Source organism: Dipteris shenzhenensis, chromosome 8 (assembly GCF_047967505.1).
Source record: "Dipteris shenzhenensis isolate YYH24624 ecotype China chromosome 8, Dip_SZ_1.0, whole genome shotgun sequence".
Taxonomy (NCBI): Eukaryota; Viridiplantae; Streptophyta; class Polypodiopsida; order Gleicheniales; family Dipteridaceae; genus Dipteris; species Dipteris shenzhenensis.
In genome coordinates this window covers 15929001-16058188 of record NC_141603.1, presented here as the reverse complement: position 1 = coordinate 16058188, position 129188 = coordinate 15929001, and the positions used below count along the sequence as shown (strand labels likewise).

The 129188-nt window shown below is 42.5% G+C and overlaps 2 protein-coding genes and 1 pseudogene across 2 annotated transcripts in view; all 3 read right to left on the bottom strand.

Moving 5' to 3' along the window:
* Nucleotides 1-13815: 13815 nt before the first annotated feature.
* Nucleotides 13816-97257, bottom strand: LOC147899180 (Beta-ketoacyl synthase). The gene is made up of 14 exons (XM_087378381.1): nt 96907-97257; nt 96602-96831; nt 96373-96480; nt 96208-96279; nt 79874-79960; nt 79578-79729; nt 76772-76852; nt 76599-76632; nt 76263-76329; nt 46476-46552; nt 45956-46016; nt 45775-45857; nt 45583-45654; nt 13816-14347 (listed from the first exon to the last, which is right to left on the bottom strand). The coding sequence occupies exons 1-14, from the start codon at nt 97034-97036 to the stop codon at nt 14168-14170; spliced, it is 1434 nt and encodes a 477-aa protein (XP_087234507.1). The 5' UTR covers nt 97037-97257; the 3' UTR covers nt 13816-14167.
* On the bottom strand, nt 30714-32826 carry LOC147899181 (uncharacterized; annotated as a pseudogene).
* A 31652-nt stretch (nt 97258-128909) lies between the features above and the next one.
* LOC147899179 (GDSL esterase/lipase ENOD8-like) overlaps nt 128910-129188 on the bottom strand; it is a 15301-nt gene continuing 15022 nt past the window's right edge. Inside the window, exon 5 of the mRNA XM_087378201.1 lies at nt 128910-129188. This exon is cut by the window's right edge and continues 148 nt beyond it. Within this exon, the coding sequence (XP_087234327.1) occupies nt 129062-129188 (127 nt within the window). The 3' untranslated portion in view covers nt 128910-129061.

Here is a 129188-nt window from a genome sequence, read left to right as displayed (position 1 = left end):
GATTTACGATCTAGGGTCTAGGGTCTAGGGTTTAGGGTCTAGGGTCTACGATCTAGGGTTTAGGGCCTAGGGTTTAGGGTCTACAGTTTAGGGTTTAGGATTTTAAAGGGTTTAAGATCAAGGTTAAAGATCTAGGGTTTAGAGTCTTGAGTTTAGGAGGGTCAAGGAATGGTTTTGTTCTTGATTGCACCATGATAGTTCAATTAGTTCAATTAGAACATACATTTCCAATAATCATACAAGACCCTACAAACTGTTTTGGTAAGATAGTAAAGGTAACTATTTTGGTAAGGTAGTAAAGGTAAAGCTAAATGGTTAAGCTGTTTTAAGATGTCAGTGGCTCCTAGTCCTACTGCTACCTAGGTTTGCATAATTCATTAACCAAAAAGACCTTACTTAGGACAATATAGCATTTGGCATAGTTTTCTCCAATGCTTAGGTCAATGTAATGACATTTTCATCTACTTGTGAGATATAAACTTAGTAATAATATGAGCTTGGGATGTATGAGCATGTCAATGATGATTGGGATGTCTATGTCAACTTGAGTGATGGATAATGTGTACATTATCTATAAAATAAAGTCCATAGGACCATTCGTCATGTCTACTATTTGAACATGCTCCACTAGTACATAGGCCAATTGTCATGTCTAGCATTTCACTTTTTATCTTGAACATGCTGTAGTGGAGCTTATAGGTCAATTTTGTTAATAGTTTTACACACACACACACAACTTAGGCTTCATTGAAATTTGAAATATAGTAAATTAAGTAAAAAGCATATCAATGTTAATATTTATATGGATAGATAGATAGATAGATAGAGAGAGAGAGAGAGAGAGAGAGAGAGATGTTACAAATTTACACGTTTTTTCATCTGGAAAAAATGCTAAGTCTTGATCTCATACATCGTAGATGAGTCATGCTACTCGTTATAATAAAGTATAATAATATTTCAATATAATAAAGAATATTATATATACTTTTAAAAAGTAATTTTTCTTTTTATTCATATTCATAGACTATTTATTTTATTCAAAAAGTATAAATATTATTTTTATTAAAAATTGATAATAATCAAACCCACAATTGGGGTGCACCCAACCTATTGCTCAAATCAGTACTTTTAGTAATTTAAGGAGTAGGTTGGGTCACCCCCAATAGCACCAAGTTGTGTACACTCCAACCTATTGCTCAAATCAGTATCTTTTACTAATTTGAGAAACAAGTGAGATGCACCCCCAACTTGTTGCTCAAGCAATAGGTTGGGGGTGCACCCAACCTATTGCTTAAATCAATATTCCTTATTGATTTGAGAAACAAGTGAGATGCACCCCCAACCTGTTTGCTACACCCAACTTGTTGCTTAAGCAACAGGTTGTGCGCCCTCCAACCTGTTGCTCAAATCAATATTCCTTATTGATTTGAGAAACAAGCGAGATGCACCCCCAACCTGTTTGCTACACCCAACCTGTTACTTAAGCAACAGGTTGTGTGCACTCCAACGTGTTGCTCAAATTTGTTGTTGCTTAAGCAACATGTTGTCCAACCTATTGCTCAAATCATTATTTTTTACTGATTTGGAAAATAGGTGGATGCACCCCAACAACACCAGGTTGTGTGCACTCCAACCTGTTGCTTAAAGCACTATTTTTTACTGATTTGAGCAATAGGTGGGATGCACCCCCAACCTATTGCTGTGCACCCAACCTGTTGCTTGAGCAACAAGTTGTGTGCACTCCAACCTGTTGCTCAAATCAATATTTTTTACTGGGTTGAGCAACAAGTTGGGTGCACCCCCAACCTGTTGCTTAAGCAACAGGTTGGAAGCACCCCCAAGCTGTTGCTTAAATCAAAATATTTAATATATTGCATTTTAGGGTTTGGCTAGGGTTTAAGGTTTAGGGCCTAGGGTTTAAGGTCTACGAGCAAGGGTTTTCGACCACAAAATTCAAGAGGCATTGGCAAATAGGTTGACTTTAATGAACAAGTTGTCAACTAGATTGCCAATTCCAAGATATTATAAAGTGACATCAAAATAATTCCCAAGACCACTCTACATCTGATTTTAGAGATGAAGATTCAAGAGAAATAGATTCAATGCTAGATAATGGACCCACAACTCAGAAACACAAGACACTATTCACAAAAAGAAAGTATGTGAGTGTCAAGGGGCGACGAATCATGGCACCAATTCTAGAACCCAAGTAATGTTATCTGAGGAGAATATAGAAAGGACTCTTGTGTGCGTTTGTGGTAGGAAACTTTGCATAAGAAAAGTTGCAAAAGATCATTGTGAAGCCATGCACATCAACATTTGGAGTAAGACAAGGACTAATAGACATAACTATTTTCTTCAAGAATTTTCTTATTTTTTTCATCAAGGTGATAAGGACTCGAGCACAAGACACTATAAACCCAAATTGAAACCCATGGTTAATGGGACATCCATATGTAATTGAGGATATCAATGGTTAATTGGACTATCACATGGTACATATTGGACCATCGGGGCAGAGGTAAAAGACAAAGTGGTTCATAAAATTCATGGAAATGCCTACAAGCTTAAAGGGAAAGAAAGCACTAGAAATGCAACTACAACATTAAAGCAAATCCTTAGCAATCATGCATTACCACAGCCTCATCTTGCCCAAACAATGCCAGATGGAAGTGTGGAATGCCAACATTATCTTCCTTTGGAATGACAAAGAAGGTTGTGCTAGAAACAATGAATAAAACTTTACAAGATAGAGAAGAGAAGAGAGCATGATTTCAAGGGCAACCTTGTATAAAATTTGGCATGGACAGTTTTTCCATATCAAGACACCATCAAAGAAAAGGATGTCAAGATGCAAGACATGTGATGAATTGAAAAATGCCATTGGACATAGTAAATGTGAGCACAAGCGAGGAAAATATATAAGATGGCGAACAATCCATTTAACTCATGTGCAAGATGCTAAATTGTTGTATGCCTCTTGGAAAGAGGAAGCTACTGTGCATGTCAAAAAGTCCATGCGCATTACCATTGATGGCATGGATCAGAATACAATAACGTTACCAAGGTATAGACACCCCCCACTGCCATTGGAGGGTAGACATGGACTAAAAACACATTTGTGTGGAGTATTAGTGCATGGATTTTGACTCTTTTGCGATGTATGGATTGATTGCTTGCATGAACGCAATAATAACCAAGTGGCAACATCCATCATCACAGCAATACTGAAGGTCAGAGATGCACATGGATGTTTACCTCGCACCTTGCGTATACAGGCTGATAACAAGTACAAGAATAGATATATATTTGGTTTATGCTCTATTCTGGTTGGTTTGAAAATATTTGAAGAAGTGGAAGTTGATTTTCTTCTTTTTGGCCATAGACATGAAGACATAGATCAAATATTTAGTGTTATCTCTGGCAAGTTAAAGTCAAGGGATGTTCTGACATTAGAGGATATGATGTTTCGAATTGGGAAAATAATTAGAGGCTTGTGAAGGGAGGAATCAAATGTGGCTATCTTGGTGAGAATGGTAGATTGGAGAGCATTCATAGAGACATTTAAAAGAGGGAGATCCACCACTTTTGCAACCTAGATATTCACATTCTCATGTTCATCGTCCGATGGTAGAACTACAACAAAACAATGGATTTCTATGTTTACTTATCGCATAAACTCTCTCTTCTTTGGTCCACAATATGGATATGGAAGTAGCAATTCGAACCCATTTTCAAAGAGACCACGAGCTGTGGGCTCAAGTCATTACCAACATTTGGCCAAAATAAAGGCCATTCTTCCTTAACATCATCTTCTAGCATTTTTTCAATGTCCTTTATCAATTGGTAGGTCATGCTAATAATAGCAATAGTGTGTTCCTTCCAAGAGGCCTTCCAATCAAGAAATCTCCGAAGCATTTCCTCCTGTATGCAGACAATATGGTTCTTTAGGTTCCCATGTTGTATCATGAGAATAGTTTTGCTACTACATCACTGGTTTTTCATCCTTTAAGAAAAAGCAAAAGTAGTGTGGAGCGCTATGACCTGTCAAAGCATCACCACCTTTTGTATGAAAGGTAGAATAAAGCTCTTCCAATCATACATTCTTTCAACCATGGAGCATACCGTACCTTCCTTGTGGTCACCAACTTGCCTCCCACATTTTCTTATAGTGTCATCCATTGTCTCCATGTCCTTGTGTTTTAGCTCTCTTGAAACTATGCTAAAAACCTGATTGATAATAGATATCCTCATGTGTGTGCCCAACTAACAAAAACTCAACTTCAATCTCATTGAAGATTTGATGAACGATTAGCATTGAAAAAAATGCAAAGAAGAGTACATTCTTATTCTCTCGTTCACAATTGTTTGCCTGTTTTCTCAAATTTGCTATAGGTGATCTTTTTCTACACGTACATTGTGAATTGCCTCCATAACAGATGTTACAACTTGATTGTTATCATGTAGATGCAAGCAGCCAATCCATATGTCTGCAAAAAGCCTAAATCCATGCACTAACACTCCACATACATGTGTCTTCAAAAAGTATTTTCCTTGTAGCTTCGGTGGCGTATTAACAAACTAAGGTAATGTTGTTGTATTCTGATCCATACCTTTTACAATAACACACATGTACACATTTGGATGGGAATAGCTTGCTCCTTCCAAAATGCCTATTTTACTCTAGAATTACGAACAAGTCTATGGTGAAATTATCTCTTTTTCCTGTATGATCCTCTTTGTTTTGGAGATGTTGCACTCTCAAGTGCTCGCTTATTTCATCACACTCACTATGCTTTGAATTTTTTTGCCTCTTTGGGATTTAAACATGTCCAAATATCTTCTTCCAAAGGGTATACAAAGTATGCAAAGATGCCCAAGCATGCCCTCTTTGCCTCATTGTTTCTCCAATAGATTTAAATACTTCTTTTTTTGTCAAACCTATTGAAAGATGCATTTTAGATAGATGAGGTTGGGGTAAGGTATTTTCATGAATGTAGTCTTTTAAAATTGTTGTTTTCACAACCATTGAGGCTCTTGTTTTGGGCCTTCCTGTGTTTATATGAATGCTAAATTTTACTCCATACTTTGCTTTATTAGTCAAATCCCAATATGTACCATATGATAATCTTGTAATAATGCGATATGCATTATTGCAAATACTTTTTTATTATAAGAGGCTTTATGTGTTGTCCTGAACTTTGCCTTTTTGTGTCGTTTATAAAAAAGAAAGAGAGTCTCGTGAGTAGGTATTCATTTCTTTTTCTCTCTCTCCTTTACCACACCTGTTCTCTACACCCCTTGATGTCATGTAAGTTAATGTAGCACATACATCTACGCTTACAATATATAGATTGCAATGCTTTTAGCATAACATCTTCATTCATTACTCTTATTCTCTTTCATTTCTTTTCTATATCTACCAGGATTCAATTTCTTTTCCTGCATTTGTATGGCCATTTTTGTTTCTTGTGTACATCCTTATTTGGATTTGTGCATAGATTTATTTCTCACTTTGTTTTCATGGGATGTTGCATCCTTGATCTTATCATAGTTAAAGTCAAATACCAAATAGTCCTTTGTTGATCTCATTCTTGTCTTTGATACAATCATTGGGCCATTCAAATCAATATCCATGTCATCCATGTCTGATAATCCAACACTTTTGAACTCTTTGCCCTTGTCAATGTGTGTGAGTTCATCCACTCCAGATAAGACATCACCTTTGAAATCTTTTTCTTTTTGGGTACCAATGAACTCATTCACTCTCCTGATAAGATATCACTTCTATAGCTGAGTGCATTGAAATCATCCAAGTCCGAGGGGACAACACTGATGATATCTATTTCCTTCTTGATGTGTGTGAATTCATCGACTCCATATAAGACATCGCCTCTGAAATATTTTGACTTCTTGGTACCAATGAACTCATCTACTCTTGATAAGATATCACCTCTATAGATGACAACACCTTTGATGTCTTTGCCCTTCTCAATATCCATGAATCCATCCACTCCAGATAAGGTATCGCTTTTGAATTCTTTTTCTTGCTCAGTACCAATGAACTCATCCACTCTTGATAAGATGTCACTTCTATAGTTGAATATATTGAAATCATCCATGTCTGAAGGGACAATGCTTGGCTCGTTGTTGGCATATTATTTAAGTCCTTTGAAGTTGTAGTATATCTTATCTTCATCATTGAAAAACACGTCTTTTTTTAATCTTTAAAGATTGCATGCTCCATCTCAAATCCTTTCCTTCCTTATAATGGGGACCATCCAATGAGGCTGCGTTATCATCCATAACATCATTAGTAACTTTCACAATCCTCATCTGTGCAAATGACCACTGATCCATAAACAAACCCAATTGTTCTTCTGCTATGTTCTTATTTGCAAAATATCTCCTACACTGAAATCCAAAGAGATGCACTTTGTATTCCCAATGATGTGTTGGAAAAGTCTCATCTCTATCCCATGTAATAAATGATTTGTTGAAAACATTATAAGGCATAATATCTCAAGTATTTCCACATCTCCATACTTATGCTTTAGCTCAACATGTGCACTAAGAATCTTTGATACAATAACTGCCACCTTATCTTCGCCAAGACTTTTAAAGTGACAAATAGAATTTGATCACTATCATGGATTGTAGCAAATGCAACTACTCTTTTGCAACATCAAATCACCTCCATCCCAAGAACAAAATTTGTAGCCATCTCTAGCAAGCTGCAACAACAATTATAAAGAACATTAGTCTCTTTTCAATGATCTACCTTTAGTTATAACTTTTTATTAAACTACTCTCTTTTATTTTACTTTTTATTAAATTACTTTATTTTATTTAAGTTTCATGGTGATACAAATTTATGAGGATCTTATTAATAAATATGGGTTTCCAATAATGGATTTAGGTTTAGCATTTAGCTAATGGGATCTATAATTTAAATTTGATATTATAGGTTTCAGGATAATACATGATGTTATAAAGATTTAAGGTCTAGCATTATTTTATTTCAAGAATGTCCAACTCACCATTAAAGGTATCTCAATGGGCATTTCAATGCGAGTGCCTTGAAGTGGCGGGGAGGAAAGAAGGGCTATGTGAATATTTATAAAAACATTATCTAGATAGATGAATAAAAGGAAATGATTTCAAAGAAGTTGAGAATCAACTCCGGAAGCGGATTGGCGAGAGGAGATCGGGGCTAAACGATGACGTCCATCAGGATTAATAGGGAGATACTTGTAACCCATCGAGTGGTTCAAAGAATTTGAAAAGACAATGGTTGTCAAAAGTAGCAGGGAGACTAGACAGAAGGATAAAAGACAATGAGTCAAAAGAAGTAGAGAATCAGCTCCAAAAGTAGATTCTTAAGAGAAAATTGAGGTCACATCACACAACGACCAGCCGAGGGATAAGGGAGGGGGATTATCCCCCAAGATCCTAATAATCCCTCAAGGGACCTAGGGAATGGAATGGTGAGAATGGAAGGAAAGAACAGAAGGAACGAAGCTATGGAATGGAGGGAAAGAAGCAAGGGAAAGGAATGGAGGGAACAAAATGAAGCAAGAGAAGGAATAGAACGAAAGGAGAGAGAATGGAATGACGCGACATAACAAAATGGAATTGAGGGTGAGAAGCGAAGGATAGCATGGAGGGAATGGAATGAAGCAAGAGAATGAGGGTGTGAGAAACGATGAAACAAGTCGGAGAAATAAGACACTGAGAGAGACAAAGAGTGTAAGGAAAGTACAACAAAAGAGAACACTAAGCAATAGAACTCACCAACGTACTAGGAAAAGAATGTCGTCAAGCAAGGAAGGAGTGTTATGAAGCAAGAAAGGATGTCGTGAAAGATAATGTCATGTGTCATGAAGTAAGGAAGGAATGTCATAGAGTGAGAATGTTGTACAATAAAGGATGCTTAAGAGAATGCCTGTACTTCTCTTTTTTAATTGGAATTTGAATCTCCCACACTTCTATTTTCTTAGTTCAAATTTGAATCTCCCAGTAGTCCCCTTTTCAAATTTGAATCTCCCCTCACTCCCCTTTTCAAATTTAAATCTACCCACACTCCACTTATCTTTCCTCTTCCCTTCTTCTCTCATTTTGATTCTCTCCCTTTGACTCTTGTTGGGTTAAGCCTCTAACTCTCCCATTCTCTCTCACTAATCTACCTCTTCTTGTCTCCCTACTTCATGACTACTCCTTCCCTACCCTTCTCTTCCTTCTCTTATACTTTCCCATCCTACCCGTTTCCTCTACCTTCCTTCTACCTTTCACTCCTCCTTATTTTGCTCTTCCTTTCGTGAATGACAAGACGTGGAATCGGCAAAAGAAAGGAGATGAAAACAAAGGAAACGGAGGAAACTGTTGATGGAAGAAAGGGAGGATAGAGGTGAGGAGGCAAACAACCATTCCTTACCCCCTAGTGGTTGCAGTGGCCGAGGGGTAAGGGAGGGGCTGGTAATCCCCTCTCCCTTACCCCTTGGCGGCGGCAAGGTCGTTAGGAAGATAATAAATTAATTAATTTAAAGTTTTAATTATAAACAAATTAATTAATTCAAATTATTTTTTAATATTAATTTATAGTCCTCTCCCTCATATCGGGTGGAGCTGCAACCCTTCTACTCTATTAGAGCCATGTTGGTTCTTTTGATTAACAACATCTTCGATGTCGTGCATCCAATTTTTTTAAGGGGACACTAACATAGCAAATATCATCCTCTTTGTAGCTAGCTAGTTGATCTAAACTATGCACCCTTTTCAATTTGTGCGGGTCATCTCTCAAGTTAGAGCATAAGTCTCCTAGGTGTGCATATCCCTAGGTGTTAAAGTTTCCAGTCTACAAAATTTTGGGTGCAGGTTAAAGCTTTTGAAGACTTGAGATTGTACTAATTGGAATGGCCTGATGTTGCTTCCTCAAACGCTCCCACAAACTATGAGACCACATCTTGTGTTCTTTGCACTGATGGCAATGTTTGAATGCATGCCTCTGCATCTGCAACTATTCCTTGGTGCTTCTCTACAAGGAATCTTTTTCCTTCATGTTGTTTCTCCCTCTACAAATCTTGTATTCATCTCTTCTGTTTCCATTTCGATACTGTGCCATTCTTTCCTCACCTTTATGCATTTGATCTAACCTATCTCACAGCCTCTCTTTGGTTCTTGTGCAAACTATGATGACCAAAATCTTGCCACAATGTTGAGTGAACCAATAGAATAGAGACCAACAAGCTTGTGAAGTGAGGCAACAAAGAAAGAAAATGAGTAATGGTAATAGAGGCTAGAGGATTTATCCTTACTGATCATGACCTTCCATAGTTTCCTAGTCATGAGCTGAGTCTTTATCTTGACCTTCCACAATGAATAGTTCATTGCCATCAAGCTTGCTTACTCCTATGAACTTCATACATGCAAGGGATGATTCCATCCCTGCCACATGAAAAATCATATGCCCTCATAAATCTTCAAGATAGTAGAGAAGAGATGAGAGAAAATGGCTAAATTGAGTGTAAAAAAACACCTTGACCTTTGATGCCCTGTAGAAAAATAGAAGAAAGATATGCCCAAGATCGAGAGTTCACAACACATGCACTTCACACATTCAAGGTCAGTAAATACTCAAAGAACACACAGTAAAATAAATTGTGATTTTATTGCAAAAAACAAACAATGAACCATGACCAACAATGGTGAGGAGCCATGTTGCTTTAGGAATCTAGCTCTAGGTGCCTTAGAGAGGGTCTTAGGTAAGCTAGGGTAGATAGGAAATACAATGGAGAGGCACAAGAAGTGAGGGACAATGGAATTACAAGGCTTCTACCATTCTTTTATATAAGGTCACAATTTTCTCGCAATTCTTTTGCTACTTCTATTGCTCCAACAAGAATCCACTAAATGAGTTTTACACAATCCTCTTTTGCTCCATTGCCTTCACATTCAAACTCACCCTAATTCCTTAAGGAAGCAAATCTTACAATACCTTCAACAATAGTATGCAAGATTAAAGAGACAACTATGCTTCATATCTAAAATATGAAACTTGCTAAGAAAATCGAAGCTAATCCAAACCCACTATTAATTAGTAGATTGATGAACCCTATCCAAAGAGAACAACGTTTCAAATGCCTATCATGATTAGATATGTTACAACTCCAAGATCAAGGCTTCAACCTCATGGAAGGGAATCCAATCACACTTCATGAATAGTGTACAACCCTCTATACCGTTGAGAAGACTCTAAGTGCGAGGTAGTTATTTCAATCAAAGCTGACCCAACCCCAAAGTCAATGTTAGGGCCTATGATACCTATTGCAAGTGACCAAGTTGCTTGGAAATGCTTGCCATGCCAAACATATAAAACCAAAAGTTAGTTATAACTATGCAAAAATATTATTGATACTTTACAGTACTTGCAATTTGCCAACGATCTCCTTATTTTTATCTTGTACTCAATTACCCTCCATAAGATCTTTTAGTTTCATAAATAACTTTGATCAAAATAGCTTAATTATGTATGCTATCCATCATAGCTATCTTGGAGGTAGGGTTGAAGAGATGTATGCAAGCTTCACATATTTATAAAATGCTCACTCATAATTCTATTATTATGAATGTGTATGTAAATCTACAGAGCCAAAAATATATACATGCCTGTGTTTTCTTTCTAGAGACCCTCCTTGAAAAAGGAGTGCCTAAGTGGGCTATCTTGCCATCCTCACCCTTGAGAAATGATAGCTAAAATGGGCAACCATGCTCTAAATTGGTGGAGAAATTAGCCATAACTTCATAAAATGCTTATTTTAATGCATGTAGCTTTACTAAATGGTGAAAAAAACATTCCAATTATTTAAATCATGTCTTTCCATTTCAATTGATATGCTACATGAACCTATTTGGACTTGTCAATTAAAAGATGTAGGTGGTCAACGTTTGGTTGGTTTTGGCAATTAAAATTGGAATTTTCATAAAAGATTTGCACAAACTAGTGCCTAATTTTCTAACATTCACCTTACAAAATATAATGATGCATGCACCCATCTAGATACATAGGCAAGCACATAAATCCACACACATATTGTCTACAATCCCATGTGCATGCACACCCCCACATTTGCTTCTGCCCACACTCCCCCATGAGGGTGAATGCAAGCACAATCAGATACAATAGCCAACCCCAAGAAGCTTGCATACACATGCACAAGTGCACACGTTTTTTTGGTGTGCACATGCACTATATACAAGTACATCATTATGTATGTATGTGACTTATCCTACATGTCCATGTCAATGCATGTTAACAATCAAGGTTGTAGTAGATCTAAACCATACTAAGGAACGGCGCCCCCCCTTCTACAATGGGGGGAATGTCGTTCTGTGAATGTAAGCTGTGAATGTAAGCTACACCAAAACATTTAGAACGTGGTTAGATATGGGCACTGACATCAAGGAAACATCAGGGAAACGCATTCCCTTGTTCTCGAAATGTGTTTAAACATGGTCGCTAGTGTTCTAGCAAGTGGTGCTACATAGGAGTGTCCATTCGGGCTTCTTTTCTGTGCGCATGGTTTGCTTCAACCCTCTCCAAGCCTACACTACCTCTCCTACTCACTCAACCCCAACTCCACTCTCAGCCCCCTTAGTTCTTTCAACCCCCCCTTCTCTCAACCCTTTGCCTCCACTCACTCGCCCTTCTCTAAGCCCCCTTCTCTCAATTCGAACCTCTAGCCTCTCCACTCTTAGCCCTCCCCTCAAGCCTCCTCTCAAGCTCACCTCATAGCCCTAGTCCCTCTTTAAAGTTTAGCCCCCTTTCTTCCAAGTTATCACTGCTACATTTTTTTGCAAGAGTCCCTACCCTTCTCACTACCTCTCTTCAAGTTTCATCCTCTTGAGGATCCCCAAGCCAAGTACGACAAAGAGAAAGGAGGAGCACACAATTGGGTTTGTCACAAAAAAGTAGAGACTCAAACCGAGTGTGTGCTCATTTATTGGGAGCAAAGGGCAATTTTGGCAGTAGAGAAGCCCACCATAAGGCAGGCTAGAGGTGTCGTGTTACAATGATGGGAGATGAATAGAGTGACACTACGAGTTGTTCTATTTAGGACATCATTGCATACTCTAGATGGGCCAACTTTTTCATTAAAGTTATTGACAATATAGGAGGGAAAGTCGACCAAGACAATGGCTAGCAGTCGGATGGAGGCCATTGAGTATGTAGGGGTAAAGCGTATATAGTGTTATTCAATTTATTTTCATTGGTGAGATCTCCAATAGGAAAATAGTGAGATTCTTAGAGAGAAGCACCGTTACCTTTCTATCACTCCTTAAAGGACACATCCAGAGAATAATCTATTGAAGGATATTGGTAAGTTAGATTGGGTGGATCCTACTATTGATATAAGTAAAATGATATTCTCTCTTTCATCTCGCCACCACTATATTTTGGCTATTTTTTGCAAGGTATCTCTTTAATATTCAAACACATGCTTTACTTAAAATTTCATCAGACTTTTTAAGATAAAAACTCATTTGAAGCAACTTCTTGTTGCTTCTGAATGGGATGATGCTTGGAGACCAAGTCCATTTTTTGGATGACACCTTTTGTGATGATGTTGATCTATCGCTCCATGTTACAAAGCCTATTCTCATGATGTTGAGGCTGCTTGATAGGGATAATCCTTATTTTAGGAAGGTATATAAAGGGTTATATAGGATGATTGAGACAATTCAAAGTCTTGTATGCTTTCTATGCTTTAAGGAAGGAGTTGAGGCGCTTACAAACCTCTCGGTAGATAGAATATCATTCATCTTTGGAGGCTACAACCTTTCTTAGGACCCAAAATTTCAAGGGCAGGGCCAAGAAACACGGATACAGAGGTAATGCAAGGATGAGAGAGAGTATTGAGACGACTTATCTAAAACAGAGCTAATAGGAGGAAAGTGCAAGAGAAGCCATCACATTACAAGCAAAGAAAAGGGTTGTTTAGTTTAAATAACGCACTAAATGACAAGTTTAAGTTCATTGGTGAAAGAACTATGGGGCAGATGCTCCATTGTTGCAACATTTGGAATTCACATACTCAACCAAGGTGCCAGCTCTTCACCTGTGAAGCGCTAGTGGAGCAATTTTGGAACCATTACATCTTAAATTAGGAATAGGCTTGGGGTTGAGAATACAATGATCTTGTACGTTAATGCAAATTTGTGTTTGCTTAACGAGTTCAAGACAAAGTGCACAGTCTTGAACCATATATTGAATTTCCACCTGATGAGGAATCAGGTGGATATTGTACGTTTATGCAAATTTGTGTTTGTTGAATTTCCACCTGATAAGGAATCAGACAGTGATGCAACAAAGGTTGCTCCTGAGCATGAGGATGACGATGGGTCCATGACCATCATGATTAGGCTGAGGAGGGAGAGGCCTCTATCACTATGCCACCTTCAAACTGTTACGTCTGGCTGCAGTCTGCTAACTCTGTTCTTTTGTCTATCATGTACTTGACTCGAGTCAAATTTTTTGCTTTGTAATCAGGCCTTCGGTCCCGAGGCTGCATGCCCAAGGCATAGCCTTCTTTTCTTCTCTTTTGCATATCATATGCTCTCTGATCTATAGTATTGTCGACTTCTGTGGCATTATCCACATTGCAAACATCTTCATGAATTTACATTTCATTTTATTATGGAATTTTGTATTTTCTTTAAAGTTAAAAGCTGAAATGAAAAGTTTAGAGCTACTGAGAGATTTTGTTTCAATGCTTCATAAAATAGTACCTTTAACAAGATTTGAAAAGCCTCTCACAAAAACCTCAGGTCCAACTTTGACGTCACAAAAAACAAACAAGAATTGAATGCTCAAATGGCATTATGACATTTCAGAACTTCTTGAGGTCTGGAAACCACACTGGGACCAGCTGCTCACTTAGCAGAAAGTAATGGGTGCTGCACTCACTGCTCCACAACGAAACCCAATCCATGCCTATGTAAAGACTTTACAGCTATGCAATCATAGAAGACCGTGAAGTCAACTTACCACACGTAGAAGGGAGATTCTATGATTGTTAATACACTAAAAAGCCTTAGATTGATGCAACTGCCAATGTCATTGAGCATCAATAATTGTAGGCAGTGATTAGCTCATTCCTCCTACACAAGACTAATTTGTTGGAGCTTCAGGAGGGCTTGTGAAAATGAGAGATGCATTAGTACCTCCAAAACCAAAAGAGTTTGTAAGGACTGCATGAATTGGCCTGGTGACTGAAACAGTTAGTGGTGTGAAATGATCGTGAAAAACTGGATCTGGCTCATCCACATTCAATGTTGGTGGAGCAACACCCTGTTCCAATTGCCAAAATATACCATTAGTCAAAAATTTGTGTAAGCCTCATAACATAGAAAATCTGAAAGTCGTGGCCAACTCAGTTCAACAGGTCAAACAACTGTAATCAAATCATCTCAGGCTTTGTACTTCAACTTCTTATCCCTTCCTAACTAAGAAACACATGGCAGTGGAGTTTAGGAATACGAGCTTTCTGTACTTCAAGGCCTGCTCTGAATCCCTAGAAGTTAACAAATACACATGCAAACAGGATGCACTTTCCTTGCAGTACTATTACCTTTTCATTGAGAACTAAGCATAGCAGGGATGTCCCATTGTAGTAAAAAATTTTGTATTAGAGGCTTCTGGTGTTGCAAAATATCTGAACATATCTACTTCTAGCTCAAGTCCTAGCTTCTGGTACCATGTTAGAACATGCAACGGAAAATGTAATTGCACCTGCGCCTCTAGATCCTACAACACATATACATAGAAATGTAAATCACACACTCAGACAACAAGATATGGCAACCAATAACTAAAGAGAAGTCCAGATCCGATTTGAAGCGTCTGCTCTAGCTGAAGACGGACATCCAATGCTGTCATGTATGAAAAGAGGGCACCTCAACACACATCTCCAAATGCCCTCCAACACCACTCACCTAGATCCCACTCCACCTCGCGAAGGGGTCAGCCCTCCCACAACCAAGGCACCACCATGACTTTTCCTGGCCCAAAGTGATTGGTGTTGGGTTGATGATCCAACCCTTGCCCAGACAGCCCACAACTCTGATTCCTCACCACTCGAGTAAATCCACCTGGCCCAAAGTGATTGGTGTTGGGTTGATGAACGGCGCACAACTCTGATTCCTTGCCACTCGAGCAACTCCAAGCCCCATCCAATTATGAAGGATAACCATCTTACCACGCCACCTTGACTCTAGTGTTCCTCATGCCATCCGATCCTATCCACAAGAAGATGCACACCAAGTGCCTAAGCTGCCCCATGCAACCCCTGTCACCGTCCACCAAGCGACCTTGGCTCTAGTGTTCTTCGTGCCATCCGATCCTACCCACATTGACAGTGTACCCAAAAAACGTGTTTCTAGCAAGCGAAACACTTAGAAACGTTTCTAGACGAAACGTTTCGCCAAAACGGGCAAAAGCCATTGCATTGGACGAAACCCCTACTACATGTAGGTTGTCACTTGTGTCTTGACTCTTTTGAGAGTGCTCAATGTGTGTATGTATATTTGAGAGCTCTTTTGAGAGAGAGAGAGAGAGAATCTGAAGATAATTATTTATGTTTTATATATAATTCATATAAAATACATTTTTAAAACCCGTTTCTAGACAAACCACCTGGCAAAATCTAGAAACATTTCTTGTCACACTGACCCACAAGAAGAGGCACACCAAGCGCCTTAGCTGTCCCATGCAACCCCTATGACCACGATGCTCAAAATGCACTTTGGGGCAGCTCACGTCCGTACAGCTCCATCTACCGTACACACATACGGATCTGAAGCGGCGTCGTACACTGCTCCCGTGAGCAATCCGAAACCTGCACTCCAGTCTTACTGCTCCCATCCGTACAACAGCAACCTGCTGTACATCTGTGTTTTCCTGCACAGCTTCGTCCATACAGTGCCGCCATCCATACAACGTACGGATCCCGTACTTGCATTCAGTACTGCACGTGCCAGTACAAGTCGTCGTATTGTGTGCCGTACAATTGCGTGAACCCCGAAATTCCATACAGGTCGTGCATTCCCGTACTATACCTTCCGTACAAGTCCTCCGTACTCCGAGGTACCTGCCTGCAATCAGCATCCGTACAGCCGTACAGTCCATACTGTACGGACTGTTGCAAGTCTTCAAAGCAGGTACTTGCAGAGGGTGCTTGTTTGCAGGGTTTTCTTTGCAAGTGGACATTGGAAGGAGTTTTTGTCAGGCTTTTGTGCATATAGCCATTGTTTGGCTTAGTTTTTGGAAGCACATTTGGAACTTTGGCAGACAAATTGCAAATTTGGGGCTTTCAGTCAATTTGCCCTCTTTCACTTGCAATTTTACCCCAACATTTGGAGCTTTTGGTTTGAACTGCAATTTCATGTATTTTTGGGGGTTTCAGTTAAATTGACCTCTTTTAAATGCAATTTCCCTGAAGAAGTTGGGGCTTTTGGCATTCGGATGCAATTTGGCAGTTGAAAGACCAGTTGGGAGATTTGCAAGCAATTCTGGACTCAGTGTGAGTCAATTTGCAGACTTTTGCCATTTTTTACAGAATTTCTTCACAGATTTTTGGGCATTTGCAGAGCATTGTGGTGCATTAAAAGCCTTTGATAGGCTGTGACAGTATTTATCACTGTGGGCAGATTTTCTTTGGCAGATTCTGGTTGTGCATTTTACATCCCCGGAAGGGATTTTACTTGTTCAGTTTGCTGTGTATTTGAGTTTATCTAGCAAAAGTGGCTCAGAACAACCCCAATGAGGTGCTTGGAGTCCTCACACAGGAGGATAAGTTAGATGGCACTAACTACTCCTTGTGGAGTTTTATGGTTCGCAACATCTTGGTTGGGAGACATCTTTGGGATTATGTCAATGGAGATGAAGCAAGACCAAACTCTGTGGCTAAACCTGTCACTCCTACAACTGGAGGCAGGGGTAGAGGTCAAAATGCAGCACAAGTAATTGGAGCTGCTGCTCCAGTGGCTTCCACAGCGAGCAAAAAAGATGGGATTCTAGGGATGCACAAGCTCTATCAGTGATTTCTCTTTCTATCAAGAGGTTCATTTTTCCTCACATTCGGTCATGTAAGACCTCAAAGGCAGCTTGGGAGATATTGGAGAGTATGTTTGCAGCAAGAAATGATGCCAGAGTTTCCTTCCTGAAAAGAGAACTTTCTCATACGCATATGGATGAGGGAGATTCCACGAATACTCACCTCACAAAGATTCAGGATTTGAGGGAGCAGTTGCTAAATATTGATGAAGTTATTCCGGATTCAGAGATGATTACCACCACTCTGAATTCTCTTCTTCAGTCCTATCTTGGTTTCCACACCTCGCTGAATTTGTCATTGAGGGGGGGTAGCAATCCTCTTTCTTTTCACGAGTTGGTAGGACTTCTGTTGCAGGAATAATAAACAGGAAGAAATATGGCAACACGGGCTGGCGAGCATGCCATGCTTTCAAAGTTTAAGCCCAAGGGAAAAGGGCAGCAAAAGCAACATGCCAATCAGCTTGCACATCTGATTGCACATCAACATAAACCTGATTCAGGACAGCCCTCTTATAAGGCTAAGGGTGATACAAATAAGCCTAGGAAGAAGGGCATTTGTCACTACTGCAAGAAGCCAGGTCATTATATTGATGAGTGCAAGAAGTGCATAGCTAAAGAAAAGAAAATGGATTTAGGTATGGCTATGTCAGATGCATCAACTCCTCATGCACATGATGGGGGAGATGTTATAGCCAACTTTGTGGAAGAGCACTATGCCTTTTTGTCTTGCATTTCAGATTTTTCAGTGGGTAGTTAAGATGCCACAGCCACTATTGAGGATGACCCTTATGCTTTCTTGACTTACAATTATGATCCTTCAAAGGATGCATGCTCTCTCAGTGTCAATGAGACACTGAATACTTGGTATTTTGATAGTGGTGCTTCTAAGCACATCACTTCTAAGAAGAGCCTTTTTGCATCTTTGCATCCTCCACCTACTAAAAAGAAGGTGACTTGTGCAAATAATTCTTCTTATTCAATGTGTGGAGTGGGGGACATTATCCTCACATCCACTGATGGCACAGATTTCAGAATTTCAGATGTTCTCTATATGCCAGGTATAAAAAAGAATTTGTTTTCACTGTCCTCTCTCAATAGAGGAGGATTTTATGTTATATTCGATGATGCTAAGTTTGCAGTCAGAGACAAAGAGAATGACTATGCTTTAATGTTGTCTGGCACTTTGTATCCGGGTCATTTTCAGCTTGACATATATGAAAAAAGATCCAATCTTGCATTTTCAGTGAGCACTCCCACTGCTGTGATGCTGAATGCGGAGTTACGGCATGTCGAGTATGGACACATGAGCTATGGCAACTTAATGACACTTCAGAAGCATGCTATGGTTGATGCATTGCCTCCTTTGGAGTCACCTCCTTCTCATGCATGTAAGGGTTGCATCCTTGGCAAGATGCATAGATTTCCTCTTAAGAAGGATGGTGCAGTGAGAGCTACACGTAAATTACAACTCATTCACAATGATGTCTGCGGTCCCATGAGGACACCTGCTTTTTGTGGTTCTCTCTATTATGTTACATTCATAGACGACTTCACCAACTACACTTGGGTCTATGGTCTTAAGGCAAAATCAGAAGTGTTTATGCATTTCAAACACTTTGTGGCTATGGTTGAGAATGAAGGTGTAGACACTTCGCGCAGATAGAGGGGGGGAGTATATGTCTCATGAGTTTAAGGCATTTTTAAAGGAGAAAGGCATCACGCATTAGCTTACAGTGAGGCTTACACCTCAACAAAATGGTAAAGTTGAGCGCAAGAATCACACTCTTATGGAGATGGATGGATGCATGCTTACCAGTAAAAAGTTGCCTCACAGGTTTTGGCTCAAGGCCTCATGTGTGCAAACTATGTTTTGAATCGGGCTCCCACAAAGGCTTTGAAGACCATCACTCTTTATGAGGCATGGCATGGAAGAAATCCTTTAGTAGACCACTTCAGAGTTTTTGGTTGTGTTGCATATGCCCACGTGCATGTGGAGTTTCGACATAAGTTGTCAGATAAGGCACTTAAATGCATTTTTGTTGGGTACAGTGCACAAAGCAAAGGCTATTGTCTCTACAATCTTGCTTCTCGCAAGATTCTTGTGAGTAGAGATGTTATGTTTTTTGAAAATTCAGCACATACACATGCTGAATTTACACTTCCAGCTTCTTCAGATGATGTTTTGGAGGGGATGCTTCCTATAGCATTTGGTTCCCCACCTGAGGCTCATGCTGAAAATCAGAATTTACAACAACCTCCTCCTCATCCACATGCCCCGATTCAGCCACAAGCTGATTTTGTACCTCCGCAAGGTGTGGATGAAGTTGTCAGGCAAGAGATCCAAGAGATACACGCAGCCAAAACAGTCCCAAATTGGTTGCTATAGACTCTCAGGGAGAGTAGGCTTGAGGCCCCATTGCCTGGCAGGACTCGTAGTGCAGTAAGGCATGCAGGGGGGTCTCTTTCAGTGCACATAGCTTATGCAGGTACTCTTCTTGATGAAGAAGAACCTGACTCTTTTGAAGAAGCAAAGGATAATCTGCATTGGATGCATGCCATGCACAATGAATTGCAGCCCATTGCGAAAAATCAGACTTGGGATGTTGTGGATTTGCCATCAGGTAAGCATGCCATTGGTACCAAGTGGGTTTTCAAGGTGAAAAGAAAGCCAGATAAGTCTATTGACAGGTACAAGGCAAGGCTGGTTGCCAAAGGCTATGCACAAAAGAAGGGCATAGATTATGAGAAGACTTTTGCTCCTACATCCCGGATGACCACAATACGGTCAGTTATTGCCATGGCTGCAAATTTTGTTTGGAATGTTCATAAGTGGGACATAAAAACAGCTTTCCTTAATGGGGACTTGTAAGAAGAGGTTTATGTCAAACAACCTCTTGGATTTGAACTTTCTCGCAATGCACTTCAAGTTTGCAAGCTTAACAAAGCTTTATATCGGCTGAAACAAACCCCACGTGCATGGTATGCCAAGATTGATGCATTCCTGGCAAGTAAGGGGTTACATAATAGTCCCAAAGAGATTTATGTCAAACAACCTCCTGGATTTGAACTTTCTAGCAATGCACTTCAGGTTTGCAAGCTTCACACAGCTTTATATGGGCTGAAACAAGCCCCACGTGCATGGCATGCCAAGATTGATGCATTCTTGGCAAGTAAGGGGTTATATAATAGTCCCATGGAAAGCACCCTCTACATCAAGAAGGATGGGGGGGATATTCTGGTCATCATATGTAGAGGACATGCTACTCATAGGGTCAAATGAGGAAATAATTGCAGATTTTAAAGCTGAGTCGAAAGCTGAATTTGACATGACAGATTTGGGCATGTTAAATTTTTATTTGGGGATCCAGTTTATGCAAGACAAGCGTGGCATCGTTATGTCTCAATCCAAGTATGTGCAAAAGCTCTTGGATAGGTTCAACATGCATGATTGTAAGCCTATGGCCACTCCCATGGAGCCGGGGCTGAAGCTTACTATGTATGATGCAGGTGAATCACTGGATGTCACAATTTACAGCTAGGCTGTTGGATGCCTCATCTATTTGTGCAATACACGACCCGATATTCAATATGCAGTATCTCGGGTGAGCAAATATATGCACAGCCCAAAGACAACACATTGGCAGGCTGTAAAACGCATCTTCCGTTATTTGCAAGGCACAAAGTCTTATGGCTTGATGTTTCCCAAGGAGGGTGACTTGCGCGCTTACGGTGATTCAGATTGGGCTGGAGACTATGATAACAAGCAGTCCACTAGTGGTAATTGTTTCTTTTTGGGCAAAGCTTGCATTTCTTGGCTAAGCAAGAAGCAATCTACAGTGGCTACTTCCTCATGTGAAGCTGAGTATAGGGCAGCTTTCACAGCGACAATTGAATGTGTTTGGCTGCGACATTTGTTGTCACGGGGGCGTGACATTCTAAGTACTACAAGACCGTGACAACTTTGGTTTTAAAAGTCCAAGCGTGGGCTTAATAATGTGTAATTAAACGCGGCATGGTGTCTAGCACATAAGCGTAATTAATCCCTAGGCCCAAAGGCATTCCAAGGAATTAAAAGAGTGGTTGTTGGAAAATGATGATGTGGCATTTTTAATGGGCCCCCTAGAGGGCCATGTACCTTTAGTGGCCCCCCTAGAGTTCCAGGTGGCTCTAGTGCCTTCTACATGCTCCTTTGCCATTCCTGGACCTTCCTGGGCCTTCTAAACTTCACATGTGTGGTTTTCTCTCTCATCTTCTCCCTTTGTTGAGATTTTGGACTGGTTTTTCAGCCTCCTTCAGCTGAATTCCGTTTTTCTTCATAACTCCTCACCCGTTTGGATTCCTCGACTCCCGTTTGGCCCGATGGCTTCCCCTCTGCCTCCCCTTCGTAGTGATATGCTTTTCCCTCCGTGCGTTTGGTAGAACGGGCAGAGCTGAGCACTTCTTTTGCTGGTCGAATTTGCAAAAGTGGCTTTTTCTGGACCTTTTTTCTTCTACCGCCTCCTGGGCCTCTCCTCTTGCAAAGCTACAGCTTTCTGTTGAATTTCGAGTGGTCCGACACGCCGGTTGACTGGTTTTTCTCAGTTTTGGAGGACTTTCCGGCGATGAAACTTCTCCAAAACCTTCTCAATGCATTCCTCTCTGAAGCACACTTCTTTTGAGCCCAAGAACTCCCACTTCCTCGCGACAGAAGTGCTTCTTTTCGCATTTTTCAGTGAAATTCTTGCTGGTCGGCTCTTGTAAATGCTCTTTCGCACTCCTCTTTGGCTGAGAATGCAATTGGGCGTTGGCTACTATGTCCTCTTGGCGATTGAGGACTTGGTTCGAGTTTTCAGGGCTTGGTGAGTTGTGATTTTGCTACTGCAATTTCTTTTTGCCATAAGCTATTGGTTGGCCTCGTGTGCCGCCTCTTTCTTGGCTCACAGGTGCCCAGGCAATGCTACATGAGTCATTCTTTGGTTGGGTACTTTGCTGATTTTATTTTGGAGCTTTGAAAAGCTTTGTGAATGCCATCTGGAAACCACTCAAAGAGAGTGCAGCTGGGGTGCAGTGTGATTGCATCTGGACAGCCAATGGAATTGCACTCGGAAAAGAGAATGCCTTTGGGTTGAGCCTACGGGTTAAGTGCACTTATGTGATGGTGTTATATGCTTGAAAGCCTTGCGAAGGCTTAGTGAATTGGGGCTGCGTGCTCAGTTGCAGGGAAGGTCTCCCAGATGCAACTTGTAATCATTTCACTGTGAAATATAAAGAAATACCGAAAGGGGCGCCACGGTGTTTGGGGCCAATCGGGTGCACTTGTCTATGTCTGTTGAGCAGGGGCATTCTAGCCTCCATCCCTTTTTCAGTGGTTTTGTTTGTGAACAAATGGGTAAATGCCAAATGGTGATCATGCAATGGTTAATGGTTGTGATATATGCTTTGTGAGCTGTAAATAAGTGCTGAAGTGATTAAAGGTTTAGTTCCACTGCCCTCTGAGTGATTAGAGGCCGGTTTCATTGGTTCCATTGCCGGGATACCACACACTCTTTCTCAAGAGGTGGGCCTCGGTAGTTTGGTGGAAGGATATCTTTGCTGCACTTTTTGACAGCTGAATATTACAACCATAAACATGGTGAGTACCCATGAGCAAGAGAGCTCCACAACTCCTCAAAGGAGAAGGCAGGAAAGCCTTAATGATCCAGCTAGTGTACAGCTGCAGGGAGCACAACAAATGCCTTTTGAGCAGGCCACACATGAAGCTACAACTGAGCTCAACGGTGATACTAGTTCTAGCAGTGAGTCAGATGATGCTACTATGTTGAATGCACAGCTTGCAAGTGCAGTGACTGCTTTGACTCAGCGGGCTCAAAATTTGGCTCAGATTGTGCAAACAAATGCCAAGAAGAAGAAGAAATCAAGAAAGCACAAGCATGGAAAGAGTGAGTACACACATGCATCAGCTTCTCATGGCGGACCGCACACTCATGCATCAGTTTCCCATGAGGGACAGCCATCAAAAATGACTCAGAAAGTGACTTCCAAGAGAGAGGAATCGCCCAAAAGAGCACTTGAGAAAGAGGTACAAAAAGTACATCCACTGCAACAGTATGAGCAGCCAGCACAAGGCCTTGGTTTGGGTATTTCTACTCCTCAAAATAATAATGTGCAGTCCATAAATGTGGCTCAACCACCTCAGCCATATTTGAGGCAGCAACCTGAATATTTTGGTACAGATTCTATCTTTGATGCTATGTTGATTTCACCGCCAATTGGGCATAGAAAACAAGCCATGTATGACAATGTGGGAATGCAGCCAGGCATGCAAGCCACAGCATATGCTCCCATGCCTAATGTTCAGCAAAGCATGGCTCTCCCTAGTCAAGGGAATGCTGCAAACATACAGCCATCTTTGGGACAGCCAATATCAAATGTATATAAAGAATTTAAGGATGGTGGTTCTCATGTCAAGTTTGATACATATAATGGAGTACAGGACAGGTACAAAGCCCTCACATTCCTTCAACAATTTGATGCTGCATTTCTTGGGGGTTTGTTTACAGAAGCATCCAAGATGAGGAAGGTTGCCACATTTTTGAAAGGCAATGCACTTAAGTGGTACACTAACCTTATGCTTCATGGAGATGCACCTGCTACTTGGCTGGAATTTAAGCAAGTGTTCTCTTCTACTTGGCTTACTCCAACTTTTGAAGTTGAAGTACTTTCACACTGGCATGACTTGTCATACAAACTTTGCAAGAATCTTGATGATTACACCTAGAGGTTTTGGGATGTTTTGCTGCCATTGAGCTCTTATAGGCATGTTTCTTTGAAAGAGCAAATAGAGAGGTACTGTTGTGGATTGCCTAGTGAGCTACATGATTATTGCATCAAAACCAAGGTGGGTTCTATGACTCAATTAATTGAGAATGCAAGGACAGCATATGCATGGATGCAGGAGAAGAATTTGGGCTTTATGGACAGCAAGAAAGAAGACAACAAACGGGCTGCCAAACACCAGGATAAGGACATCAAATCTGTAAATTAAAATTATGGCAAACGACCGTTTCAAAAGGGAGGAAAAGCCCAATTCAAAGCTGGTCAAAGGCGTGGACAGCCTAATAAACAGCCCCGTACCAAGTTATCTGATGAAGAGAAAAAGTCACTCATGGAGCAAAACAAATGTTTTATATGCAAAGGAGAGGGACACCGCTCTTATGATTGCCCATTCAAGAAAAGAGACAGGTCAGATGATGATAAGAATGGTGATAAACAAGCTGATCGGAAGGGCAAAAAGCCTAAACCTTCTGCAGGACTTCTTCCAGATGTGATTGGGAGTTTGCCACATGCACATGATGAAGAGGAAATGAAAAAGATTGAGATGTGCAGAGCATGGGGAAAAATCAGAAATCAGAATTGTTTGTTTTTCTTTGATTCTGGGGCAAAGGCAAATTTCATAACTCCTGATATGGCAGGAAGGCTTGGCATTGAGCCTGAGGAAATGGGGCCATCCGGCATGTGTGATATGGCCAACCCTAAACTCAACACACCTGTCACTCCTATCATTGGCAAGTTGAGGATGCATATCCAGGGATATTAGGATGCAGAGGACTTCTACATTATGCCTTTGCCAGAGTGTGATGCTTTGCTTGGGATGCCTTGGATGTACAGGGTGGGGGCTGATGTGCAGATGAGAAACAAGAAGATTTCTATAACTCATAGAGGCAAAAATCATGTACTTAATGTAAAGTTGAAAGGGGAGTCCATCCCTGTAGTTTCAGCTTCTTGTATTTCCAATGTAATAAAGCGTCATATTTCAGCGTACTTGATTTTTGTCAAAGAGGATAGCCAACCAGTTCAGGAGGGCTCTACTCTTTCTGCTTTAGATAGAGAAAGGGCTGCTTTTATTTCAGATTTTCAGGATTGTTTCTCAGATGCACTTCCTCAAGAATTACCTCCCAAGAGGCCCCAGGATCATCAAATTGATATAATTCCAAGAAGCTCACCGCCTAATATACCTCCCTATCGTGTCAGTAAGGCACAACATGAAGAGATAATGTCACAAGTGAAGGAACTCTTGGAAAAGGAATTAATACAGCCAAGTAATTCTCCTTACTGTTCCCCTGTGTTGCTTGTGCAAAAGAAGGATGGCAGTTGGAGAATGTGTATTGATTATAGGGCCTTGAATAAAGTCACAATTAAGAACCGTTTTCCAATTCCACGCATTGATGATATATTGCATCGGTTGGAAGGTTCCTCAATGTTCAGTCGTATTGACCTTAAAAGTGGATACCATCAGATAAGGATACGGCCTGAAGATGTCTACAAGACTGCCTTCCGCACTTCATTTAGCTTATATGAGTTCCTTGTGATGCCTTTTGGTTTGACTAATGCACCTGCCACTTTCAATAGAATGATGGACAGAATTTTTAGAGCACACAGAAAGTTTGTGGGCACTTTCTTCGATGACATCATTGTGTTCTCTAAAAATGAGCAGGAGCACAGGAAACACCTCACTATTGTGTTTCAAGAGTTGAAAAGACACAAGCTATTAATAAACACCAATTCTTTATGCATGAGATTCATTTTCTCGGTCGTATAGTGTCAAAGGATGGAGTCAAGATGGATCCTGCAAAAGTTGAGGCCATAAGGAGTTGGCCAATTTTGAAAAAATCTGCATGAAGTCAGAAGCTTTCTTGGGTTGTGTTCATACTATCAGAGGTTTATAAAGTACTTTGAAGAAATTGCTTCTCCCTTGCATGCTTTACAAAAGAAAGCTGTACCGTTTCGGTGGGGACCAAAGGAAAATGCAGCTTTTGAAGAGCTGAAGCAAAAATTGTGTTCTGAACCCGTTATTATCTTGCCAGATCTTGCAAAACCCTTCGCTGTAACTTGTGATGCATGTGGGAACAGCATAGGAGGCACTTTGATGCAGGATGGCAGAGTGGTTGCATATGAGAGTAGAGTTCTCAAAGATGCTGAATTGTACTTGCAAACATACGAGAAGGAAATGTTAGCAGTGATACATGCTTTGACCACATGGAAACATTACCTTCTTGGAGCTGATTTTTATGTGCAAACTGATCATCAGTCACTTAGATATTTTCTCACGCAGAGAAAATTATCTGAAAAGCACATGAGATGGGCTGAGATGGGCTAACTTCCTCTCAATGTTTCATTTTCAAATTGTACATGTACCGGGTAACAAAAATGTCGTGGCTGATGCACTTTCCAGGAAACCACAGCCTGAAGCAGTCTCCAAGAAACCTAGTGTTTCAGCAGTGAGCATTGCTTACAACAATGTGTTAGATGTGATGAAAGATCAGTATGTTAATGATGCTGGTTTTTCAACTATTTATGATCAGCTTTCTGATGGTCAAAGGCATGATCACTATATGTTGAAAGAGGGTTTCATTTTGATGCATGGACGACTCTGTGTCACTGATCAGATGCGACAGAAAGTCATAATGGAAAGTCATGCTCCTCCATATGCAGGACATAGGGGAATTACAGCAACAATTACAGCAGTGGAGCAATACTTTTATTGGCCATCTTTGAGGAAAGATGTGGAAGAATATGTGAGAACATGCATGGTTTGTCAGAAAGTAAAGTTTGACAGGCAGAAGGCACCTGGGTTGTTACACCCTTTGCCAATTCCTGATAGACCATGGCAAAGCATAGCTATGGATTTTGTACTCCTACTGGACATGATTTTGTACTCCTACTGGGTTGTTACACCCTTTGCCAATTCCTGATAGACCATGGCAAAGCATAGCTATGGATTTTGATCTTCCACGTACTCCTACTGGACATGATGGATTGTGGACAATAATTTGCAGGTTTAGCAAACAAGCCCACTTTGTGCCAGTAAGAAAGAAAATTACAGCAGATCAAATTGCCAAATTGTTTTTGCAGCATGTCTTCAAGTATCATGGGATGCCTGAATCCATAATCAGTGATAGAGATCCGGGGATGACCAGCCTCTTTTGGAGAGGACTGTTTGAAAATATGGGCACTACGCTGAATTTTTCGTCATCTTTTCACCCTCAGTCTGATGGACAATCGGAGCAGGAAAACTCTACCATCTTGGATATGTTTAAATGCTATGTCTCAGACCACAAAAGCAAATGGGAGCATTATTTGCCTTTGCTGGAATATGCTTACAATAATACGGTGCACACATCCACAGGTAAAGCACCTTTTGAAATAGTGGAAGGCGCCAGGAAGATACCTCCCATTTTGCATACAAAAGAGAAAATCTTCGAAGCTGATCGTTTTGTGGAAAGCCTTGAAGAGGCTTACAAGAAGATCAAATATGCCTTGCAAAGAAGTCAAGACAAGCAGAAAAGAGCAGCAGATAAGCACCGCAGGGAATTGGTATTCACAGAAGGTGATTGGGTTTTGCTGCATTTTCAGAAGGCAAGGCTGAAAAATAAGAAAGGCAAGGAAAGGTTGTACACAAAGCTGAACATGCGTTACTATGGTCCTTTCCAGGTTTCTGAAAAGATAAACGAGGTAGCTTACAGGCTGAAGTTGCCTCCGCAATGGAAGATACATAATGCCTTTCATGTGAGCTTATTAAAGCAATATCATGGAGATATTCCTGAGGATGTACCTGATGAGGTGCAGCCTGAAGTGGAAGAACAAAATGAACTTCTGGTCCCAGAGCAGATTCTGGCACACAGAGATAGAAAGCTCAAGGGTAAAGTTATCCCTCGCTACTTGGTAAAATTTCAAAATTACCCATCACTTGATGCGAAATGTATGGAGGACAGCCAAAAATTGCACTCGGAAAAGAGAATGCCTTTGGGTTGAGCCTACGGGTTAAGTGCACTTATGTGATGGTGTTATATGCTTGAAAGCCTTGCGAAGGCTTAGTGAATTGGGGCTGCGTGCTCAGTTGCAGGGAAGGTCTCCCAGATGCAACTTGTAATCATTTCACTGTGAAATATAAAGAAATACCGAAAGGGGCGCCACGGTGTTTGGGGCCAATCGGGTGCACTTGTCTATGTCTGTTGAGCAGGGGCATTCTAGCCTCCATCCCTTTTTCAGTGGTTTTGTTTGTGAACAAATGGGTAAATGCCAAATGGTGATCATGCAATGGTTAATGGTTGTGATATATGCTTTGTGAGCTGTAAATAAGTGCTGAAGTGATTAAAGGTTTAGTTCCACTGCCCTCTGAGTGATTAGAGGCCGGTTTCATTTGTTCGCTGATCTTCGTCTCTTATTGGAGGGTCCTTCTCCAATTCTCACTAATAGCCAGAGTGCTATAGCAATGGCAAAGAATCTTGTGTTTCATGCTCGCACGAAGCACATTTAGGTTCATTATCATTATGTCAGAGAGAAGTTACATGTAGGGGAGATCAATATGATCTATGTGTCAACACATGACAAGGTTGCAGACATCTTCACCAAAGTGTGAGTTGGAGAGTGAGAGCAAAGTGTGTGAGCAGGAGAGCAAGAGAGTCGGAGAGTGAGAGCTGAAAGCAACAGTTGCAAAATAGAAGAGAAGAAGTACAACTGAAGAGTGTGATAGGTTTTGTCTAAGTGACAAAACCTTATCCTTCACTAACCGTAGTTAGTGAACTAACTGTGGTTAGGGGGAAAACCCTCTAAAATGAGGGAAAAGTGCCCCTAACCTACTTATTACATTACATTGGTCACTGCTAAATTATAACAATAATTCTAACACCCCCTTGCAATGCCAATGTCATGTACAAGGAAATCATCAATCACCAAAAGGAGATAAGTTCAAGGCACTGCGAAATGCCTCAACTTTTTCATGTGGAAGTGCTTTGGTGAAAATGTCTGCAACATTGTCATGTGTTGACAGCATGCAACTTCCTGACGGCAAGCTGTACGGCGATGTACAACAATGTGTACGGCGATGCAAAAAGTATAGTCCGTATAGATTGTACGGACGACAGGCCTGTACGGATGGGCAGCGATCTGTTGTTCTTGGAGCAGGAAGCTTGCGAGCAACGAAGCAAGGAGCAGGGTCAACCTGCTCTAATACCAAATGTGAGTTGGAGAGTGAGAGCAAAGTGTGTGAGCAGGAGAGCAAGAGAGTCAGAGAGTGAGAGCTGAAAGCAATAGTTGCAAAATAGAAGAGAAGAAGTACAACTGAAGAGTGTGATAGGTTTTGTCTAAGTGACAAAACCTTATCCTTCACTAACCGTAGTTAGTGAACTAACTGTGGTTAGGGGGCAAAACCTCTAAAATGAGAAAAAAGTGCCCCTAACCTACTTATTACATTACATTGGTCACTGCTAAATTATAACAATAATTCTAACACAAAGCACTTCCACGTGAGAAGTTTGAGGTATTTCGCAGTGCCCTAAACTTATCTCCTTGTGGTGATTGATCATTGCCTTGTACACCACATTGGCACTGCAGGGGGGTGTTAGAACTATTATCATATTCTAGGCAGTGGCCAATGTAATGTAATAAGTGGGTTAGGGGCACTTTTCCCTCTTAGAGGTTTTTCCCCCTAACCACAGTCTAATCCCTAACTACGGTTAGTGGATAAGATAAGGTTTTGTCACTTAGACAAAACCCCTCATCTCTCTTTTGTACTCACTTCATTTTAGTCCACTATTCAGCAGACTTACGTTCAGCTCACTCTCTTGCTCACTCTTGCTCTCTTTGTTCTCACAATTTCCTATTTTGCCTATTTTCATTAGATCCCCATTATTACCAATGATGACAATGTCATCAACGTATAAGACTGTGAGAACTATATTGCCTTTGTCATCATGAATTGCATTCATTATAATCTAATGAACTCTCATTCCAGCCCTTTTTAAGAAAATGTTCATCAGTATTTGAATATCAAGAACAAGGTGCTTGTTTCAAAACGTAAATTGGCTTTTGTGGTTTGCAAATCTTTTTCTCCTTGCCTTTTACCTCAAACCCACGTGCTAGTCCATATAGACCTCCTCTTTCATATCACCATCAAGAAAAGTGATTATCCATCTGATAAAGAGGCCGGCCATAATAAGTGGCAAGGTTTATTGTCAATCTGATTGCATTATGTTTGGCTACTAGCAGGTCTCATCATACATTATCAATGCGGGGGAATATCCCTTTAACTTAGTAAGCAAAGCTACACTTATGTTCTCACTAGTACCCAAGCTGCCATTTGGGTTTCGAAAGATTCTGAAATCTCTTGGGTAAACCCAGTGCTTACTAGGCCTTGAAATTGCAACCAAACAACAAATTTTTTTAAGCAAAAATAAAGAAACGAACAGAAAATTAGAAGAAGAAAATCGAAGTGAGAGAGAGAGAGAGAGAGAGAGAGAGTTGAATTAGGTTAAATTCCCATCACAACCTAACCTAACCCTGAAATTTTTTAATTGTAAAAGAAGCCCAAAAGAAACAAAAACTAACGTGCTAACACAAGCAAACAAAGATAAACCCCAAAAGCCAAGGAAAGACAACAAAATAATGGTAATAACTGTTTCCTTGTGCTTGTGTTGGTGTATAAGACAACAAATTATACACCAACACAAGCACAAGGAAACAGTTATTACCATTATTTTGTAATATAACAGAACTAAACTAACAGGTACTAAGGGTACACGGACTCTAAAAATAGAACAAATCTAATAATTAAAAAGAAAATGGGCTAACTTTGGATTTTGATTCTAAGTTCAGGGATCCTAAACATGACCAAAGCCGAAAAGATATAGCAACTACAGCGAACGACAGTGCGGAGTTTCTTCATTACTTTTCTTGCATTATAGCCCTTTCTAAGAAGTAATAGAATTAAATTACTAAATTGAGAGATAAATGCACTCTTACTTGTGCAAAGACGAGAGAACCTATAGAATTGGGAAGTAATCACTCCGTATTTAGCCATATCAGCGATGTTTGAGTCAATGTGAGGCATTCGTATGATATTCAACATAGCATACTCAGGTGGTTGTCGTTTATCATAGATATCAAATTCTAAACCTAAGGAAGATTGGTAATGCTAAGGTCCAAGAAACTACAAAAGCTTCCACTAGCTATACAATTAAGTTCAAGAAACTCTAGAGGATAAATTCCTCCACCAAAAGAGTTTGATCTTTGTACATTGAATTTTAAAGTTTGGAATGTTATGAATCTCCTAACTTGACTAGTTTATAAAGAACAATTGGACAAGTCTCACAAGAGATTAAATGCTACATAAATTAAAAATGTAGAAGTTTGCTAAGAAAACAGCACAATTAGTGCCCATTGGAATACCAATGCTTTGTTGAAATAAAGAGTCTCCTAGAGTTATGAACAAATTATCTAGAAGGAAGTTCAACCAACAAAGGACATCTTAACACCTATAACTTTTATGCACCTTTTCTTTTTCAAATCTAGGTCTTGCTTCTTAGATTTCATCCAAACAAAATCAAAATGCAAGGCTAATTTGTCCACTCTTACAACTTTGTATCTATCAAGATTCTACATCATGTAAGCCTTATGATCATCACTATAGCCAACAACTATACCCCTTAACTAATTTGTTATCCAATTTCCTTATGTTGGCATTAGGGATACAAGCATAGGCCATGCAACCACACATCCTTAGGTATCTATTTTGCGCTTTACACATGTAAAGGCCACGACTTCACATCCCGGTAGGACTTCACATCCCGATCGGGCATCTTCTGCTACCATGTGCACATCTTCATCAGCAGTTTAGAGTACTCTCTTTTCATGGCTGATCACCATGCATTGCTATCTCCAGTATAGCACTTGTCACCTTCAATGTCACCCTTTCTGGACTATCCCTTCAGTGTGTCTCTATCACCTTCAATGTGCTCTACCATCTTTAGTTTGATCTTGGTTTGCCATCTCCAGCATGGCCTATGTTTACTATCTTCAATATGGTCTTTTGTTACGGTCTTCAACACGGTCTCTCTCTTTGCCATCTTCAGCATGGCCATTGTTCTTCAATATCCATCATATCACATCCAGTGACAAGATGTCGGAAGCTAGTGCATAGAGTGGACTTTACGCCAGTGAAGTTAGGAGTTGAATGACTATCTTACCGGAACACCCTCCACTTGGTATTGAATTACCCACATGCCATACGAGATTGATGACACTTCACACATCCACAAAGGTTATTCTATTTAGAGTCTAGCTTTTCTGCTTTTGGCTTTTCTAAGCTTTTCCTATTCTTGTAAAAGCTTTTTCTATTCCTAGCTTTTGAGTTTTCCCTTAGCTCTTCTATAAATTAAGGGCCTTGCCTCACTTCTAGATCATCCTTGGCCTTTGCTCCCTAGCCTCGCTCCATCCTCTTTGCCAAGCCACTCTATCAGTCTTCTCTCTCTCGACGCTTTCTCTCTAGAGCTTTCTCTCTCTAGACACTTTCTCTCTTTAGACGCTTCTCTCTCTAGTAACACCTTCTCTCTCTAGAAGCCGACCTTTAGTCTATAAGGTGTGATTGATGGTTGAGCTATTTCTTTTTTCCCTTTCCAAAATCACTTTTGGCTTTTGGTTGAGCTTGAAGGTGTTTGATTTCATCTCTAAATTGTCTTTTTTTATATTTTTAGACAGTTAGGGTTTTGCCAGTGATTGATATTTTTAGAATTTGAGGTTTCCATACTAACCCTAACGGGTAGAATCCGGGCTCTATCAACTTCAATGTGATCTTCCGTCTTTAGTATGATCTTGGTTTGCTATCTCTAGCATGGACTATGTTTACCATATTCAATATGCTCTTTTGTTACCGTCATTACCACAGTCTTTAGCATGGCCATGGATCTCAGTATCCATAAGAGTCACATCTAGTGACAAGATGTCAGAAGCTAGTGCATGGAGTGGACTGCATGCCAGTGAAGTTACGAGTCATATGACTATCTTACCGGATCACCCTCCACTTGGTATTAAATTACCAATAAACTGGATACTCATGGGCTGGGTTTTGAGATCACTTCCAACTCACGACATTATGTGATCTAGATCTGTCCTCATTGACTAAAGCATTATAGCCTAACACACCAAGGCTCACCCTCAAGGCCATTTAAGGTATTAGGAGTAGAAAAATCGGGTATGGAGAACCCTTGTGATGTGCGAAGCATCATCAATAGCGTACGTTCTGACAGCTAAAAGATGGTTTCAATTTGGTAGAATGTTAGAATCTCACTATGCCCACCTGTGAGCCCCCGATTTGAGGGGACAAGGGGCAGTGAGAGGTAGGAGGGCTGGGGAGAGACCCAGGCCGGCATCGGAGGGAGGATCGCATGGTAAATATAGGCGACCAGCACACGGGCTGGCCGCAGCCTGCAACAGCAGGTATGAGGGGGCTCTAGGCCTCACATGGAGGGACCAGCAGCAGCACAGACTGGCTGCCCAGGGCACCCTTATATAGGGGTCTGTGGTTGGCCAAGTCGGCCCAACCAAGGCCAACCTTGGTCGGTTTATGGGGCCCCTATGGTCGGCCACCAGACAAGGTAACCGACCCTGCTGGTCGGTCATTTGAAGGGACCTGGGCAGAGCCTATAAAAGGCCCACTTCTGCATTCAGCCCAGCATCCAGTGCAATACAGAAAGCCCTTCTCCAAGGCCGTGTTCAGCACTCAGATCTGGGACATTTTTGTGAGACAGAGTTCATCAGTTTTCTCCAGCACCCTGCTGTGATTTGTATTGCTCCCTTAAAGCCATTTTCTGCCCACCATCCGGTGGATGAATATGTGAGAATGGGAGAAAGAGCAAAGGTGAGAACGAGAGCAGGAGAGTGTGAGAGCTGAAAACGTAGTTGCAAAATAGATGAGAGTGTATTACAACTAAATGGAGTGATAGGTTTTGTCTAAGTGACAAAACCTTATCGTTCACTAACCATAGTTAGTGAACTAACTGTGGTTAGGGGGAAAAACCTCTAAGTGAGGGAAAAGTGCCCCTAACCTACTTATTACATTACATTGGTCACTGCTAAATTATAGCAATAATTCTAACACCCCCCTGCAGTGCCAATGTCATGTACAAGGAAAAGATCAATCACCAAAAGGAGATAAGTTCAGTGCACTGCGAAATGCCTCAAACTTTTCACGTGGAAGTGCTTTGGTGAAAATGTCTGCAACATTGTCATGTCTTGACACATAGATCATGCTGATCTCTCCTGCATGCAACTTCTCTCTGACATAGTGATAATGAACCTCAATGTGCTTCGTGCGAGCATGAAATACAGGATTCTTTGCCACTGCAATAGCACTCTGACTATCAGTGAGAATTGGAGAAGGACCCTCCAATGAAAGATGAAGATCAGCAAATAAACGACGCAGCCAAACACATTCAACTGTCGCTATGAAAGCTGCCATGTACTCAGCTTCACATGAAGAGGTAGCCACTGTAGATTGTTTCTTGCTCAACCAAGAAATACAAGCTTTACCCACAAAGAAACAATTGCCACTTATGGACTGCCTAGTGTCATAATCTCCAGCCCAATCTGAGTCACTGTAGGCATGCATCTGCAAATCACCCCCCCTGGGAAACATCCAGCCAAAAGACTTGGTACCTTGCAAATAACGGAAGATGCGTTTTACAGCGTGCCAATGCATAGTTTTTGGGCTGTGCATATATTTGCTCACCTGAGAAATTGCAAACTGAATATCAGGTCGTGTATTGCAGAGATAAATGAGGCATCCTCCAGCCTGACTGTAAAGTGGGACATCAAATGATTCACCTGCTTCATGCATTGTAAGCTTCAGCCCCGGCTCCATGGGAGTAGCTATGAGCTTACAAAATCTGCATGTTGAATCTGTCCAAGAGTTTTTGCACATGCTTGGATTGAGACATACGGATGCCACTTTGCTCTTGAGTGAACTGGATCCCCAAATAAAAGTGTAGCAGCCCCAAATCTGACATGTCAAAAGTGGTCTGCAATTCAGCTTTAAAATCTGCAATATTATCTTCATTGGACCCTGTGAGCAGTAAGTCATCTACATAAAGAATGATGACTAAAATATCCCCCCCATCCTTCTTGATGTAGAGGGTGCTTTCAGTTGGACTGTTGTGCAGCCCCTTGCTGGTCAAAAAGGCATGAATCTTTGCATACCATGCACGTGGGGCCTGTTTCAGCCCATACAAAGCTATATTCAGCTTGCATACCTGAAGTGCATTTCCTGAAATTTCAAAGCCTGGAGGTTGTTTGACATAAACCTCTTCCAACAAGTCTCCATTAAGGAAGGCTGTTTTTATGTCCAACTGATGAACATTCCACTGAAAATTTGCAGCCATTGCAATAATTAACCGGATGGTTGTCATTCTGGATGTAGGAGCAAAAGTTTCCTCATAGTCTATGCCCTTTTTCTGAGCATATCCTTTTGCGACCAGCCTTGCCTTGTACCTGTCAATGGTGCCATCGGGCTTTCTTTTAACTTTGAAAACCCACCGTGTACCTATGGCATGTTTACCTGGTGGCAAATCGACAACTTCCCATGTCTGATTTTTCTTAATGGACTGCAACTCATCGTGCATGGCATTCATCCAATGCACATTATTATGTGCCTCTTCAAATGTCTCAGGTTCCTCTTCATCAAGAAGAGTACCTGCATAAGCTGATTGAACTGAAAGAGCACCTCCCCCATACCTTACTGCACTCCGAGTTCTGCCAGGTAATGGAGCATCAATTTTACTCTCCCTGAGAGTCTGTAACAGCCAATTTGGGACTGTTTTTGCTGCATGTATATCTGCAATTTCTTGCTGAACAACCTCTTCCACCGCTTGTGGAGGTGGTATGACATCATGTGGCTGAATCGGAGCATGTGGAGGTATCTGAAAATTCTGATTTTCATCAGATATATCAACAGGGGAACCCAAGGCAATGGGTAGTAACCCCTCAAAGACATCACCGAAAGAAGAAGGCATATCAAATTCAGCTTAAGTGTGAGCTGAATTTTCTGAAAATATTACATCTCTACTGACAATGATCTTGCGTGACAAGATTGTAGAGACGGTAGCCCTTGCTCTCTGCACTGTACCCAACAAAAATGCATTTGATTGCCTTAGACAACTTATGCCGAAACTCAACAGGCACATGAGCATAAGCAAGGCATCCAAAGACACGGAAATGATCCACAGAAGGCTTTAAGTTTCTTTAATAATATGTTATTAGTACTCCTAAATGGCCAAAATTCTAAAAAGGGTCTACCACTCAAGGGTACAACGCCAACGAAAGATTCAAGGGCCCAACTGTACGGACGACTGATGCCCAACAATACAGATTTGCAGCAACAGTACGGATTGTACGGAAGACGCTCGAAACGAACTGCAGGTGTACGGACGAAATCAGGTGTACGGCGCCACACGTGCGGTACGAACGAACTATACGCAGCTGTACGAAACTATACGGCTAACCGTACAGTCTGGCGACGGGTTGTACGGCCGACGATGTAAGGATAGCGATGACGAACCGTAGGGAAGAGGTTGCAGGCTGTACGGCGCTGCAGTTGTACAGGCGACGATGGCGATGGAGCTGTACGATGACGATGACGATGACGAATGGCAGCACAGGTACTATTCGGGACTGTATGGAATCAGTCCGTATGAATTGTACGGACGATCTGTACGGACAGTGAACTGATGGAGCTGGAGCTTGCGGGCTGGGCTAGAGCTAGAAGCGAGAAGCAGAGAGCAAGGTCAACCCGCTCTGATACCAAATGTGAGAATGGGAGAAAGAGCAAAGGTGAGAACGAGAGCAGGAGAGTGTGAGAGCTGAAAACGTAGTTGCAAAATAGATGAGAGTGTATTACAACTGAATGGAGTGATAGGTTTTGTCTAAGTGACAAAACCTTATCCTTCACTAACCATAGTTAGTGAACTAAGTGTGGTTAGGGGGAGAAACCTCTAAGTGAGGGAAAAGTGCCCCTAACCTACTTATTACATTACATTGGTCACACTGCTAAATTATAGCAATAATTCTAACAGAATACACTCTCTCTCTCCGTCTTTATTTGCTGTTATTTCTGAGTGTGTTTTTGTTGCATCTGTGATCATCTATCTAAGTTGAGTGTGTAAGAGTTGGAGAGATCTTGGGTGGAGGATTGAGTGATTCATTCCCTCCTCATTTCTAACATGGTATCAGAGCACTAGGCTCTCAACTCTTCTTCATCAAAGCACTCTCTAAAGGAAGGAGTCCCTTGGCAGAAAGGCGATTCCGTTTTCAGCTCAAGCTAGCACGGGAGGTCAGTACATCTTTTTTGCTTCAGTTTTTCAGTTTGCTATTCATCGAGATGGATCAGCATTCAGAAGCCTCTACACCCACTGCTCATCCTTCCTCCTCCTCTAGTCATCTTCCTTCTTCATTCATTCCCAATTTTGGTGAAGCTGGAAAGCTCGATGGGACGAACTATCCAATCTGGAAAGTCAAGATCCGAAGCCATCTGGTGGCACGGAAGCTGTGGAAGATAGTGATTGGGACCGAGGTGAAGCTGGAGGACATTGTGGACAAAAGAGGTGATGTTCTATTTGAAGCACATGCGGATGAACTCAATGCATGGGAGGAGAGGGATGCTCAAGCCTTAGCAATGCTAATCGGCACGACAATAGATACTATGATCCCTCATATCCAGTTGGCAGAGACATCTCCAGCGGCGTGGGCCATACTGAAGGAGCTGTATGAAACCGACAATACAGCCCGTATCATTACTCTTCAGCATTAACTTTATAATCTTGATATGAACGAGGGTGATACTGTGCATGACCATCTGACAAAAGTGAAAGTCGTGCAGGACCACAACAGTTGGTCAGAAGGTGGACTCGAGTCCATTGGCGTTGCTCACACTCCACAAGTTGCCACGGAGTTTCAAAAGTTTTGTGACTACGGTCACTGCGGGTCAACGGACTAAGCCACTCACCTTTGAGGAGCTTGGCCCACTACTGCTTCAGGAGGAGGCTCAAGAGAAACTCTTTACGCAAATCGATGAAAAGGCATTAGTGGCCAAAGACAAGCCTGGAAAAGGCAAGTCGAAGGAATTCAAGAAGTCAGAGGACGCAGACCGAAAGAAGAAAATGAAGTGCTTTTACTGTGAAAAGCTTGGCCACTCCGCCAAAGAATGCCGAAAGAAGAAGGTGGATCAGAAGTGGAAGAAAGAAGCCAGAATCAAAGAAGAGCCTAACAATGATTCTGCCAATGTGACGACAAGACAGTTGTTTTTAATCAGTGAACATTGTTTAGCGTATGCAGTCAGTGAAGGAAAAGAGGGTTGGGATGTTGACAGCAGAGCTTCAAAGCACATGTCTAACAGAAAGACTTGGCTCAAAACCATGGAAAGTACACACTCGGATTCTAAAGTTTCTGTCGGGGATAGCCGAACATGTCCTGTGAAGGGCATTGGTAGCATTCCTTTCATTACGACCGCGGGAGAGGAGAAGGATATCTCTGGAGTACTTTATGTACCCAACCTTTGCAAGAACTTACTGTCTGTAAGTCAGATGGACAAGAACAACATGTCAGTTCTCTTTGAGGACGGCAAGGTCACAGTAACATCCAAAGCAAATGAACAGATGGTGGCTCAAGGAGTCAAAGAAAACGGACTGTACTCAGTGCAATGTTGGTTCATGGAGACAACGTAAAGTCCAAACTTTGGCATGAGCGCTTCGGTCACGTCAACTATGGAACCTTGGCTGAAATGTCAAAGTCAAGATGGTGGATGGACTTCCACCCATTACAAGCAATGATGGTGTCTGTAGGGCTTGTCTAGAAGGCAAGCAGCGCAGGGACAAGTTCCCACAAGAGGCCTCGTTTCGGGCCAGCAAACCACTTGAGTTGGTTCATGCCGACATTTGTGGCCCAATGTCTACAGCATCGTGGGCAGGATCCAGGTCCTCACTTCTCTTTGTGGATGATTTCAGTAGAATGACCTGGGTGTATTGCTTGGCTAAAAAGTCACAGGCTTTCGAGAAATTCAAAGACTGGAAGGCCAAAGTTAAAAAGGAGACAGGGGAGAATGTCAAGATATTCCGTACAGACAGGGGGGGAGAATTCACCTCCAATGAGTTCAACACATTTTGTCGCAAGCATGGGATCAAGCGACAACTCACCACAGCATGTACATCTCAGCAGAACGGGGTAGCCGAGAGGAAGCACAGAACCACCATGGAGACAAGGCTTGCTATGATACGAGGGAGGAACCTTTCTAAAGCCTATTGGAGTGAAGCTGTCAATACAGCAGTACACATCCTCAACAGGACCAAGACGAAGGCCGTCAAGGACAAGACTCCATATGAGGCATTTTATGGTAAGAAGCCCTCTATCACTCATCTTCGCATTTTTGGTTCTAACGCATGGGTGCATGTGCACAAGGAAGAGAGGACCAAGCTTGATTCCCGGAGTAGAAAATGTATCTTTGTTGGGTATAGCGAAGAATCCAAGGCCTATCGACTCTTCGACCCAGTAAAGAAGCAGATCCTTATTAGTCAGGATGTCATCTTCGAGGAAAAGGAAACTAAGACCCAGGAGGAGCCTCAGATTGAGGAGGAGGAGATTGTTCAATCCCTGAACCCACCCCGCCCCAGGTTGACCATCCAAGAGGTGGAGAAATCGGACACTGATGTTCCACAAGGTACTGACGAAGAGCAAGATGTTCCAGAAGCAGTTCCAATTCCTCCTCCCACTAAGAAGCAGAAGATGTTGCCCCAACGGTACCTAAGAACATTGGAAGACTCTTGGGTCACCAATATACCTGAGAGTAGTAGTTCCGAATTGCGTCAGTCCCAACGTCTTAAGCAGACCCCATCCTTGAACTTTGCGTTGGTGGCTCAGCTTGAAGAGCCAAGGTCCTTCGAGGAGGCGAAGGACAATCCAAAATGGCAAGCTGCCATGCAGGCAGAGATGGATGCTATCCTGAAGAACAATACCTGGGACTTAGTGGCCAGGCCCCCGCGACAGAAAGTCATCGACACTAAGTGGGTATACAAACTTAAATTCAAATCAGACGGCAGCCTGGATAAGTACAAAGCAAGATTAGTGGTCAAAGGTTTTGCTCAGACTGAAGGCATGGATTTTGATGAAACATTTGCTCCCACAACTCGCATGGTTACTATCCGGACAGTGATTGCCCTTGCTGCCCAATTCCATTGGCCTATTTTTCAAATGGACGTGAAGTCCGCATTCCTTAATGGAACCCTGGAGGAGGAGGTGTACGTAGAGCAACCAGAGGGCTTTCAAGATCCAAGGTCCCCATTAAAAGTCAACAGGTTGAAGAAGGCATTATACGGGCTGAAACAGGCCCCCAGAGCTTGGTACCAAAGGATAGATGTATTCTTTCAGAAGATAGGACTAAGTCGGAGTCCTTCTAAGGCAAACCTCTACTTGTTCATTGAGAAGGGGTTGCGATTGGTACTCATCCTCTATGTTGATGATCTTATCTTAACAGGTGACCATGTCAATGACTGAGTTTGAGATGATTGACCTTGTTGGAATATGGAAGCAAGAACTAGAAACTAGAAATGAAATAACAAGATTGAAAGACAAGAAATACCTTGAGAAGAGTGTAGACAAGACACAAGCTAGACTGATAGATTGCAATGATGTGACCCATGAATATATGGGCCAAAGTACAAGACATAAAGCAAGAGTGCTTATGGGATAATTGTAGAGGTGCCACATGGCACACACTCAAGACACAAAGACTAGACTAGACTTAGACAAATGTACACTAGGAAATAGTACACTTAGTGTGCACTTATCTCCAACACCCTCCTTAAGTGGACACTAGGAGTAAGACAGAAAGACAAGACTAGAAGACATACATAAAGACTGATAGACTGAGAGACAAGATAGAAGACATGACAAACAAAGATCCTGAGACACCCCTCCTCAAGTGATATCCTCATATGGGTCCACAAGGGTAGGGACAAGATGGATCTAAAACAAAACATAGTCAGATTGAAAGACAGATAGATTGATAAGACTAGATAGACAGAAGACTAACTGTAGTCAAACAGAAAGACCACGACACTAGAACCCCTTGACCTACATCATCGGTGGTCAAGGTGGTAAACAAGAAATAGAAGTAATCAGAAAGCCCACTTCTCATCATATGAGGAAGGAACAACAGGATCTGTTGATGGAGATGCTGCAGCAACATGGGCTGAGGTAGATGCAGGGCCTGATGTAGAGGGTTTGGAGTAGCAGTCCCTCTCCCGGTGATTATCATGGCCACAAATGGTGCATGGATGAGCCTTGAAACATTCCTTCTCCATATGATTAGTTTTGCCACAATGAGTGCAAGGCTTTCTTACCTTAGAACTTCCTTTCTTTGCTAAAAATGCAATGTCAGTTACCTTTCGTTGTTGAGTTCTTTCTTCCTCTTGGAGAGCATTGATGATACCCTCAAGAGAAGGATTATTGTGATACTTGAAGGTAGTGACAAGAGTAGCATAGGTGTCAGGTAAGCTTTTGAGAAGCACAGCAATAGCAATATCTTCGGAGATGGGAGACTTGACTGACGCAAGCTGAACCATAAGACTGCGAAGATAATTGACATGAGAGGCTATAGTAGCTCCTTCCTGCATATGTAGATCAAAGAATGAGATCATAAGTGCAATCTTAGAGTTTTTAGATCGGGGTCCAAAAAGGGTATCCAAAGTGATCCATGCTTGAGGAGCAGACTGTATGTCGGAGATGTGATGAATGTAATCATCTCCAAGGCCGAGCAAGATGATAGCATAGGCTTTGTCGTTCTTGGCAGTGACAACTTGCTCAGTGTCGGGACCTTCGGGAGCAGCACGGTGAACAATGTCCCAAAGACCTTCTTTCATAAGATGGCACTTGATTTTGATTTGCCAAGTATGAAAGTTGGACCCATTGAATTTGTCGATAGATATGAGAGAATGAGAGGAAGATGCCATGTGGGAAGGTCTTACCTCTTGCTAGGATGCAAGGGCAGTGTCTATTCCCTTACAATATTGCAGAAATAAATGAAAGGAGAGATCCAAGAAGCCGGTTCTCTCACCACTTTGTCAAGGCCATAGCATATGATAGCCCATCGAAGCAGGAGGAACCAACAAAAAAAGAGAGACTGCTCAGCAAACTGAAAGAGGCAAAGCACAGTACCTTAATCCCAGGCAGAGGCAGAGGTGCAAAAAGGGGCGCAGTCCAGGAGGTCGAACAGATGGCACAGATCTCCGTGAAGATGGCGCAGATCTCGAACAGCAGCTGAAGAAGTGCAACCTGTGCAGGTACGGATTCCGTACAATCGTACGGACTATACGGACAGCAGGTACAGATTCCGTACAGTCGTACGGACTGTACGGACACTCTCGTACGTTGATGCAGGTGCAGGAGCGGGAGCTGATGGGCGCAGATCTGGAGCTGAACTGCGCAGATCTGGCGCGGAACTGCACAGATCTGGCGTGCAGATCTGGCGCGGAACTGCACAGATCTGGCGCGCAATGGCGTGCTGTGATGGCGGGGCAGAAAGAGGCGGGCAGATCTGAGCAGGAACGATAGCAACATGAAGAAGACGAGCAGAAAAAGGAGATGGCGACCAGCTGAGTGGAGCAAAAGTCTAAGAAGAGGCGGCTATGGCTACAGCAGACTGAGGAGAGAGAAGAGGAATCTACATGGCTCTGATACCATGTTGGAATATGGAAGCAAGAACTAGAAACTAGAAATGAAATAACAAGATTGAAAGACAAGAAATACCTTGAGAAGAGTGTAGACAAGACACAAGCTAGACTGATAGATTGCAATGATGTGACCCATGAATATATGGGCCAAAGTACAAGACATAAAGCAAGAGTGCTTATGGGATAATTGTAGAGGTGCCACATGGCACACACTCAAGACACAAAGACTAGACTAGACTTAGACAAATGTAGACTAGGAAATAGTACACTTAGTGTGCACTTATCTCCAACAGACCTTGGGTTATTACACTACTTCCTTGGGATAGAAGTGAAGCAGATCAAAGACAGGATCTTCATTTCATAGAAGAAATACTGCAGAGAACTTCTGAAGAGATTCCAAATGGAGGATTGCAGGACAGCAATAACTCCCATGGAGGTCGGACTCAAGCTAAGTGTTCACGACGCATCTCAGCCGGTCGATACTCCTTTGTACCGACGATTGGTAGGAAGCTTGCTTTACCTTACCAATACTCGACCTGATATTTGTTATGCAGTTGAGCTATTATGCCAGTTCTCTGCTTCTCCCAGGAAGAGTCATTGGGATGCATGTTTACGGGTGCTGAGGTATCTAAAGGGTACTTGCACCTACGGGATCACCTACACCAAAGGCATCAAACTAGGCGGGTTCTGTGACAGTGATTGGGCGGGTGATGCTAACACCAGAAGATCAACAACACGGTATTGCTTCTTACTTGCATCTGGTGCCATCTCTTGGCTGAGTAAGAAGCAACCCACAGTGGCCCTTTCATCTACCGAGGCAGAGTACAGAGCCGCATGTACAGCAGCTTGTGAGACACTGTGGTTGAGGTGGATTCTGGAGGACATGGACATGAGTCAGAAGGACGCAACAGTGCTAATGTGCGACAATCAGAGTTGCATAGCCATTGCCAAGAATCCAGTGTTCCATGCGCGGATCGGACCAAGCACATCGAAGTTCATTACCACTTTGTTCGAGAGCTCATCATCGACGACGTGATCGAGCTCATGTACTGCCCGACCGTCGACAACTTGTCCGACCTCTTCACGAAGGCCCCTCCCTCGAGAACAGATGGAGCACCCATCAGACGTATGGGGATTGGCCTACAGTTGTGACATTGAGGGGGGGTGTTAGAATCTCACTGTGCCCACCTGTGAGCCCCCGATTTGAGGGGACAAGGGGCAGTGAGAGGTAGGAGGGCTGGGGAGAGACCCAGGCCGGCATCAGAGGGAGGATCGCATGGTAAATATAGGCGACCAGCACACGGGCTGGCCGCAGCCTGCAACAGCAGGTATGAGGGGGCTCTAGGCCTCACATGGAGGGACCAGCAGCAGCACAGACTGGCCGCCCAGGGCACCCTTATATAGGGGTCTGTGGTTGGCCAAGTCGGCCCAACCAAGGCCAACCTTGGTCGGTTTATGGGGCCCCTATGGTCGGCCACCAGACAAGGTAACCGACCCTGCTGGTCGGTCATTTGAAGGGACCTGGGCAGAGCCTATAAAAGGCCCACTTCTGCATTCAGCCCAGCATCCAGTGCAATACAGAAAGCCCTTCTCCAAGGCCGTGTTCAGCACTCAGATCTGGGACAGTTTTGTGAGAGAGAGTTCATCAGTTTTCTCCAGCACCCTGCTGTGATTTGTATTGCTCCCTTGGAGCCATTTTCTGCCCACCATCCGGTGGATGAATATACTCTCTCTCCGTCTATATTTGCTGTTATTTCTGAGTGTGTTTTTGTTGCGTCTGTGATCATCTATCTAAGTTGAGTGTGTAAGAGTTGGAGAGATCTTGGGTGGAGGATTGAGTGATTCATTCCCTCCTCATTTCTAACATAATAAAAGTTATTTTCTTTTCTTGCTTTTCTAGGATTTAAGCTTTATTCTATTTAGAGTCTAGCTTTTCTGCCTTTGGTTTTTTTTCTCCAAGCTTTCCTTGTTCTTGTAAAAGCTCTTTCTATTCCTAACCCTAGCTTTTGAGTTTGCTTTTTCTCCCCTAGCTCTTCTATAAATTAAGGGCCTTGCCTCACTTCTAGGCTTGTTCCTCCCATTCCTTTCCTCATTCCATCAGCCCTCTTTGCCAAGCCACTCTATCAGGCTTCTCGACGCCTTCTCTCTGATGCTTCTCTCTCTAGATGCCTTCTCTCTAGATGCTCTCTCTCTCTAGACACCTTCTCTCTCTAGACCTTTAGTCTATATTGATGGTTGAGCTATTTCTTTTCTCCCTTGTTTCAAAATCGTTTTTCACTTTTGGTTGATCTTGAAGGTGTTTGATTTTATCTCTAAACTGTATTTTTTAAATCTTTAGACAGTTAGGGTTTTGCCTGTGTTGAAAAGATTGATTTTTCCAGAGTAAGGTTTCTATACTAACCCTAACGGGTAAAATCTGAGTTTCCTATGTTCTAAGGGATAAGAAAAAGAACCAAGACCATTTCTATGGCTTTCTCCACCTGGTACCGGGCCAGGGACTGCCAGTCATTATGTTCTTGGATGATTCTCAATCATATGTATATCTGAGTCCCACTTTAGAAAGGAGATGTTGTAATATTCCTATTTTGAGTCTTGATCTAGAACTCTGGACTTCCCAGAAGGGGTTTTGTCCAAAGATTTGTACTACCATTGTAGTGAGGCTAAGCATCATTAAATTTTTTTAAAAATACAATTGGATTTACCCAGTTGGGGGGAGCGGCCTCATTCTCACCCAGTCGGGTGCTGGTGTACTTGTCTCTATCTTTTATTTTCCTGTTGTTATGTTGTGTGAATGCATTTAAAGTTGTGGTATTTTAATGTAGAATTTGTAAAAGTTCTAAAACTTTAGGTTTATTAAGTTATTCGACTGGAAATCACGCTTCTGTGTAAGCACGACTCTGACACATGAGATATGAAAGTGCCAGCCAAAGAATATGCCTTTCATACTTTATGCAAAGCTAGCACCGAGAAGATTGCCTCGACTGCTCCAGCCGCTCCCAGCAAGTGGCCTGTTGCACCCTGAAAAAATCATTAGATCAGAATCACGCAAACTAAATTTTAACAGGAATTTAGTCAAACACCGATCTGCTGATCTGAAGTGTCACCAAAGTAGGGTGCAGCTTAACAAGGTCGTCTCACCTTGGTTGAGGACAGAACCATATTGCCAGAGACAGCATGCTCTCCAAAAAGTTCCTCTATTGCTCTAGCTTCAACAGCATCCCCTGAATCAAGTGACACAGCACTGTAAAGCTTGAACTCATCAATTTAGCTAGATGATATGAAAATGCATTTTAAAAAGGCATGTCACTAGGAGTTTTACCCAAGGGTGTAGAAGTTGCATGTGCATTGATGTAGTCCACCTCTTCTGGTTGCAAGCCTGCCTGTGAAACCAAAAACATATATAAAATAAAAGCAGGATGGCTAAATTTCACAATATGTGCTACCTCATTCGAGGCCACAAAATATAATTGAAAACCTGCTCAAAACCTACATGAAAACTAGTCATGTTTAACTTCTATCCCAATTCGAGAGGGAAGAATGAGCTACTAGCATCACCTAGAACACATAAAGATTAACACAGCAGATAGGATCCATGGGAGCTTAGACTATACTACAAAATGTTCTTTAATAAATCAAAATAGGATTTGCATATTCTACTTCCTCATTGCAACTGCCGCACTATTGTTTGATCTTCACATTCTGAATACTAAAATGATGTTTTGTATTTAATTTCAGTACTAATAACATCTGCCAAAGTTTACTTGCTACACATATCCAATGGTTATATATATTGTAAGAATAGTGCACACTTGATTATTTAAAAAATAGTCTAGACTAACCTGAACCAAAGCTCGTTGCATGGCCAACAAGGCTCCTCGACCATTCTCAGAAGGCTGTGTTATGTGATGTGCATCGCCTAGCAACAGCAATGTCTATAATGAATAACTCTGTTGACGGAAAAACTTCAACTTGAATACTATCAGCAAAAATTAAACTATAATTATTTTGGCTTTATAGTCACATCAAAAAGGACTCGCTTGCATTCCATACAGGCAGGAATATGGTTCCTGTGGAACTCTCCCAAAGGATTTTTTATGGAGAAGGAAAAATGTAAGAGAAATAGGTCTGGCCCTCTGGAAACTAATCACATCCCATCTAGTATAATCTATTATAATGTAAGAGAAATAGGTTTGGCCTTCTGTAAATTAATCACATCCCCTCTATTATAATCTTCACTTTTTAAATCCACCATAGGAAGCAAATAGCCCCCTTTCAGCCCACAAAATGTCACGGAATCAGATTCATCCCCAGAAATACAAAGAAATATTTGGTTTTGACTCTAGTCAAAGAGAGCTGACTCCCGTCAACAAGAGAAAGTTTCTATCATTTTTATTAACGTACTTGGTGGGAAAGCCCATAGAGGACTAGGATTAGTCAAGAGCACAAGAATGCATGTATTAACTACAATTTAATGTGTGAATGGTGTTGTATATATCTAGATGAATCCAGCAACATGCTCAAACTCATCCTCTAAAAACACAACATAGTGCAGTTTCAATCTCATGATAGCCACTCGTAAGGTTGAAAAGCATAAACTCCATCACACATAGCACACTGACATCATGAGCGCACAACAGTGGGTGCAGACCATAGTATAAAACATATACTCTCACACATACAAATCCACACACCCACACATACTTGAGCATCCATTAAGTCTTTGTACTAAGTTTCTGTCGGTACTCCGGAGGTGAAGGGCAGACTTAGCCATGACGAAGGCTAGCACTAAAGGAGAAGGCTAATCAAAAAGTAGTCCAAAATCTCTTCATTCAAGCTACAATTGCTTGTGAAAACCAAACAGATTCATTTTTGAGTTAATGGCATAGACTCGGAGAGTGATAAATTGCCCACTTTTTAAGGGGGAAAACCATAAAAAAAGAGGCACCCACACAAACAACAGACAATTACAAATAGTGGAGCACCCAATCTTTGGAGAAAGCTCTTGCTTTTCAATAAAGCCATCCTATTTTGGCCAAAGCACCAACAAGCTAGACTTTTGTAAAAGCATAGGTTGGCTTCCAGGCCTATAAATTCAGGAGCTCTCGAGCTCTCAAGCTCATTTGAGCTCTTTCAGTCTTCATGCTCTCCAGCGGGGGCTGTATCAATGGCCGTTATCTGCAACCTCTTGCTTCACTTGTTGGATCATCACCCTCTAGGAAGAGTGATGAGGCTGGCTTTGATACCACTGAAACTGAAGCTCACATTTTCCAATAGAACTTAGCAAATCACATGCTTTGATTCAAGGGCAGAGAGAGAGAAAGAAACAAACAAACAAACAACGATATTTAACGTCCGCGGAACACCTCATGGGCCTACGGGACAAGGTACAAAGTACACCAAAAGGATGATCTCATACAAGCCCCAGTAAGCTGGAGCAAAGGGCACGCTAAGGCCCTTGCTGAGTGCTAATACTACTAAGCTAAAAAACGAAAAAATGAAAAACTTGATAAACTGGTCAATAGCTCAAACAAAATCAGATATAATCCGGAGACTCGGGCTCAGAAGCCAAAGCCCAGCACCATGGTGGCTCGCCTGTGACCAGTGAAAATGTCTCGGATCTACATTTGTTGGGCTGTGTCATGTTGTGGCGGAGGGGGACGTGGTCTCCTCGATCTCTGAACCTGTTGTTCAGAGTAACCCCTCGCCTCGGGCGGTCTCCTTTGAGGAAAGCTATGATAGGACTGTAGGCCATCTCCTGGTGGTTCTAGTGATGACCTATAGACCATGGTATGTGCCTTGTAGGCATAAATATAGGCACTTGTAGTGTTTGTGTCTTTTAGGCCACATAGGACACTTAGTCCTATGTGACACCTAGGACACTTAGTCCTAGGTCTAGGTACAAGTACCTTGTACACTCTTTTTCTATCTATCCTAGTTGATGTGACGGCTGATTATCATCGACTCTTTGTATTCTCTCTTTTGCCTATCGATCCTACAGTGGTATCAGAGCAAGGCTTGACTCGTCTTCCTGCCCCGAACTCCCTGCATTCCCTTCCGTACAGTTGTACGGTACGAACAACTGTACTCAGCTTGCACACACGAACGACCGTACTCAGCCTGCGTCGTACATCTCTCCGTACAAGCGTATGGAAGGTCTGGTACATGTTCTATACTGCATTCAGTACTTGCACCGTACAACCCGTACGTGAGCGGACGTACAGATCCGTATCTGCATCGCCGTACAGCAGATACGGACTGTGACTCCGTACATTTTCGTACTTGGCTCGCCGTACCTGCACGTGGGAACGTACATGCTCCGTACAGTTTTCGTACAGCGTACCAACAATGTACCTGTTCAATACAACGTACTTGCCTCGTAACTGCATCCGTAAATCCGTACGTTGGATTCAGTCCCTTGCTCCATACAACTACTGTACAACTGTACATTCTGCTCCGTACACTATACCGTACAGTCACGTACCTGCTATGTCCGTACAGATCATACTATTCTCGAGATTTCAGTACAGGTTTGGCACGTGTGAAATTATTTGCAGAGTATTCTCAAAATTTGGGGCTTTTGAGGGCTTTTGCTCTCCTTATCTTCCTTCTACTGTTTGAAATCTTCTCAAGCCATTTCAACAGCTTGGAAAGCCTACATTTTGAGGTTCATACTTTGGGACATGTGCACTTTTGCAGTCAATTTGTGGACAGCAAGTCCTAATTTTGCAGTTGCAAGCCTTGAGGCTTTTTTTTTCTGCAATTTCTCTTTTGATTGCAATACATTGGGACAGATTGGAGAACATTGAGTCACATTTGCAGGACATTGAGTCAGATTTTTTCAGACATTGAGTCTTTTCTGCAGGACATTCAGTCAGATTATCATTCATTGGGTCACATTTGCAAAAATTTCAGCAAAATTTGGGGCTTTTCTGCATTTGCCCTCTTTTTGGCCTATTTGCCCTCATTAAATTTGGGGCTTTTTCCAGATTTGCTGTTTTTGCAGTGAACATTGCCTGCCACAGTCACATTTGGGTCAGATCTGCATTTGCCCTTTGTTTTGGGTTGGAAATTTGCAGATATTTGCTGTCATTTTTGGACAGCCAGCTTTTTGCAGTGATAGCCTTGAGGCTTTTGGGTTTTCAGGTCTCTTTCAGGGTATCACATTTGCTATGGCTGGGAACAATCAAGATCTATTTGGCGTTCTGCGTGAAGATGATAAGTTGGATGGCACCAACTATCCGATGTGGTCTTATCTCATGAAACATATTCTTGTTGCAAAACATTTGTGGAATATTGTTTCTGGGGTATTTGAGGCCAGCCAATGCCACTGTGGTTGCCCATACTGCCGGTCCCTCTGCAGGGGGTACTACTCCTGATGCCTTATCCTTTAGCACTCCTGCTTCTGCTCTTCCAACTCAGGAACAGTCAAGATGGGATGCAAGAGATACAAATGCACATTCATGTATGCAAGAGAATCATTGTTCCACACATCCAGTCTTGCAGGACAGCAAAGGATGCTTGGGACAAATTGGCTTCTCTCTATCAGATTCGCAATGAAGCACGTGTTGCATATTTGAGAAGGCAATCACAGGAAGTCAGTATGAATGAAGGTGACTCTATGGATGCATACCTGACAAAGGTCAAGGACCTCATGGAACAACCTGCCAACATTGATGAGGTGGTGCCAAATTCACAGCTTGTCAGTACCACACTAAATGGACTGCTAGATACATATCAAGGGTTTGCTACAACCCTTCGATTAGTGGCCATGGGTAATCCAAACCACTATTCTTTTGATCGGCTAGTTACTTTGCTTTTGCAGGAAGAGCAAAGCCGAGCTAATAGACAAGCCATTATTCTTGATCATGCATTTGCTTCACAGCAGACAAGAAGAGGCAAGGCTTCCAAGCCTATGGGCAAGCCAAAATCTACGCATAGCAGCTGCAATTCCTCCCATGCATCTAAAAGTACAGCAGATAAGTCAAAGAAGAAAAGATGCAACTATTGTCGCAAGCCTGGACATGACATTTCAGAATGCAAGAAGCGCATTGCTTCGGAGAAAAAGAAAGCAGCATTGACAGTTAATGCCTTACATGCTATTGAATCCCATGAGCCAGCAGATGCTTCACATGCACATGCTCTTCAGGATCATTGGGCATGGGCTGTCCATTGCTCATTTGATCCCTCCAAAGCTGATGCACTCTTTACTGCTAATGATGCTTAGTCTTGGTATTTTGATAGTGGTGCCTCCAAGCACGTCACATCTTGCAGACAGTTGTTTCATTCTTTAGCAGATGCACCTCGAGGGGGGGCTGTCACATGTGCTAATAATTGTTACGCTCTAGCCGAGGTAGCATGACCTCGGAAGAATCAGTCGACATTTCCCTTTTCTAGGATCTATATTTGTAATATATTTGTTTGCGCTTCATATAAATGATCGGGAGGGAATTAATGTCAAGGTCCTAGGTGAGGGTTGATAGCACCAGACTAGGTGGATCTAAGGCTAAGGGTCTAATGCAATAAATGTGCCTTAGGGGCAAAGGAAATTGTAAATGGGCTCGTGTTACGGGAGGCCTTCGAAGTGATACGTGGATTGGGCGACGCACGGGATCTGGGGGGGCTGGTGAAGATAGACGATAGGTTGACGAACAACCTATCTGTTTCGTCCAAGGCCACGCAGACTGCTCTTGGGCTGTGACAGATTCCAAACAGAGAGCTACGCTTTGACAGAAGTAAAAGAAAAAAAGATCGTATCATTTGCGAGCAGGCAGTACGTGGAGGTTGCAGGCTTCGGGGACTCGAATTGCGTGGAGCTTCCAGGGAGCATCAATTTTTCCTTCATTATAAGATTTCAGTTTTTTTGTGCAGCCTATTATTTCTGTACAGCAGAGTTTACAGTTTACTATGCCTGTGCATATGCCTGTGTGCTTCAGTCTGAGTTGACTTGCAGGAAATTCCCTAGTATAGGGAAAAGCGGGATTTGGGATATATGCATGTATCAAATGCCTAGTTAGTGTGAATCTCGGATTGCAGGTATTCCCTAGTATAGGGAATTGTGTCAGAGTGTCAGTACACTGAACCGTGTCAGTTTGTAAATACAGTGTTTTAGCGGTGTTTTAAAAAAAAAACAAAACAAAACACCCATTGAACTAAATGGAAGCAGAAGAAGGGGCTTCCAGGAGGGACCCTGGTGAGTCAGGAGTCCGGCCGACCCAGCAGGTGTCGCGCCCAGGAGCTCACACCTTATCTGGCAAGATTGCATTACTTGAGGATGCCTTGCAGCAGTTATTAGCGCAACAGTTACAGACAAATGCAGGGCAGTCTGAACTTAGAAGAGCAATACATTGTATGTCTGCCAGACCTTCTCGAGAGGAGAAAGGAAAGGCTCCAATGGAACCGGAGTCTAGTGTCCATACGATCGAGCCTAGGAAGGCTAAAGTACCAAATATTGCCAATTACAGGCCGGAAAAGTATTTTGGTCGGATGAACGACCATGGTTCTGATGTCATTGAGACCTAGTTACACAAATGGGACGAGGCGTTTGCCATTTGTGAAATCAAGAATGATATCAAGAAGATCCACGAGGCGACTCACATGTTTAGTGAGGCAGCGGATCGGTGGTGGATTAAGCAACAAAAAGATGGTATAGCATCCACTACCTGGGAGGGGTTTAAAAGAGAATTCAGGAAACACTTCTTACCTCCTGACGAAGCATCTCGAGCTTGGGATCAATATAGGAACCTTCGTCAAAGAAATTTTTCAGTGGCAGAATACACTGATAAGTTTCGAGAGAGCGTAATGAAGGTTGATGAACCCCTGCCTCAATCAATCCAAGTGAAAGATTTCATATTTGGATTGAATGATCGGATAAAAATAGAAGTTCGGGCTAAGTACGCGAACACGTTAGATGATGCAATAGCCATAGCCCTGAACTATGAAGATGCCAAGGGCAGCAGGCCAAGTGGGTTTGCACAGGTCAGAACCCAGTATGGGTATCCGAAGAAATCTGGGTTTAAGAAGAAATGGATTAGTAAAGGGAGTGGTTCTCAGCCGAGTGGTCAAGCCAAGCAGGCGAAACCAGTTGAAACTCCTAAACCAAGTACCACCATTGGAGTGAAGAGGAAAGTAACCCCAATGGCAGCCCGGGCTTGGTCTAAGTCTCCCTTAAATCCAGAACAAAGAGAAAAAGCGAGGAGAGAAGGCTTGTGTTTTGGATGCCTTCAGCCTCATCAGTGAAAGGATTGTCCACGGAATAAAGATCGTCGGATGGCTGAGATGGTGGTCTCAAAATGTAACGTGGAAATGGAGGGAAGTCCCAGAGCGGAAGAGATGCAGATTCAGCTAGCGGGATCTTCTCAGAGGTCAGTACCTTGTTTGTTATGTGTGTCTGTTGCTAAGCTAGTAACGAGTGCACCTAATAACATCCTATCTAAGCCCGCAGCAACGGGGTATACAGCCTTTAATGATACGGAGTTAATTAAAATGAAAGGGCAAGTGACCAATCATGATGTCATTGTGTTGTTTGACTTGGCGTCAACTCACAATGTGATTAACTCCAAGCTCGTGAAGAGGCTGAAGTTAAAGACTAACCCATCTAACTATGCGTATATAGTCAGGATGGCAGATGGAAGTTCAACTGAAGTATGGGACCAAAGGGTTACCCAGTTGGAGCTTCGTATTCAGGACTATGCTGAGAAGCTTGATTTTGAAATGACCAAGCTTGCTCATGCAGATATAGCCCTGGTTATGGCGTGGCATTCTAGGAAGAATCCAGCCATTGATTGAAAAAAGCACGTATATCAATTCAAGATGAATGATGTGCTTTATGTCTTGCGAGGTGAGAAAGATATACCTCAGGGACCGTTGGTTTCCGTGATGGAAATCCGAAAAGCTCAAGAAGAGTTTTTATTCCTTTGCACACAATCGGTAGAGCCGGTTGATGATTCTTCGGCTAGCACTGATGTTACGCAAAGTGGTGAGATGGCCAAGCTGGTTAATCTTATAACAGAGGAGTTCTCTGAATGTTTTAGGGATGAACTACCTTATGGGTTACCTCCAGTACGGAATGTTCAACATAAGATTGAACTGATTCCGGGGGCAGAACCTGTAAATAGACCTCCCTATAGTAGAATGAGTTTTACTGAAGAGGCGGAGGTGCGTAGACAACTGGAAGAATACCTCAAGTTGGGGCAGATTCAACCGAGTTTCTCACCTTTTCCTTCGCTAGTGATATTAAAGAAGAAAAAGGATGATACATTTCGCCTCTGTATAGATTACAGGGTAATATCACTGTTAAGCGCAGGTATCCGATGGCTCAGATTGATGATTTGCTAGATGCATTACATGGAGCCGTGATTTTCAGCAAAATAGATCTTAAGTGTGGCTACCATCAGATCCGGATTAGAGCTGAGGATGTGCATAAAACCGCTTTCAGAAGCAGGTTTGGTCATTATGAGTTTTTGGTAATGCCCTTTGGACTTACTAATGCTCCAGCGACATTCGTCATGCTTATGAACCATTTACTACGTCCGTATATCGGAAAGTTTGTAGTACATTTTATTGACGATATTCTAGTGTTCAGTAAAAGTATTACTGAGCATCGTGAACACTTGAGAATAGTGTTCAGTACTTTGAGGAAAGCCAGTCTTTATGTAAATAAAAAGAAAACTATACTGTATATGGTTAGGCTTGAATATTTAGGATTCATAATTACTCCAGAGGGGGTAGAAATGGATCCAAAGAAAGTGGCTGCGATACTGACTTGGCCAATCCCTCAGAGTCTGACCGCGTTGCGATCATTCTTGGGGTTTGTCCAATTTTATAGAAGGCATATCAAAGGATATTCCGAAATAGTATCGCCATTGACTGATCTGACCTCAGATAAAGTACCTTTTATATGGGAACAAAATCAACAAGAAAGTTTTAACACCATAAAACAAGCTGTGGTCGCTGGACCGGTGTTAAAAATAGTTGATCCCCAGAAACCGTTGTTCTTGGAAACCGATGCAAGTGGCATTGCGGTAGGAGCAGTTCTCCTTCAAGAGGGAGGGCCAGTAGCCTTTGAAAGCAAGAAGCTTTCTCCCTCTTAAAGGAATTGGCCAACTCATGAATTAGAGTTGTATGCGGTTATCCATGCTTTGAAAACATGGAGGCATTATTTGTATGGTTCAGAGTTTTATGTGGATGTGGATCATGATACTCTGAAACATTTTTGTAAACAACCTGACTTGAGAAGCCGCCCAGCTAGGTGGGCAGAGCTCATGCAGGAGTTTAATTTAACGATTCGGTACCGAAGAGGGAAAGATAATAAGGTTGCTGATGCGTTGTCTCGCATTATGCACAATATATGAGTTTCACGGTATTAGAGAGTGCTCTAATGACCGAGATCAGAGAAACTCAAAAGGTGGATGAGTTTGTCCAGAGCTTATGGGCTAAATCTCATGTGTTAAAACCCGGGGAAAATGAAAAGGATGACCTGGCATCCAAAAAAGGCCAAACTTATGCAAGATATACCATAAGGGATGGTATGCTGAAGAGAAATGGCAAGGTTGTAGTACCTAGTCAGAATGATCTCAGGCAGAGAGTCATTCGACAGTGCCATGATAGCCCATGTGCGGGACACCCAGGGGTCGAGAAGACATATGATCTCGTGAAGCGAGATTTCTTTTAGCCAAAGATGAAAAAGCATATCCATGAATATGTGACATGATGTTTCTCGTGTCAGGTAAGTAAGGCCGAGCAGGTGAAGCCACCCGGACTTTTATAGCCCTTGGAAGTACCACTAAGTAAGTGGGAGAGCATTTCCATGGACTTTATTGTAGGGCTGCCTACAACACAAGGAGGGTATGATTCTATCCTTGTGGTGGTTGATCGTCTAACCAAGATGGCTCACTTCATTCCGACTAGAGAGTCTGTTATAGCCCCGCAAGTAGCGGATTTGTTTATTAAACATATATTTCATCTGCATGGACTGCCTAGATCCATAGTGTCAGACAGAGATGTCAGATTTACCAGTCATTTTTGGACAGCTGTATTTGAGACACTAAGGACTGAGTTGGGAATGAGTAGTGGGGATCATCCTGAGACGGATGGTCAGACGGAGAGAGTCAACCAGACTTTAGAGGATATGCTGAGGGCATATGTGTCATTGAGGCACCATACATGGGACAAGTGGTTGCCATTGTTAGAGTTTGCCTACAATGATAGAAAACATTCCTCTACAGGGTTCAGTCCGTTTGAGCTGAACTATGGTTATAGACCAGCAAATCCAACTATAGTTGCAGTACCTCAGAAAGTGCCTAGTGCCGTGAACTTTGTGGTTCAGATGCGGGAGATGCTAGCACTTGCGAGAGCTAATATCTGCCAGGCTATGGATAGAGCCAAGGTGTATGCGGATGAAAACCGGTCTATAAGAGTATTTAAGTAAGGAGAAAAAGTTTTTCTTAGAGTTCCTTCGCACTCGAAGTCGTTAACTTCAGGAGAGTGTGCTAAGTTATCACCTCGATACTATGGGCCGTGGTTAATTCTAAGGAGAATAGGCAAGGTAGCCTATAAATTAGAATTGATACAGGGGTGTAAGGTGCACCCGGTTTTTCATGTTTCGCGCTTAAAGAAATTTTTACATACAGGTGACTCACTAATCGAAGGTGTGGTTTTGTTTCAGGAGATAGAGGATAATGCGAGGCGCAAACCAACAAGAATCCTGGACCGAGGAACAATGCAAATACGAAATCGGAAGATACCCACGGTGTTGGTTGCATGGCATGGTCAGCCTCTATCCGAAGCTACTTGGGAATCCGTATATCAGTTGCGGAGAGTGTTTCCAGACTTTATCATCGAGGACGCTAATGTCTGAAGAGGGAAGGAATGTTACGCTCTAGCCGAGGTAGCATGACCTCGGAAGAATCAATCGACATTTCCCTTTTCTAGGATCTATATTTGTAATATATTTGTTTGTGCTTCATGTAAATGATCTGGAGGGAATTAATGTCAAGGTCCTAGGTGAAGGTTAATAGCACCAGACTAGGTGGATCTAAGGCTAAGGGTCTAATGCAATAAATGTGCCTAGGGGCAAAGGAAAATAAAGCATCCCAAGAGAGGGGTGAAATGTTGCATTAGTAAGGCCCTATAATGATGACATGTGGCATCTAGATCCATCTAGGGAGATGGGGCTTATTGAAGCTAGAGAGAGATGAGATTGAGCTCTCACGTATGTTTTGAATTCGAATTCTCAGCTAGCTCTCACGTTCCGGCAAGAAAGGCTGGGTGGAATAATATCGGTGCTACTCCCGTGATCTGCAGTAGGAAACAAGTTAACAATAATGCTTCATATGCTGTAAAAGGAATTGGAGATGTGCAGCTCACATCCATTTCAAGCCATCCTGTCACTCTGACAAATGTTCTTTTTGTGCCTGGAATTGAAATCAACTTGATTTCAATTTCAGCAATTGCCACTTCAGGTTTCAGAGTGATTTTTGACGGCTACAGATGCCTAGTTTATGATCTTCGTGATGACAATGCCATAGTTCTCGCTGGCACTTTGCAAAAGGGGCTTTATCACCTTCATCATCACTCGGCTGCACTTTCTCTTGAAGCATTTGCTATTTCAGATTCACAGCTTGCTGAAACTCATCTTTGGCATGAGAGAATCGGTCATCTCAATTATAGAGCTCTTGCAAAGCTACATTCACAGCAGATGGCAAATGATGTACCTCAAACTCACACAGTTTCCAAACATGTGAGTGAGGGTTGTCTCTTGGGTAAGATGCATCGGTTTCCTTTTCAAAAGAATTGTCCAAAACTCTCACAAAGGAAATTGCAGCTAGTACACAGTGATGTCTGTGGCCCAATGAGGACAAATGCCATTGGCGGGTACAAATATTTTATGACTCTCATTGATGATTTCACAAGATATTGCTGGGTATATCCTTTAAAAGCCAAATCTGAAGTTTTCTCATGCTTTCAGAGGTGGCTGAATATGGTTGAGAATGAATCAGGATGCAAACTTGTCACTCTCAACACAGATGGGGGGGAGAGTATAGGTCAAAGGAGTTTGATGCATTTCTGTCTTCACGGGGCATTACTCACACATGCACTACTCCTTACACTCCTCAGCAGAATCCTGTTTCTGAAAGGAAAAACAGGTCCACAATGGAGATGGCCAAATGCATGCTTAAGGCCAAGTCTTTGCCGAATAAATTTTGGCTTGATGCAGTGATGTGTGCCAACTATGTGTTGAATAGATCACCTACACGGGCATTGAAGACTGTTACACCTTATGAAGCATGGAAAGGTAGGAAGCCTTCACTTTCACACATGATTCACACATGAGAGTTTTTGGGTCTCTTGCATATGTTCATGTACCATCTCAGCTGAGACATAAGCTTGATGACAAAGCCATCAAATGCATATTTATTGGTTACAGCCAAGAGAGCAGAGGGTATTGGTTATACCAACCAAATACTAGGAAGAGAGAGATGTAATCTTTGCTGAACATTCAGCTTCTCCTCTTGTGGACTGCAAAGCTAAGCTAGAAGTTGACATGTTTGACGATTTTGAATCTTGGTTACCTTTGCCATCCTTAGAAGAGAACTTTGACCAGAGGACAACATAGCAGATATGTTTACAAAGGCACTTCCTCGTCCCAAGTTCGAAGTCTTCCAACAGGCTTTACACTTGGTTCCCTTTGTTACATGATCTGACATCCCTTGTACATTCATAGGTGGCTATATCCTTTTGGATGAACATGTGCCACCATGACCAGAAAATACCAAGTATTCTAAGACGTTTCCAGAATACTTCAGCCCATCCCATGGAGAGGGGTTTGTAGGCCATCTCCTGGTGGTTCTAGTGATGACCTATAGATCATGGTATGTGCCTTGTAGGCATAAATATAGGCACTTGTAGTGTTAGTGCCTTTTAGGCCACATAGGACACTTAGTCCTATGTGACACCTAGGACACTTAGTCCTAGGTCTAGGTACAAGTACCTTGTACACTCTTTTTCTATCTATCCTAGTTGACGTGACGGCTGATTATCATCGACTCTTTCTATTCTCTCTTTTGCCTATTGATCCCACAAGGACGGACCTCAATAGAGTGTGTTCTGGTCTCTCCATGCTACAGGTGGTCTCTCTCAGTAATCCAAGCCGCCCACATGTCAACTATCTCCTCCACCTCCATCTCGATGTGTCCTTGGGCTGACTCAAATGCATAGAAGTCTGCGACGTGACGCTGTGCTCTGTTAGCATCTTTATCCTGTGGCCTGATCGCCTCCTACTGCTCTCTAATTTGTCGTAGTAGGGTCTCCCTGTGTCGGCGCATCTCAAGTAAATATAGCCCAATGCAAACCTGATCCTGAAAATTGATCAATCGTGAGAGTGGACCGAAGCCGCTCCCCTCCTAGTAGAGGCAATGGTATCGTCCCCTTATCTCATAATAGACTGGATAGGCGCGTAGGAAGTGCTCCTCTGTCTAAGCCACTCCTAGTGTGCAAAGCATACATAGTTGTTGCTCCCTAGGTTTGCATGCTGCTCTCCCCGTCTCAATCCTCAACTGATGAGATGAAACACGGATCTATCCAATGGCAATCCTCAATGCATGCGAGACTCCTCTATCCTCTTACTGGAGTCTGATGATGAATCCCTCCTCCGATACTCTCAGGAAGTGGTCGAGGTAGAACTGGGACTTGGTGGGGAGCTCCTTGTCTGATGATGAGTCCCGATACTCTCAAAAAGTGGTCGAGGTAGAACTGGGACTTGGTGAGGAGCTCCTGGTCTCCCCCCCAAGTCCGAGACCTATGGAGTTGAAGGAGATCCTGTATGATACGATTAACCTCATCTCGCGGAATCGATACAAGGGATGCGTCCATGCTATACTAAAAAGGGGGGAGCCTATCCATCTGGATACCATGCCTGGTAAACCATGTCGATATCCGTGCATACCATGTGTCTACTCTGCTCTCTGCTAGTCATTTGGATGACTCCAAGGCCAGTCTCGGTAATCTCCATTGATGCAAGTCCCAAACTTTGTGGATAAAAGTCACTGTCTGAAAGATGGCATCAATCTATAGGGGAGTCATGGCGAACCCTGCCTGTACTATCTCATGCGGAACTGAGGGCTTACTCCAAATCATCCTGGACCCCATAGTCACCTGTAGCCGTTCAAATTTCCTCCACTCGATCTTCGGTAAGTCACATCCCCAAAAGGGTGCTCCATACATGGATGATGGCCGTCGGTCACACTAGTGTGTCGACGAGCTAGCTCTTTGTTGGTGGGTCCAAAAAGTGTGCTTGGAAGCACTCTCTCTCTAGTCGGGCAAAAGCACCCCGTCCTCGTGTGAGTGATGCCTAGGCTGCGTGGGTCATCGTGAAAAGGGGTAATGTGATGATTGCCCCCAGATATGTGTAGAACTGCACTATCTCCACTGGCTCATCACGATAGGTGAAGCTGAGTCGACAAGTCACTACACGTGCGTGTTGAAGACCATAACCTTGGTCTTCCCAAGGTTGACTGTCAATCTCTCTCTTTGCAAAACACCTCTAGTGCCTCCAGATGTTTCTGCAGCCCTTCTACTGAGGATGATATGAGGACTATGCATCAACGTATAACAATATCTGTATAATGAGGTCACCCAAGAGTGAACCCTCGCCTCCTAGGCGATCTATGAAAGATGTGATCTCATCAATGTAGAGTCCGAAGAGGGTCGGTGAGAGTGGACAGCCCTGCTTCACTCTAATTGTGCTCTCGAACCAGTCCGATAGACTGGCTGGGGCACGTACTCTACCTCGAACTCACTCATATAAGCTCACCACCCCCCAAATCAATGTCTCTAGAATCTACATCTCCTATAGTCTCTTGACCATGCGGGAACGTGGAACCGTGTCAAAAGCTTTTCGAAAGTCAACAAAGCATGTGTAGACTTTTTTATGTCTGAATCTCGACTCCTCAATGACAGCTCTCAAAGTAAATATGTGGTCTAAGGTAGAATGTTGCCTCCAGAAGCCTGCCTGTCCTAGTGCTCACTGCCCTTGAGACTATGTATGACTGCTGAGCTTCCTCTCTAGAACCAATCCATAAATCTTGGCTAGAGTATGACCAATCGTGAGGGTGCGGTAATTCCCAGTCTCCATAGGGTCGCCGGCTTTGTGTATCAGTATAATAGTGGAGGTGCTCCAAGTGGGTGGGAACAACCTGGTTGAACATGTGTGCTAGGACTGGAGCTAAGACCTCCTGTCCATGTGCAAAGTGCTCAGTCCGTGGGCCTCTTGTGCTTTCCGGTTATGTAGCCCACGACGTGCAGCCCGCACATTATGTGTGGTAAACAAGCGACAAGTAGTGGGCTTGGGCATAGAGAACATGTCTGGTGGTGTCTGCATCTGGACATCATAGAGGGAACATGCATATGTGTGCCAGACATGTGGGTCAGTGATGGGGCTAAGTGACTTCCGCTCCGTTAGAAAACCCCATCCAGTGGTCAGGCCTCCTCCTCGAAAAGATCTGACAATCTTATCCATCCTGTGTGTGAGAAAAGCCCGCCTCTTGCGGCGTGTCAATCGTCGAAAACTCCTCTGTGCCTCAAATGCCCTAAGGTCTGCTCTCGTATGAGGTAGGCTCTCGCCTCTCTGCATTCAGTATCAAACCAAGGGTTTTGAGGTGTCTTCCCATCTCAGACTCGTCTGGATCGGGTCGTGGGAAAGGATCTGGTGGCAACATCCTGTACCACTGAGACAAGGACGTCCGAGGTGCGTGCGAGGTCTATGTCGTCCTCAAGTAGGGCTGGGAGTGCTCTGGCTAAGTGACTCGCGTATACTAGATTGAGGGCACGGTCAAAGTGGATTTGGACACGTGTAGGCGTGATGGGGGCTCTCCCTGTGGGTGGCATAGTGGTAGCAATATGGAAGGCTAGGTATGAGTGGTCGGCTCTGAGTGGGGGTGGGGGTACAATGAAATCGTGTGTCCGTGATACAAGGGCAAGTGGACCTAGTAGGTAGTCCACCGTATTGGACCCACAGCCGTGTGGGAAACAGGTGAGTCCACCAGACAATGGCCACCTCTGAAGACCATTGTAGATGATCAAGTCATGGAGTGCCCCCAAATCAAGTAGATATCGCCCATACACCATCACCTGTGGAGCATTTGCGGAGTGTCTCAGTATTCCTAGCTCTGCTGCATCTAGCTCCGAGATTATGTGGGGATCTCTGTCATCTATGAAGTCAAGCAAACCCACCTGTCTGTCTCTCGTCTGTACATTAAAGTCTCCTAGTAGGAGGATGTCTCCTTGCCTAGAGAACTCCGTGATGTCATCATGGATCGCCTCATATGGACTATGTCCCTCTGCGGTGACCTCTCATGCATAGGAAGACGTGTCTGGAGAAAAGTAGCATATCGCCCTAAAGATAGGCCGGGCATCTAGGAGCTGAACTCGTATCCACGTGTCATGCATGCTCTTCTTACCAAATCACAGATATGAGTGGCCTCAAATGTGATTTGAAGAGCACAACTACCCCCCCAGAGCCCCGCACTCCGCTATCTCTCCTCAACTCCCTCCGATGAGCTGACTCCCATGTATATCCTGTCACTGTGGTCTGGGCTCTCGTGCGTCTCAGTGTAAAAGATCATGTACCTCTCACTATATGTTTCTAGGAAGCCTCTAGGATCGGACCATAGTGTGCCATTATAATTCCATACTGCTATTTTCAGTCCAGTGTGTGTACTCATTCCATGGGTTCGACACTATCATAATTCCCCCTCTTCCTTCTCTTCCTTGTCTCCTCTATCTCGGATGATTACCCTACCATCTCTGTATGCTACCCATTTCCCTGCCTCTCTTGCTGCCATTACTCGTACCATTCCTTCCCTTCAATGCTCTTGTTGTAGGAGGGTGAGATCATCATCTAGATAGATTCTGGTCCCTTTCAAAGTCCCTCTTGTGCTCATGAGAGTCTTCCTGTCCATGGCTGTCCTGAACTTCAGCACTAGTGGCCTCGTAGGTGCTTTAGGTTTGCCTACTTTCCAAGCTGTCTCGCATGTGAGATTGACCCCCCTTTTTGTGAACAGTACCTAGCATCTGCCATTGGTGTGTCCCCCATTGTTAAACTCCTTACAAGGACATTTAATGCCTTTCTTGCCCTTCTTTTTTACTACTTAAGTGCCTCTGATATAAATTCTTTCTTTGGGGCTGTTGTGCCCTTTTTTACCACATCCTTCCATTCAAGCATCTTGGCTTCCCCTTTGCTGATTTGTTGCTTCAGTTCAGCGTGCATGCCTTGCATTGTTTCTTGTGGATGCAATCTCCTTCCTGAAAGTGGCATTCTCTGTTTTCATCTCTTCCATTGCTTTGCAAGTGACTTACGGGGCTTGCATATCCCTCATTTGCTGTACTTCAAGTTCCAATGCATTTACTCTGTCTTGAAGCTTGTTTTTTTCAGATATCCATTCAGCCTTTTCCTTTTCCCATTCTTCTTTTTTGGTCTTTTCTTTTCTCCACTCCTCTTGGATTTTCCCTCCATGTTTTTTAACTTCAGCTAGTGTCTTGTCCACATGTGTCTTCTCCGCAAGGAGGGCCACATTTGTGGACTCTTAGCTGTCAATTTTGTCAATCAATGCAAGACATATCTTTTGGAGGCTGGTGAGGACACTAGATGTGTTATTTGGAGTTGTCCCTGCTGTGTAAGTTGTCATGGCATTTTCAAGTGCTTGTTTCCCCCAAATGTCCTCTACAGATGCTCGTGTAGGCATTGTGCATTGTCCCTGTTTTGTTGACAAAACTGTAAAAGTGCAGAAATAAACAATTTACTGCCCTCGGTGATCTTCAAGCATGCTGTTAATCCCCTCCTTTCCTTTTGTGTTCTTTTGTTTTTTCAAAGTTACATTTTTTTTGTGAATATGCTGTTGGGGTCTCTTTTTCTGCACTTTCCTGATTCAAAACTGGTCTTTCTTGATTGTTTTGCAGGTCTCAGGCTGGCTGGATGGAGTCGAGATGCCAAGGGGGCTGATTGCCACCCCTTGGCTTGGTGGCGAGCTTGGAGCAGCACCGGGATGGCGCCACAGTCTACCCGGGGCTGGAGCGATGAGACGCAGCCTGTGTGGCCTTGCGTGGGCCCTTTGTGTTCTGTGCGGGGTCCTTCGTGGCAAAGCACCTTTGTGGTGTAGGCCCGTGGCCTCGTGGCAATAGCACAGCCCACACGGGGGGCCGTGCGACAACAGAATGCCCACGAGAGCCAGCAATGCCGCGGGGGGCCGAGGGAGTGTACACGTAGGACTACGGGGAACGGGAGCAGGTCCGACCAGAGAGAGGGAGCGGAAGCTGAGAGGCTATGGGGAGAGAGAGAGAGAGAGAGAGGCAGCGTAGGTGAGCGGAGAGGCTAGCGGGTAGAGCAACGTAGGTTTGCGAGAGGGCAGCATACGCAGAGCAACGTAGGTGAGCGAAGAGGCTAGTGTAGGTGAGCAATGGGGCAACGTAGGTGAGCATAGCTGGGCGGGAGAGCAGCAAGGAGCGACAGACGTCAAATAGGCAAAGGCAAGCAACGATGAGCAGACGAGAGACGGACGATGACGATGAACGACAGACGTGACGATGAGCGACGCACAGACCAGAGACCTAAGGGACGGACGGACCTAAGCAACGTGACGAGAGATGGTGACGGGCCCAAGCGACGTGACGATGAGCGAGGACGGACCTGAGCAACAGACTTGAGTGATGAGCGATGAGCGACGACGGGCGGAGCAGGAGCGAGACGGGTGGTGCAAGGGGGTGACGGGCGGTGGTGCAGGGGGGTGACGGACAAAGCAAGAGGCGACGGACGGTTGGAGAGAGAGAGAGAGAGAGAGAGAGAGAGAGAGAGAGAGACCACTATAACAAGAGCTGAAAGTCGGATAACTACATGTGGAGATGCGGTCTGATCCAATACAATATAATAGAGTGCATAAGAGAATATCAAGATACACTCAATGACAGAGTAGGCAGTGTAGGCAAGAAGCACGTAATCAACCTGTTTATTCTCTATGTTCATCACCAAGCATTGTTGTATTTAACTAACAAATTAGTCATCCAAGGACGACCGGTAAGGTGGATGTTGTTGTTGCACGAGTTCAAGTTTAAAATCATTAACAAGCTTGGGAAGTCACATGTCGAAGCAAGCTGTCTCTCGATACTACCTGCACCCAATTAAGCAAAGGAAGTCAACACTAAGCTGCCAAAAGCCCAACTATTTGCAGTCAACATTCTCAAATCCAAGTACGAGAACTATCTGTCCAAGGTGAGTTTCCCTGAGAACATGCATCCAGACAAGCCCACGCAACTTGTATTGAGGGCTTGGAGGTACAGTTTGATTGGGGGCCCAGCTCTATCGCCAAGGAGCAGACGGAGTCCTACACCGATGGGTCGTTCCACATGAATGAGCAGTTATACTCACCGAGACACATACAAGACTTGCTAGAGGCCACTTCAACGGTGAGGTCACAGCTTAGAAAGTCCTTCAAGCAAGATTCACCCTCTTTCGAGGTGCCCATGCTTAGTGCGTGGAGTGTGATGTGCGCCAGAGGACGGGGAGGCTACTGCCACATCATCACATGCCACTCAACCCAAATGCACCTTGGGGAGCATTCCAACACTAGCGTCTTGATTTCAGGGGACCATTCAAAAACTCGGCCCAATATACCCAAATTATGCCATCAAGTGGGCACACACCAAGACAATGCGGGACGACTTGGTGCAGAGAACGGCCAAATTCATTTATGAGAATATCAATAATCATATGCACATATGGTTGCCCCATTGAGTTTGTGAGCGATCAAAGCATGCATTCATGAACGAGGTCTTCACTTTCATCGAGTGGCAACCACCTACTATCTGTGGTGCAATAGCCAAGCCGAGTCCACAAAACAAGATCCTTAAGTCCATTCTCACCAAGACGGTCAGCAAGCATCGTGGAGATTGGGATACCAAGTTGCTGTTGGAAAAGTCACCTCCCTATCTGCAAGCCCCCATATGAGGAGAGCATGAGGGGGTGTCTTAGGGCTTAGATGGCTGCCATGTGCTACCAGCCCCCATATGAGGAGCGCAAGCGCATGGAGATGTGTCTTAGGGCTTAGATGGCTACCAGCCCCTATATAAAGGGAGCCACTTGGGCCATATCACATCCACTAGAGCAACAGTTGAGGAGCAGACTAGAGTAGCACAACAACATATCTTGGGCCAACATCTAGAGGACCAAGAGAAGCTGAGTACTGCAAATATAGCCCATGAAGTTGCTTCGCACCTAGGCTGACATTCAGGGCAGCAAGGTGCACGGCAAGGCACGGTGGTCTACAAAAGCTCTACAAGGAGCATGCATGCTTAGGGATCTGGAAGTGCCATGGAGGAAGTATGACACCACCTTTTGGTAAGGACAGAGGAGCACGATTTGGTGGGACTCTGGACTCCTTTTGTATTGTGTCCTCTAGACGGAAATATATTTTGTCGGTTCTATAACTCTGTTGGAGCATTGTCTATTTACTGGCTTGCACATATGTATGTTGAATACACAAAGTAAGGAAGTTTTGGATTCCGTAGTTAAACCCTTATGTGGGAATTTGTTACGCTCTAGCCGAGGTAGCATGACCTCGGAAGAATCAGTCAACATTTCCCTTAAAGGATCTATCTCTGTAATATATGTGTTTGCGCTTCATGTAAATGATCGGGAGGGATTTAATGTCAAGGTCCTAGGTGAGGGCTGATAGCACCAGACTAGGTAGATCTAAGACCAAGGGCCTAGTGTAAAGATGTGCCTAGGGGCAAGGAATTTAATGCATCCCAAGAGAGGGGTGAAATGTTGCATTAGGAAGGCCCTATAGTGATGACATGTGGCATCTAGATCTATCTAGGGAATTGGGGCTTGCTGAGGCTAGTGAGAGAGGAGAAGAAGTTAATTCACGTGAAAGAAATCAAGCGCAGATCTCTATCTGCTTGTTAGCCTGAGCAAGATTTGGCTGGGAGGTGATGAATGGTGCTACTCCCGTGATCTTCAAGAGAGGGGAAATAGAAATAGTGCTTTACATTTTGGTATCAAAGCCTTGTTAAGAGAGCAAGGGATAAGTGACGAAGGCTGTGCGTGAAGGGACCAGGTGGACGGGCAATTTTGTTTGGTGTTCTGCTACGACGAGTGTAGGCGACGCGCTGATCACAGTGAGGCGCTGACGGATGATTGACCTGCGCCAAGAGGAGCGTAGGGTCTACAAAAGGGTAGACGTGTCGAGCTGGATGTGAGCTTGGGCTCCGTTGACGAAAAGAAAAGCGTCGATGGCCTGTGAGAAGAGATCGACAGAAAGTTGGTAATTGACGTCGAGAAAAGCGTCGGTGGCTGTTTTTCGAGATCGTCCGCCACAGCCAAGAGCTTATGGGGCAAACAAATCGACACTGATTTTGTATGAAGAAGAGTCCGAAAGAAGACCAGACGGGGCTGCTGAATTGGTGGCTGGACTTTGGGGTCACCTAAAGCAGCGGCTGGTAGCAGGTGGAGCACAGAGGTTACGTGGATATTCGTCGGTGAAGGCGTAGGATCGTAAATCAACGAGTTGCGGGACCTCCTTTAATCAGCGCATATTCTACCTCGTGCGATGTTGACGAATGACGGCGTGCAGATTTAGGAGGTGGACCGTAACGAAGATTGTACGGGACGTGATCCTGGGCGATCGACGGTGTAACAAGAAAAACAGGAAGAGTCGTTGACAGTGGGTATCATGTGGTCTGAAATACTCAACGAAGTAAGAGAAGGATATCCCGCTAGTTAGCGCTCTGTTTGCATCGGAGCTACATCGGTCATTGGTACCTTTAACGGGGAGAAATCAGGAAGCATTTTCTTTCCATACAGTTTTTTTTTCATATGGTCCTGTTATTTCTGCACACAAAAAAAAGGGAGACGTTCAGAGTGTTTTATAACTGAGAGTTTAGGACGCAGGAGAAAAAAAAACATGAAAGCAGAACAGAAAAGAAGAAAGAAAAATTATAAAGACTGGAAAAAAAAAAAAACCATCTTCCATTGTGAAACTATGGAGGCAGAAGGGCAGAATTCTAGGGTGAATCCTAGTGAGTCTAGAGTGCAGTCTACACAACAGATATCACACCATGCAGCACCTACTTTGATCAATAGGATTTCGATATTAGAAGATGCTTTACAGCAAATTATGAACCAGTAGCTTCAAGTGAATGCTGGTCAAAATGAGATCAGGGAGATGGTACAAGCCTTGTCGGCTAGACCGTCTAAAATTGATAAGGGCAAAGCTCCAGCAGAGCCAGAGCCCAGTATCCATTCATTAGAGCACGTAAGGGTCAAAGTACCTAATATCGCTAATTATAGACCGGAGAAGTACGCTGGTCGGATGATCGAGCGCAGCTCTGATGTGATCGAGGTTTGGTTACACAAGTGGGAAGAAGCCTTTGCCATTTGTGAAATTAGATCCGATCTAAAGAAAATCCGCGAGGCCACACACCTGTTTATTGAGGCAGCGGATAGATGGTGGATAAAGCAACAGAAGGATCAAGTTGCTCCAACCACCTGGGAAGGGTTTAAAGCTGAATTTAAGAAACACTTTCTCCCACCTAATGAAGAGTCCCGAGCTTGGGATGCTTATAGAAATCTTCGTCAGAGGAGTCTGTCAGTGGCAGAGTACACTGACAAATTCAGGGAATGTGTCATGAAAATAACAGACCCTCTCCCTATGTCAGTTCAGTTAAAAGACTATATCTATGGACTGAACGACAAGATCAAAATGAAAGTTCGGGCTAAGTATGTGACTACATTAGATGAATCTATTGCAGTAGCCCTGAACTATAAGGATGCCAGAGGCAGCTCTGGTGGATTTATGCAGGCAGGGACTCAGTATGAGCACCCGAGAAAAGGGGGATTTCAGAGGAAATGGATTTCAAAGACAAGTGTCTCGCAGCCAAGTGGCCAAACCAAGCAGGTGAAGCCGGTTGTGAGACCAGTAAAAACAAGTACCACCGTTGGGGTGAAAAGGAAAATAACTCCAATGGCAGCCCGGGCTTGGTCAAAGTCCTCGTTGACCCCTGAACAAAAAGAGAAAGCTAGAAAAGAAGGATTGTGCTTCGGCTGCCTTCAGCGACATCAGTGGAAGGATTGTCCACTGAATAAAGACCGTCGCACGGCTAATATGATAATATCTGAATGCGACGTGGAAATGCAGGAGAGTCCCAATGCGGAACATATGCAGATGCAACTGGCGGGACCTTCTCAGAGGTTAGTCCCTTGTTTGTTATGTGTATCCGTTGCTAAGTTAGTGACGAGTGCACCTGATAACATCCTATCTAAGCCCGCAGCAACGGGGTATACGGCCTTTAATGATACGGAGTTAATTAAAATGAAAGGGCAAGTGGCCAGTCATGATGTCATTGTGTTGTTTGACTCGGCGTCAACTCACAATGTGATTAACTCCAAGCTCGTGAAGACGCTGAAATTAAAAACAAGCCCATCTGACTATGCGTATACAGTCAGAATGGCAGATGGAAGTTCAACTGAAGTATGGGACCAAAGGGTTACCCAGTTGGAGCTTCGGATTCAGGATTATGCTGAGAAGCTTGATTTTGAAATGACCAAGCTTGCTCATGCAGATATAGCCCTGGGTATGGCGTGGCATTCTAAGAAGAATCCAGCCATTGATTGGAAAAAGCACATATATCAATTCAAGATGAATGATGTGCTTTATGTCTTGCGAGGTGAAAAAGATATACCTCAGGGACCATTGGTTTCCGTGATGGAAATCAGAAAAGCTCAAGTAGAGTTTTTATTCCTTTGCACAGCATCGGTAGAGCCGGTTGGTGATTCTTCGGCTAGCACTGATGTTGCGCAAAGTGGTCAGATGGCCAAGCTGGCTAATCTTATAACAGAGGAGTTCTCTGAATGTTTTAGGGATAAACTACCTTATGGGTTACCTCCAGAGCGGAAAGCTCAACATAAGATTGAATTGACCCCGGGGGCAGAACCTGTAAATAGACCTCCCTATAGAATGAGTTTTACTGAAGAGGCAGAGGTGCGTAGACAACTGGAAGAATACCTCAAGTTGGGACAGATTCAACCAAGTTTCTCACCTTTTGCTTCGCCAGTGATATTAAAGAAGAAAAAGGATGATACGTTTCGCCTCTGTATAGATTACAGAGCATTGAATAATATCACTGTTAAGCACAGGTATCCGATGGCTCGGATTGATGATTTGCTAGATGCATTACATGGAGCCGTGATTTTCAGTAACATAGATCTTAAGTGTGGCTACCATCAGATCCGGATTAGAGCTGAGGATGTGCATAAAACCGCTTTCAGGAGTAGGTTTGGTCATTATGAGTTTTTGGTAATGCCCTTTGGACTTACCAATGCTCCAGCGACCTTCGTCATGCTTATGAACGATTTACTACGTCCGTATATCGGAAAGTTCGTAGTACATTTTATTGACGACATCTTGATATTCAGTAAAAGTGTTACTGAGCATCGTGAACACTTAAGGATAGTGTTCAGTACTTTGAGGAAAGCGAGTCTTTATGTGAATAAGAAGAAAACTATACTATGTATGGTTAGGCTTGAATATTTAGGGTTCATAATTACTCCACAGGGGGTAGAAATGGATCCAAAGAAAGTGGCTGCGATACTAACTTGGCCAATCCCTCAGAGTCTGACCGCGTTGCGATCATTCTTAGGATTTGTCCAGTTTTATAGAAGGCATATCAAAGGATATTCCGGAATAGTATCGCCATTGACTGATCTGACCTCAGATAAAGTACCTTTTATTTGGGGACAGAATCAACAAGAAAGTTTTAACACCATAAAACAAGCTGTGGTCTCAGGACCGGTGTTAAAAATAGTTGATCCCCAGAAACCGTTGTTCCTAGAAACCGATGCAAGTGGCATTGCGGTAGGAGCAGTTCTCCTTCAAGAGGGAAGGCCAGTAGCCTTTGAAAGCAAGAAGCTTTCTCCTTCTCAAAGGAATTAGCCAACTCATGAATTGGAGTTGTATGCTGTTATCCATGCTTTGAAAACATGGAGACATTATCTGTATGGTTCAGAGTTTTATGTGGATGTAGATCATGATACTCTGAAACATTTTTATAAACAGCCTGACTTGAGGGGCCGCCAAGCTAGGTGGGCAGAGCTCATGCAGGAGTTTAATTTGACGATTCGGTACCGAAGGGGAAAAGACAATAAGGTTGCTGATGCGTTGTCTCGCATTATTCACAACCTGAGTTTCACGGTATTAGAGAGTGCTCTAATGACCGAGATAAGAGAAACTCAAAAGGTGGACGAGTTTGTCCAGAGCTTGTGGCCTAAAGCTCATGTATTAAAACCCGGGGAAAATGAAAAGGATGACCTAGCATCCAGAAAAGGCCAAACTTATGCAAGATATACCATAAGGGATGGTATGCTAGTTAGAAATGGCAAGGTAGTAGTACCTAGTCAGAATGATCTCAGGCAGAGAGTCATTCGACAGTGCCATGATAGCCCGTGTGCGGGACATCCAGGAGTCGAGAAGACATATGATCTCGTGAAGCGAGATTTCTTTTGGCCAAAGATGAAAAAGCATATTCATGAATATGTGACACGGAGTTTCTCGTGTCAGGTAAGCAAGGCCGAGCGGGTGAAGCCACCCGGACTTTTACAGCCCTTGGAAATACCACTAAGTAAGTGGGAGAGCATTTCCATAGACTTTATTGTAGGGCTGCCTACGACACAAGGAGGGTATGATTCTATCCTTGTGGTGGTTGATCGTCTAGCCAAGATGGCTCACTTCATTCCGACTAGAGAGTCTGTTAGTGCCCCGCAAGTGGCGGATTTGTTTATTAGACATATATTTCGTATGCATGGATTGCCGAGTTCCATAGTGTCAGACAGAGATGTTAGATTTACCGGTCATTTTTGGACAGCGGTATTTGAAACACTAAGGACTGAGTTGGGAATGAGTAGTGGGGATCATCCTGAGACGGATGGTCAAACGAAGCGAGTCAACCAGACTTTAGAGGATATGCTGAGAGCATATGTGTCATTGAGGCAACATACGTGGGACAAGTGGTTGCCATTGTTGGAGTTTGCCTACAATGATAGAAAACATTCCTCTACCGGGTTCAGTCCGTTTAAACTAAACTATGGTTATAGACCAGCCAATCCAACTATAGTTGGAGTACCTCAGAAAGTGCCTAGTGCCGCGAACTTTGTGGTTCAGATGCGGGAGATGCTAGCACTTGCGAGAGCTAATATCCGCCAGGCTATGGATAGAGCCAAGGTGTATGCGGATGAAAATCGGTCTATAAGAGTATTTAAGGAAGGAGAAAAAGTTTTTCTCAGAGTTCCTTCACACTCGAAGTCGTTGACTTCAGGAGAGTGTGCTAAGTTATCACCTCGATACTATGGGCCGTGGTTAATTCTAAAGAGAATAGGCAGTGTAGCCTATAAATTAGAATTGCCACAGGGGTGTAAGGTGCACCCGGTTTTTCATGTTTCGCGCTTAAAGAAATTTTTACATACAGGTGACTCACTAATCGAAGGTGTGGTTTTGTTTCAGGAGATGGAGGATATTGCAAGGCGCAAACCAACAAGAGTCCTGGACCGAGGAACAATGCAAATACGAAATCGGAAGATACCCACGGTGTTGGTTGCATGGCATGGTCAGCCTCTATCCGAAGCTACATGGGAATCCGTATATCAGTTGCGGAGAGTGTTCCCAGATTAAGGAATGTTACGCTCTAGCCGAGGTAGCATGACCTCGGAAGAATCAGTCGACATTTCCCTTAAAGGATCTATCTCTGTAATATATGTGTTTGCGCTTCATGTAAATGATCGGGAGGGATTTAATGTTAAGGTCCTAGGTGAGGGCTGATAGCACCAGACTAGGTAGATCTAAGACCAAGGGCCTAGTGCAAAGATGTGCCTAGGGGCAAGGAATTTAATGCATCCCAAGAGAGGGGTGAAATGTTGCATTAGGAAGGCCCTATAGTGATGACATGTGGCATCTAGATCTATCTAGGGAATTGGGGCTTGCTGAGGCTAGTGAGAGAGGAGAAGAAGTTAATTCACGTGAAAGAAATCAAACGCAGATCTCTATCTGCTTGTTAGCCTGAGCAAGATTTGGCTGGGAGGTGATGAATGGTGCTACTCCCGTGATCTTCAAGAGAGGGGAAATAGAAATAGTGCTTTACAGAATTCCTAGGCCATCCAATAGTCTTCCGTGCGGCATGTTTGTCATTTCTAACATAGTATCAGAGCCCTGAATGGGAGTTCACAAGAAGTGGAGCCTGAAGGCAAGGACCTTGCTAAAGGACGACATTGATTCAAACGAAGATGTTGTTTTACTACAGACCTTGTTAGATGGATGATGAAACGGACCCTAAGAGCATGGTGCCTGGAAGACTCCACGCTGTTCACCCATCATGAGGGGGACAACTAGAGGAGGTTGGTTGGAGGCCTAAAACAATATGCAACTGTAGATGGCGAGACACGTCAGCAAAAAGAGTACATGGGTAGTACGGATGACTGCACAAGGGTATGGGCTGCCTGCAAACAGCAGTAGGGGCTTGTACGAGGGCCTGAAGCAGGACGTACGGAACCTTGACAAGGTTTCCATGGCATGGACATGGCCTGAGCAGAGGCGGGATTGATAGGGATGATAGGTGCCTAATCCAAGCAAGTTATGGGCCTGAAAGAAGGCTTGGAAGAGGTCAAGGTATGGGCATGACAACCTGTGCCAGTGGCTGCCTGCCACGTCGCCAAGCAGGGCCTGCATGGCCCCAAGGAGAGGACCTTGTCAAGTCAGCCAGGGGGCGGTTGTGGAGGCTACTAAGGTTGGCCATTTCCCCTACTGGGTCGGCCATATTTTGGGAAGCTACCAGGCCCCTATATAAAGGGAGCCACTTGGGCTCATATCACGTCTACTAAAGCAGCAGTTGGGGAGCAGACTGGTAGGTCTTGGGCCAACATCTATGGGACCAAGAGGAGCTGAGTACTGCAGACCTAGCTCAAGAAGGGGCTGCACACCTAGACTGACATTCAGGGCAGCAAGGTGCACAGATCAAGGCACGGTGACTAAAGTTTACGAAAGCTCTACAAGGAGCACGCAGGCTTAGGGATCTAGAAGTGCCGCAGAGGTCGTAGGACAACACCTTTTGTTAAGGATAGAGGACCACAACTTGGTGGGACTCTGGACTCCTTTTGTATTGTGTCCTCTAGACAGAAATATATTTTTTCTGTTCTATATCTCTATTGGAGCGTTGTCTATTTACTAGCTTTGCACAAATGTATGTTGAGTACACAAAGTAAAGAAGTTACGGATTAGCGTGAATTCTTGGGTTATCTATCAGTCTTCCGTTGTGGTATACCCTCTAGTTGTCATTTCTAACAGCTACATGAGGCATTATGGGCTTATAGGACAGTTACAAGGTCACAACTAACCTGGCCCCATTTAGAATGGCTTACGGGCTAGAAGCGGTGATGCCTTTGGAATTTCTCGTTCCAAATCCGAGTGGCAGCCGATCATCACCTCGGAGCACAGGCAGCTATTGACAAATGCCGCCTTCAACAACTGCAGACCTCTATGAACTCTCAGTCCGAGCAAAACCGGCTCAACAGGTGATCCAACGGCCTCGAAAGGCCTGGCATGACAGGCACATTGTGAAGAAGAATCTTAAATGTTCTCTTGTACAATGCCAAGCTTGGCCCCCTTACGCCCAAACTTAAGTTGGGATAGAATGAGCCCTACAAGCTCATCGAGGACTATACCAACGGCACTAATTCGCTCACCGACTAGCAAGGTTGCCTCATCCCCGAGCTCTTCATTGGTAGCGAGTTGAACCTTAACACGTAGCCACTTGCCTTCTCTCCCCTTTAAGGCACACTCATGATCGAGTACCTTCACACAAACCGGGCACTCCAATTCGCACGTCAATGAGCACCATCACACACACCACGGCTTGTTAATTCAAATTGGGATCTCCCATGCGCCATAGACAATGACAACACTCCAACTCACAACAGACCCTCTTTCATGCAGCATTCTATTGTTGTTCAATTTCTGGAGCGCACTCGCATGCCCACCGAGCAACTCCATGGCAGGTGACTTCGACCAAGTGGGTCCTTGCATACCAAGCAGTCCGAGGGATCCAATAAGAGCCAAATGGCTACATCTAAGCTGTCTCCATTCAAGTTTCAGCTGCCCAAGTACCAGAAACCCCCAATGCAGTCCCTAGAGGTACTCGAGCACGATGGAGTTGCAGTTTGTTCTACTACGATGAGGATACCTATGGGAGCGTTGGCACTTCGAACCCTCGGGCAAATTGTCGCACACTAGGTACCTTCCAGGTGATGAGGTGCAACACCAAGAAGGCCCAAGAGTGTGAGAAGCACCTTAGCCCACACTACTCTGCCCTTGCAGTCTCAGAGATTGCTCTTCACAATTTCATCACCGAGCTGACTGCGGAGCTTGAGAAGATTTGGACCCACCATGCTACCTTACAGACAGCCCATGATGCTCTCTGCGTCCAACACGAGCAACACAAGGCTCCCGCACTGATATCAAGCTCCGACACCTCCGAGCACGCTGCAAATCGCAGCATAAGTGCCTTAGGCAGATGGAGGTGTGAGAAATGCAGCAGAAAATGTACGGAAGAGAGAGAGAGAGAGAGAGAGAGAGAGAGAGAGAACGTCTCACACACACACCACACTGAGAAGGAGAGAAAGGAGAGAAAGGCACAAGAGAACTGCAAGTGATCTTTGGAGAAAACCCCGCTATAGCTGGGGGAAAACCTCTGCAAACACAGGCTGCTCGAGAGCTCAACCGGACAGCTCAACAACCACAACGAAAAGGAGGCACAACGAGTGGAAGGACTGCTCCAATGTTTGGTTGTATTTTTTTCCCATAATATATTTGTTACTATGCTACTACCTTCCAATTTGAAAATTCCTTTGACAACTGCTTAATGTACTTGCATTTTCAGAGTGATACACTTACATCATCAGTGAATCCATTGCACTGAAGAACCCATTGTCCAGATTCATAATTTGAGTGGTCTGAAGTATCCCATCACATTCATGGATGGTGTGCCCACGTGAATCTATTGAATATTGTCGAGTTGCGCTGGGAGCCACTATCCTACATAATATCATTGAGCAGTGCCCTGTATAAGATGCTCTAAGCCGGTTTCACATTCTAAAGGTTAGTTACCGCGCTATTGCCTTACTAAACCTTATAAATCTGGAGTTTTCACACAAAGCATAACAGAATGCAGCTGCACGCATTCCAATAAGGCTATGTGTAAAAAGTACAATGATGCAGTCCCAATCAGGCCGCTAAGGCTTTGGCTAGATATCTAATATCTACACTTTGTAAAAAATCATACACCTTATCAATGTGACTCTTATCTGCCAGTCTTTATTTATTTCTGGTCTATGTCCGAGCAGCAGGTCTAACAGCCATCAACTCCATTATCTAGCAACGATGCAGAAAAGAGTCTTTTTAAGTTCTATTTGTCCTGCTGTATCATGAGTTCCGTTGCACTAAAACTATTTGCATTTGGTTTCTTGCATATGTGTGCACTGTGACATCTGTTTCCAGTCTTCATATTCTATTCCCCATTCTTTTACTCCATCAAAGCTTTACCTGACATGCCATAACCACGAACTTCAGCATAAACCTTTGCACCACGATGTATTGCATGTTCAAATTCCTACCAAATAAAAAGGCATTTTTTTTAGTATTTGGCATCACACACATTATGGACGAGACCACGTGTGCTGTATATAAGATAATTTGCTCCTATATGATAGGCGAGGACAAAACAAAAGTTTCAGAGAGATGATTCATCATGCAGACTTGTAAATTCCCATTACTTTCCTTATGCGAATTGACCCAGATATAAACTGCCCATTAATTAAAATGACTTGCAATGACATCATGAAAAATATTATATAAGGACAATATTCAGTTTGTGCCCACCTCTAGAACCATAATGCCTGCACCCTCACCTATCCTGTAATAAATTGATAGAGGTCAGAAATGCTTCGAATAAACCTTCATACAGGCACTGCAAGGAAACAGGCCAGAATTGAGTCAACGGTATAAGAAAACTAAGATGTTAACTACCCAGGAAAAAAACTTCAATGACATACACAAACCCATCACGCTGACAGTCGAATGGTCTTGAGGACCGTTCTGGTTCATGGTTAAATCTTGTACTTAAAGCTTTAGCCCTGCATGCAATTTGCAAATACAAGCTTAAGCATCAGAAAGTTATAAAACAAGAACTGAAACTGAAAGAGACTCTACTATGCTCATGCAAACAAGGACCAGAAATTGTTCGGAGCTATTTGATGACATGATTGTCGGATATGAACAAGCATGTTATATGCTTGTTTTTTAAAAGTATTTTTCCATGTCTTATAGTGACCATGATACTTCTTGTTACTCCATTTAGATTGTACCTACACAATCCACAACTCCTTTTGCTGTGTTTCGGTTTATACGGTGTGCATAATAGAAAATTGGATTTATTCCATACCTCCTTACTCATGGATCAAACCCAAAGTCCACAAGCCTATACACAAAGTCCACAAGATTATTTGCATAGAGGCCCTGTATGTGTAAGGAACATGCTAAGCCCTGTATGTGTAAGGAACATGCTAAACTTGTAACGTAAAGCAACCAGGTTCCAGAATAATGGACTTGACTCTTCTCATTAATATACTCCCTTTCTCGAATATTGGATTTATTCCATACCTCCTTACTCATGGATCAAACCCAAAGCCCACAAGCCTATACACAAAGTCCACAAGATTATTTGCGTAGAGGCCCTGTATGTGTAAGGAACATGCTAAACTTGTAACGTAAAGCAACCAGGTTCCAGAATAATGGACTTGACTCTTCTCATTAATATACTCCCTTTCTCTCTTTTTTTCCTTTTTCTTTTTCTTTTTTGTTGAAGACAACTGTATTGAAGGTATTGTGCTCAATACAGTTGCATTTCCTGTTCCATTTTCATATTCAAAAGCCATTTTTGAAAGTGAAGGCATTGAAATCATCTTCTTCTTTTCAAGTTGTAACATGCGGGGACTTATTGTATGGAAAACATACTGAAAAGATGAATGCCGATAGGGAGAAACATGAGATCTTCCTAGCTACTATACACTGCTTATTTATGATATGTAGAGGCTGGCGAAAATGCTCTACTACTGTCTGTACATGTGCCAGAATGGCATACAAAAAGGTGGTGGAAGACTCCTCTTACTGCTGCGGAAGCCTCCTGCTGAACTAGGCGACTGCGCCATGCTGCTGGCCCTGAACGGAGGCGATTGACTGCTGGAAAGGACAGCGTGGAAGCCTGGAGCTGACTGCTGAAATCTGTCTCTGGACTGAGGAGCTAGGACCCCTTGAATAGGGCTGGAAATGGCCAACTGGCTGGCGATTTTAACCAACCAGACCAATTGGGTCAGATGACCCGACCTGTTAGCCCTTTGGGCCGACCCTGGGCAACCCAGATGGCCTGCAAATAGGCTGCTGGAATAGCCCCAAAACCCTGCAAATATGCTGCGTCTGAATGCTGCAAGATGGTGACTGTGCAGCCAGGTGTCACTGCCATCTGTGCCTAGCACTGGTGCACGTGGCAGACATGCATTGAAGGTTACGACTTTCTATGTTTTAAGCTGTATCAACATGATTGTAAGGTCATTTCATGTTGAGGGTGTCCATATCATTGATGTACAGACCTCCATCTTGCATAGTCCATAAATAGCCTTTGTGATCAATGATGTTGTTTTGGAACCTTGATATTGGTAGGTGGAACTCTGCATCTTCCAAGGACAAGTTAGGACAAGGTCAATTCTTTGCAGTGGGCCATGGCTAAGTTGTCCTAGTTGCTAGCAGCGCAGTTTGTCATCAAAATCAAGCCTAACAGGTGGTCTCGATTGACTAGCATAAACAATGATGGTGAATAGAACGTTGGTCTATATAATTCAAATTTATGGTGGAGCCAGTGTTTGATAACAATGCTCCTCGCCTCAAAAATAATAATTCAAGGCTTTTCATCATGAATATCCAGCTTGCTGTTGATAGCCTTCACCATCAATCTGCAGATCAACAACCTTCAAAATTCACTTGCAAAATTTGGTGCTCCAAAGTCTCATACGTATTTGACTTAGAGAATAGAGAAGCTGTTTTGAGATAACATGCATGCAGGCAATTCAAAGAGGACAGTGGACAAAAAAGACAAGCGACAAACATTTGAACCACTAAAGCGATCTCCACAACTTAACACAACATCCATTACCATGTTGAAGGGAGATTGGTTTGCAATTAGTTGCTTTGGCATGCCATCTTTGGTTACTACTTTGGCTTAGGGGATGTACAAAAATCAACAACAAGTCCAACAAATAAAAAAGCAGAGGTGAAAGTCATCAGGATCATGCTGTATCCAAGCTTCAAAACAATTTTGCTCTCTCTCTCTCTCTCTCAGCTCCAGCATTCTCTCTCTCTCTCTCTGTCTCTCCCTCAGCTCCAGCATTCTGTGAAAAAGAGCTAGCAAAATCAGTAAAACATAATGGGAGCAGCATATGAAGTGATGTAGGCTCTTTTGACTCCACCCTCAAAGCAAGATGGCAGACGGGTCAGAAGTACAAGGATACCAGAGCCTAGAATCAAAGGTAGATATTTTAAAGTTAGCTCCAACACAAGATGACCTGCTGTGCTTACAGGTAAAGCAGTCATCACTGTCAATCTTCCAATTTCGTATTATTGCTTGAACCACTTATCCAATTCTCGTTGAAGATTTACATTCTTTTTCCTAAAGCCATGCGGAGAACAATGTTGGCATTTATAATGTTTCTACCTCCAAGAAGTCTGCAGCCAGGATTTGATCTCCTGTGTTTGTGCTCCAATTCTACAGGACTGGTTTCTTCAAAAGCAAAGAAGAATTAGTCTTACCGTGAGAACCCTGCTATGGAAAGCGCATCAATGCTCGATTCTGTCCCTCCAGCAATCATTACTTCAGCATCACCAAAGCTGATCATCCGATATGCATCGCCTATTGAATGGGCGCCACTTGCACAAGCAGTAACTAATGCATGATTTGGACCCTGACAAAAACAACACAAGATGAATGGCAGAATGACCTTTTCCACAAAACCTTGTAATAGGCAATTTGATGAATACAGACAGTTTAAAACTGCAGCATGAACATTTTTGTGGAACCACAAGAAACAAAAATTCAACTTACTGACCTTAAACCCATATTTTATGCTCACATGTCCAGCTGCCATGTTGATTAAAATGCGGGGAACGAAGAAGGGGCTTAGTCGCCGAAGCCGCTGTATTTTTAATTGCAAAAAAATATATACATACAGCTTCTGTTAGTGCAGCTTCGTTTAGTAAACCAGGCTCGTGTCTGCGTGTGTGTGTGTCTATGTGCATATATAAATATAATTGTAAATATGTAAGCATAAAAAGAAGATTAAAAGTACATGCACACGTGCGTGTGCATGCACGCACGCACGTGTGTGTGTGTGCGCGCGTGCAAGGGTGTGGTGTGTGTGTGAGAGAGAGATCCGTTTTCTATAGCCTGTGTGTGTTCTTCTTCAGGCCGTACAGGCTACGTACAGCTTGGTGCAGCCCAGCCCTCGCCTGCCCTCCGTACATCCCGTAGGTCTGCCTTCCGTACAACCACCACGTATGTACGACGTCCGTACCTGTCCCGTTTCCCATCACCCGTATGTTTTCATTCGGATCGTACAGGCTACGTACAGCCTGTTGCTGCCCACGTCATCTCTCGTCTATCTTTTGTACAACTGTACGTTTATCTTCCGTACAGCCATATGTCTACCTTCCGTACAATTGTACGATGTCCGTACCTTTTTGTTTCTGCAGTGTCCGTACGTTTTCTTCCTACACAGTCCGTACTATTTTCTTCCGTACAGTTTTCCTCCGTCAAAAGCTTGCTGTTTTTTACCTCTTTCCTTCTTCCCTTTTTCTGTACATTTTGCTCTTTGTTATCCGTACTTGTCCTTTCAAATTCAGGGTTTTCTTCTTATCAGCTTGAGATGGATGGATATGAATTTGACAAGAAAGGTCAGGTTGGGCCATAATAGAAAGCAAAAGCAAGCTACGAGTCAAGATGACGCTATTCATGTTTCTTTTGAAGCCAAGATGGTTTATGCAGTCATGCACGAGGGTTTTCAATTGAAGACACTCGTAAAGCATGGAAAGATTCAGTCCCTACAGTTGGTCTCATGGCCGACGTGGATGACATTGTCAACCCTGTGCGGGACTATGCCAAACATGCTGTCATTATTTTTTTCCCATGACGTATGCCTGCTCCTGCAGATGTGGGTAATTGGTTGACTCGAACTCTTTGTGGCTCCTTTGTTCGTAAAGTCCATTATGCAACAAGGGGACGTTTCTTTGATGTTATAATGACAGATGAAGAACATAAGCAAGTGCTTTTGGAGCATTCTCCCCTTTTCTATGGGCAACAAATGGTGCATGTGATTCCATGGTCACCGACCAGGGATTAACAAGCCCTCATCGGGCATCGTTGTCCAGTTTGGGTTGAGATTGTGGACTTTCCTCAATGTTTGGCTTCCCTTTTGCCCAAAATTGCAGCCTCTTCGGGCAAAGTAGTTTGCCCTCCATATCCCAATGGAAATTCGAATCATTTTTGCATCTTATGGGATACTAATCATCCCACACCAGATTCTTGTTCGGTCACTGTGAATAATGTTGACATGGGAAGTGCTTTTTACAAACTCCGTGGGGTTTGTTTGCAAGAGCTTGTTTTGATTGCAAAAAACTTGGTCATATGGCTTCCCAATGTCCTTTACGTGTGCAGAAAATGCTTCAAGCACCCATGCATGTGCAGATGCCATCTAAAGATAATGGTTTGTCTTATGTGGTCAAAAAAAAAAAACAATAAGCAGATTTCTGCACAAGACAAAGGCAAAGCGCCAATTGTTTCTAATGGCTCTACTGCACATGTATCCCCTTCCCTACCTTCACCTTCTCCAGCATAGGTTCGGGGGGGGGGGGGGGGGGGGCAGGATTTGAATGATGCTGGGCAAAATTCTAAGAAAATGATTTCAGCCAGGAGACCTTTGCCTTCTCGCACTTGGAATGGTGTGTCATGGAATGGTAATACTCCTGAAAAATTTGGGCATTGGCATTACATGGGCTGCAATGATAGCATGTCGCACTCTTTTCTCGGAAGATGTTACTTTGCTGCCTTCTCCTCAGGCTGTCTCTCCATCTCAGGGAAGAGTTTAAGATCCTGAGATTGACATGCAATCTTGAGCAGTTTTCGGTTGCCTTGTATATATTTCTCACATTCTGTTACATATCTGTAAATTTTAAATATGCTTCAAATATCAAATGCCTCACTCTCAATGTATAGGGTCTATGTGACAGTAGAAAATGGAAGTTGATGTGGTTGTATCTCACTAAACTCCAGCCTGATATTGCAGCACTTCAAGAGCATAATCAGCATATGTATACAGGCCAGACAGGACACTTTGCTGGCTATGATATTTTTTATGCAGGACAGCTTTCTTTTTCTGGTGTACTCTTTCTTGTTAGGCATGATCTTCAGCCAGTTGTTGCCTTTAATGATCCACAAGGTAGATGGCTTGTGGTGCAGTGTCTCATCCAAGGAGGTATCTTTGAATTTGCTTCTATCTATGCACCTCAATCTTCTCGGAGTAGAGGCTTGATTTGGGATGCCATGCAAGTTTATCCTTGGAGACATTATGCCTTCATTTGTGGTGATTTTAACAATGCTCCGCATCAAGGTGACAGTACTTCTAGCAATACTCACATGTTGACCTCTGAAAGGCAGAGTTCGTCTCAGTTTTTACTCCATGTTGGTCTTCTTGATTTTTTAAAAGAATTACAGTCCATGCAGCCTGGTTATACCTTTCAACATAATGCACACTCCTCTTATCAGGCTCGCTTGGATTGCTGGTATCGAGTTGATCCACAACATTCTGATAATTTTACTTGCAAAATATAGGTTGATTATGCTTTCACATACTCAGATAATGCTCCTCTCTGGCTCAGGATTTCGTTTCATGACATGCCAGATGACACGCTCTCACAAAAAAGGATGCTCATAATCAATAATAGTTACCTGGGACATGATACTTTCAAGGCCATGTTTTCTGATGCATTTTTGCCTCTTTCACGTCAGAGTCTCATTGACATTGATTATGCTTGGACTGCTTTTGTTGCTAGAATGCAAGCAGTTATTCATGAATATGGGAAATTTTATATGATGAATTTGAGAGACTCTGTTGCTCAGGCCAAAAGCATTTCTCAATCTTTGACTGAGCTCAGTCACTTTCGTGCTCTATCAGTGGAAGAAAATACGTCCTTATGCCAAGCAAAACATTGTCTCCAATCCAATGATCACAGGAAAATTGTTAAGTGAGAAACTAGAGCACGGCAAAGGGTTTTTTTGGACAAAGGCTGCTCGTCTAAAGAGTTCTTCAAGAGTTTACATCACAAACGACAATCTGAACATATATGCGGAGTTCTCTTGCCTGATGGGGTTTGGACTTCTTCTCGAACCCAGCTTGCTGAAGTTTGTGTTGATCATTTTTCTCGACATTTTGGGCATGCAGTTTTTTCTACTCATGAGGTTCTTTCAGCAAGAGACCTTTTATTGCATCATGTCAATCCAATTATTTCTCCTGTGCAAGCTTTGGAGTTGGAAGTTCCTTTCATTGAAAGAGAATTGTCTAATGCAGTAAAATCATGTGGTAGATGGAAATTTCCTAGTTGGGATGGTCTCACTGTGGAACTCTTTCTTGAGTATTGGGATTTTCTTAAGCCTACCTTGCTCTGTATGATTAATTCTACCTGGCAGAATCAATGCATGCTTGCCTCATGGAAAAAAGGGTTGGTTAAGCTTCTTCCCAAGAAGCAGCTATGTGAATCTTTGACTGATTGGAGGCCTATCACTCTCATGCCCGTTATTTATAAGATCATTGCTAAGATGAATGTTGATCGTATCAAAGGATTTTTGCATGATGGCCTTCATCTTGCACAGTATGGCTTCATTCCTTGTCGGCATATTACAGATAACATTGACAATGCATATGTTGGCATAGAATATGCCAAATACACTAAGCAAGATGTTTTATTGCTACAAGTTGACATTGCTAAAGCATTTGACACTATCCAATGGAATTTTATCTCACAAACCATGAGAGCATTGGGTTTTGGGCACAAAATGCAGCATGTCATATATTGGCTCTACAGTGACAGTCAAGCTACTTGTATCTTGTCGGGGGGTTCTTTTGAGGGCAAGGTCAAAGGCTGTCCTTTTGTCTCCAACCTGTCATTGAATTGGAAGCACATTCTTTCCCATTTGGAATGGCATGGTCGTGATTCTATGCAAGGCAACTCTTTGAGATCTGAAAGCATACATTGGTCTAGAGCTTTTGATCCGCCTCTTGCAGTGCAGGAGCCTAGATGCTCCTATTTTCTCACTTTCAAAGGTATTTATTCGGCGACAGATGTCATCCATGATGATGGCACTCTCCTTTCTATTCCTTTGGCAGCTGCAAAATATCGTCAGGGTATGCATTATTGTCCTGTGTGGCATACCATTGATTCTTTGCTTCAGCCTTTTCTGCCAGTTCCTCCTCTCAAGATTGAAGACACGCTTTAGGACTGGACTATTCAGCCTTCTGTGTCCACATCCCATCCGCTGAAATTGTCTCATATTACGGTATCAGCATTGTATAAAGTTCTGTTGCCTTCACCTTGGGCTTCGGACCGAGCAAATCAGATTTGGCATATGGATCGACCTGCAAAGTGGTGGCGGAAGAGACTACGCAATATTTAGGATTCTAAAGTTCCTCTTCGGCAACAGATTTTCTTGTGGCGAGTTTTGTTGGGAGTTTTCCCGTCTGGGCAGCTTATGGCACACAAACATATTGCTCCTGCTGTTTGTTAGCGATGTCATGCTCTGTGGGAATGTGTTTCATATCTTCTGGCTTTGTCCGCATACTCGTGATTTGCTGGGTATCATTGGACAGTATCTGAGAGCTCGCTTTCCAAATGTTGTTTTTGGAAAATTCTTTTGGCTCTTTCGCATTCATCCACGGCGACCGGAGTTTGATCTATTTTTTACTTGGGTTAGATACTAGGCGCTCTAGACTCTATGGATAGATAGCAATTATAGGGTCTTTGGTGATTCTCAATTATCCACTTTCTTTTTCTTCTGCAGATCTTTGCAGCAATCTCTCTTTGATTGTCTGCAAACTCACTTCATAGATTCCGATGTATATCTTTCTTATACTGAGATTTTCTCTTGATGTATTATCCAGCTTTCCCTTTTTGGGAAGCTCTCTTGAAATATAAAGCAACGAAGTTTTCACCCCAAAAAAAAAAGTGTGTGTGATGTCTCTCCCATTGTCTCTCCACCACAAGCCTTGGAGTTGGAAACTCCTTTCACTGAAAGAGATTTAAGTGATGCTGTTAGATCATGTGGTAGATGGAAATATGCCAAGTACATAGAGCAAGATGTCCTGTCCTCTTGTTGCAAGTTGACATTGCCAAGGCTTTTGACACAATCCAATGGGATTTTATTGTGCAGACCATACAAGCCTTGGGTTTTGGTCAAAAATTGCAGCATGTTATCTAATGGCTCTATTGTAACTAGCCTTCAGAACCCCAAAGGGCGATAAACCACAACTATCTCTGAACACACCGTTAATTACAGCCACTTCACTCCCAATTAATCACACCACATCAAATAGCATAAAAGAAAGTACAGGTGAGGCTAGAATGCCCCTGCTCAATGATCACACAGCGACACCAATTGGCCCCAAACAATTGGCGCCCCTTGCGGTATTTCTTTATTCTTCTTTAGTGAAAAGTAATAGCAAAATTACAACCAGGGTGCACCCCGAACCGTTCCCACTCGCTACCACTGTTCACCGGCCCACACTAGATGCACACTGCATCAAACTGGCAAACTGTGCATCCCAACTGCTAGAGCAAGGCCTAGGCATCCTCTGACCTCAACAACCTAGGCTCAACCTGGGTTCACCCTCTGCAACTGGGTGATTGCAATAGACCCAGGGAATCCCGTAGAGAATCTCAAAACAGAGCACTAGAAATCAATCCCACAGTGAGAACAAAGAGAAACTAGGCTGGAAAAAACACCTGCTCCTCACAAGAACAAGTCCCCGAGGTATCTGGAACCCTGCCAAAGACCTCAAAACAGAGTTTCACAGCCTGAAACCCTAATTTGCGGCAAGAACAACCAGCCTCAGGCTGTGTGCAAGCATCGGACACCTGCAACACGGTCTATACAAGCTGTACGGCCCGTCTATACAGTCCATACACACACCCGCAGCCTGGAAAGGGGTCCGTACAATCTGTACGGACTGTTTGTCAGTCCGTACAGCCTATTAAATGTGCCATACAGCAGCAAAACAGCACCAGGATCGGCTCCAGCACATTGCAGCAGATGCTCCCGGGCTTGGACTGCATGCAACAGGGCTGGAGGGCGAGGAAAAAGAGAGAAACAGCAACGAAATAGCAACCAGCCACCTTTGGAAGGTCTAGCGCAGCAAGAAGAAGAAGGAGAAGATGCAGAAGTGGGCGAATCCTAGAACAGGCCCTTGATTTGGACGCCATCTGCCCTAAAGGAGGGGAAAGGTGCTAAAAGTGGAGTTGGTGGACTGCATGCCTGACATGTGGTACATTAATGCCCCTAACCCCCTGTACCAAGGAAACGTTGGTTTCCTAGGGACAACTTTTGACACGTGGCACATTAATACCCTAACCCCCTGTACCAAGGAAACGTTGGTTTCCTAGGGGAAACTTTTAAAGGCTTTAACCCCACTAACCAATGACAAACATCAGTACTGTCTAGGGTCAACCTTTTAATCCTTTTTAACCCCTCTTCCCACATGAAAATTGGGAATCTATCTGGGGGCAAACTTCCTTGCTCCGTCACACCCCTCCGCGAGGTCAAAGTGATGCCATGCCTTGATTCTAACAGTTAGGTCTAGCCAGTATGTTCCTTTAGATATTTACACTAGGGGCTTTCATGAACTCACTGCTCCTCTAGGCCAGCCCTCAATGGCCAAACTGGTTACAAACTTAGTCATAGCTTATTTGCTTACAAAATTCATGTCCCCGTGACATACCCCCCACTCAAAACAGCAAACATAATGGTTTGCTGTTCCAAATTACAGCAAATAACAATAAAAGAGATAGGGCATGAATAACCCATCCAATGATATACAATGATATACAACTGGCCATGAACATATGGTCTAGGAGAGCACGTGAATCCATCCATAAGTCCAGGCATAACCAACTGGAGTGACGAGTACACTCATCATAGGGGTCTCATGGCAAAAATACTGTCAGCCAACAACACCTCGGGTGAACATGAAGTATCACCAAGCAACCCAATGATACCTTGTGAGCTGTCCGTCCTGAGGAGGTGGAGGCATGACCCCTCTCTTGAGCACCAGATATTGCTCCAGACCGATGCTCGGTTGAGCCTATATGTCCCTCAACCGCAGTCGGCATAAGCTGGAATGCATCCAAATAGATGCTATACTAGCTCAGGTGAATCTACCAATTCACCTTCCTCCAACCACTTCGCATCCAACGCTGAATAATTCTTAAACTTTACCAAGTAGCGACGCTGAGTGCGATGTCGTACTTTCCTATCAGAGTGTGCCGAAATCTGCTCAAGAACAAGTACCTCATCAAGCTCTTCAACTTCGGGCTGATCCTCATGGAGCATATCATCTGGCACTTCGCCTTGAAAAGGTTTCAACAAACTAACATGAAAGGCATTATGAATGATCCAATGATCCGGTAGCTTCAACCCGTAAGCTACATCATTTATTGGTGCCAAAACCTGGAAAAGACCATAGTACCGCATCTTCAACTTTGTGTACACTTTATCCTTGCCTTTCATCTTCTTTAGTCGTGCTTTCTGAAAACGCAGCAGCACCCAATGTCCTTCTTTCAAGATCATTTCACAGAGGTGCTTATCTGCTGCCCTTTTGTGCTTATCCTGGTTTTTCTGGAGGGCTGATTTGACCTTCTAATAGGCAACATCCAGACTTTCCACAAACCTGTCCGCTTCAATTAATTTCTCCTTCGTATGCAAAATGGGTGGAACCTTGCGTTCCCTTGCCACAATTTCAATGGGTGCTTTTCATGTGGAAGAATGCACCATATTGTTGTATGCAAACTCGACAAGTGGCAAAAACTGCTCCCATTTTGATTGCTGATCTGAAACATAGCACTGCTTTAAAAAAATTCGTATGCAAAATGGGTGGAACCTTGCGTTCCCCTGCCACAATTTCAATGGGTGCTTTTCCTCTGGAAGAATGCACCATATTGTTGTATGCAAACTCAACAAGTGGCAAAAACTGCTCCCATTTTGACTGCTGATCTGAAACATAGCACTTGAGGAGATCTAGGGCAGTGGAATTCGCCTCTTCAGACTGCCCATTTGACTCTGGATGAAAAGAGGACGAAAAATTCAGAGATTTACCCATGTTTTCGAAAATACCACTCCAAAAAAGACTAGTCATCCTGGGATCTCTATCACTGACAATTGATTGAGGCATCCCATGATGTTTGAACACATGGGACATAAAAAGTCTTGCAATTTGATATGCTGTAATCTTTTTCTTTACTAGAATGAAATGGGCTTGTTTGCTGAATCTGCGAATTATAGTCCATATCACATCATGTCCACTGGATGTACGGGGCAAATCAAATATGAAATCCATGGCAATACTCTGCCAGGGCCTATCTGGGATAGGCAATAGCCCCGCAGGCTTTTGCCTATCATATTTCACCTTCTGGCAAGTGATACATGTCCTGACACAGGCATCCACATCCTTCCTCAACATAGGCCAGTAAAAATAATGTTCCACAACCTTAACTGTAGCCTCAATACCTCTATGACCAGCGTATGGCAGAGCATGACTTTCTGTGAGAACCTTATGCCTAAGCTGCCTGGTGACACAGAGTCTCCCATGCATCATCATAAAACCATTTTTGAGGGCATAATGGTCATGCTTTTGACCAGCCACAAGCTGTTCATGGACCCGTGAAAAATCAGCATCATCTGCATGCTGATCTACCATGTCATCCAATTCATTGTGATATGAAATGGTCACTGCTGAAACTAGAGGCTTTTTAGACACTGCATTTAGATGTGGCCTCCTCGAAAGAGCCTCTGCTACCACATTTTTATTGCCCGGCACATGCACAATCTGAAAATGAAACATAGAAAGAAAATTGGCCCACCGCATGTGCTTCTCGGACAGCTTCCTCTTGGTGAGGAAGTACCTCAGGGACTAAGGGTCTGTCTACGCATAAAAATCAGCACCCAAAAGATAGTGCTTCCAGGTGGTAAGTGCATGAATAACAGCCAACATCTCCTGCTCATAAACCTGCATGTGGTACTTTGTATCACTGAGAACCTTGCTCTCATATGCCACAACTTTTCCATCTTGCATAAGCACACACCCAATGCTATGTCCACAACCACCACAATGGACAGCAACAGGTTTTTGTAGGTTTGGTAGAATAATCACGGGGTCTGAGCATAACTCTCATTGAGTTCCTCAAAGGCTGCAATTTCCCGATCCTTCCATCTAAAGGTGACCCCTTTCTTCTGTAAGCATACAGAGGTGATGCTATCTCAACAAAATAACAAATAAACCACCTGTAGTACGAGCATAAGCCAAGAAAGCTTCGTACTTCAAGGATATTCCTCAAAGGTGGCCAATTTCTGATGGCTTCTACCTTAGCAAGATCCATCCTCACTCCATCTGCTGAGATAATGTGACTCAAGAAGTGAATTTCAGCCATGAAAATTTCACTCTTCTTGGCATTTATAACCAGCTTGTGCTTGCGTAGCTCTTCGAAAATTGTGGCCAAAGCTCTGCCTCACTCTTAGAGTACACAATGATATCATCGAAGAATGTGCCAACATACTCCCGATGATTTCTGAAAATTCTGTCCATCATCCTATTGAATGTGGCAGGAGCATTCGTAAACTCAAAAGGCATTACTAAAAACTCATATGCACCAAAGGTTGTCCTGAAAGTTGTTTTGTGCTCATCCGCTGGTCGTATGCGTATCTGGTGATACCCACTTTTCAGATCAATAGAGCTGAATGCTCTGGACCCTTCCAATCGATCCAAAATGTCATCTATTCGTGGAATTGGAAATCTCTTGATGTGACCTTGTTCAGAGCCCTGTAGTCAATGCACATCCGCCATGACCCATCCTTCTTCTGAACAAGAAGCACTGAAGAGCAATAGGGAGAGGAGCTTGGCTGTATCAGTCCTTTTTCCAACAGCTCCTTCGCCTGGTTCATGATCTCCTCCTGTTGGGCTGCAGTAAACCCGATATGGAGGCTTGTTGGGTGGTGAGCTACCTGGAATCACATCAATACCATGATACTTCGGCCTTTTAGGTGGCAATTCCTGTGGCAAAGCATCAGAAAAACAATCCTGAAATTGCAAAAGAAAATCTGTCCTGTTTTTATCCAGCTCTGAAAGGCTAGGACTTTCCTCACTCAAAGAGCCCTCTTTTGCAAAAATCAAGTAAGCTGAAAGATGTTTTTTCATTATATTTGTAATAGCAGAAGCTGATACAACAGGGACTGACTCTCCCTTATGTTTTGCATCAAGAACATGGATCTTGCCCCGATGAGTAAGTGTCAGCTTCTTGTTTCTGGTGTCAAGCACACCTCCAACTCGATAACACCATGGCATCCACAACAAAACGTCACACTCGGGTAGTGGCATAATGTAAAACTCTTATGTGTCCACATGATTCTGAATATGCAGCCACAACTTCCCGATGATCGGAGTGACAGGCGTGACCAGGATTAGCCATGTTTTCTTCACACTAAGCTCCCATATCTTCTGCACGTATACCCAACTTTGCTGCGAGCTCAGGTGAAATGAAATTCACTCGGGCTCCCGAATCAAAGAAAATAAAACATGATTCATCCGAAAATAAAACATGATTCATCCCTGATCTTTCCCCAAGCCCTGTATAACTCCGTTTTCTCCGATTCATGCGTGCCTCCAATAACATCAGGCAACAGACCAGCACTCGGCTTTGGCTTTTTCCCCCTTGTGTCATCTTTATTTTCCTCTTTATGCTCATGCTTTTCCTCTGCAAAGGACTTCCTCTTCCGATGAGGGCATTCATGGGCTCTATGGCCTTCCTGCTTGCAAATAAAACACTTGTGGGCTTCAAATAGTTCCTGCTTCTCCTCGGGAGACAACCGAGGTTGTAACGAAGGCTGTCCATGCCTCTGGCCTGCAACAAAGGCTGATTTTGCTGGTTTTTCGAACCGCTTAGCCTTTCTAAAATCTTCCTTGGCATTACCTTTGTTTCCTGAGCTCTTTTTGAACCCACTGATCCGTCCTTGCATCAAAGCATATGCTGTATTTGCATTCTCTATGAGTTGGGACAGATTTGTCACCTGTGTTTTTGTGCAATAATCCTTATCTCTTTAGGCAATCCACAACAGTATTTCTCAACCTGCTCAGAGAAGGGAACCTGACAGTAACAGCTGACAAGTAACAACGCATCTTGTATTCATCCAAATTTCTGCAACCCTCTGCATTAAGCTGATGCCACTGAGTCATAATGTCCACTTCAAATGTGGTGGTCAGCCATGCCGCTGAAAACAACTGCTTAAACTCAACCCATGTCATGGGAGCTTTTCCTTGCAAAAGTAAATTAGTCCACCACTGAAGGGCATTACCCTTCAAGAAAGCGGCGGCTTTTCTGATTTTTGAGCTCTCAATGAAGTTACCTCCAGTGTACGCAGCATCAGCAAAGCTTTCAACCAGTCCTGCATCCCACTGAAAGTCTCAAACTTGACTGCTTCCCCACCTTTTAAGTCCTTTAGTTTGCCCTTAAGCGCTAGATTGTCATACATTGGTGGCTGCAAGTATGGGGGCTGCATCATTCCAGGTACATTAGTTCCAGTTCCCATACTGGGATTACCCATGCCAGGTCCTGCCAGGCTCTTAGAATGTTCCATTTCAGCCCGGCATGCAGCCGGTACAGCAGCCTATGATGGGAGGCATGATGCAGCCCGGGAATGCAAATGTAATGTATACCAACATGGGGATGCAACCCGGAATGCAGACAGGGATGCCTGGTATGTAGGGTGGTTCCTTGGGACCCCCGCAAATGTCTGGTATGTACCCATTCCTCCCATGGGCTGTCCCACCATGGCCTGGAAAATTGATCCACTGCCTAAATAACTTGGTTGCATCACAGGCTGGGGGTAGGCTGCTGTCCTTGATGCACAAACTGAAAATTATTCCCTTGCGAGGAATTTTGCTGCAAATTTGCAGGCTGCTGGGCATTTCCCATCCCAGATCCATGTAAAGGCATATCTGATCCATGCAAAGGCAACTCTGGTGGCTGTCCACTAAAAGATGCATGCCTGTGTGTCTTCTTTTTCTTGGCTGCCCGCTTGCTTCTGGGAGGCGCTTGCAGAATTTCTGCAAAGTTTTGTGTGAGCAAATTCAAAGCTTCCATGGTACCTGCCACTCGCGCTTTATGGAGAGCCTCTGCCTCTAAATCATTTGACTCATCAGACTCCTTATCCTGAGGGGCTACATGCATAGGCTCAAGGGGAACATGCTGTCCTGCATCAGGTGCATCATCACCACTGACATAAGGCTCTTCCTCATGGCCATCTGACAACTCTGCTTCCTCCTGCGTGGAGAGAGTCTCTGACCGCTCACAGTGTGACATCGTGGCTGTAATACGGATGCAATAACCACTTCTCTTCACCCAAATCTACCAGGGCCCACCTTCTGTAGAAAGAGAGTGTGATCCCGGCAATGGAACCACTCTAACCGGCCTTTGGAACCCCAAAGGCACAACTATCTTTGAACACACCGCCAATTACAGCCACTTAGCTCCCAATTAATCACACCACATCAAATAGCATAAAAGAAAGTACAGGTGAGGCTAGAATGCCCCTCCTCAATGATCACACAGCAACACCGATTGGCCCCAAACACTTGGCGCCCCTTGTGGTATTTCTTTATTCTTCTTTAGTGAAAAGTAATAGCAAACTTACAACCAGGGCGCACCCTGAACCGTTCCCACTGGCTACCACCGTTCACCGGCCCACACTAGACACACACTGCATCAAACTCGCAAACTGTGCATCCCAACTGCTAGAGCAAGGCCTAGGCATCCTTTGACCTCAACAACCTGGTCTCAACCTGGGTTCACCCTCTGTAACTGGGTGATTGCAACAGACCCAGGGAATCCCGTAGAGAATCTCAAAACAGAGAACTAGAAATCAATCCCACAGTGAAAACAAAGAGAAATTGGGCTGGAAATCCAGGATTGCGCGCCCACAGCACAGGCTGCAACCAAAAACACATGCTCCTCACAAGAACAGGTCCCCGAGGTATCCAAAACCCTGCCAAAGACCTCAAAACAGAGTTTCACAGCCTGAAACCCTAATTTGCAGCAAGTAAAACCAGCCTCGGGCTGCGTGCAAGCACCGAACGCCTGCAACAAGGTCCGTACAAGCTGTATGGCATGTCCGTACAGTCTGTACACAGTCCCGCAGCCTGGAAAGGGGTCCGTACAGTCTGTACGGACTGTTTATCAGTCCATACAGCCTATTAAATACGCCGTACAGCAGCAAAACAGCACCGGGATGGGCTCCAACAAGTCGCAGAAGATGCTCCCCGGCTTGGACTGCGTGCAACAGGGCTGGAGGGCGAGGAAACAGAGAGAAACAGCAACGAAATAGCAACCAGCCACCTCTGGAAGGTCTGGTGCAGCAAGAAGAAGAAGGAGAAGATGCAGAAGTGGGCAAATCCTAGAACAGGCCCTTGATTTGGACACCATCTGCCCTAAAGGAGGGGAAAGGTGCTAAAAGTGGAGCTGGTGGGCACATGTGGCACATTAATACCCCTAACCCCCTGTACCAAGGAAACGTTGGTTTCCTAGGGACAACTTTTGACACGTGGCACATTAATGCCCCTAACCCCCTGTACCAAGGAAACGTTGGTTTCCTAGGGGCAACTTTTAAAGGCTCTAACCCCACTAACCAATGACAAACATTGGTACTGTCTAGGGACAACCTTTTAATCCTTTTCAACCCCTCTTCCCACATGAAACTTGGGAATCTATCTGGGGGCAAACTTCCTAGCTCCGTCACACCCCTCCACGAGGTCAAAGTGATGCCATGCCTTGATTCTAACAGTTAGGTCTAGCCAGTGTGTCCAGTTAGATGTTAACACTAAGGGCTTTCAGGAACTCACTACTCCTCTAGGCCAGTCCCCCATGGCCAAACTGGTTACAAACTTAGTCATAGCTTATTTGCTTATAAAATTCACGTCCCCATGACATATATAGTGATAGCAAACTTGCTTGCATGCCGTCGGGGGGTATCTCTGAATCTTCGACCCTCCATTGTTCATTCCGCTAGGGCTGTCCTCTAAGTGCCCTTTTGTATGCTATAGCCACGCATCCCATGCTTCAATATATGGATCATTTGGTGGCGACTGACATGTTACTTGGTTTGGAGATTCCACGAAGTCGCCCTATCATTGCTCAGGCTTATGTAGATGATTCCTTTTTTGTGCCACAGAATACTGAGAGGAACCTTTCCTCACTTATGCAAGCTCTCTCTTTGTATTGGCTGGCTGCTGGCCTTCATGTGAATTTTCAGAAATCTCGTTTGTTGCCTTTGCATTCTAAAGACTGGCACAATCTTTTATGGTTGGGGGAATTGTCCCGCCCACTCAATTGGTACACCAACGTGGTTATCCTCTGGGTTGGATGATTACTCGTCGTCAACAGACTGATTGGGTTCTTGCCAAATTAAAGAAAAAGCTTGAATATTGGAAGTTAGCCACTTGGCCTTTGCATGTTCGGCTCCGAATTGTTCAATCCATTTTGGTGGCCTACATTCAATTCTATTTGCCTTTGATCTTTTTTAGCAAAGGAGATCTTACCTCCTTTATGTCCATCATCATGGAAATCTTATGGCGTTCCAAACGTGGCAGAAAAAGCTTGCGCTTGCTTCCAGTACATTAGTTATGTTCGCCAAAAATGCATGGAGGGTTGAATATTCTTAATATTCATGTGCATATTCTTGCCCATAAGGGAAAAATGACAATTCCTACATGGAGATCACCATTGGGCTGCTAGGATGCGCTTTTTGCTTCTACAAATCACTACCCCTGCTTTTGGTCACTGCCGGCCTCCTCAGTGGGACTTTATTTTGGGTCGTATTGAAGGCAAGGTCAAAGGTTGCCCTCTTGTTTCTCGAATGTTTTTGGATTGGAAGCATATTCTTTCGCATTTGGCTTGGCATGGCCGTGACTCGTTGCAGGGTAACTCTTTGAGAGCTAAGAGCATCCACTGATCACAGGGTTTTTTCCCACCGTTGGCTTTGCAAGAGCCCCGACGTTCATATTTCCTTAATTCGAAAGGGATCTCTTCTGTGGCTCATGTCATTCATGATAATGGCACTCTCCTTTCCTTTCCTTTGGCTGCTAGAAAGTATGGTTTAGGGATGCATTATCGTCCTGTATGGCATGCTATTATACGCATGCTCCTATCTTTTCAACCGATACCGCCTCTAGAGCTTCAAGACAGGCTTCAAGATTGGACTCTTCTTTCAACACACTCGTCCATTCGTCCTTTAAAGCTATCCCATATTAATAATTACAATGTCCTCTTTATATAAAGTTCTATTGCCTCTACCTTGGGCTTCAGCTAGGGCAAATCAGATTTGGCAATTGGATCGTCCAACCAAATGGTGGCGGAAAAGATTGAGTCAGATTTGGCATTCCAAGGTCCCTCTTCGACAACAGGTCTTTTTATGGCGCATTTTGTTGGGGGTTCCCATCTGGACAGCTCATAGCACACCGACGTATTGCTCCAGTTATTTGTCGTCATTGTTTGGCTCCAAGGGAGTCTGTGTCTCATATTTTTTGGCACTACCCCGATACCCTTGACTCCTTCGATAGCGGTTGCGACTGAGATTTCCTCATGCTACCTTCGGCAAGTTTTTCTCGCTTTTCGAGATTTATCCTCGCCGACCGGAGTTTGAGTTGTTATTTTCTTGGGTTCGCTATTGGGCACTCTGGACTGTCTGGAAAGATAGAAACCACAAAGTCTTTAGTGATCCATTGGTTTCTATTTTTCTTTTCTTTCACCACTCCTTGTAGCAAACTCTCTTTGATTGTCTACAAACTCATTACATAGACTCTAATGTATACTTGTCCTAAAGTGAGATTTTCTCTTAATGTACTTTTCAGCTTCCCAGTTTGGGACAGCTCCATTGTAATATAAAGCATCAAAATTTTCACCAAAAAAGTGAGTGTGTGTGTGCATGCATAAATGCATACATACATAGGCGTGTGTTACATACATATGTGTACATGCATGTATGTGAGCGGGTGTACGTGCACATCTTTTACCAACTGAAAAACACAAAAAATGAAGGGAAGAATGGAGAGCACAGTAAATAGCAATTGCAAGCGTAAACCTGTTGCAAGACAAGGGCAGCACCTTCCATTATCTCACTGATGCAACCTATTCCACCTCCAATTGAAACTCCCTGTGGAAAATGATGTAAGCATAAACACTTATTAGCATGAGGAAAACCCAGAACGTCAAACAAAGACGACGATTGAAAGCAATGTCTTTATACCGTTCTTTCAAGCCCTTCTAACTCTTGAGGATGCCAGTCGGCATCTGCAAGTGCTTCTTCAGCAGCACACAAGGCATAAGATATGAATGGTGCTAAAGACTTAGAGTCCTGTTTTCAAAAGAAACCAAAGTATTCTGAATCATTAGAAAGAATAGAAAATAGTCTTTACTAACCAAGGATTTGCTAAGGAAGAGCACCACTAAGTTTTCGCGTCAAAGAAAAAGCAGACCTTTCCTTGAAGCCATCTCCCAGCATCAAAATCGCCCGTTGCTGAACCAATTGGCACGGCAGCAACTACTTGCGATGGCATCTGCCCCAACAATTCTGACGCATCGACATTCGGTAATCCACTCACTTTCAGGTCCTCCGCACGCAAGGATCTTACTCCGCAGCTCCTCTCAATCAATCGCTTCCATGTATATTCCACTCCACTTCCAAGAGGTGTAACCATTCCAAGGCCTACAATCATGGTTCCGTAAAGTCTATTACTCCCAGTCTTGATTCCGAATGTGGCGTAAAGAGACTACAGCTTACCTGTAACCACGACTCTACGCTGGGGCAGGCGGGGCGGAGCACTGAAAGTTGGCTTGGATGTGTTCGAAGAATTGGAAGCGAAGCTCCGAGAGAAGTGAGTTCTGGTAAGCAAGCATCTTCGGACTCCCATCTTGGATCATCTACTCCTGATGAAGCGGGCAGCATATCGCAGAAGGTCAATGCGAAAGTGCTTTACTGCGATTTTGGAGCAAAACAACATCGGGATTTGCTCAGGCAGAGATCGTTGGGATGCGCGAGAACTCGCATCCATCCATGTATCTTTCAATAAAAAAATCTGCAGATTTCCAATGCTCACTCATATAGAAAGCACAGTGACAGTCCACTTGGAAGCCCCGGAATAGTTTTGGCTTTGTGGTCCGCCAAGAGCCAAAATCAAAGGTAATAGTTCCCACTAATAAACATTGGGCGGCCCTTATCTTTATTATTGCCGACCACACCCACACATGGCCATGGGGAAAGTGCTCCCCCAAGAGCCAAAATTTGATTAGGCAGGTAGCATTGTCACATAAAAAGGAAATCTCGCCTCTTGTTTCTAGATACTCTGCTCTCTTTATAGATAGAGGATGAAACTTAAAGAGCTCGATGAATTGTAAGAGGCTTTTCTGTTCCTCTACTCGGTAAACTGATGTACCAGACTGGAATGGCTAGTTTAGTTAGGCTGACATAAGGAACTTTTTCTATTGAATCTGACTAAACGTATTAGATCTGGCTTCCAAGGAAAAGCTATTGTTCAAACTATTTTACTTTGGCCATGGAGTGTTGTGCTCCAGTAGTAGGATTCTTATAGCTGAAGGTACAGCTAGTAGAAAGACAGAAGCAAAAGCATTAAAGAGGTAGAGAAGGGGGGGCCAAGGGGGGAGTTGTTGTGGGGCCAAGAGATGATGATGTTGAATCGAACCGTAGGTGACTTTGCAATTTACATGGAGTGGAGGCAAGTGCCTCTTTGCAGTTTTACATGAAGTAGACAGAAGTAGGAATAGGCAGCCTTGATTTATTATCTTCACGTCTTTGAAAAGAACATTGTGTCTCGTTTTTTAAAGCTTGAAAGCTTGTGCCAATGTAGGAGCCACAGAAAAAGGTCAACAAATACATGCTCAGATTGCCACAATGGGATTAGAAAGAGATCCTTTTACTGGCAACACCTTGGTTAATATGTATGCCAAATGTCTTGCTTATTTGTTCAAAGTTGGGCTAGAAGCTTATAGATCTCTCAGGAACTACCTTATCCCAATGCTAGTGGAATGTGGAAGCATGTGCAATGCTCTATAGGTTTTTGATAGGTTGGTTGATATGTATGAGCATTCTTGGACCTCCCTCATCATGGGCTATATTGAATGTGGGAAATCAAAGCATGCCCTCATTCTATACGAGAAAATGTAGAAGGATTGTATACAACATCATGCAAGCATATGTTTTGGATCTAGCTAGGCTGAGAAATGCATAAAGAGGCTGTGAAATACATGCTTAGATTGCGGGTTAGGAAAGGGATCCTTTTGTTGACACACTTTGGTCAATATGTATGGCAATTGTGGCTGCCTTGCAAATGCAAGGGAAGAGTTTGACAAGATTGGTCTTGTGGAGGGCACCAATTGTGGAATATGCCCATTGGTCGATGCGTATGCAAAATGTGGCTTGGTTGCAACAACAAAAGAAGCATGTGACATGCTTCCAGCTCATAATAATGTCTCACAAACTACACTAATTGTAGGGTATGTTGAACGTGGGCTTGGTGACAAAGCACCGTGCTGTTTCAAACAGATGCAATTGAATGGTGTTTCTTCGGATGCTATCACATGTGTTTAAAGCTTGAAAGCTTGTGCCAGCATAGATGCCATAGACAAGGGCTGAGCAATTCTTGCTCACCTACTCCCTCTGATCGATTTCACCCCTTCTCTACCTCTCCTTCGTTCGCTCGCTTGTTCCCTCAATTGGGATTCAATCCCATAGTCTCAACCCTCACCTCTTCCTTCTAATCGATGCCACGCTCAACTTCCTCTCCTTCATCCGTAGGTGAATGGTCCGTTGGTGACTGGTTCTTTGCTTACTTGTTCCCTCCAATTGGGATTCAATACTATAGTCTCAGCCCTTACCCCTTCCCTCTAATTGATGCCACACTCAACTGGATCTCCTTCATCCGTTGATGACTGGTTCATTCGATCACTTGGTCACTCACCCCTTCCCTCTAATCGAACCCACCCTCGACTGCCTCTCCTTGCTCGTCTAAGAACTTGTAGGCTTGATCGTTCTAAGCACATACTACAATCAAGCACTCAAGGAGATTGCATTCTACAACCCTTGAATTCTACAGCCCTCCAGGAATTCTCCAAGCTGCGTCATCTGCGTCAGAATTCTACAAGCTGCATTAGAATTCTCCATCTGTGTCATCTGCATCATCTATAATCAAGGCTGTGCCCTTCTTGGAGGTTGCAAGGAGGCCTTACAACATTTGTTCAAATGCACGCCAAAGGCATTAGGCCAAAAAAAATCACCTTCTTTGGTGTTTTTAATGTCTATGTCAGTGTGGCAAGGATAGAAGAGGGTAGAGAGATTCAGGCTACAATTGTGGTAGAGAGATTCATGCTACAATTGTCTGCATAGGAAGGGAGTAAGATGTTGTCATGGGAATAGTTCCCATCAATATGTATGATGAGTTCAAAGAAAGGCGATCTGCTAGTGTGAGAAAGCTTCTGCTGCATGGTAATTCTGTTTTTGAACATGGTATAAGGACCACTTTTGGAGATTTACAGGTGGTGAAGCTTGCTGAGCAAGGGTCACCTTGCCTAGATGCTCCATCTGTGTCATCTTGAGACCTACTGATGCTCTACAGGAGTATGGAGTCTAAAGGATTCAGGTTAGCATTGTCTATTTACATGCTTATATATCTATCTATTGTTTAAGTACACATGACAATATGCCTAGATCTACTCCAACAATGACCTAGCATCTTTAAATGGCATGATCATGATCAAGTCCTCTGCATCTTTCAATAGTTTATGTCTGGCTTCACACCTCTAGCCTGCAATCATCCAAGCTGGTTCACTTACCATACATATTGACGATGACTATCCCCACCACCACATCTGACTCCCATGTGTTGCCAACAATAAGAGCATGGATCTCTTGATCTTTCTCTAAGGCTGCTACACTAGCACTGAGAACACAGACAAAGGTTGTGTTTTGCCTGCATTTGCAAAGACATGTAGGGCGTCCTAATGGACATTGCAATCATGGTGTGGAATGCAATGATTGTTGCAGGATATGTCGAGCATGGGCCTGGTGAGGAAGCGCTTGGGCATCTAGAACAGATGCAACTGGAGAGTCTCTCTCCAGATGCTGTCACATTTGCTTACAACCTGAAAGTTTGTGGGAATGTAGGAGTAAGAGACAGGGGCTGAGAAATACACACTAAAATAGCCAGAGAAGGGCTAAACGTAGGCAGGCTGTGCAGAACATGGAGTTAGAAGAAGAGCAGCTCTATGCTGCATCTAAGGAGTAGTGCGGGCTGACACATGTGCTGCAAACCAAGGCAGCCATAAGGGTTAGATGAGCTAGGCATAAGGGATGGAGTGCCTTTGCAAATAGGCACAAATAGGCAAGCAGTGTGGGCATGACAGTTGGGTGGGTGAACTTGCTGTCCAGTCTGCATTGTGGGGTGCTAACAATGGGCATTACTTGCAGGCATTGGAAAAAGTTATTTTGTAGAATGTAATCTCCTTGAGTGCCATGATTGTAGCATGTTCTTACTGAAATTGGAAAGAGTTCATTTTGTAGGCAACACCTTGGCTATTGTGTATGCCAAATTATGGTTCCTTGTGAAACCAAGCGATGTATTTCACAGGCTTATGCTCATGATTTACTCTCATGGATTGCAATAATTGGATAATATGTTGAACATGGGCTTTGTGAGGAAATACTAAAGTTTTCTACAAAAATGCAACTAGATAGTGTGTCTTGAAATCCCTACTCATCTACTCACAGTTCTCTTCCCCCTCTTTTCACCTCCACACTCTTCTTCTATTTTCCTATGGCTGAATGCACAAAGAAGCTGCAGCCAACATGCCTCCACTTGAAGAGCCAAGAGGGTGGAATGCACTGCTAGGGGATTATGCCCTTCATAATGATTATGAGCCATGAATGGTAGAGAAGATGCTGGTGCTAATATGTGGCAGCATGCAAATGGTATAGAAGAGCTTAGATGGTTGAGCCTTTGATGTTGTTGTGGGGATAGCCCTTGTCAATATGTATAGCAAATGTGGGAGCTTGGAAGATTCTAAGGTTGTGTTTGCAAGGATCCCATTGTAGGATGATGCCATGATTGGAGTGTCTATTCAGAATGGGCATGCCAAAGAGGCCCTTCAACTGCCTAATCAAATGCATTGTACAACTCTGATGTGAGAGTCTCATTACAGTTCCACCCCTCTGCACTTAAATGTCCCACTTCCCTTCCCTTTGGCCTCCATGTGCCACCCTTTTATGCTGGAGTTGCATGCGTGTCACGACTGTGAGAGAATAGATCAAGTCTATAGCCCACTGAAGCTCACTGGAGAGCATGCAGGCTGACAGAGATTGAAGGTGTTAAGAAGAGGTAGAAAACATTTTGGAGGACACAAGGGTCCACATCAATACATCACCCTAATGTTTACACTGAGATGTCATTTTTATATTAATAGAGGCCATTGTTGCGAAATACAAGGAGAATTGGGAAGCAAAGTAGGGAGCAAAATGCAGACAGAATTGGAAAGGAATATAGGGAGCAAAACATAGGAAGAATGGAGAACTGGGAAGTGATGTAGGGAGCAAAAAGAGAATTGTGAAGCAATGTAGGGAGCAAAACGTAGGCAGTTTGTGCAAGAAAATTGAAGAAACAAAAACAAAAGCAAACAGAGAGAGAGAGAGAGAGAGAGAGAGAGAGAGAGAGAGAGAGAGAGAGCAAGAGCAAGAGCAAGAAAGAGAGAGAATACAAGAGTGAAGTCATTGAAACCCTAGGAGAAGAAGTGAGGCTGCCACATGGGCAGAACATGGAGTTAGAAGAAGAGCAACTCTATGCTGCATCTAAGGAGTGATGCGGGCTAACACATGTGCTGCAAACCAAGGCAGCCCTGGGCTAGATGAGCTAGGCATAAGGGGTGGAAGTGCCTTTGCAAAAAGGCACAAATAGACAAGCAGTGTGGGCATGTCAGTTGGGTGGGTGAACTTGCTGTCTAGCCTGCATTGTGGGGTGCTGACAGAAGATCAATTATCTAGTTCATTGAAATCAAAGGGATGAGGGCTGCCTTTCCCTCATTTGTATAAAGGGAAGCTTAGGCACCTTGTGGTCCCATTAGGCATCCACAGTGACCCAACACTCATCCAAGAGCAAGTGTGTAGCCCACTGAAGCACACTGGAGAGCACACAAGCTGACAAAAGATTGAAGGTGCTAAGAGGAAGTAGGAGACAACATTTTGGAGGACACAAGGGTTCTAAATGCAAATGAAAGGGACCTTGTTATGGTCAATGCTTTTAGCTTGCATTTGACCAAATAGTTGTAAAGCCTCCTTACTATGCCCTTCCTGGAGACAAGTTGTGATCATGGTATTCCATGAGACCTGAGCAGATGTTGCAGCAAGTGAACTGCACAGAATCACGAGCAGATCAAAGCTATTTGAGCAACAAAGCTTATGCAGTGATTTTAATACTCCAGGATTACTTTGTTACACAGACAAACGTTGGGATGTATGGGAGCATGTGCAAAGCAAGGAGATTGTTCACCATAATGCCTTTTCACAATGGTCTCCTAGACTGCCATAATTGTGGCTTTTGACCACAATGGGCATTGCTTGCAGGCATTAGATAGGTTCCATCAAAAGGGAAGCAAGTTGATCAAGGTTACAGCAATCACTGCCTTCTGGCTATCCACAGGGAGCAGTCTGGAGATGAGATTGTAGGCCAATTCACCCTTGTAGCCATAGCCAAACATGAAGGGGAAGTACATGCTTTATGGCCAATTCACCCTTGCAGTCATAGCCAAACATGAAGGGGAAGTACATGCTGCAAGAGACGAGCTAGGAGATTTTAATATGTATGATGTCAAACCCATCATGTCTAGGTTAGTATCTATTGAGCTGTTATCAATCAAACTAGGCAACTTTCAATAGCTTGCTGGCCATGCATGGAGGAGCTACAAATCGAAAACATATTCATAGATCAATAACCATTTTTAAGGACTAAGGAACAGGATTGCAGTTGTGTGAGAATTTACTTCTGATATTCTTGAAAGACACTCTGTTGACTCACCATTCGATCTTATGAAAATTGCACATGGGACAACTACTTTTCATTACTAGAACAAATCAACATGCTACCTACAACTCATCAATTCAAAAAAAATACATAGCATGAAGTCGGCACAATTGTACTTTGTGATTTAACAAGAATTATTGAGCGTCAGCTCATAACATCTATGGAAGGTCTATCACAATGTGACGAATTAACAATTGAGTATGCATTATTCCCACTCCTCTATCCTTTCGGATATGGTGCTCATGATGGCAAGATGTTCTTCAACGTATATTTAAAAATGAGAATATCAACATTGTTCTCTGTGTTCACTCTTTACAAACCATACTTGTTATTGATGTACCAAATATGCCAATCTATTATAATAGCAAACTTTACTCAAACTACAGTATTACAAAGAGATATTGACCAACAAAGATGACAAGATCCAAGAAAATATGAACAAGAGATAATTAGACGTATTCTTAAGTTTCAGATACTAAGTTCTATTCCTGGATCTCCTTCCAGATGAGGTATCAACCACGAGATGGCATGAAATCGATCAAATAGAAACCATTGCTAAACAATTCAATAAAAACTTCACATGGAGAGTTTGTCCAGTTGAATGTGCAGTGCTATTCTATGTTACATTGCAATAGTCCTTAGCAAGATATATTATGTGTGATAAAGGACTACTTGATAGAGTCAACCATCACATCATAAGATATGAGGTACACATAATGCTATGGATAGATGAACAAGACATAGAGATCGTATCAAACCAGATAGATGCATATATACCTTACATGAATGATTTTAATAATTGGCCAGAGAATTCAATTCAAAGAAAGCCTAACTATATGGTAAAGAGAAAACAAATCCACACATGTAGGCCAACATGCAATCTATTTGACTCAAGCACAAACCACAAATGCAAATACGGGTTTCCATATCCTATACATTTAGAGACTAAACCTACTATAGATCCTCTCACACAAAGATGCCATCCATCCCTAGAACATTGTAATGTCGTTCCATACCATGCAGGAATATTACTCTTGTGGCAAGCACATATGAATATTCAAAAAATAACCAACACAGGCCTATCATATTACCTTATAAAATATGCTATGAAAACCGAACCCATGGGACACATGAACTTGAATCCTGGTGATTTGAAACTTCTAGGACTAGATAATCTAGATCCAATTAAATTAAAAATGATATCTGCATACATTCTTTCAAAGCCAACATCTCCAACAGAGGCAACATTATCATGCTTACAAATATCTACCATTCAAAGAAGCGAAGCTGTGCATTTCATTGACTCCTCTCCCCCATCTATGCGCCAAAAATACCTTCGTGAACATTGTGTTTCTGTAATGCATCCTATAGATACATATTGTGGTCGTCTAAGTGTCATGGAGAACTTGACCTTCTATGAATTATGGAAACAATACAATGTCCAAAAGTCAAAGAAAAAAAACAAAGATAACATAACTATTGTAGATTCTTTCAAAAATTATGTATATCCATCAACACGGATTGTACGTTTCACAGATTACCACCCTGCTCATCATTTTCAAGGATTTTTTTACAACCTTCTACTAAAGAACGTAAATTTTAGAAATGAGAATGAGCTCATTTCTAAAAACAATCATACAAAATCTTACTTCTTAGAATGCCATATCCGAGACCTCGTAAAAACATAAGTAGACATCGAATCTCTTATCGATCAATATTGCAAAGTGCACTTGCTAATTGATCAAAATCGCCACCAACCAACAAACATGATACTCCAAAAAAGCCCATTACGTGTTATTCAAAACTCCTTCATGGCTCAACCGACCTTCATGAAGATACCAATATACATAATACAGCACGCACAAAATTACGTGAAGGAGTTTAAGGACTTCGAAAATGCAACTCTTTCTTCTGAACAACAAGAAATTTACGAAAAGATTAATGGATCACCCATAGGACTTCATGTCATTTGTGGTATTCCTGGTTCAGGAAAGACATTTATGATCAAGTGCGTTACTTATAATTATGTAAAACAAGGAAAATCCATTGTTTTAGCAATAACAACAGGAGCAGCTGCAATGAGACTAAGTCGATTAGCAACTACTGTCCATCATCAGTTTGCTCTACCAAAGAGACACGATATGTTTCGTGCCTCCTTACTAGTGTCAGACGAACAATACATAGAATTGCAAAATGCAAAAATCATAATAATTGATGAGATCTCAATGATGACATGCCAAATTTTAAACACAGTAATCAGACAGTTGTGCGAAACTTGCAAACAAACAATCTTGCAGCCTTTTGAAAATAAAAAGATGCTCTTATTTGGAGAGATGTCCCAGTTGCCTCTAGTATGTAAATGCAAGGTGCAAGAAAATGAATTTTGTAGAAAGTGCTATATTGGAAACTCGGGTTTCTGGACAACTGCAACCTTTTCATTCCTTCACACATCAATACATCACCTAGAAGATCCAACATACATAGAATTCTTAAACATAATCAGGATAAGACAACCAACAGTAGAAGACATTCAGTATTACCTAGGTAATTCAATCATAAGTGATAGTGAAACAAACGATTTCATTGACAAGGACACAACTATACTGTGCATCCATCAAAATGACACATGATACTATAATGAGCTCATACTACATAAGAAATTCAATGAACATCAAATTAAAAGCGTCACTATGACATCCAATGCAGATCAAATCTTAGAATTACAAGAATGGATAATGGATCCAGATTTCCACTCCATACAACAAATAGCAATAGGAGCGAAAGTGATGATCACAAAAAATATAGATCTCACAATTGGAGCTACAAATAGCGCTATTGCAACTGGCATATCCCGAGAAATAGATAATAACACAAACAACATTTTAAAAATTCATGCCAAGATCTTATCAACAAATGAAAAAATCACATTAAGATGATCAAAACATAAACGGAAGGTATTAAACTCCATATGGTATCACAAAACAACTTTTCCAATCACACTAGCATATGCAATTATAGGACACAAGTCACAAGGATGCAGACTCAAAGGAAAGGCTCTTGTAGTAATACAAAAATCATTTGCACCAGGCCTAACATATGTCATGCTTTCATGAGTCACCACTCGAAACAACTTAAGAATCTTAAATAAAATCAATCCATTTGACTTTATTCCAATGCTTCGACGAACTTTTAAAGAAAAGTAATCAATAGAAAATCCTTTTATTAAATATTCATCAATATAAGACAAAAGAAACTTTTGATATACAAAGTAATATGTAGGATCGATCTATCAAACACTTATTTGAAGAACAACCAACAATAAAATATGGCAACATCAGACGAGGTACGTTGTCAATATTATGCATTATAGTATTTCTTCACATTAGTTTATATTCTAATTTATAATAGATTACTATTTCGCAGATCTTTAATCAATTTAAAAGTAAAGCCCGATTGGCTCAACAAGATCAAGAGAAATCGACAAAAAGAACAAAGGGACAAAATTATTTCTTGTATAGAGCTCAAATGCATCTTGCAAACATGGCTAGAAAGGAACCAAATGAATACATTTATGGATGGAGCACACTACAAGACCTTAGGAATCTCATGGATAACAATCGACATGAAGTACAACAATGGAAGGCAGAACATGGGGACAAAGAAATGGGAGCTAATGGTTAGTAAAATAATTTTATTTATAAAAAATAATTAAACTTTTCAGTTTAAAAAATACAATAAATAACATATGCATAATATCAATTCAAACATAATGCAGGTCTAACTAAGTACATAATTCAAAAAATCACAAAAGAGGATGATATCATTACTTCAATGATGTTGAGAATAGAAGCACAAGCTATAATTGATGAGCACTCAGAAGGAATTTGAGCTTATTGCCTTTAACTTCTACACTTTGGCTACAATGTAAGCTTAGCCAAACTCCTCAAAATAGATCATAAGATTGCAAATGTCATACTAGCAAAGTTCAACAGCATGTTCCAAACAGATGATCAAAAAAAAGCAAAAGAGTTGCCATTTACCATAGAAGGTATAACTTCCATTATTGATTTGAATTTTGCAAAAGAAGCATACGGCGAACATTTTGAGTTTTTCCTGACTCCACCAAAGAACAATATATTTCAGCCACCTACAGGTACAGTCTTGACTCCATATCTTAGAATACATACAAAATTCATTTTTTAGTACACATGAAAAAACTCATTGTACTTCATTTTGCCATTTCAAATAGGAAATCATGAAGAAGACAAAGAAAAAGGCACAAAAGGCCCATATTACATATATTCTATTCTATGTATTGCTACAGAAAAATGATATATTGGGCAAACTAGTAATCTTGAAAAACAGATAGCACAACACCAAACCAATCCTCCATTAAAAATGAAACATGATGTTAATAGGTATAAACCGTTCCACTCGAACTTCAAAACAAAAATCCTAGCAACCACAAACTTAAAAAGCAAAGCTGATACACTCGAAGAGAAATTCATAAGGGAACTCAACACAACCGACTCGACATATGGCTACAATAACCTCAGTGGAAAACCAGCATCTACAAAAAAAATTTACTTTCTAAAAAATAGAGACATAATCTAGTATATTTAAGTAGAAGACCATTTTCAATACATGTAAAGGACTTCCTATTTCAAACTATATTTAAGTCATACTCTTGAAGGACTCTTAATTCATAGCATATATTACTCAAATTTTTTTTTTCAAAGCATTACTACTTTTTTTCAATACACATAAAATATTTCATGTATGAACTATTATTAATTCATGCTTTTAAAAATGGGAAAAAAAGGCAAATCATCAAGGCAAGAGAGTCTCTCTCTCTCTGTCTCTCTGTCTCTCTCTCACACACACACACAAATGCCCAAAATGCTAAAAATTTTGCCCAGAATGGTGGGAAAAAAAGACAAATCATCAAGGCGAGAGAGAGAGAGAGAGAGAGAGAGAGAGAGAGAGAGAGAGAGAGAGAGAGAGTAAAAAAAGAAATCAAAGAAATTTCTTTTAGCTCAAATTGGCATCCAATTGTGCGCCCTCCTCTAGATGCCAGTTTGGGCTTTGAAAAATTTCACAACTTTTGCTAAAAATATCCAAATTTAGTCATTTTTGGTATCAAAATGATCGGAACACATCAAATGAGCTCATTTCTCTTGTTACTTTCATGAAATTCTGTCTCTGGTGTGATTCTGTGCATGGTAGCTCTCTCTAGAAGCCCTTTTTGGCTAAAAGTTTATCCAAAATGGTGGGAAAAAAAGAAAAATTATGCTGGTGAGAGAGAGAGAGAGAGAGAGAGAGAGAGAGGGGGGGGGGGGGGGGGGAACACAATGCATGCATGAGAGATGGGGTAGAGAGAGATGTGACAGAGTTAGACATAGATGAAGATAGAGACGTAGGACGAAGAGACAAATGACACACACACACACATAGCAGTGCGTGAATGAGAGAGGGGGTAGAGAGAGATGTGATAGAGTTAGACATAGACAGAGATAAAGGGTTGCAATGAGGAAAAGGAGGATCAAGAGAGAGTAGACAAAAAGAATATTGTGTGTGTGTGTGTGAGAGAGAGAGAGAGAGAGAGAGAGCATGAAGAAAGAGATGTCATAGAGAGGGGGGATGGTAAGATGTTGATAACACACACACATACACACACACATACACACACACACACACACACATGCACGCATGCATGCACACTCAAAAAACACTTGTTGATGAAGCTTTCATTTCTTCCTATCACAATCAGATCATCTACATTCAAAAGTGCAATAGTAATGTCTTCCCATTGAGCTTTGTAGTAGAGAGTATGAACTGCATTGGACTTGATGTATCCTAGATTGGCAAAATACTTGTTGATTCTATAGTACCAACTTCTTAGTGCTTTTACGCCATAGAGACTTTTCTTGAGATGGCAAAACTGCTTCTCTTTTCTTGGTTCAACATACAATGCTAGTTGTTGCTACATGTAGACTTCCTCGTCTAGGTAACTGTTGAGAAAAGCATTTTTTACATCTAGTTGGTACACATTCCATCTATTGAGTGTGGCTAGTGATATAAAAAATCTTATGGAATCCATATTTGCTACTGGAGCATAAGTCTCATCATAATCTTGACCATATTGCTATGCAAAACCTTTTGCAACTAGTCTAGCTTTGTATCTTTCAATCCTTCCATCTGGATTGTACTTCACTTAGTAAACCCATTTGTTTGCAATTGCCTTCTTTCTTGCTTCCTATTAAGGTGTCATACCTTGAATCGATTCAATCGGAAATTGATTAAGCAAGTAGTTTGTAGTGTTAATTGCCTTTGCCTGATGCTAATTCGAAAGATGCTTCTCACTGAGCATTTCTCTAGCATCATCTGCTAAAGTCTTTCCTCTATTGCATTCTATTGAGGACTATTCGCACATGTGAATTATCTTCGAATGCCGTTACTTTTACAAAAGTTCATGAATGCTAAGGGCACTTATTCAACTCCTTTGTCTGATCTCATGACTTTGATCTTTTTGCCTCTCTTGTTCTCTATCATGGCTTTGAATTCTTGAAACCTAGATAAGAGTTCAAATTTCTCCTTCAAAAAATAGAGCCAACAATATCTGTTGTAGTCATTGATGAAATTCAAATAGTAAAGTGAACCATTGATACTATGAGTTTGTGCATAACTCCATACATCTTTGTGTAACAAATCAATAATACCTCTTGCTCGACAGGTGCTTCTCCCATATCTCTTATGCTATACAGTGGAAAGTGTCATCAGTTGTTGTTAAGCTTATATGGCATGCGAGTTTGGTACTGAAGCTAGCATCTTAAACAGGTGTCTTCTTTGATTGCTTTTGCCACTAGCTGATATCCTCTAGATTTGTCTCTAATTGTGCATTCATCTCCATCGAAGATGACTCGATAGTTGTGTTTTGTCATTTTGTTCAATCGATAAGAGGTTCTTGCTGAGCTTTGGAGCATAGTGTACATCTTTCACTAATCCTTTTGTACTAGTAAAATTGTACATTGGGACGATGCCTTTCCCTTGAATTGGATTTGGTGTGTTATCTGCATTGTAGATAACATTCTTGGGTCCTTCTAATGGTTTCATCTCTATAAACCATTCTTGATACTTTGTCATGTGAGACGATGTGTACAAGGATCTTGATCAGTATGGTCAACTTGATAACTGCATTCCCTCTTGGATTCATAATCAAGGTCAAGATACACTATGTCTATCATATGCATCTCCTCACTTGCAAGATACATTGTGTGAGGATCATTAGCATAATGACTATGACTTTGATGTCCACCACGGTGATTTCCTCTTCCACAAAAATTCCCTCTATTGCTGCTAGATTGACCTCCTTAGTCATACTGTTTCTCGTGGCAATCTCTTTCATAGTGTCTAAACTTATGATAGTAGTTGCACTGAATGTTTGACATGTTGGTGGATGCATTCCCTCTTCTTTGAAATCTTCATCTAATGGAATGATTTCCTCTTGGATGCCGATACTAATGCTATCGTGGAAGTTGATGTCGATGCTATTGTTGATGATGATGTCCACTTCTCTGAGAAGCTCTTCCTCTTTCTCTGCCTCTGCTGCTACCTCTATCTGAGTCTATGTATGCTTGATCATTGTGCTATGACCTTTCCATGCTTGAATGGCTTGCGTCCTCAATTCCTCGCCAAGTAACATTGATCCTATCTCTTCCAGTGTTGGAACTTGTCTTTGAATGGCAATACTTCAGACAAGATTCTCATATCCCTCTCCTAGTCCATTCAAGATGACTTGAAGCATCTCTATGGGATTCATAGTCTCTCTTGTTGCTGCAAGTTGATTGTTGTAATCCTTGCATCCTGAGTACATAAGCATGAGCAGCATCACCAAAACTCAAAGCTCAAAGCATCAAAATGCAATTGACTCATGTGCATATACTATGCATCTATATGAGCAAATTTGGCCAAAAGAAAATGCCAACTGCAATGGCAATGCAAATGCCAATAAGTGCCAAATGCCTCAACCATAAACACCATCCATGGGCATATGCATCAACAATATCTCATCCAAGAGAGCATAGCACTATTAGTGCATCAACTGCAATGTGTTAAAGCTGTCCCTTAGCATAAAATGGCATCCATGTGCAAAGCGTCCATCAAAATAGCATCCCACAAGCAATCTAGGTCTATCAATGCATCCAACAAGGACCGCAATGCATTCAAATGACCAATAAAGCATCCACTATAACTCAATGCAAACCACAAATGAGCACACTCGGCTCAAATTGCAACAAGAGTGATCTGCATAGAGTACACCCAAAATCATGACCTCAAGGCAATGGCTGATACTGTAAAGAAAATATGAGATGCCTCAAAACATGGACATCACTGCATATGTGGACTCAGTGGCACAATTTGCACACTTTTTCCTTCTATCGCAACTCCAAAATCTCATTCGTTGAGGGAGTAAGAGCCAGTCAAGCCTTGCAAACTATGCATTTGACTTGCAAATATAACCTTAGGCAAATAGTCATAAGGGGGTAGCCTTATCTGCCACGTGGCAGCCAACCACAACCTTGGAGAACTTTGGAGAAATTTTTGTAATAGAGAAGATGAAACGATTACTCAGAGAATCACCAAGGCATCAATCCTACATGGAATCAAGTGTGGGTTTATAGATAGAGGTTTTGGACTGCTCTGAATCCAACAAAACTGACAGTTCAAAGAATGGTGGCCTGGACGTTAAGATCCCACAAATGGAAGAAAAACGAAATGAGGAAGACGCCTACACACATAGGTTCACCATAGCTACAAAACTTCACAGAATCAGGAGAAAATTTGCAGGCAAATGTTTTAGGCTATCCCGAACGTGATGGAATAGACGAATCACATAATGGGGACCCACAAGTACGGATCCAACACACAAATCTCGTCATTTCTCCTCTCTAGGCCTATTTTTGCAGAAGCTATATCTTTTGATAGAGAGGAGACAAAGTTAAAAGAAAAAATGTAACTCTTGAAGTCCTCTACAACAATACTGAAGACTTCAGGTCAAAATTCTGCCTCAGACTTTGGATATCAGTGTTGCTTTGAGAACTACTACTGGCTCGCTGCCTCATGAATGCTTGACCAGAAAGCTCACGCGATCGCTTGACCATGCTCAGGAAGGAGATAGAGAACCCCAAAGCTCTAGTTGTGAGTTCACAATGGAAGTGAAAAAACAAGAGAGAGTGAGAGCCAGAGAGAAACACACAGCTTTGTGGGTGCTGAATCACCCTTATCTTCTATGTCATTCATATATATATGTTGAGTATTGTGTTCATAACTAGGGTTAAGGCACTGTGGCCTTTAATCCCCACAAAAAGTTACAAATTTTGTAAAGGATTTACTCATATGTGTTGAAGATGATAATATGCTATCGATTTCCTTTTTTTTCTTTTTTTGGGTAGAAGTCGCCAATCCTAGGGCACCAACTCAATATGTATTATGTTACTACCCTCATCCAAAATCCTAGGTATGGGGGGACAAGGTCCATAAAATTTCAAATATGCAAGGGAAAAATATGAAAACCCATCTCCATTCAAATTAATGTAACTTTTTCATGTGTTACCTAAATTTCAAGGTGTAAAGACATATTTGAAGCCCTTTTAGTGTAGAACACAACCATGTTAATTTGACTAATTGGCATATTTTTAAATTCATCTCATACTCAAGATTTTGATAGGTTTTTGTTACTAAAGAGAGTTGGTGCCACAGGTCACCAACTCAATACTTTCACAAGGATTTGCTCCTATGGCATACTAATTGACCATGTGTTGAAGACTATAATGTTCTATGGGTTTACTTTATTTTTGATTTTTGACACAAGGTGTCAACTTAGCATCTTGAAGTATTTCCACAAGGATTTGCTCATATGGCATATTAACTTACAATGTGTTGAAGATTATGATGTTGTGCTATAGGTTTACTTTTTTTTTTCTTTGGCACGAGGCATCAACTTGTACCTAGGAGTATTTATTAAGGATTTTCCCATATCCTATATTGATTGGCCATGCATTGAAGAATATAATACGAAAGGATAAGGCACCATCGTGGTCAAATATTGATAGATAGATACTATTATAGACACTCCAAACTCGTATGATTTGAATTTCTCATTTTCTTTACCTATTGGCAGAGTATCATAAATCCTTGGTATTATATACTTGAAAATACTCAAATAATAGATTCAAGGATAAAAGCATAGAAACCTATTGCAAAGGACAAACTACTAAAAGACACCACTACAGACAAAGTACTAAAAGACAAATGTTGTTATAGATATTGTTTCAAAGGACAAAGTATTGAAAGACAGATACTGTTATAGATATTGCTACAGATACTAAAAAATAATGTGATCTCAATTTCTCATTTTCTTTTCCTCCTAACATGCTATATATACTTGGTATTGTATACTTGGAAATATTTAAACAATGTTTCAATTACAAAAAGATAGAAATTTGTTACAAAGGACAAAGTATTAAAGACAAAAGCAAAAAACAAACAAAACTAAAGACTATGATACTTTTACAGATACTCAAAATCATGACATGAATTTCTCATTCTCTTGCAGAATTTGAAGATAGGCACAACATAAACAAAGTGATCTGTTATTTTTCAGCTTGTGGGAGGTTCTTACAATTGCAACATGTGAAATGAAGGAAGAATATGTAGATGGGTGCAATAGATGTGGTGAACAAGAACAACAAGATGAGCAACATGATGGTGACAAAGAAATGTTAGCACAAGATGCCAAATGCAATCTGCAACTCATGATCCCTTAGGATATGTTGATGCACAAACATATACATGTCTACATCCAAATGAAGCACCCCCAAAAATACAAAGTATATATGCTTGCAAGGCAAGTATGCCTTCTTCTTGTCCACCCTATCTTAAAAGTTTGTGCATGTGCATGTATGTGTTTCCTTGATGGAAATCACATAAGTTGGAGTTTCAGTAAAAGGGGATTCTGAACTCCGCACCACAAATATCTCATGCTCCATGGATTTGACAACACGTTGCTCAAAAACACTTGCATGTAGTGCTATGCTCACTCAATTCTTTGCCTTGCAACCCTTGAAATCTTTGACTGATAATATGGACGATGTCCTTTTGGGGTCATCATTGGGTTATGCTTGTGTTCCAAGACAATAGAGCATAAGTCCAAGATCTTTCATGTCAAACTCTACAGCAGATAAGTCTTGTTTTAGTTTTTAGATGACTAACTATACAAATGACTAACTGTGCACTAGATTTAGTTGAAAAAATAGAATATATACAAACCCATTTAGGGTTAGGGTTAGCGGATCTAATCCTTTCCTTTATAGCACTCTATAAGGTTAGTGCTATGCACATATGATCACGTGATGGTGCTATGCACACATGATCACATGATGCTGAGCATGAACTCTCAACGCCTTCCCTCAAGATCAACATCATAAAGTAGGCCTTCCCTCAAGATGATGATTCCGGGGAATCAAAGAAGGACTGAGCATTACATTCCATCACACCCCTTTAATGGGAATGTCCTTCCTCTGTGTCAAACCAAGAGCTAGTCAGTGTTTCTCGAATAGCTCTTTACCGAGTGGTTTGGTAAAGATGTCTGCAACATTCTCTTTGCTATCACAATACTATAGTGTGATGTCACCAAGTAACACTCTTTTCTGATGAAGTGCTCTCTGACATCAATGTGCTTTGTCCTGGAGTGATATACTAGATTCTTGGCCAATGCTTGAGCTGATTGATTATCACAGCATATTATTGTTGGCTTTGACTCATCAAAGTAATATGTTTCTGACAATAGTCTTCTGAGCCATATAGCCTCAAATGCACCTGTAGTGAGTGCTCTATATTCTTCTTCAGTCGAAGACAAAGAAACAGTTGGTTGTTTGTTTGAGAACCATGATATAGCACCTTGACCAAGGAAAAATGCATATCCTTGTGTCGATCTAAAGTCTCATGATCTTTGGCATAGTCACTGTCATAGTATCCATGCAACCAAGGAATGACTTCCTCTGTATTCTATCCCAAACTATCTTGTACCTCTGATGTATCTCAAGACTCTTTTGGTTGTATTCCAATGAGACTATTTTGGATTTGCCATAAACTATGCTAGTGAGCTTACTGCATAACAAATATCTGGCTGAGTGATAGTCAGATATATAAGGGATCCAATGAGCTGCCTGTAGTACCTATCATTGACTGTAGGATTTTCTAAAGATTTAGTAAGTTTCAAACTCTATTTGTGGGAGTGGCTACAATCTGAATGTGCTATTTGAATCGCTCCAGAACTCAATTCCAAGACAATAGTGCATAAGTCCAAGATCTTTCATGTCAAACTTTGCAGATAAGTCTTGTTTCAATTTTTTGATGAAGCTATCCTTCCTTCCTGTCATAATCAGATCATCTACGTACAAAAGTGCGATAGTAATGTCTTCCCCTTGAACTTTGTTGTAGAGAGTATGATCTGCATTGAACTTCATGTATCCCAGATTAGCAAAATACTTGTCAATTCTACTGTACCAACTTCTAGGTGCTTGCTTTAAGCCGTAGAGACTTTTCTTGAGATGGCAAACCTTATTCTCCTTTCCTAGTTCAACATAACCTGCTGGTTGTTGCATGTAGACTTCCTTGTCTAGGTAACCATTGAGAAATGCATTCTTGACATCGAGCTGGTACACATTCCATCTACTGAGTGTCGCTAATGATATCAAGAACCGTATGGAATCCATCTTTGCTATTGGAGCATAAGTCTGATCATAGTCTTGACCATATTGCTGTGCAAATCCTTTTGCAACTAGTCTCGCTTTGTATCTTTGAATACTTCCATCTAGATTGTACTTCACTTTGTATACCCATTTGTTTGCTATGGCCTTCTTTCTTGGTGGAAGGTCACATAATTCCCAAGTATTATTCTTATACAAAGCATCCATTTCCTCATTCATAGCAGTTTGCCATTCTAGCTTGTCTACTGCATCTTCAAAGTACACTCACTCTTCTGTAGCCATGATGGTAGTCATAAGAGCATAGTTGGTGGTTTCCACCTAAATTGCTTTGCCTTTCTGAGCATATGTCAATCTAGCTGGAGGTCTGCTTTCCCTAGTAGATCGTTTGAGCTGCTGTGGCTCTGCTTGGGGTGTTGCTGATAATTCTTACTCTTCTTCATCAACCTATTCTGTAGATGACTGTGAAGTCAATGCTTCTATCTGCTGTGTAGGTGAGGTTTTCCATTCTGATTCCTCATCAAAGATAATATCTCTGGAGATAATGACCTTGCGGTTGATGGGATCATACAATTTATATGCTTTGCTTTCTTCACTATAGCCAACCATGATGCACTTGCGTGACTTCGCATCCAATTTCCAACGAGATGATCATCATGTATGTGGGCATATGCTATGCAACCAAATATGCAGAGATGCCGAATGTGTGGCTTGTGTCCGGTGAATGCTTCATAAGGAGTCATACCCTGTATGAGTTCGGTATGAAGCCAATTAAGCAAATAGTTCACAATGGCTATTGCTTCTGCCCAATATTGATTTGGAAGATGCTTTTCACTAAGCATTGCTCTAGCACTATTTGCTAAAGTCCCATTCTTCCTTTTAGCTCTTGCATTCTACTGAGGAGTATCTGCACATGTGAATTGTCTTCGTACGCCATGACTTCTGCAAAAGTTCATCAATGCTGAAGACATGTATTCACATCCTCTATCTGATCTCATGACCTTGATCTTTCTGCCTGTCTGGTTTTCTACCATTGCTTTGAATTCTTGAAATTTGGAAAACACTTCAGATTTCTCTTTCAGAAAGTAGACCCAACAATATCTATCGTAGTCATCGATGAAAGTCAAGTAGTAAAGTCAACCATTGATGTTGCGGGTTTGGGCATAACCCCATACATCTGTATGTATTAAATCAAGAATACCTCATGCATGAGAGGTACTTCTACCAAAGTTGGTTCGCTTTTGTTTGCCGAAGCAGCATGATTTGTAAACTTTTCTAAGAAACCGTAGCTTTAGAATCCCAATTGCTATATTCTGATTCCTAAGATCTAACAAGTACTTGAAGTTGACATGACCATATCTCTTGTGCCATTTTGCAGATAGTGGCATCTGTTGCAATTGAGGTGACATGGCATAATTATCTGGTACTGTAGCTAGCATTCTGTATAAGTGTCCTTCCTTGATATCTTTTGCTACTAGTAGCTGACATCTTTTGGATTTATCTCTGATAGTGCATTCATCACAGTCGAAGATGACTCGATAATTGAGTTCTGTCATTTGACCTACTGACAAGAGGTTCTTGCTGAGCTTTGGAACATAGAGCACATATTTCACCAATCCTTTCACACCATCAAAATTGTTCATAGGGATAACACCTGTCCCTTGAGATGGATTTGGTGTATTGTCTGCTATGTAGATGACATTCTTCTGTCCTTGTAATGGATTCATTTATGTGAACCATTCCTAATAATTTGTCATGTGAGATGTTGCACTGCTATCGATGTACCAAGGATCCTGTTCCACTTGGTCGACTTGATAGCTGTAATCCTCTTTGGGATTAAAATCAGAGTCTAGGTACACTATATCAGTCTGATGCATTTCCTCGCTTGCAAGAAACATATTTCCATATTCATTTGCAAAATGACTGTGACTAGAATGTCCACCATGATGATTTCCTTTGCCTCAAAAATTCCCTCAATTACTGTTGGATTGACCGCATTGGTCGTACTGCTTCTTGCGGCAATCTCTTTCATAGTGTCCAAACTTGTGACAGTAGTTATACTGAATGTTTGACACGTTGGTGGATGCATTCCCTCATCCTTGAATTCTTCCTTGGTTGGAATGATTTCCTCTTTGCTGATTCTGATGATGCTGATGCTGATACTGATGCTGACTTTGATTTTGTTGCTGATGATGACCTAGTATGATCTACCTCTGCCTCTACGTCTGCCTCTGCTTCTGTCTAAAGCTATGAATGCCTGATCATTAGAATGACCTTTTCGTGCTTGATTAGCTTGAGTCCTAAGGTCTTCACCAAGTAGGAGTGACTGAAGTTCTTCCAGTGTCGAAATTTGCCGTTGGATGGCAATACTCTAGACTAGATTCTCGTATCCCTCTCCTAGTCCATTCAAAATGACTTGAACCATTTCTGCGGGGTTCATAGTCTCTCCTGCTACTGCATGTTGATTGTTGTAGTCTTTTATGCAGAGTACATAAGCATGACTGGTTTCGCTGCTGTTGCGAAAACTCTGGTTGAGATCTGGTTTCTTAGTGTATAGCTATCCTAGCATGACATCTTGCACATTTTGCTTGATTAGATGATAGGCATACTTGTTTGTCTTGTCCCATTATGCCTGAGCTCGGGCAATGGCAGGATTTGCTACTGATGCAAAAACTGTTTGTGTAGCTATAGATCTCATTGTAGATCCCGTTGCTGGTGCTGTAATAATAGGTGGAGTAGAGCTACTAGTGGCTGGATTGTCCAATGGTCTAGGTGTAGACCCATTGACATACTCCCATTTGTCCTAAAGTACAAGAATGGTCTCCATTCAGTATTTCCATGTACCGTAATTGGAGTTGTCTAACTTAGCAAATGCCTCCAAATTGAGGTTGCTAGTTGTAGACATGGTGCAAGAAATGTACTCAAAAGTGTCGTGAAAATCTCTGTATGAATCAATTGCAAATACACTGACTGTGCCAAGTGAAATCTCTGAACCATCGGTGCAGATAGAACTACAATATATAAAATCTGATCTGTATTACAAGGCTTGTGGCAAATGATGCCGAGAATAGCCAAGAGGCTTTATCAGGCTGAAATGATGTGCATGATGCCATGAGATAGCCAAATAGGCTTTACAATGGTGGCATGTGTGTGTGAAATCAAGTGCAATCTGCCCATTGAAACAATCTACAATGCCTCTGTACTCTCTGAAGTCTGCTCACTGAACTGATGAATGTAAGGTTTTAGGTAATTTAATGATGTGAAACTGTATGTGTGCGTATGGTGAGTAGGTACTAGTTGGGAATTTCGAGCATGGCTTAGATTGGCAACTTCAGGAAATTCAAAGCATCCCCTCTATGGCGATCTAGTCTACTCTGATCTGGATCTATACCAACCATTGAGCGATGAAAGAAAAGCAAATAATTTCTTTTCTTTTGTTCTTTTTAAGTGCTGGGTCAGATGCGTTGATGTAGAGGCGAATGTGCGTGAAGGAAGTGGTTTTATCCGACGAAGCTCAAATGTGAGTGTAGCTTGCACCAAAATCTGCACATGATGTGACGAGCACGTAGAGCACAAAAAAATGAGCGACTTTTCTTTTTGGAGTACCCTCAAATTCTTCCTGGACCAAGAGATACGACTTGATCTAGATGGAGGGGCAAAAGGAGTGCAAATGGTTGTCACTGTGGGTCACATGCAATGATGATGTGGCACTGTGCCTAGCAAGAGGTGTGCTAGTGGAGCCCTATGCTGAGATGGCAAGTGTGGTCACATGCAGTGACTATGGAGCTTTGTGTGTGCCTGCAGAGGTCTAGTGTGCCACGTGGCACTGATGATGTGGCAGATGACTGGTCAATGATGATGTGGCACTCAATGATGATGTGGCTCTTGCTGATTGGACTACTAACATGGTAGTCGATGGTGATGTGGCTTGATGAGCTGGCAAGCTGACATGGATGGATAAGATGACATGGCACTAGAGATAAGGTTGCCACATGGCACCTATGAGTGGACCTACCTACGTGCCATGCGGGGTGACATGGCCTTGTGGATGAGGTTTTGCCACGTGTCAAACTCCAGACCTCAATTAACCCAATCCTATTCTTACCTATGGTTGAGAGGGCTCGGGTTAGTTAGACCCCTTATCTGCCACGTGTCGGATGAATAGCACTCCGAAATCTATGAAGATTCCAACTCTGATTTCATTCGTCAGGGCATGTCGTTCAGGCAAGTAGCTGGTTTTGGAGCTGTGGCACTTCACTGTCTTCTTCACCTTCATGCTTGCAAGCTTGCAGCCATTTGAGTGATGCTTCGGTGTTGAAGCCCATGGAGAGGCTATTGCAGGAGTTTGCGTGCTAGGTGATGGAGCAGCCCATGTGACAGGAGTCTTGTAGAGGCATCATTGGAGGTTGGAGGCAGTTTGCTGTTCTATTGGAGAGCTATGGCTACGTTGGTGGCGACCAAGCGTTGGTGATAGGGGAGCCATCGAAGTTATAATTGTAGGAGCCATTGGTGCATAGGCGCTTAGTTGTTGAGAGCCTACCCGTTGGTGCTGTGAGTCCTTTGCTGTCGGGCGTCATTGCTTGCCGATTGAAGGTTGCTAGCACTATTGAGGCCGTGTCATGTTCAAGATTCGTGGATCTCATTTAGTTGGGTCTTTAGAGGTGGCATCATTGATGGCGAGCTTGGTGCAGCCTCGTTGGAGCTAGAGAAAAGGCATTGCATCACTCGTTGGCAGTGGTAGATCAGAAGTGACTCATTGTAGCCATCTATTGAGGTGATTGGAGCAAGGAGCTATAAAAGACCTCCATTGGTGGTGGTTGGAGACACCAATAGAGCTACTATCTCATTGAGAAGTAGCTAGAGTTCGTGTATTCTAGCACTAAGAGAGTCGAGTATTCCAGCAGGGGAGTCGAGAACCAGAGGCTGGTCATTGTAGAGGCTTGCAACAAGCGTGGAGGCAGAGGAGTTGATGTTGCGTTCTTGCTTCCGTTGAGAGCACTCTCAATTGGTATCAGATCCTGAGTGATCTAACTGAGCGTGCATGAATGCCTGGAAGCTCAACAGTTCTGTGGGAGGAAGGAGAAGCTCTGTGGGAAGCTTTGTGGGTGATTTTACTTGCATCCGAGTCACAGAGACCTTGAAGGAACCTTTAGAAAAGTCACTTTGGTTTTGTGAAGTGGTTTTGAGAGCCTGTTAAGTGTTTTCAAAGAAAAAGTCGTTTTTTAAGCTTTTCCCTATTCCCTTCGATGACAGAGACTCTGTAGTGACTTGTAGAGGCAACTATTGCTTGCTTTTGGTGTCCATTTCACTTCAAGAGCTTGGAAACACCTTCATTCTTGAATTTGGGATCATTTTATTGGATTTCTGACTCACTGTGTCAGTTTCTACATTTTTCTGTCCGGGTGTTAGAACTCAAGTTTGGAGCAATCTATCAATTTTGGTGGACTTAGGAGGTCCTAAGACTTCTATGTTGCTCATCATTCGCACTCTGGTGGAGTTTACAAACAGTATAGTTTCCAAAAACGTTTTTCAGTCTATGTATTGGACCCATGATTGAGACCACGGTTTCCAAAACTATCTATCCCTTGCGTTCTAAACACCTAAAAACCCGTAACTGTCAGTTCTTGTGCAATTCAGTGGAATATTTTCAGAGTTATAGATCTCTGTGTATTGGATTTCATCTCTCTGTTATGCATTTTTCATTCTAAAGTTTTGAAACCTTAGATTTATGCCACATGGCAGTGGATAAGTGTTGACTCCCATTTTTCACTCATCGGTTGGGATTTTGGAGTTCCAATACAGGAGAGATATTTGCATATTTTCTTGATGAGTCTGATTATGCAATGGCACCCATGTTTTGAGGCATCTCAGGTTCTATTTTCAGTAGCAGTCATTGCCATAGGACTATGATTTCTTGAGCATACCTTATGCAAATCACTCTGGTTGCAGTTTGAGCCATGTGTGCTCATTTGTGGTGTGCATTGGGTTGCAGTGGATGATTTATACACCATTTAGATGCATTGCGATCCTTATTGGATGCGTTGATAGGCCCAGATTGCCTTGTGGGATGCTATTGTTTATGGACGCTTTGCACATGGATGCTATTTTATGCTGAGGGATAGCTTTGATACATTGCAAGTGATGTACTGATAGTGTTATGCTCTCTTGGATGAGATATTGTTGATGCATATGCCCATGGATAGTGTTTATGCTTGAGCCATTTGGCACTTATTAGCATTTTGGATTGCCATTGCAGTTGGCATTTTCTTTTGGGCCAGATTTGCTCATATGGATGCATAGTACATGTACATGAGTCAGCTGCATCTTTTGATGCTTTGAGCTTTGAGTTTTGGTGACATTTCACTCTATTGTGGCATACACACTTGGATGCACCTGGTATTTGGTGTGATTTCTCTTTTGCAGGTACTAGCATTTGGGATTTTGTTTCATTTGCATCATGGCATCCTCTTCCATGTCTGAAAAGGAGTTTTTCAGCATTAAAAAGTTTGATGGGACAAACTTTTCTTTGTGGAAAGGACAGATAAGGGATGTGCTTATTCAAAAGAAGCAGATTAAACCCTTGGTAAGTATTGAAGCTAAGCCTGTAGATATGTCTAAGGATGATTGGAATGAGTTGGATGCATTAGCAAAGTCTACTATTAGACTTCATCTTGCAGAGTCAGTTTATTTCATTGTAGTAAATGAGCAGACTACAGAAGATTTGTGAAAGAAATTGTGTGCCACTTATGAGAAGGAAACTACCTCTAATAAAGTTTATCTCATGAAGAGGTTGTTTGAGCTGCAGATGAAGGAAGGGGTCTCCATTGCTTCTCACTTGAATGAATTCAATATTATTTTCATCTAGGTTCAGGCTCAGAAGATGAATTTTGATGAATTTTTAGCTAGCTTCAGGCTCAGGCAATATTTTTGTTATGTTCATTGCCATCCTCATGGGATACCTTCCGTACAATTGTCAGTAACTCTGCACCCAGTGGAGTACTAAAATTCGATGATGTTGTGGGTAGCTTGTTGGCCGATGAGATTAGATGGAAGTCTATGGATGGCAACAAGTAGGATGCAGCCTTAAATGTGCAAAGGTACAGATCACAGTTCAGGGGGAAGTCCCAAGAAAGAGGGAAGTCTAGTAGCAAATCCAGGGCATGGAACATTAAGTGTTACCACTGTGGCAAGAAGGGCCATATGAAAAAGGATTGCTACAAGCTAAAAAGAGAGCAAAAGGATAAGAAAAAGAATGCAAATTGGGGTGCAAATCAGAAGGAAGAGAGTCCAAGGGAGGACAAAGGAAAAGTGAAGATCAAGGAGATCAATGTAGTCACATATGATAGTGACAATGACATTCTCTTCATGTCTAGTTTATCTGCAGAGTTGCTTAGCACTTCAAATGATGCATATTCTCAGGATTGGATTTTGGATCCTGGTGCTTCATTCCATGTTACTCCCCATAGGGAATGGTTCTCCTTTTATGATAGTGAAAAGACAGGTTGTGTGCATCTTGGAAATGACTATGCATGTGACATAGTGGGAGTAGATGACATAAAGTTTTCTTTTGCAAATGGGTCTGCATTTATTTTGAAAAATGTGAGACATGTGCCTAAGCTGACCAAGACTCTCATTTCAATGGGTCAGCTAGATGATGCTGGTTTTCAGACCAACTTTGGTTTTGGGAGTTGGAAAATTCAAAAGGGCTCTATGCTTTTGGCCAGGGGTGCCAAGTGTGGGCTTTGTATCCCTTACATGTATCAGGGGTATTTGATCATGTTGTTGCAATAATCGAGCAGCCAAGCACTTCTTTGTGGCATTGCAAGTTGGGGCACATGAGCCAGAATGGAATGAAACTCTTTTGCCATTTGGGTTATGTACCACATTTCAGTTTCTCTGATTTTGACTTTTGTGAGCACTGTCTCTATGGGTAGCACACTAAATCTTTCTTGGATTAGCCATATACCGGCTAATAACTCCCACTACAAATGCAATGTCTGGTCTAGTAGCTATCATAGCATACATAAGACTCCCAACCGTTGAGGCATAAGGAACCTTGGCCATCATGGCCCTCTCCTCATCTGATTTGGGACTATCTGTATGACTCAGTTTCACATATGGAGGTAATGGAGTACTCACTGCCTTCCCCCCCTCCATATTGAAATGCTGCAATACTTTTGTAACATACTCATTTTGTGAAAGCCAAAGGAGTTTTCTACTCCAATCACGTGTGATGTGCATACCAAGAATATGACCTGCAAGTCCCACATCCTTCATATCAAAGGCCTTATGCATCTTGGCCTTTAATGCATCTAGCTCATAAGTTTTCTTGCTAGCCAATAGCATATCATCCACATATAGTGCCAAGAGTATCAGGCTATTATCCTTAGCCCTTTTAGTGTAGAGGCAGTGATCAATTTCACTCCTTCTAAAACCTTGGGACCGAATGAAAGCATTAAACTGCATCTTCTTCTCATTGAAGACTACGTCATGGTTGCGTATGGTCTTGTTTGCTTTTGGATCCCAAAGACGATAGCCCATCTCTCCACTTTCACCATAACCTAGAAAGATGCATTTCCTAGACTTAAGATCTAGCTTCTTTCGAAGCTCTTTTGGCACATGTGTATATGCCTCACACCCAAATATACACAAATGAGAGTAAGAGGGCTTGAGAGTAAGAGGGCTTCTTGCCACTCCATGCCTCTTCAGGAATACCACCATCCAAACTCTTACTAGGTGATATATTGATCACATGCACTTCAGTCTTCATTGCCTTAGCCCAAAAACCACAGAAAGACTTGCATTGGAAAGCATGCATTGCAACCTGTCTTGAATGGTACAGCTCATCTTTTTTGCAACTGGATTTTGCTCTAGAGTACGAGGGGATGTGAGCTCCCTCTTAATCCCACGTGTATCATAGAAATGCTGAAAGTCATGAGAGAGATACTCTCCTTCATTGTCAGTCTGTAGGCATTTAAGTATTCTACTTGACTGATTCTCAACCAAGGCCAGCCATTTTTGAAATACCTGGAATACATCACTCTTCTGAGCTATAGCATAAGCCCACACTTTCCTAGTTGCATCATCAATGAATGTCACATAGTATTTTGCCCTGCCTAATGATCGTGTAGGCATGGGACCACATACGTATGAATGCACCAAATCAAGCTTTTCAAACTCTTTCTTTCCCCTTGTTTTATGGGTGGCATTGGGAGGCACTTAAGTGCATCATGAGGTACATGAAGGATACCAAGGAGATGTGCATCTGCTTTGGTAGAGGAGACATGCATGTACTTGGGTTCACAAATTCAGACTATGTAGGGCATGTGGATAGTAGGAGATCCACTTTTGGTTATGTGTTCACCTTTGTAGGTGGGGTAGTGTCGTAGATGTCTCGTGCACAGAAGTGCATTGCTTTGTCTACCACAGAGGCTGAGTATGTTGCAGCCGCAGAGGGTTGCAAGGAGGCTATATGGCTTGATCGGCTAGTGGGAGATTTGGGGATCCATACAGGTGTACCGACATTGCATAGTGATTCCATGAGTGCTATTCAGCTAGCACGGAATCCGGGAATTTAATGCAAGGACCAAACACATTGAGATCGGGTACCATTTCATCAGGGAGGTACTTGAGGACAAGCGCATAGAGCTTGTCAAGGTTCATTCAGATGATAACCCTGCAGATATGCTGACGAAGAGTCTACCTAGTTAGCAGTTTGAGTATTGTCATATATTGATGGGCATTGGATAGTATGCTCCCTGGTTGTTCTCCCTTAAAGGCACATTGTCCTTTAAGTGGGAGGTTGTGGGGGTTAAAGGTCACTGTGTCTTTACCATAGTTATGTACAATACTCAAACACATATATAAATGAATGAAAAAGAAGATTAGGGTGTTCTGCACCCACCAAAACTTGTGTGGCTCTCTATTTCTCTCTCTCCCTCTTCCATTCTTGCTTTCGTTGAGAGCACTCTTAGGTCTCTCTTGCTCTTTCTCACACAAATATAAAATAGATCTATCTAAATCTCTCTCTTCGAAAGAGAAGAACAACTCTTACTCTCAATGAATGGAAATGGACGGAATTTCTTCCAATAAATGAAAATTTTATATCACTCTATAGAAGTGAATGGAACACTCAATCTCTCTCAATCTCTCAATCTCTCAATCGATCTCTATCTCACTCTTGCATACGGATCGTAATGCCTCAGCAGAAGGCAAGGGAGCTCTGATACCATGACAAAATATAAAGAGGGGAGAGGAGAAGAGTGGAGATGAGGAGAGAGGGCACAGCTAGAGAGGACACCACAAATGACTAACTGTACACTAGATTTAGTTGAAAAAATAGAATATATACAAACGCATTTAGGGTTAGGGTTAGGGGATCTAACCCTTTCCTTTATAGCACTCTATAAGGTTAGTGCTATGCACATATGATCACATGATAGTGCTATGCACACATGATCACATGATGTTGAGCATGAATTCTCAACATAGCACTATTGATACCAAATACATAGTATGTAATGTGTATAGTATAGACTTGTCCAATCTAGGAGCAATGTAGTTGTGTAGATAGCTCTGTCTAGAGGACATTCCCAAACAATTGCAATGTGGTGGTTTAAAACACAAATAGGTCAAAGGGCATGCTATCAAGTTTGATGCTATGTATTATGAAATGCAATGACCTTTGGCATGCTTATGAGCCATATAGCAAGCAAGTGCATGGAAAAAGAAACAATTCAAAATTGTAAATCACAAATTTCACTTTTTCAACTTCCTCCATTTACCCATGCCTAGTGTTCTCATTTAGGTGTTTCCTTGGGTTGAGGAGAAGCTCACATAGTGTACTTTTGAATGATTGCTTGGTTGCATGTATGTATAGAACAAAATTTTGATGTTTTTGAATAAATTACTATATCCTATAGTCTTTAGGATGCATGCTTCCTATGAAACATAGCACTTGTAATGCTTTAATAGTCTCGTTCCAAATCCTTATTCCATAATTTTTTGCTCTCATGTTCAATTTTGGAATGTATACTACAACTTGAAGACAAAGTTTGCCAAATTCCATTGAGTAATGCATAAGTTATGGGTCATGCAAGATACCTATACACAAAATAGTTCTTGAACCTCACCAAAAATGGCTACACCCAAGCAAATAATGACCCTATAGTATTGTATAGGTAGCTCAAGGTTGGTTCACTGGATTTCCTATTGGTAATTTCAAGGACCGGCAATAGCAATATCTAATTTAATAGAGACATTCTAATAAGAGATCAATGAAGAGGATGTACGTACTGAACTCAATGAGTTAAATTAGAAGAAACATGAGTTCATTTAGGACTTTGTACTCAACCAGAGAGATGTGATCAATAAGCTCAATACCACTCTAAATGACAAGTCACTACAAGCTTAACTGATTAAAGATGTACACAAATTGATCTATGATCCCCGGAAATAGTCAATCCAACACTGTAAGGCACCTGCAACACAAAGAGAGAGAAAGAGAGAAAGAGAGAGAGAGAGAGAGAGAGAGAGAAAGAGAGAGAGAAGAGAGAGAGAGAGAGAGAGAGAGAGAGAGAGAGAGAGAGAGGATATTAATGTCCATGGACACAAATGAGTCAATGGGATAGCCAAAATGAGTTAATACATCTGTTTAGGGAGGGCACAAGGCATCTCCCAAGGAGTACATAAAGTGACTTCGAGTTATTATAAGGTGCCTACATTGACATCTAAAAAAGTAAGACAATAAACAACCATACATAAGCTTAAGACTGAGGGAATTTTGGTTTTATTTAGTTAAGCATGCATTAGCGTAAAATGTGTCATCATGATGAGGGCATGCCCTCACCATGGCCATTTTTCATCCTTCCAGTAGCCTTGGCTAGTTCAATTGCCTTTTGGTTCAACTAAGCTTATGTTAGTTACATTGGGGTGATTTCAACTATCCCATATATTGGTTCCTTTCAACCTATAGTAAATTTGAAGAAGCTTGATTTATATATCCCATGTGCTAAATGTAATTATGGCATGCCCTCGAGAGTGGCAAATATTATTTGTGTCATTTATTCCATCTTTATCATCTTTTAGCCAATACTAGCTATTGTTATCTTGATTTGTGCTAGAGTCTCATTGTACATATCCTCCTCATTGAACTAGCCTTTAGGAAGGCATCCTATCTCGAGGTTTAATGGTTTATGTGTCTGGTCATGTTCTGATTAATCTCAGCCCAAAGTTTAAAATTACATACTTTTATGTCCATCTCTATAAGCATTTCCTTCTTGATTGTTTGTACTTTTGTTTGAACAAGTTCCTTGGCCACAGAGACGAATTGGGGATAGGAGGAAAGGTCTTGTAGGTTTGGATAACTCACTTCCTAGCTTAGGGTTAGGGATTGGGGTTTAGCACAAAAATCAATGTTGAAGAGATCAAGAAAGGTGAGCTATGGGGGGGATTAGAGAGGAAAGTTGCAAGTGAGGAGATCATGTGGCTATTGTAAAAGGGAGCTCCTACTCCACAAGGTGGAAAGGGAGTTGTAGGGTGAGAGGGAGCTACCACTACACACAATAGGAGGGGAGGTGCAATGATAGAGGGAGCTACTATTGCACAAGGTGCTACTACATAGGAGGTAGCTATTGCTGGATGGGGGGGGGAGAGAGGGGGGGGGAGAGAGAGAGAGAGAGAGAGAGAGAGAGAGAGAGAGAGAGAGAGAGAGAACCAAAGAGGGGTGGGAGGGGGGGATGGGTCATTTACACTTCATGTAAGCATCATGCATCATGTATCATGTGTAGAGATTAAATCATATCTAACATTTCAAATAGTATGCTTCAAAACATGCATATAGAACAAATTTTAATTAGGGGCACTTGGGAACCAAAGAGGGGGGAGGGAGGGGGGGGATGGGTCATTTGTAGAGGGGGGGAATGGGTCATTTGCACTTCAATAGTATGCTTCAAAACTTGCATATACAAAAAAGTTTAATCAGGGTCATTTGGGGTTTTATTCTTAGAAGAAAGGATAACTAGTATTCCTCTTTTTTGCAATAAATCTCCACTCTTCCATTCTTGTAAGAGATATGCAATTATGCAATTCACATTATATAGGAGCTAGGTACTTTCTCAAGGGGTATAGCACCACATGAAGAGAGTGCATTTGAAGGGGTGATGAACCTTCCTTCAATAAACATATTTACTATTTGGCGGTAAGTGTTGTCTGTA

What these genes read in the sequence shown, in the direction of transcription:
- LOC147899180 (XM_087378381.1), bottom strand. Translation starts at nt 97,036, where the DNA reads ATGGGAGTCCGAAGATGCTTGCTTACCAGAACTCACTTCTCTCGGAGC. An exon ending in TCCATAGCAGGGTTCTCACG is followed by an intron (nt 76,853 to 79,577) that starts GTAAGACTAATT and finishes AATTGCATGCAG; the next exon opens with GGCTAAAGCTTTAAGTACAA. An exon ending in TGCAACTTCTACACCCTTGG is followed by an intron (nt 45,858 to 45,955) that starts GTAAAACTCCTA and finishes CACTTGATTCAG; the next exon opens with GGGATGCTGTTGAAGCTAGA.